The 144,179-nt window shown below is 43.2% G+C and overlaps 1 protein-coding gene and 1 long non-coding RNA gene across 2 annotated transcripts in view; both read left to right on the forward strand.

The window, feature by feature from the left end:
• Positions 1-302, forward strand: part of LOC143118483 (uncharacterized) — a 5,624-nt gene extending 5,322 nt beyond the window's left edge. Inside the window, exon 4 of the long non-coding RNA XR_012986159.1 lies at positions 1-302. This exon is cut by the window's left edge and continues 1,025 nt beyond it. This is a non-coding gene — a long non-coding RNA (uncharacterized LOC143118483).
• A 3,721-nt stretch (positions 303-4,023) lies between these two features.
• Positions 4,024-72,482, forward strand: bckdhb (branched chain keto acid dehydrogenase E1 subunit beta). The gene is made up of 11 exons (XM_076280936.1): positions 4,024-4,236; positions 6,001-6,078; positions 7,397-7,465; positions 9,561-9,694; positions 11,071-11,226; positions 12,513-12,621; positions 27,709-27,806; positions 29,544-29,654; positions 58,539-58,625; positions 70,833-71,020; positions 72,024-72,482. Exons 1-10 carry the CDS (start codon positions 4,041-4,043, stop codon positions 70,971-70,973), a joined length of 1,179 nt encoding a protein of 392 aa, XP_076137051.1. The 5' UTR covers positions 4,024-4,040; the 3' UTR covers positions 70,974-71,020; positions 72,024-72,482.
• The last annotated feature ends 71,697 nt before the right edge of the window (positions 72,483-144,179 follow it).

The following is a 144,179-nucleotide window of genomic DNA, read 5'->3' on the forward strand; positions in this document are numbered from 1 at the left end:
CCTCTCTCCTCCTATAGGGCTCATTCTCTCAATGCATTTATTCATGGTTGTAATAGCATACATCTAAATGTAGGTGACCATACTCATCTTTGCAATTCTGTCTTTGATTCAGTCGAGTTATTTACACAGGCAAATACGTAGGCTAGCAAGTTCACAGTAAAGGAATGACTGATTTGATCATTCCATGTGTGAATTTTAATGTGTGCTCTCGTTTTGATGCAGTGTTGCCTCCTGAAACGCTTACGCAGGTGTCGTGCGTGCATGCATGCAAACGTTATGGGCCACTAAATGAAAGTATCCAGTTCCCAGATCAGTTCCTATTTCATTATTAAAGTATAACAGTGTTATATGTGAAAACAAAGACTTAACAGTTAGCGTGAGGAGATGGCATGTAGGCTAATGAGAGCTGTCAATTGTGTAACCTAGCTTAAGTGTAAACTAGAAAGCTGTTTCGTACATCTCATCCAGGGTTTTGGTCTGTAGAAGTTACAAATATTTTTTTACGTTCTTCACGTTTTCATGCCGTTGATTCATCGTTGAATTTCGGTCGTCTGACAAACCGTTTCCCTAATAGTTGCTAACCTGTTAGTTGGTTGGCAATGCGGAAATTGCATTGCAACCAGCTAAGATGCTAACTTAGTTAGCAGCTAGGAAACGCAACCCTGACCAATCAACGTTGATTCGACCTTCTTTGCTATGTGGGTAGCCTCCATACATTTCCGTTGGTTCCTTAAAACATGTACATTTAACTATTAGAACTTTATTACTGCTACAAACAATGTTAACTTGACTTATTATACATTCTCGTTCTCTGGATAGGTAATACTGACAATCGCGCAAGCGTAGAACCGATCATGTAGTGTCGTAAACCATCGTAAAAGACGGATCTGGCAGGCGGTACGGATCGTGTACTGACACCCACTCATAGATATATATAGAACACTGTCCCATTCACTCCCAGAGACGCCGGGCTTCCCTGGAAATGACGATTTTGTGGCGCTTGTCCAATAAACGTGTAGCTTTTCTGCACTGAGATCAGCCCACTCTGTAGTGCCATTGAAAGCCAGTGAAGCCGAGCGTCTATGGGTTTTTTGCATGGTTTTTTGATAGATCGTGTTGTTACAGCAATGTATTATGGGTGCGAAATCACGATAAATGACCTGCAAAACCTTATTGCTGAACAAACTAGCCATGAAGTTGAACATTTTTTCAGTATGTTCTAGTTGGAATAGTAGGCTAGAAGCTAATGTAATAGTGTTATTTGATGCGATTTTCCGTGATATTTTAGAGGAGGCTGAGCTTCCCCTGTAGTCTTAGAGCAATCGCCTCTGGATATCACACATCATGTGAACGTGCGGAATCTAAGCTTTCCAATGATATTAGCGCCAAGTTGCTGTGATAAATGGTTCGCGAGAGAATTAACATTGAACCGACTTTCAATTTAGGCTAATCATATTTGCATTTACCCATTACTCTCGGTTTAATATTTCACTAACCCTTCACACAACACGTGGAAACCCCTATTTCACAATAAACAGCAAACCTACCGAATACGAGGATATAAAGCATGCCTCTGTGCAATAAGTGGTTCCTGAGTAATCCGGTTTTGAAATTGCAACACATTTCTACATAGCCTCATTGGGGCGAAATTATAATGTATTCTAATGTAAAGTATTTGTCAGTAGGCCTACATACATTTTTGTAAATTGCTCAGCCATAGATTATCCCATTATCATGGTTCTTATATTGTCAGGTTCCAGCCAATCCCATTACAGATAAATTAATATATATTGGCATGCTTCCTAGTGACATTAATACAAAAATATGAAGAAAATAAAATAACGAGACACAAATATTGATATAAAGCCTGACATAAGCCATATGCAAACATTCACATCATGCAGATATGGGTACATCCTGAAAAAGGAATAGCATGTAGGCTATAGGCTATGGCCATTACAATGACCAATATATTATCTTAAATAAACTAGCTGAATAACACAGGTGACCACTTATGCATAATTTCATGGAGTGCTGAAATGTACACACATTTTTGAAAATTTCTGAACTGTGAAATGTAGCATATGTTTTTGTGGTTGTGAACTTATTACAATATCACTATAACTATTCCACCTGTGTGTGCATGGTTATAATTCTGAAGTGCAAAATAGCTTAGGCTACAGCACAAATATTTCCATAAAAATAAGCAAGTCTGACCTCTTTTGAAAGTGCACCTGATTGATGCATTTAAAAGTTAAAATATACAAACATTTCTTAAATTCTTACAAAACACCCACCCACTTTTTAAAATTGTTAGTTTGGACCCCCCCCCCCCCCCCCACACACACACACACACACACACACACACACTTTTGCCGTGCGAAATACCAGTGCTGTTTTCAGCATCTGTTTAGTGCTTCATTGTCATTTTCATTGGATTCTCCCATTTGCGCGTAAATCGCTCATAAACTTTTTTTTTTTTTTTTGTTACACGCATTCTCCCATTCCGCTTCGGTCACACACACAGTGACAAGCGCCAAATCCCCTGCAGTGTTGAAGAGATCAGTCGTCCCCCTCACTTTTGATAAGGTAAAAAGCCTTATAGGTACGCCAAATAAATAATAACCTATAGGTTTACACTAGGCTATGTAAAACTCCCCATTAACAGCATCACGTCACTAACCACAGCTAAGACTGCACAATCTCTATTCACTCTGTTGGATATCTGAAGCCAGTTTGTCTACTTAGATACAGTAAATCCTCAAATTATGGCCGGGGTCTTAAGACAAAGTACAGGCCTTTAGGGGCAGGATTGTATTCGAGACAGCCCTTTATTTCTTATGCGAGTTTTATTTTGAGACATGCGTTTCTTGGAGCGGCATACTGGTAGGCCTTCAAAAGCATGACATTTTCGGTTTAGTTTGATATTTAATTTACTTTTGGACTGTTTGATTATATTGTTAAATGTTGGGACTGATGGGCACTGAAATCTGGGGAGGTATTTGATGATCGATCACTATTACGTTCCATGTAGTTGAAAGAGTGTCGGGATTTCAAACAAACCATCCGCTTTCATGCGTTCATTGAACGTCCGCGGTGCTGTAATGGAAACCTTATTGCGTAGCCAAGTAGCCTATTGAGTAATTTTTAAATTATGCATGATTTACTTTTTATTAATTTCGTAGGCTGGCTTTATTTTGTTATATAGAAGTATCTAAATAACCTGTTAAAATGTACCAGAATGCAGGAAATTGCATCTAGTCCAAAAAAAATTTTCTGGGGGAGGACCCCCATACCCCACGCTGAAATATCCAACCCACTTTCACAATGCCTCCGACGCCCGTTCAAACGTCCGTTCAAACGCCTCAACCAGAGCCCGTCTCTGACTTAACTCCACTTTGCCCTCATAGACATGAACTATCTTTGGGTGCATTCAGGGCACCTCGGAATGACAAGGACCGCCCCCATGGCTACTTTCCGACAGCAAGTGTTCATGTGCTTTGCCATCAGAATGTGTGACAAACACGGATGCCACAACAAAGGTTAAAACATACACTCAGTAATCCTAAACAAACAACTGTATTTGCTTAAAATATAGTGTAAGATGCTCGTGAAAGAATGATATGCAGCTTTCAAGTGACAAAAACGGCAAATTCCCAAGTTCACATTAAAACTGTTGGACATGAAAGGCCACATGGACTACAAACGAACTACAACGTGACGAGAAAAATGGCATAATATAGCACAATTTCTATGAGGCAAAGCAGGCTGATCAGGTATAGTAAGTATCCTGAAACAATGTGCACTTATACTGCTAAAATAGGATGTCCTTGTACATTCTGCGATGTTTGACATATCAGTGGGGCCCAGAGAATGTCTGGTAGGGCCACCCATAGACAGTAAAAGAAAGGGGCCACCATGTCTCTCCGATTGTAACCTCTGACCCTCCAACGCCACCCACCTTTTTAACCAATCACAACACCGTTCATGTCTTGGATAATGTAACGTCATTTTCCATTTCCTGGTCAGATGTTGTAGCAATGGCGGCGGCTGCACGGTTTCTGTCGAGGAGTGCAAGCATTAAGAGTGCTATTTCTAACGTGAATGGAGGGGTGCACAGTTGTTTGGGTATTACCCTTGTCAGACTATCCCCAAACGGCACATGCAGTTCAAGAACACAGAGGAGGCATGTTTCCCATTTCACCTTTCAGCCTGACCCGGTGCCCACTCAATATGGTAATGTTAACTTAAACGTCCTTTGTTTTTTTTTGTCAGTTAACATATTTGTTTCTTTTTTATTATGCTCCCGATAGAAACAGGAAAGTGGCAAGAATGCCACACCACCACAGCATTAGAAAGTAATACCACAAGTCAAAGGCAATAACACTGAAGTGCGCTAGTTAGCAAGCTAACTGTAGCAATTTGCTGCAAGTTTACTTTTGGGAAAGAGGAGGTTCAGAATTGTCCGCACGTAGTGGATTTTTTTTTTACAAATGCATCGTCTCCGTGAGTATATCTTCTTTCAGCTCTGTATGAGAAAATAGACGCTTCCATCTCCACCGAATGGACTCGAGAATGTTGTTATTAACCCATAGCATTCAAAGGTGGTTGTCCTTGTGCCATGGACTTCCACTAGGGGAGCGATTACAGCCACGTTTTGAATGACAAACATTGAAGTGACAACATTGTAGTCAGAGATATGTGAAGTATAACTTATGTAGTGGTCTTTGATGTCTCAAAGAGCTCCGGGTTTTTTAAAGAAAGTATGTCTGTAACAAGATCATTTGAATGAGTGCTGTGCAGATGATCATTCATTGCTGAGGGATGTCTCCTGATCATTATCTTGAGTTAGTTTAATCAACTCCAAATTGTTTTGACTATATCAGGTTCCAAGTATGTGTTTTAGGAACAAACCTGGGTAAGTGGTAAACCTCCTACAATAAAAGCCCTATGGCATTGTTTTGTTAGGAGAATAAAGCCATACAACTCTTCTGGAGGTTTACCACTTACTCTGTGTTAATTTACCTAGGTTTGTCACCTTCAACAACTGTAGGCCTAGTAGATGGAGATTAAATGTTAAATGTCACTATTGTATTGTTATTTGTATTTCGCTTTGGACAAAAGCACCTGGCAAATCCCATAACCATAACTTATAGGGCATCTATGTCGGGCAAAACTGAGTGTGCACCAATGTTGCTCCAGCTGCGAGATCACAACACATGATTAACACGATGTATTCACAACATACCACATGATTGGCACGATTTATTCACATGTCAACTTGTGCCGCGGAAGGGGCGGAATATGTGTAGACGACTGCCATGTTTGCGTTACCAACTAACTCCATACATTTCTCAAGAAGATTGGTTACTTTCCCAGGACATCAGCCTGAGTGAACCCAGACTGATTCTCAATTGAGATTTGGACTGCAAATCATTGGTTTACCATATTTTACCTTAAAATGACTTCTCCAAAATCATTTTGATGGCACATAAACTCTTAATAGGGCAAACAACACTTCTGCTGCACTCTGAGCAGGTCTTATTGCTTGTAAAATTGTGCTTTAAACTTAAGTTGGTACATTAAACTCTACTGAATTATTTCCAAAGTATAGCAGCAAACACAATTGTAAACAATGGTTTTACATACAGTTGTTTACTCAGTTTCAAAGGAAATACATGTGCCTGACATTTAAAACTGATGCCATCAGTGCAGCCATTGGCAGTGCCAACCGTCTGTCATTGTACAAAGCCTGTCCCATACTGGATATGCGGTTGGGATTGGTTCCTCGGTCTTTGGTGATTTGGAAGTCTGCTCCATTGGGAGAATTGCCAGACTGACTTTATTCAAATTCAAATGTGCTAGCCACCCAGGCAAGGACATCGCTACACAATGCAGTCGTTTGTATTCACTATGTTGTACTTGTAATCTCAGTCTGTGTCATTTTTTCTCGGAAGTGTTTACCCATTTAGACTAATTCCAGCTTGTATGTACTTGCAGGGCCCACTCAGAAGATGAACTTATTCCAGTCGGTAACTAGTGCCTTGGATAACACACTTGCTACAGATCCCACAGCAGGTGAGCCATGTGGTTTGATTTGGTTCTCTCCTACATGTCCCCTTGATCCCTTTTAAGTGTGCAAGAAAAAATATTTGGATTTGCAATGACAAAGAAGATATGACAACCAAACAGTGTTCTTCAGTGTTATACACCTGTTATCGGTTTCACCCCAAACACCCCAAAGAAAGTAAAAATATGCACAGGAGAAACAGGACATTTTTTTGGCTATTAGCTTTCAGATACACTCAAAAATTACAAGTTTAAATGTATTTCTTTTTTTACAACAAATCTACTGATGGTTTGTTGTAACACACACCTAGAGAGTTTGTACAATTCTAAAACTAGTCTTAACATACATAGGTCTAAATAAGGAAACTTTCTTGATCATGCAAGAGATGCCATGTTCACCATTACACCAGCCGGGCAGCAGGATGTTTAATTGTCTTGTGTGGCTGTGAGTGGAATGCTGCACTGCTTTAAAAGTCAAAACCAGTTCTTCCATGTCTACACCAGGCATTCATTGGTACAGAGACTTGAGTCACAAGACCGGACTCTGATCCACATAGCATCATAGATCGTCATTATAAAAACATCATTGTAATATTTTTGGTCCATACTTCCTCCAACAACAAATATGTCCTTGTTCTGTACAACAAAAGAATGAGGAAGTCTTGAGAAAACCTGGAGGTTTGAAATCCCTCATGAAGAACCCAAAGAGCATATGACACTTGAAGGAATCTGGCTCTGGCTCTGATGTTCCGTGTCAGAAGCAGACTGAGGTTCAAGGATTGATCAATTGAGAGTTGAGTGTAGAGAGAACACACACCTCCCACACAAAGGTGCTGGAGAAAGGTCAAGTCCAGACTGACAAAGGAATCACACAAACTCTTGTGACTCCTCTTACAGAAGTAAACTGCTTTACAGAAGTTTAATATACAACATTTCGGCCAATGTTGTCTCAGAACACACCTGAAGAAGGCTGCTGACTAACTGAATGTTGGGTATTAAACTTTTTTTTTAGAGCAAATAACAGTGTGGTGATTCTTAACCCAGTTGACCAGTTTAGAAACCATAAAATTGAAAGGAGTAGAAATGACTTAAGTGACGTTCTTCCATGTACACAACTTCTTACTTTTCAGATGACCTTGACGGCTCTAACAAATGAAAGAAAATGTCTTATGCTTGTCATTTTTAATTAGTTATGGAATTACTGATCTTGGGGGGGGGGGGGACATTATGTACATTATACTGTTTTTAATTCAGTTTGAGACGCCAAAGGGAAGTTGTCATGGGAAATTGTAATTCCAAAGTCGTTATATGATCTTCTGCTCTCCAGTCATCTTTGGGGAAGACGTTGCTTTTGGTGGAGTGTTCCGCTGCACAGTTGGCCTTCGAGATAAGTATGGTGAGTACTCTCCAGTACTGTCTGACTTTTTAGTATTTTGGCACTTCATGACGGGACTTCAGAGCTAGATCTCTATTTTTTTTTTTCCCTGTCTGCAATATTAATTTAATCCAAATGACTTCGTATCAAATCAAGTCTAGGTTGTATGTAATGTAATCATTCTTATCCACATTAAGGCTGTGGTCACTATGATTGTCTTCAAAAAGATGTTAACAGATACATATATGACTACCTCTGTTTTTCTTAACTTTTCGATTTATACTTCTGATTGAAGGCAGAGATGGAGTGTTCCCACAGAATTGTGAATTCCCCTCATGTTATGATTATTTATTTTGTTCTCCACTAGATGGCAATAAAGGTTTACTTTTGAAACTCTCTTTCCTGTTTTCAAAGCATCATGAAAAATACATTTTAAAAAGTAACAATGATGCGTCAGTGAGCGTAGAGACCTAGTTGTAATTTAGTCAGTTAGTCTTCATTTATTATTCTACCATATGTACTCCTACATGTTGCTGTTAAGGCTGTGTAGGTTTCAATGAGTAATAGTGATGAAGAGGTAAACTGACCAAAATAGCAATAGTTGTTCTTAAAATACAAATTTCTTTTGAATCAAGGTGTTTTTTTTATTACACTGTGATGAATATGTGTTTTCCATGCAGCTTTTAGTGAATTTTCTTTGGATTTTGTGAAAGCCTCTGAAATGATGTGTCATTTGATGCATCTCCACTGCAGCTGCCCTCTGACACCAGCTCTCCGAGCCGCCTGTGGCTGCTGCACTACTCTATTCCCCTCGCGTGGCACACAATCAGCGCACACCCTCCACTCCGCCTGCACCACAGCTAACCACTTTCCTGTAGCTTCAGTTCTGGTGATGTGGCATAGTGTGTGCATCACTCTCACACACACACACACACACACACACACACACACACACACATATTCATGCACACACACTTCCTCCTCACAGGTATTAGCTTTCATTGACGTCAGGGTGTTGACCTTTTGGGATTGTTATTTTCCATGTCATCTAGTTGGAAGGTGGGGTACGAGCTTATTCTTGCAGACCTATTCTCTGACAATGAAAGGAACGGTAACTGCTCAGTGGAGTGAACTCGAGAGAAGAGTGTTATTACCAATCACAGAAGTAAGCTGTAGAGTGGACAGTACACACACACACACACACACACGTACAACAATAGCAACAAACACTAACATGCAAAAAATGTGATCAAATTACACAGTGTTCCACACAGTCCAATGGATGCGTACATTCTCTCCGCACAACTAAATGCATCTGTACGGAACACAATGAAATGAAATGCTGTTAAGCATCAGCAGGGACGTTTTGCATGATCATTTTTATGTCATCTCACAGAGATGTTCAAGGCTAGATCTGTAAATTCCATGTGGTGATACTGAAAGCCCATGTTTGATTTTTATTCAAAGTGGAAAATGGTGGCTAATATCTGAAATGGCCAGAACATTCCATCCCCGAGTGTTTCCCGTCTAGCTATTACCAAAAAGCTGATGGAATAAGCAATAAAAACATTAATCTCAATTATTTGGCACTTTGTTCAATTATAGGCTAGGCTAAATTGCTCCCCCTCATCTTTCAGGAGTATCATTTTGAAAGTTTTTTTATTTGCTTGATTTTTGCCAGCTCAAATGGAAGATTCCAAGGCTGATTCCCATTATAGACCGAAACTTAATTTTTGAGTGAATATCACATAGCATGGATGCCACTGTGACACTGATCGGTGTTCCTACGTCCTGGCTGACGAGCTCATCCAAAAGCTTTCCGTTTGTATCTGTAGATTGGTGAAGATGCGTGCCACTTTCCCACTAACTCAAGGCCATATCACAGATTCATCCTGTGTGGGCTTTGAAGCCTGACTGAATAGCTACATCTTTGTTTTCTCTGACTGAAATGGTAGTTAATCAAAGGGCTATGTAGTTAGAGTGCATTGATGTATTACATGTTTGATTTGGACAACTAAGGTACTAGTGGTTATAAAGTGATCATTTGTACACTTAGTCATTTAGCTGACATTTGGCATACGTTTTCTCAGTGTGTGTCTGTATGTTTCTCATCTAGGTAAAGACCGCGTGTTCAACACTCCCCTTTGTGAGCAAGGAATTGTGGGATTTGGAATTGGTGTTGCCGTGGCAGGAGCTACAGCCATCGCCGAGATCCAGTTCGCTGATTACATCTACCCAGCATTCGACCAGGTGAGCTGGGTTGGTCTCCATGGACTCTTAAGTCTCTCTCACAAGATCTTGGCAGTCTCCCCCCCGCGTGCTCTCTCTCAGACTCATATAGATGAGTTTCTCCATAGAAACCCTGTCAGTGTTTATAGAGGGATGATTACCTTACAGGGTTTTTTTTTTCTGGACACACAATTGTGTCAAAAAAGCCCCCTGAATATTGCCAGCTTTTGTCATTGTGGTCTTTCGTAAGCTCAAAAAATAAATGAACGGGTAGTGGACTGTCCCTTCAAGGAAGGTTGCCATGTTATTCCTTCCTGCTAAAGGCTTGCCATGTCCTTTGCTCTTGAAAAGGAAGGCCCCCCCCCCCCCCCCCAGCAAAACAAAATAAGTAACAGGTGGGAGTGAGAAGCTTCCAGGCTGCTCTCTCTTGATGTCTGAATAAACACAAGAGCACAGAGTTCCCTCTGAGTCTTTTGTACAAGAGCAAGGCACAGGATGTGGATGGGGGATTAGGAGGAGGGTTCTGGGTTCTGTCTTTATTTATTCATCATAAGTATTCATATAAGTGTCATAAGTATCCATCAATCAATCGATTATTTGTCAATTTTTAAATTAATTTCCAACTATTTTCATTGTAGAATAATCCTGCAGTATATATATATATACATATACTCCTGTATGACTGTAAAGTGAATGTTTTGGGGGGGTGGGCAAAAGGAGATGTGTTCTTGGATTAGGGCTTTATTCATTGACAGACACAGAGAATGATCAAATGAGTGTTGCCAATTTCCAGTTACACGGTACAGGTGACTGGTGTCAAGCTGCAGCATCTGGGGCTAATGTTGGATTTTGTTTTTTATCTTGCTTAAATATCAAAAGCAACTTCAAATGCAGGAGAGAGAGATATATACACCTAGTAAGTTTATATTTCCAGTCTTACTGTATCTTACAGTAATCCTGTAATCCAGAGAAGTCATCAGTAAACTCCATCAAAACTGATTTCCAGAGATCAGTATAAAGGGTTCCCACGGATTCTTGAAATCCTTGAAAGTTTTTGAATTAAAGGAAAATAAATTCTTTGAACGTTTTGTCATGCAAATAAACCTAGGCATCAATATACATGAGCCATTCATTGAAAGTGCTTGGATTTCTCTCCTTGATCCATGGCTCAAACGGTGCGGTGTTGGATTCTTGGATTTGGGGAAACTGGGCATGAAAAGTCTTAAAAAGCAAATTTTATGAGGTGAGGGAAGTGGGAACCCTGGCTAGGCTGAACAATCTAACCACTCGATCATGCACATCTGAGTAAATAATTTCAGGAATACCTGTTTGAAATTATGCTCATCTTATCACAAGGGACATTTTGTTCATTTCCGACTTTGTTCTTGTGTGTCTAGATTGTAAACGAGGCTGCCAAGTACAGGTATCGCTCAGGAAATCTGTTTGACTGTGGGAACCTGACCATCCGAGCCCCATGGGGTTGTGTGGGCCACGGCTCACTCTACCACTCACAGAGCCCTGAGGCCTTCTTCGCCCACTGCCCTGGCATCAAGGTACATGTCACCTGTCTCTCCTCACACTCCTGTGTGTGTGTGTGTGTGTGTGTGTGCGCGTGCTAGCGTGTGCGCTTTCTATCTCGTCTCTCAGATGTCCTTTCACAGCATATACGTTCATTCTCTTAATCTTTCAATCATGTAAAATACTCTCACATATTCCCCACATTTCAGGGCATGATTTATTCACTTAGTTCCAATTCTATAGCCTATTTGGCTCAGATGGCAAGTTGCTAAAGCAACATTTGCTGCCTGATGTATGAAAGGTAGAACATAAATTGTAACAAAAATATTTAAGTAGATATTGAGCTGATGGTTATAGTTATAGGTTATGGCTGTGTTATAGGTTATTGTCTCATTTATTTGTCTCTTTATTTCAGTCTCTTTTTCTTTCACACCGCTCTCTCATTTTCTCCCCACTTTTCTCCATCCCTCCTTCCTGCCTCAGGTGCAGTTAATGCTCCATGAACTCCACCACGCTCCCTGCTCCCCCCCCCCCCCCCCCCCCATGACAACTGATGCGGATGGCTGATCAGTGCACCGGTGTTATTAAGTTGACATTTAGTAGACTTGTTCCACGCAGCCAGGCAAAATGAATCCCAGTGCCCATTGGAAAGGCACAGAGACACGAGGGAGGGCTATTGCTGGGCTCCAGGCACAGCCAGACCCTACTTAACAGGCCACAACTGCAGCTTGCTGTCCACAGTCAACACAACAAGCTGCCATGGCCGAGGGTTGTGTTGTGGTGGGGTCCACCAACAGCCCTGCCAATTATGGGAATGAAATCCACGGCTCAGGTTCAAGACAACAAAGCCCAGAAGCCCCAGTAATCAGCAGTAATTTGAATTTCATAGCAGCATCGTTAACCAGGCTCTTGGTTTTCATTATGTTTTTTTTTTTTTTAATTTAGGCCAACTCAATTATGTGCTGGAAGCACTGGAGAAGCAAGCTGTGTGGTGACTTCTTTGGTCATTGGCGTCAGTACTAGATAACTAGCACAAAGAGTCTGTCTTAAGGGATTTCTGTCAGTAACTATACAGTAGATGGTGAGCTATGCTGTGTGATAGTGCCATCTTATCTCTGATCATTGATGCCAGTTATATGGCACATGTGGATGTCTTCCTCTCTGTCTGTCTCAATATTAGTGTCAGTATTGGTCATAGCTCTTGGAGCTCCTGGTGATCGGTTGGGTCAGCAGTCTAGATGGTGATCACCTAAAGATGCCAGAGATCCTTTAGAGCAGTTGATGAACGTCTCTGATGATGGCTGTCTGTTTTTCTCCTCAGATCGTGGTCCCCAGGAGTCCTGTTCAAGCCAAGGGCCTTCTCCTCTCCTGCATCGCTGACCAGAACCCCTGCATTTTCTTCGAGCCCAAGATCCTGTACAGAGCAGCAGGTGAGCCATCGTGTACTCACCCCGTCTCTCTGTCTGAGACTCTGAGTGGGTTTGGGAAATGAACTGCGAGGTGAATTTATGACTTCTGATAATCCACGCTAAATGTCCAAGAGCCCTCACTGCTTGGAGTAGGGTCCGTTGAGGGGTATGAAGCAAAAAATCATCAGCACGTTAACCACACTGTAAAATGGTTGACAGGATTTGCCTATGAAGAGCCCCTGACCGTCTGGCGCCACTACAAGGCTGATGTTTGTGTGGAGAGAGTACACCGTTTATTGCATTGTGTTGACTTGAGAAAGGGTTTGCGGTTTCTGAGCTCGCCATAGCCACAAGTATGGCGATCCTGGAGCGCATTTTGACAGGTTGGCAAAAAGGCCATTAAAATAAAAGAGAAATCTGGTTCATAGGGAGTGAGAGAACGAGGGAGAGTGTGTGCATGACTAAGGAAATGAGATGAAATGAAAGAAGTCAAGCTTTTGTTTTTTGCTGGTGGTGTTGTGTTTTTTTGCGTTGTGTTCCATTTTTGTCCTTTGAGTTGAAGGGGATGTCGGCCTCCAGATGTCAAGTGAGTGTTCGTGTTTTGTGTAAAGTTAAGAACAGGCGTGTTTAAATGAACTCTCCCGGTCGTTACACAGTCATTAACATCATAGGAACTAGCACCATGTGGTTGTATGTGATACTAAGCATGCTCCTCTTGATATATTACGGGTTCCCTGGCGCCAAACAAGACAGAACTTCACTGTGGCTTGAGTTCAGTTGAAACTGGATGGTGAATTATGCCTTCTAACTGCCTGAAATCAAAATCCCCATTTACATTGATTACTATTTATATGGGCCCAAGGTGAAATTTCCATCCTGCTAGATTGATTTGTTTTCCATGTTTGTTAATATGATCCCAGAACACTATTAGACTTGCCAGATGGTCTGTTCTGAGTTGTGATTTAAATGTATCTGTGACATGTCATTAAGGTCATATACACTTTGTGTGTACGTGTGTTTGTGTATTATGTGTGTGTGTTTGTGTATGTGTTTTCTTGCCGAGAGCAGTCCTTCCAAACAGATGGGCAAGCATTTTGGAGATGTGTGTGTTTTTTTGTGTGTTTTTTTTTATGTGTTTTTTTTATTTTTTATCTTTCCTTCTCAATAATATGCCAGTGTCCTCGGGAGTTCCCACTGTTCATCCAAATTCTCCAAAACTGGCCCACTCTTAGAAGACCCCCATCCAGCCAGCGGCCAGCTGGCTCCTCTGTCTTCTCTGAGGGGTCTCTTTGCATGACTTGTGGGTCGCAGGTTTGGGATGAGATCTGCCTCGTGTCACGCTTCGATTTATGGCATGCTGCAAATCAACTAATTCAATCCAAATGGTTTTAGGTGACTGTGAAGGCCTGTTTTTTGTGCCTTTTTGTCCCGTAATGTAGCAGAACGATGAGTTTAATAATGGCTTTTTAATGTCACGAGGAATGGAGGAGGAAATGTTGGTTCTTCCATTTGGAATCTTATTCGCATAGTCCATTTTTGACTCACTCCTTTGCCTGGGCCTCAGAATAGTTTAGAAAACCAGGGAATTTTCAGGTTCCAAAATGAACCAAAATGCCTGCGTGCTGCTGTTCCACGATGCAGTCTCAAGACCGAACAGACACAGAGCAGTTGTTCACTCGAAGCGCTCCGTCCATTTTGCCACAAGTGATATGACGTGTGCATTATGTGGCTTTTGTTTTTAGCCTTCCTGTCACACTGATCACATCAGCCCCTCTCTGTCCAGGCCCTGCAAAAGGACCTGGTCCTGGTTAGTGTGGTATGTGCATGCCACCAGAGAACTACAAATGTCTCTTCCCTCAGGTTGGGCATCAGCATTTAGTTAACATTTCACAAGCATTAGCTCATTGTGCAAAATCCGCAACAGCAGTGGTCAGGATGGTCTAATTCTCCATGCACAAGCAAGGCTTCCATGTTAGATGTGACTGGCAGCCGTCAGTTAGAAGCTGGAGGTAAGATGAGGGGGGTGATGCAGTGCAGAACTAGAAGGATTTTACATTGAAACTTTCAGAATAAAAACCAACTGTTTAAATTAAAACGTTCAGCTGGTAGTGTAACTTTGTGTGTGTGTGTGTGTGTGTTCTCTCTCACTCTGTTTTCTCTCCATGCATTTTTGACCATATCATTGTTGTGGTAGACCAGTGGCATTAGTGGATAATGTCTCTCATGTGTTTCCGGCTTTTTCAACTGGTAGCTTTATATTAGGAATTGCTTCGGAAATAGCTATGATGCACAAAAGTGGGGGTATTTCATTAATTAGCTTGAATGGTTTTAGCTTATTTTGGTATTTGGTATTTGGTAATTGTCTTCATGCTTGTTAGACAGGCCACACATTTCCTTTCTTTCTTTCTTTCTTTCTTTCTTTCTCTTTCTTTCTTTCTTTCTTTCTTTCTTTCTTTCTTTCTACTTACATGATGCATACATAATCTTATGTGATCATGTGAACAATATTCAAACCAAAAGTACTGCACTAGGGTAAGCTTACCCCCTCTCTCTTTTAGTAGGCATCATCCTGCCCCCCTTACCCCCTTAGCCACCTTAGATTGTTCTGAATGCATTAGTTTACGTAATCACACAGAACCATGGTAATAAAAAGCACACAAAGTTATTGGTTATTTGCTACTTTGACCTAGCCTGGCGAGCCAGACCCACATTAAAATGTAGGGTCTGGGCACTCACCGTTCGCAGTGTTCAGTCCGAGGGGCGGGATAATCAGTTGTCTTTCAAATTCCCTCTGCACGCAATAGGACAGCGGCAGCGCTATGAGTCCCATGCGTTTCCCACCAACGGAGCTAGTTGGCTAGTTCAAACGTTTGCCAACATAATAAAAGCTTAACTCGTGTCACACTGTTCGCCAGCAGCAACATCCATCTTATTTGTTTTCAAGTAGCAGGGAATTCAAGCCAAACTGTTGCAACTCTGCCATCAATCATTATGTTAAGCCCACCTAACGACTCTATACACGATTTCAATGGCCTGATTAAGTTTCGATTTCTGGAGCTCACAAGCCAACGGAGAGTTGCTAGACTAGCCCTGGCAGCAAATGTAATTTGCTGCCGCTAGGGGCGCGTCTAGATTTCTAGGCTAACTTTGACCACAATATCTGGACTTATTTCTCTATACCAATACACAGATTTATGTTCATATGATTATAGTTATACTTGTAATTTGTTCAACCCTCAATGGCATAAGAGAACTGGTGGCTCCGCGTGCCATTCTTTCATAATCACAGCTGTGATGATCTCTTAAGGGTTTCTGTACCGCATCCTCACTCACTTAACCAGGCCGCCCACTTAAATGATCTACTCCAATGGAGCCCACTGGATTGGCAGACAAGGAAGAACTATTGTCTGAGTGTTGTCCTTCGTGGGGCCGTGTGTGTGTGTGTGTGTGTCTCTTGTATGAATTCATTTAATCCCCTTGAGTCATATGGCAATCAAATTCAGGTTAATCAAGATGTCAGTGTGTCCTCATCAAACCACAATTGAAGTGAAATTTATATGTTTCATGAATAAGATGGCGTGATGTTAATTATTGTGATTCATCTCTTATTTGAGCATGAGTTCATCTCTTCTTTCATTTGTGTGTCAAGACATGAAATTATTCTGCATCCATTTAAAAAAAAACCCAACAACAAACAACTTGATTCACTTGATTTATTTTCCGTAATTTGGAGCAATATCATTTTCAGCTTAGGGCAACCAAAGAAAGATATCCAGAAGTTTGAGAGAGAAAGAGAGAGATTCCAAGTTGAATGCCTCAGTGCAGTATTTGTGCTCAAATGCGCTCAGCACTGTGCTTGCGGTGTCTCATAGTATTGTGGGCTAGGTCATCCTTTCTCAAACTTTTTTGACCAATCAAATTATCATTATGATTATCATTGTCACAGTTATTATTGCTATGCACTTCAAAGTAGTCAATGTTTAAAGTGCTAACATTGTTCACAAAAAGTTTGTGAAAACATGCACATCAGAGGACTACTTTACTAATGTAAAATATAATTACATTATATCGAAGCGGCGGTCATATAGGTTTAGTCAGATTTCCAAATCCAAGTCCAAATTTCTGTCAATGATTTCCGGGACACTGAAAGACCGGGGTAAACAAAACTTGGTGGGCATGTAACCCCATATGGATAGCATGGAACCATCGTTTTTCGTTTTGATCTGTAGCCCCCCCTGCTGGACTGCACCCCCCGAAAGGAGGGTAGGGCAGACACAGTTTTCTGTGAATATCTCGAGAACCGTAAGGTTTAGGAGGACCATTTTGTTTTTGTATGTTGATCTCAAGGGGCCATGTCAACCCATTCCATAACCACTCATTTCATGTATAGCGCCACCTAGTTAAACACAAAAAAGTAAAAATGAGGTGTTGTAATCGCAGGTATCTGTGACCTAACATAGTCAAAACTGCACGAAATTGGAAGTGTAGGATCATTATGACACCCTCTGAATGCACGCCAAGTTTCGTGGAATTCCGTTCATGGGGGGCCACACAATAAATTAATTTATGTTACTATACACCAACTGGCCTGTAGGTGGCCGGAGACAATTTTCTGTGAATATCTCGAGAACCGTAGGGCCTAGGAGGTCCACCTTTTTTTTGTATGTTGGTCTTAAGGGGGCATGTCAACCCATCCCATTACCACTTATTTCATGTATAGCGCCACCTAGTTAAAAATTAAAAAGAAAAAAATTAGGTGTTTTCATCACAATATTTCTGGCTGACATGGTCAAAACTGCACGAAATTGAAAGTGTAGGATCATTATGACACCCTCCGAATGCATGCCAAGTTTTGTGAACTTTCGTTCATGGGGGGCCTTACAATAAAATAAATTATGTGTACATTTAGTGACCGTACACCAACAAGGATTCCCCGGACACTGAAAGACCGGGTTACACGAAACTTGGTGGGCATGTAACCCCACATGGATAGCATGGAACCGTCGTTTTTCGTTTTTATCTGTAGCCCCCCCGCTGTACTGGACCCCCCGAAAGGAGGGTAGGGCAGACACAGTTTTCTGTGAATATCTTGAGAACCGTAGGGCCTAGGATGACCAATTTTTTCCGTATGTTTGCCTCCAGGGGTCATGTTAACCCATTCCATGTGCACACATGTGCATAAACAGATACACACGCACACACATACATTCACAGTAATCATACGTATGACACATACTCACACAGTAGACATATGTACTCATGCATGCACATGCACAAACACACATACGCAGTCAAACACACAAGCACGCACACACACACACACACACACACACACACACACACACACACACACACACACACACACACACACACACACACACACACATAAACATGTACACGCACACATACAAGGATACAAGGATACAAGGAAGTTTATTGTCACATGCATATAGTTACTGGAAGTAAGAAATGCAGTGAAATTAAGTATGGTGTCAGCCTATTTGTGCATTTATGGGGGGGTAAAAAGTGCAGTAGAAGAGGGGTTTAGTAGATTAAGTGGCAAGGGCTGCATAAGAAAGGTGGGGGAGGATTGCGATTGGGGGGGGGGGCACCAACAAGGAGCACCCAAGAGCAACAGGGGCAAGGAAAAACTCCCTTACTAAGGAAGAAACCTTGGGCATATCCACGGCTCAAGGGGCTAACCCAACTGCCAAGGGTCTTGGTGTGTGTGTTGGGGGGATGACAAGGGAGATGGGATAGTGTGCTGTGTATGTGGGGAGAGGGCAGTGTGCAATATGTGTGTTGGAGAAGCTTCCTCATGAGACAATGTGCTGTGTATTGGGGGGCGGGGGCAGTGTGCTGTAAGTATGTTGGGGATGTGTGTTGGAGAAGCTTCCTGATGAAATAATGTGCTGTGTATGTAGGGGAGAGGGGGGGGGGGGGGGGCAGTGTACTGCAAGTATGATGTATGTGAGTGATGACAGTGAAGATGTGTGTGTGGGCGGGAGGGGAGTGAAGCAGTGACTGTGTGTGTGTGTGTGTAGTGTGTGTGTGGGTAGGTGGGGGTAGTATGCTGTAAGTATGTAGAGGATGTGTGTTGGAGAAGATCCTGAAGACAATGTGCTGTGTATGTGGGGGGGCGGGGGCAGTGTGCTGTAAGTATGTTGGGGATGTGTGTTGGAGAAGCTTCCTGATGAAATAATGTGCTGTGTATGTAGGGGAGAGGGGGGGGCAGTGTACTGCAAGTATGATGTATGTGAGTGATGACAGTGAAGATGTGTGTGTGGGCGGGAGGGGAGTGAAGCAGTGACTGTGTGTGTGTGTGTGTATAGTGTGTGTGTGGGTAGGTGGGGGCAGTATGCTGTAAGTAAGTAGAGGATGTGTGTTGGAGAAGATCCTGAAGACAATGTGCTGTGTATGTAGGGAGGGGGGGGGGGCAGTGTGCAGCAAGTATGTAGAGGAGGCTTACTGTAGCAAGCAGTGTGCTGTATGTATGTGAGGTGATGACAGTGATGATGTAAGAGTGTGTGTTTTTGTGTGTGTGTGTGTGTTGGGGATGGGGGGGGGGGACAGAAGGCTAGGCAATCAAGGACATGGGTAGATAGATGGAGGAGAAATCAAAAATAATAAATAAAAAGTTCTATAGAGATGTGCAAAAGTTGGAGAAAGTCAGATATGTGTTTGTGTGTGTGTGTGTGTGTGTGTGTGTGTGTTTTGACGTGTGATGAATAAGAAAATAAATAAAAGGTCTGCAGCATAGGGAGAGGGATGTAAAAGTGCTAAAAGTCATGTAGGTGTGTGTGTGTGTGTGTGTGGGGGGGGGGGGGGGGGTCATGAGTGCTGAGGAGTGGATGAGTGCAAAGTCAGTATAGTGTGAGTTCAGAGTTGGGAAATGTTTGAGAGTGCTGAGGAGTGAATGTGTGCAAAGTCAGTATAGTGTGAGTTCAGAGTTCGGATGGCCTGGGGATAAAAACTTCTCCTGAGTCTCTCAGTTCTGGCTTTGTGACTACATAGGCGTCTTCTTGATTTCAGCGGTAGGAATAATCCATTGTTAGGATGAGAAGAGTCCTTCAGAATCTTTTGGGCTCTTAGGAGTACTCTTCTGGAATAGATTTCTTGTAGAGCAGGGAGTTGAGTTCTTATAGTACGTTCAGCTGAGCGCACTACTCTCTGCAGAGTACTACAATCTCTAACTGTGGAGTTCCCATACCAGGTGATGATGCTACCAGTTAGAACACTCTCAACCGCTGAAGTGTAGAAGGCCTTCATGATGGATGTAGAAACTTTGAATTTCCTTAGCTGACGAAGGAAGTAGAGTCGTTGTCTGGACTTCTTCAGAACATGTTGAGTGTTAACAGTCCATGTTAAGTCTTCAGTAATGTGGACACCAAGGTATTTAAAACTTGTGACTCTCTCTACAGGTTGCCCGCTGATCATTAGTGGGGTGTAACTGTAGTTCTGCTGCTTCCTTCTGTAATCCACTACCATTTCCTTGGTTTTATTGATATTCAGTGTCAAGCTGTTAGATTGACACCACTGTGCCACCTCATCAACCTGATCCAAGTAGAGCTGTTCATTGTTGTTACTAATCAGGCCCAAGATCACTGTGTCATCTGCAAACTTGATGATGGAGGTATGACTACTGTTGGCTTTGCATGGTACTTGCATGTGTGTAGATGTTGTACAGCAGTGGACTCAAAACACAGCCTTGGGGAGCACCAGTGCTGATGGTTAATGAGTCAGATGTCAGACCCCCCACTCTAACCACTTGTGAACGGTTGGTGAGGAAGTCAAATATCCAGTGACACAGGGTGGTGTTCAGTCCTAAGGCCTTCATCTTTGTGACCAAGGTGAGAGGTACTATCGTGTTGAATGCTGAACTAAAGTCAATGAACAGCATCCTCACATAATTCCCATTCCCCTCCTCCAGGTGAGTTAAGGTGGTGTGCATGAGGTTTGAGATGGCATCCTCTGTAGACCTGTTGGCTCTGTAAGCAAATTGGAGGGGGTCGAAGGAGGCAGGGAGGGATGAGCAGATAATGTTTTTCACAAGCTTCTCAAAACACTTCATCACTGTAGACGTCAGGGCTACTGGGCGGTAGTCATTCAGACATGATGGACTTTTGTTTTTCGGTACTGGAACAATAACAGACTGCTTGAGGCAAGTAGGAACTGTCTCTTGAGTCAATGATGTGTTAAAGATATAAGTGAACACAGGAGCTAACTGAGCAGCGCAGGATTTCAAAATCCTGTTAGAAATTCCATCCGGTCCAGCAGCTTTTCTACAATTAACCCTCCTAAAGGCATTGCTCACATCGACCTCAGAGACACAGAAAGGTGCATCCTCATTTGCTTCACATGCTGCAGCTAGTGCAAGATAGTCTGTGTTTTTCATGTCAAAGCGAGCATAAAAAGCATTAAGTTCATCAGGGAGGTCTTTACTCACATTCATCATAGGAGGGGACTTTCTTTCAAAGCCAGTGATGGTTCGGAGTCCTTTCCACACTCGTGCTGGATCACCCTCCAAGAAATCAGCTTCAACTTTGTCTCTATAGCGCCGCTTAGCATCTTTAATAGCTCTACGTAAACTATAAGATGCTGCTTTGTAATCCGTCATATCCCCTGAAATAAGCCCAGCATTATAAGTCATGGTGCGTGTCTTTAATGCCGTTCTCACTTCTCTATCCACCCATGGCTTCTGGTTAGGGAAGCTTCGGATCTTTACAGTTGGGATGATGGAATCAGTTAGCATATTGATGTAACTCAATGATACTTCCGTAAACTCATTGATGTCAGCAGAGTTCGTCTTGAACATCTCCCAGTCAACGTTGCTAAGGGCGTCCTGTAGCCTGGCTTCCGATTGGTCAGTCCAGCGCTTGACCTCCTTCGTCACTGGGGGGTCCGTCTGACTTCTCTGCTTGTACATAGGCAGAAGGAAAACAGCGGCATGGTCTGATTTTCCGAAAGCTGGTAGAGACTTAGCTTTGTAACTGTTCTTGAACTGTGTGTAGCAGTGATCCAGTGTGTTGTCACCACGTGTAGGGAAGTGAATGTGTTGAATAAATTCAGGCATGGACCGGTTCAGATGTACTTGATTGAAATCACCGGCCACAATAAGCGCAGCTTCAGGGTGCGTGTGTTGTTGTCTATTTAACACTTCTTGCAATTCTGAAACCGCAGCATCTGTGTTGGCTTGTGGAGGAATGTAGACAGCGTTGAATATTACCGAAGTAAACTCACGGGGCAGGTAGAAGGGTCGACAGACGACCGCTAGATGTTCTAGATGAGGCGAGCAGGACTTTGAGAGAACGGTGACATTTCTAGGATCACACCACTTGCTGTTCGTCATGATGCAAACACCGCCACCTTTCGATTTCCCAGATTCCTCAGTCCTGTCAGAGCGAGCAGCAGAGAAAAACTCCACCGGAGTGATGGCACAGTCCGGTACAAGTTCAGTTAGCCATGTCTCAGTAAAGCATAGAATGTTACAGTCCCTGATGTCTCTTTGAAACTGTATCCTCGCTCTTAGTTCATCCATCTTGTTAACAAGAGACTGGACATTGGCTAGGAGAATGCTAGGCAGTGGAGGCCTATGAGCTCTATTCCTCAATCTGTTACGGGCCCCGGCTCGTTTTCCTCGGTGTTTTTTCCTTCTGCGCCGAGATGCGTCTCCATGGTTCCCTGATGCATCTCGGAGAATCTCAGTCGGCCAGGTAGAATCGTCAATTAAAACATCCCGAAACAAAAAAGGCAATTCATTTCCGATGTTTCTGAGTGTAACGCCATCATACGTAATCAGTGCAGTGGAAAAGTGCAAAAAATTAGGGGTTAATAAAAGGTAAAAGAGTAAATATAAGCACAAATTAGGCGGAGCAACCAAAAAGGCGTCCGAACGCGGCGGCGCCATGGCAACACATGCACACAATTGAAGAATTTCTCAGAATTATGAACAGGCAAGATGGGGGTGGGGTTGTATAAAATGAATTTTACATATGAAATCTATGAACTAATCATGTTTTGGTACTTGTTGTCTAGCAGAAACCAGTGAGAATTGAGTGTGGCTAATGCAATTTAGTGAGACAGTTAGAATCATATAGGCCTTTCAGCGTGATTTATTTTTGTGGAAAAAATGTGCTGGACTGGGCGGCGGTCATATTTTGTACCGCTCTGCGGTACATCTAGTTACAATAGTAATGATGCTTACATGAGAGAGAGTTCTCAAATCAACAGCAATTATATGGGTGCCGTTGTTTTGGGATGTTTCCCTCATGCAAGCATCATACACTGGTAGGCAAATGGAAAACATTTTGACATGCTTTTAAATGAAATTTCATTCGAAGGCCTGAGTGTAAGGATTCAGGAAACACAATACCAGCTTTTGTGTATGGTAAATGGCGGACCAGATAGGCGTAAATCACTGATCTGGTCATCTGGAGGTCTTTAACAGGAAGGCCAATTATGCTACAATCTTTTGGCCATGTATAGTCAAATTTGAATATAACAATACTCAATACTAGACAGAGTATTATATAGTCTCTACTCTATATTTATGGAAGTTGCAAGAATCCACGTCATTCTATTAAATGCCATTACATAATTATATAATCTTCCAATTGGTTGAAGCGGAGCTTTGCTACCAGTACCAGCGTCGAGTGGTTTCAGTTTCTCTCGCGCAGACGGGCACACACATGCATTGAATGAACGCTCATACCACCAGTTAATTGTATGCCTCTATGTTTGATGACCCCAATTAGCAAGTATTTCCTCCTGATTGCAGAAACGTTTGTCTTTCCGCGGTTCCTTGATCAATTGCGTAACAAATTATCAGACGAAGCACCGGGCATAATTTCACTCTGGTTCCGCGAACCAGCAGTGTCCACGTTGCGGAACGGTGCCGGTTTGCAGCCCATAGTTTGAGAATCGCTGGGCTAGATGTCAGGCTTTGATGAGACACAAGTGCAGCTGACCTTTTGGACAACAACAAATGCAACTTCACCACACAGTTTACCAGGGGCGATTCTAGACCTAGAGCTTTGCTGGGGCACAGGCCCCCAACTCCCAATACATAAAAAAAATTAAATAAATAACTGTGCGCGCAATATGAAATAAATACATTCTCCCCTCTCTTCTCCCTCTCTTCGACCTTCTTCTCCTCCTTCTCCTCCTCCAGCACTCTCTCACTCAATTGTTGTAGCAGCCACTATCCAGCAACATCCAAACACATAGGCATAAGGCCTATACTCACTGCATTAATTTAATAGGCTTTCCTACTAACACAAGGGAAGCTTATTTTTAGTCAAAATTGAGATATACTTCCCTCCCAGGCAAGGGTCCTATAGACATCCTGGCAATACTGCAGTTCTTTGTAGCTTAAATAGCCTACTAAAGCCTTCATACTGACTTTTGGTGATCATTTGCAAATGTAGCCTATAATAATTTACACAGATGGCTATCTGATTCTGTGTATTATTATAGGCTACATTTGCAAATGCAGCAAACTTATTTGAGTTTGCCATTAAATCATTGATCAAATCACAGCACTGGCTATTACCAGCATAAATGTTAATGTTACCGTTAATGTGGGCAAAATGATCATACCTCCCTCATCCTCCTCACTGTTCCTCTCCCTCTGCCTCTGTTCAGGAAGAATTTTATGATGTCCATCTCTATATAGTTTATCAGAAGGCTATGTTTAGTTTTACAGTAGGACAGCTTAACAAACAGTATAGGCTACTTTTACAGGACTCTTTCTACAGTATAGTATAAATCGTTGTTAATTGTCCGCATGTGTGCATGCAGCCTACGCATGGTGAGTGAGAGAGCACAAGCTGGTAAACTGTTGCTAAGGCTACAATGACGCTAAGCATTGAAAAACAGATGCTAGTTATGTGCAACACTCTCTAACAGCGATCAACTTGTCATTTTTTCTGTCAAACAAGTTGTGAATTTTAGGGGAAGACTTACTCTGTGCTCAAAGTGATGTAATGAGCTCCAGCCGATTCCACAGTGTATGTGTGTGCAGTACAACGAAACACTCGGAAGAATCATGTGAACGATTTTCATTGGTTGTTGCGTTCAATCTTACCCAGCTACAGAGATGCTATTTCCTGATTGGCTATTATGGCCCCTTTCTTTATTCCTTGTTTTTTTTTTTATTGGCTGGTAAGTGACAGGCTCGAGCCATGAGTAAAGCAGGCACGGAGATGCGCTCATGAATGCCGTTTCCAGCTAGAGCCGCGCTAGAATTTTACTGGGGCACTGGAGACTTTTACTAAGGCACGTGCCCCAGTGAATAAGGTCTAGTGACGCCCCTGCAGTTTACATACAGCAAAAAATTGGGAAATTCAATTGATTGTACAACCACTGAGCTTGATTTTTAGAAACACATTCTTAAGATGACCATAGATGCCCCCCTCCCCCTTTTGGAGATGGTGAGACGTACTGTATGTTTGGCTGTGTTTTTCTTTTTGTAGACTTGAGAGGATGCAGAAGTGGAAAACAGTCTAAATGTCTGGAAGTAAGACGAGGCAAAGCCTCTCTCCCAAGTGTCTAGCTACTGTGGCCAATTACCAGTGCAGCCCAAGCGTGGCCGTATGATTGCACAACTGCGCCATGGACCAAAGTTACACCCTCCCCCACGCACCCCAGCCGCAACATTCTTTAAACTTCACTGTTTTTCCTTCTCAGGACAGAAGCCATTATCAAATCCTACCAATGAAAATGTGTTTTTTGGTCCTCATAAATAGAATCATTGAAGAAAAATGAAAAAGCATGTGAAGTGATTACAAATGTCTGGTACAGACTGACCATGTGATGCATTGACCATGATAAGGTGCTATGGTAGAGGGTGTGCAATGGTGGTAGTGCAAAAGTGAACAGTGCAGATTCTGAATTACGGTAGATGCTATCAAAAATGTGCGTGCGTAGGCCTGTCGCGATATTCAATAAATCAATTAATCGCATGATAATTAAAATTAGCTCGATAATTTTTCTGGCCGCGATAAATGCCATTTGCATGCTTGTTTGTTTTCCTCGTCTCTCTCTCTCCCTCTCTCTCTCGGGTCCTTAGAGTAACGATGAGTGAACCCTCATGTCAGTCACTTGTCAGTCGCATGGTGTGTGGGGAGGCGGGACTACTGGCGTAGCCTACCACAGAGTGCAGCTAAAGAGCCGCGTGAGAAGTATACCGGTAGGCATTAGGCAGAGAGAAAGCTAGTTGCGAGTTCGAGTAGGCTACGCCTAATAAAGACAAAAAAGATGGAATTGGTATCTAAGCCAAACGCGACAGCTGCAGTGTGGGAGCATTTCGGATTTAAACCGAATGCCCGTGGTGAACCACTGAACGTGTGCGAGTCGGTGTGTCGCATTTGTTGGAAAACAGTCGCAATTAAAAGCGGCAACACAACAAACATGCATATGCATCTAAAACACAATCATCCGCTGCAGTTTTCCCAGTTGGGGAAAAAAACAACAACAAGTGGGCCGTCTTCCTCTTCCCGAGGAAAATTCTCAGAACGACAATATTATCGCTTATCGCAATAATTTCTGAGACAATTTATCGTCCAGCAAAATTTGTTATCGTGACAGGCCTATGCGTGCGTGCGTATTTTGTCCTGTGTTGCTGTTGATTGTACTATGCTCATCTGTAGCCAAGTGCCATATGGAGATGGAAGCAGTTTATTACATTCAAGTGAGCCCAGGTCAGTTCATGGTGGACAAGCTGAGTAATCCTGTTGGCTGAGAGTGTAGGGAGAAGGACATTTGTTTTTGTTTAAAACTGTGAGTTCAACAATCGAGCAAAATGTTGAAGAAAGAAGACACTTTACAAATGGCTAATAAGTGACCTGAGAAATACAAAATGTCTGGTCAAAATGCTGGCGAGAGAGAATTCAGATATCAAAACACATTACAGATTGAGGAGCCATTTACACAAATATGGATGAAGTATATTCATGAATAAAGATGTGAATAGACCAGCAATGACAATATTGTTGGCTCCATGTGCTTTGACTCAGACTTGAGACTTTGCCCGTTGTTCAAATCAGGGCCTTTACGCTCTGAAGATGTTGATGACATGCACTTAGAGAATTACCGTGTTTGTTACCGTGCAGTTTGTTGAGCCAGTCAAAACCTTTTCTCTTCACCATTAAAGTATGCGTCTGGCGACAGCATATGGAAGTTTTGGGACTAAATGGTGACACAAACCTGCCTGCTGCCAAGGAAAGGTTACACACATGCATGCATGCATGCATGCAATGAAGACCAGTTTGAACAAGACCATTGAAGGACTTCCATTTATGAATCACAGCCTCTGTTTTGAGCTGCTGGGTTAGTTTAGAACTTTAAAACTAGATGATTTGGCTTGTCTATCCATGGTCTACAGGTATATCTTTGGCAACAAAGATATGTATGTAATGAATAGCTAAGGAACAAGGGAATTGAACCAAAGGTCACTAACAAAGTTGTAATGTATGTAGTGTATGTAATGTAGGTGTTAAACATAACCAAAGTGTTATCCGCAGATCATGTAACATTTTAGCATTAGCTTCTCCTTGTTCCATGCAACCGAGTGGTCTCACATGTGTCCATAATTAAAATGAATTCCACTGTGTGTCAGGATATGCTCCAGTCGGGTGTGCAAGTTTGATTTTCCGTTCACTGTCCATTATAAATTGCAGGCGGTTAGGTCCCCTGTGAATCGAGGCTGTAGTTTTGTTTTAGAGATTAACTGATCCCTATTTATTATGTCAGGGGGGCCGTAAAAACCTGCCAGGGCATTACGCTATACTAACGGGAACTGCAGTTTCTCCACATTTTCAAAGGACAGAGCTGGAATGTCAAACAGCCTGTGTCATCTAATCCATCATGAGGAGGTAGCAGTAGAACCCTTGGACGGTTAGAGGAGAGCGCACAATGAAGCCATTAAGGAATGTGTACTTGGACGAGCATGTTGTGGATGTCAAGTCATGGGTTTTCTTTTTGTCATTTAGTATTTTACTTACTTACTTATTTTATTAGTTTATTATTGATTTTTTGTATTGTAAAAAATATTTAAAAAATGTTTTCTGGTGACTAACCTGCCAGCTCTCTTGTTTTTTCCTTCTCCAGTGGAGCAAGTCCCCACAGAACCCTACACCATCCCCCTATCACAGGCTGAGGTATTGCAAGAGGGAAGTGATGTCACGCTTGTTGCCTGGGGTACGCAGGTAAGTGCCTTTGAAGAAGAAGGGGGGTGGGGGCTTGTTGGAACGTTTTGTTGGAAGGTGGTAGACCATACGAGATGGGGTGGTGTGTTTGAGGGATGAGGGTGCGGAGGTGGTCTTGCATTGATAGGTTCATCGTGACTCCAAGTTTCAACCACACAAGGTTCAGCCATCTGGGTGGGAAGAGGTGGTGGGGGGTGAGACTGAGCTGTGGGTGAATCTGAGCTCAGTGATATTTAAGCTTCCTGGAGGACTCGTGGATTAATGTTCAGTCTGGCTAAAGATGAGGTCACTCTGCGGGCTATGGATTGTGGGGCTGGGGGGCTGGGGAGTGGGGGGGTTCGGGCAGCATGGAGGGGGTGGTTGAAGTGAGGTAAGGTGAAGGGAGAGATCTATGCTCTACCACTGGACTTCACGTGGACTCCCATTCAGACCGGCACGGCTTTACCTTTGTGCTCCACACTGTGTGTGTGTGTTAACAGAGACACGTGGACACCACTCCGCGTCCACTACCCTTTGCTCGTCCGGCCCTCGCGTTCCATTCTCTGCTATTGGATTAGGGCCTCAACAGCTCGCCAGGAGTCCTCGCTCACAAAAAAGCCCTCTGCTCTCTCCTATTTAACAGGCTTATCCTAGCCAGTGGAAAAGACACCGTGATGGGTTACTCATCCTGAAGTGCTGGGGAGGAAGGCAGGGAGGAAAAGGTCTCCATTAAAGAAAAGAAAGATGGAGGGAGGTCCAAAAAAGAAATGAAGATGGAGACAGCTGAAGTGTCGCTCATCAGTCTCCCCTAATTACTTCTCCCTCCATCACCTGTGGTGGAGCGAAATGAAAATGGTGCTGACAGACATCCAAAAGAGTGTGTGTGTGTGTGTGGGAAGCCTAGGATCTTCACTAAGGACCCTTAATGATTGAAACAGAGGGACATTTGTCACCACTTAAGTGTTCTGGCTGTTGAGCTAACCTTGGAAGAATGAGCTACTACCGCAGGCTCTAAACTAGTCCATTTTGTGCCGTTGTAGTCACTTCACTAATGGGTTGGTGTGTGTGTGTGTGTGTGTGTGTTTGTGTCTTTGCCTGTGTGGGTTGGCTCCTCTGTGTTATCACACCTAAATTGTTTTGTGAGAAGGCCCATTTACCCCTTTAACTTGAGGCATTGGGAAACCCTTTCCTTGGATGAAAATACTGCAAAACGGCAATTGCACACTTGATAAATTTTGTGTTTGCGTATGTGTGTTTATGATTTAACACGATCCACATGGAGCCCTCAACAAGACGTCATCGACCGAGTCTCGAAATGAATTGTGTTTATTATGAACTTGTCCACTGGCAACCCTCAGTGTCTTATGTGCACACTTCCCTTCACTCTCCAGTCTCGTTCCACTCACACGTGCACACTTACGAGATCGCCTTACGACTTACATGGAGAGTTGGGCCAGCAGACACGCAAAGTGCTTTTCTCTCTGGTTAAACATGTCTTCACGTTAATAAATACCACCCTTGATGTGGTATCTGCTTTTATTAACACAGGAAAAACGATCTCAGGTAGTTGTGGCGCTGACTGACCAGACGGAGATTTGAGGCCTGTTTCATGTGTGTTTATTGAAGGCTTATGAATTGTTATGTTCTCTGCCTGTTTGATTGCCCAATTTTCCACAAACACGTCAGATATTCACACATTACACATCTATGCTCTCCTCAGAAGGTGAACTGACCTCTGTGCTGGTGTTGTCCACTCAGGTCCACGTGATGAGGGAGGTGGCCACTATGGCTCAGGAGAAGCTGGGCGTTTCCTGTGAACTCATCGATCTGCAGACCATCCTGCCCTGGGACACGGAGACGGTCTGTAAGGTAAGAGGCGACCTCCCTGCACGCACGCGTATACGCCAAACTCGCCCACCCGCCATTTATCAACACGCAGCCTCCATGGCGCTCACTGTCTAAAGAGCTGGACAAGACGCAATTCACCGATGTCTCAGTGACTTACGGCTTTGCGTTCTCGTTAAACGTGTGGTAACGTTCCAAGGAGGAATAATTACGGATTGAGTTTCGTTCGGTCTCTAAACTTTTTCCCGTCTTTTCCCCATCTGGCTCCAACCTCACTCTGTGTACGAAAGCGGTGCAGATGGCAGGCGGTCTCCTTTTTCCTTCAATCAACGGTGCATCCAGAGAGCACTGGGATGTGCTGGGATTCCTAATGGTTTTTTTCCAACAGTCCAAAAGAGTTTATATTTATGTAAATGTTGGTTTGGTATGGCATGGCACATCCTGTCTGGACCAGCAGCTGCCTGCTGGCTATCACCCTCTCCACACATGACTGAACCCTGACCCTCGCGGCAGGGGTGGTTTTTGAAGAAGGGGGACGGGGGGGGGGGGGGGGGGTGCCTCTACACTGCCCCCATGTACTGTTTTCATTTTTGTTCATAATTTATTTATTTTTACAAATCTTTGTGGCTGTGGAGCCTGACTGGCCCAGAGGCGGTATGAATTTATTGTCGCTGTTTTATTATGTGATTTTAACAGCCCTTTGGGCCCTGCACACGACCATCAGAGCAGCCTGACGGGGCTGCCTGACCGCCAAACCAGTGTTCTAACTGACAGTTAGGATCCAGAAATGAAACGGCAGCGGCAAGGTAGTAATTTAATAGCGAAACCCAACTGGAACCAGTCGCCGTTCGTATTATTGTTTTGGCGCGAGGACCTGAGAAGTTAGCGGTGCCCAGGCATTGGGTTGTTTACACAGGAGAGTCAAATTTGTCTTTTCAAACAAATAGGGTGATATATAAAACTGCCACTTCATAAAAGTAACACTGCGAAATATGTGTGTGTGTGTGTGTGTGTGTGTGTGTGTGTGTGTGTGTGGTGGGTAAGGGCTGGATCGGGGATTCGGTGGTCTTCAAGGGTCCTGGTGTGTACAGATCTGACCAGAGAGAACCTGTTAATGAAAACTGACATGAACCCATTCTCCACTGATCGCTATGGTAACCCTCTCAAAACCATTCTCACGAGTATTGTCGGTTCCCCACTGCCCAGTATCCTTTACCTTGCTGGAGGTTTCCTCAAGCCTGCTGAAGACCACTGCAGTCTTGATCTAGCTTTACAGGAAGAGTTGAGTATTTGAAAAAAAAAAAAAAAAATCATGTAGTTGCAGGCCCCTAGACACAAATGTGTTTGTCAACAGATATATAGATCAGAATGTCAGAAATGTAGACAGAAGAGCAGCATGTGGTCACCAGTGGCGTTCCACTGCAGTGCAGCTGCAGATCTTCAGATGTCTTTTTGTTATTTTGCTCAGAGACATTCTGGGTTACATTTGTGCCGTTGCATGTGCTCGCTCAGTCACCGCCTCACACTGTCAGCAATCCTACGGAAACAAACAAATAAAAGAACGGCCATTAATAAAAGACTGGTTCAATTTAAGGATTCAGAAAATGGTTTGTTTGGACAAAAAAACGAAGGCTGTTCCTTAACAGATCCCAGGCCTGCACATGACTGAGCACTAACAAGACTTATGAGGAATGAGAAGAGACAGAAACCAACGGACACAACACTTCATTTTCTCTGGAGATGGCCGTTGTGCTTTGAAGGATCGACCACTCTGAATCTCAGTGAACATGAGCTGCCTGTGGCCCAAACCGGTGGCCGCTTGCTACTTGACTCACTTTTTCCAGCAGGCGACTTATGTACATGCCCTGGGTCATCCCAAACATCCAGTTTTCACCAAACGAAACAAAGTCCTTATGTTTCCTTAAATGGAATACAAATAATTTTTTTCCTGGACCCATTAGTATGAGGGACTCCTTTAACCGGACAGAGACACTATTTATTTATTTATTTATTTATTTATTTATTTATTTATTTATTTATTTATTTATTTATTTATTTATTTTATTTATGTATCCATTCATCTCCAGATACGTGGTTGCCAACCTCTAATATTTATGAATAGATGTACAAATATATTTCATTCACTCAGAAAAGCTAAAAATAAGGGTATCTGTTTCAGAGATTCAATGTCAATTAGTTTGGGTGTGCCAATCAAGTGGCAGGAGTTGCTCTTGGAGAGACAGGGCTGTAATTCCCAGCCCAACTTCACACTGGCTAACACTGCCAGCTGTGTTCGTGTGAGCGCAAGGTCAAGCCCAAAAACTCCTGGCTCCTGTGGCGATGAACTCGTGACCTTTTTCTTCCATGTCAACTTGATGTCTACTCGTGTCTCTGGCTGTGTGTGCGTTGCTATGGCTACAGGTTAAATCAGTGGCTAGTTTGGATGGCGAATGTCCTGTAGAATCAAAAGGAACAAAGTAAATCAGGTCACCTGATGTGACTACGCTCACTGTGCGAGTGGGCAGTAGGGCCCTGCAATCCCCAACAATTTGTTGTTAGATAAGAATTCATCATGCCTTGCTTTTCAATTTTTTGAAGACCCTTGTTTGGGTTATTGGCTTATTGAAAACTGGAAACAAATGTCAGTTTCTTTTCAAAGCTCATGGAAGACGTTTCACTTTTGTGAAACATAAGCTGTATAATTCAATCCGTTGTTTTTCACCCTCTGGCCAGCACCATGAAGCGGCCTGCCAAATCATGCCCAGGAAAGCACAGAGTGTTAAGGCAGCCTTCTTTTTAAATGGTTCCGCTCTGTGGAAAGTGAACCATTAAAGATTTCTTCCATTGAGGTTGAGAGCTGAGGGAAAGTGGTCAGATTTATAAAACACTAACTTGTGACCAGCCAGTCAGATACACTGCCCAGCTTCCAGCCATGGGTCTTAGAGGGTTTCCTTGGTTAATACATGGAAAGTCCTCACATTGCACATAGTGCAATATTATTGAATTTTAGACAGAACTGCCGTTTTGATGTGTGTGTGTGTGTGTGTGTGTGTGTGTGTGTGTGGATGCAGTGTCTTGCAGAGTTGCTTTTTTCTGCTATCTGTATCTCTGTCTTATTTGCGGTGAGGACAATGAGTTTTTGAGCAGAGGAATAAAAAAAAAGCCTTGGAATTGGCTTATGAGGCATGCTAAAACACATTATTCAAGTTAAAGACCAACTGTGTGTGTGTATGTGTATGTGTGTGTGTGTGTGAGAGAGTGAGAGCCAGCTTTGTCCTTATGGCAGGTACAAATCACATCCACTGGAGGTCCCTGTTGCGACAGCGTCTGGCAGGGGTTGTTGTAACAGGGCAGTCGTAACAACAGGCGCTGGGATGCAGTTCTGATATGAGTGGTGAATGATGGGTAATAACTGTAAATCACCATGGAGATTCAAGTGGAGCTGAAGATGATCACAGGAGATGGTGGATCTGCGGGAGACCAATAAGACGGTCAAAACGTTTTCAGTTGGGAGGGCTTACAGGCTTGTAAATCCTGAAAGCCAGTGGTGCGTGTTTGCATTTGTTCGTTTTGCCATCAAATCACACTTTTCTCTGCAAACTTCATCGGTCCCTCTTCCCCTTTTATTTCCCTCCTTTGATAAGTGGCCTCAGCATTGCCATTGAGAATGCATGATGACACTCTTCTGTGCGGCTGGGTATTCAGAGCAGCATTTTGTGTTACTGAATCTGTCTGCCAAAGGAAAAAAAGATATTCCCACCCTGTTATAGTTAATTTATTAGCAGTGTTATCGAAATGCTTCTAAGACTAGTAATTCTGACAGAAACATGGAATTATTAGACAGTTATATTATGTGTATCAATGATGAATGAACATCAACTGCACAGAGGACTATATCTTATTCCCTGAATTCCCATGGTCCCTCTTCAATCTCCCTATCAATGCGGTCTCCCTTGGCAGGTTGCCATTTACATTGACATATATGTGTGTATGTGACGCATGTGTGTGCAAACGTGTGTGTTTACGTAAGGGCTAAAGCAATCTAGCTTTAGATAAGAAGAAAATGATGCAGCTTCAAGAACAGCTTTGAGGAAGTCCACATTTGGACACTTCTGTTCACACATCCAGAGTGCCATTAACTGGTCCCTACACTTAGACTCTGAGTTTGTTTGTCAGCAGCTCTCGTGTGTGTCTGTGTGTGTGTGTGTGTGTGTGTGTGTGTGTGAAATTTGTATGCAAAGGCACTTGCAAGTGGCAATCTGGACATCTGTACCTAGCTCTGCTATGCCCCATACCCAGACCAAATCAGCCTCAGAGTTACTTCATATTTCATATGCAGGTAGATGGGGTCAGTCTAGGGGTCAGTCTAGAAGTCACTGTACTGCTGTAGTGGAACATAATGTTTTGTTGTTTCCCATTGTATTCCCTGGATCTTGAGCCAGGAGGTATGTAACAAAGGCTAGAGGTCTATATATACTCATGCCACTTGTTGACAAAAGGGAAATGGCTGAAATTGTAGTTTTTTCTTCCCTATTCGCTCGTTTTTTATTTCCCTCACTGTCTGGTTGGCTTGCTAAGAGTAATAGACATACATTTAAGGGATAAACAGAATGGCCAGTTAGCCTTCGCCAGACCAGAAACTGAAATGATATAATATGGAAAGTTTCTCCCCGGCGAGTTTGAGCCATATTTGCAAATATCTAAAATGCCCGTTTTATCACAGCCGCTCAAGTTAGACCCAGAGAGTGCAGCTTCAGTCCACCCCAGTGTCTGAGTCTTTCTATAGCAGGACGTGCTGGTGACAGACCACTGTGGTGCTGTGTCTGGTCCCTTGGAGAGTCGGAGACAGTAAAAATGCGGTTTTGAGCGGGCTGACTAACTCGTGTCTCCAGATTGCTTTTTACGGAGCCATCGCGGCTCATAGTGCGGACACAACGTTCAGTTTGACATCGTATGGGTTTTATTCCTGCGGTGTAGGTTTGAACCGAACTGAAGATGTTCTTGGCACAGGTAGTTTTGTCTAGTCTCCCACCATGAAGGGAATCGGAAATGCATGCTGAGATTTATTGGGATGCTAAAATGCTTCACCAGCATGGAGACTGTTTTAGTGTCCCTAAATGTCAACATGATTTAGACGCTAAGCCATAAGTAAGAGTCTGACAGCAGATCTGCTTAGTAAGCACTCACCTCTTCTGTTTATTTGGTGGCTTTCAGGTTAGTCTGTCAGTTCGGTTCTGTACTCATCTCTATTATTATTATTATTATTATTATTATTATTATTATTATTATACTATTATTATTATTATTATTATTATTATTATTATTATACTATTATTATTATTATACTATGTCAAGTTGGTCTGCCTGAAGCATGTATTTAGGTGTGTGGTGAGCTTGGTGGAACAGTTGTTGTATGCAGGCCTGTGTGTTCAGACTGTTATTGTATGCTCATTTCAACCTGGACCAATTGCAGATGGCGCCTCCTGAAAGTCCATGTCGGGCATCCATCACAGACTTGGACCCGCGCACAACGGCCATCTTATTTCCATTCCGTCCACTGCTACACTGACCGGGTTATTTTGACTCCCCATGTTCCCTTGTTCATTATAGCGAGCGGACCGGTCCGATCCAAGACAAACTCGCTGGGCCTTACGGGTTTAACGCGATCAAGATGTGCCATAGGCTCTGAGGTTACATGCACTCTCATTTGTCCCCAGTAAAATGCACGTCGGCAAGCCCAAGGTCAGGCATTTTTGTTCTGCTTTGATGAATACCTGTGGAAGACTCCCGCCCGAAGTGTTTTTGTTGGTAAAGGGCTCAGTGGTGGTCTTGATGGCTTGCCTGGCTTCGCCTGCCTACTATTCAGAACTTGGTCTGTGCTGAAATTATTCGCTGGAACTGCTTTTGCAGTCGGGCCGTTGTCCTGGGCTCACAAATCAGTGACCGGTTGCATTTCATGTCTGATCTACGTCAACCGGTCACTGATTTGTGAGCCCATATATATATATATAGTTACAACAATGGTGACCAACACCGGCAAACAGAAGAGTTCAGGCTTGAGCAAGATGTTTCATAAAGACCAAAAACGATGTGGTCTGACTCCCAGTGGGGTTTGGGGAAAGCTTGATGTATCAGCTTCCTCCGTTTGTGACTGGGTAGGAAGAAAATCAAACCTGTAGTAATCAGTGTTGATTGAGTCTTGCCCCATGGCTTCAGAATTAAGATGAAGTCTGCAGCCATTACGACCCAAGAGCTGGATACAGTCCCCCAGGGGAACAAGCCTGAGCCTGTACATGAAGTGAACTTGGGTCTTGGTAACAGACTAGCTGATCGATTGTCCTGTCAGAAATTATATATGATTAAACAAGCTTCAGCACAGCAGGGTTCACTTACAGTTTTAGGAAGCAAGTTTATTTTTTAAGCCTTCTTTTTTTATTGCCAGTAAATTTCTTGGCTGCACCATTACAGCTACCATGGATGTAATCCATACACTATTAGTGACACTATAATAGTTCGCATAGAGGATGAGGTATTGTGTCCTCAAATGATCCTTTAGCTGCTGTGTCTGCCAGAATATCTGTGTGTGTGTGTGTGTGTGTGTGTGTGTGTGTGTGTGTGTGTGTGTGTGTGTGTGTGTGTGTGTGCGCCCTCGACAGTGAAGGCTTACAGATGTGGAGAGAGATCAGATGATCTGATTGAAACCTTACTGCAAAAGTAGTATTTTACCCCACCACATACACAAAAGTAGTATTTTACCCCACCACATACACTCTCAATCTCAGTGCATCTACAATATATAGACATTCTGCTACTGCTTTCCATGTCCTTCAACACACACATATGTACATTAAATGATGTGATGCACACACACATACATCTGTGTTAAATGATGTGATGAATGTTATCCTATCATCAGGCATTAACCACACTTCATACATGAGCTTTTAGCACACACTGTCCACCTGCTGACAGATGGAAGACAGTAGTACAGCTGTCTAACTGGGTGCTGATGCATTTGTGGCACGTGTGTGTGTGTGTGTGCGCGTGTGCATACAGTATGATTTTGTGTTTTAGTATGTGCATGTGGGTACATGTGAGTGTGTATGTATCCCCTGGATAGAGTATTTTGATCCTGTGAGGGAAATTTGGTCTAGCTGCATTTATCCCAATCCGTGAATTAGTGAAACACAGTGAACACACAGTGAGGTGAAGCATACACTAATCTCAAAACAGTGAGCTGGTTACAAGTCCGAAGCGCTAACCAGTAGGCCACGGCTGCCCCCCAATGCTGTGTGTGGGTGTGTGTGCGCTGTACATGTGTATAATACAGGTGTGAGCGGACATCTTTAGACTAGTGTGTTTCTCAGCCTGGAAAAGTGCTCAAGCTCTTTGGGGGATGACCTTATTGATACCAATGTTTTTCATGATCTGAGATCAGATTAGACAAGAAATGTGTTGAGTGTGTTTTGTGGAGACCAAAATTTTTATGGCCTCTTGAAACAAAATGCTCTTTTATTAGAATTGTTTCCAATCTTGTCTTGTTTGTCTCTAAAGCAACACATTGCAACAATGTAATTATTAAATTGGAAAATTAAAGGGAAAACGCAGAGCACAACATTACCATCTTTTTTAAGCAACAGTGCTGCCAAACATGCCAAATGGCATCCTCTGCCAATAGAGTTTCGAGTTCTCAGGAACTGTGCTGGAATCTAGGCGTGGGCCAGGCTGTTTACTATTTGAAAGAGATAATTATTAAACAGATAATTATTTGTTCCTTTATATTTCCTTTAAGCCCTGTAGCAGGCCTTAATCAGTACCAATGAGGCTGGTGGTGTCGTGTCAAGTGTTTGCATGTTTTGATTTCTACACCATCCATCAAGCACCAGTGAATGGGTTGCAGTGCACCTCACAACCTATTGCAGTAGGGCGCACACACACACACACACACACACACTTGTCTCTGTGCTTGGCTGCTCATGCCAATGTGCATGTTCTTGTTTGAGGTTTGCCTGGGTGCACTCGCTCCTGTTGGCTGATTCCAGGAACAGCTGTACCCAGACCTGAGACGAGCCCGCTAAAAGCCTGTCCCTCACTGAAAGCACTCTTAGAGAGGATCCTGGAATAATGGCATCATGTTGGTTTAACTAAAGGCAGCCGAAGCGGCAGCCATCCGTATCAGACGTGCCCTAACATAGGAGAGAGAGACTTCATCACACATCCTTCATCACAAAGGAACAGTACAAATGGTCATGATAACATGTTACAACATACATTTGGAATGGCTTGAAGTTTATGGAATGAATTTAATGGAATGGAATGGAATTGAATTGGCGAGATACGCTTAAAGGTATTCAATGCAGTTTTGGGTATTTTGGCTCCCCCTAGAGGCGTGGAATATTTATATTTATATGTGTGTGTGTGCGCGCATGTGTGTGCGTGCGTGCGCGCGCTCTGGTCAGTGTGTGTTCCTGGAGGGTTGGCCTGAGGGAGTTTTGAGCGAGTCCTACCAGCTCTCCCCTGCCCCTCCGTTGGCCCCTCAGGTGAAGCAGCACTCTGTCACACAGTCAGCCTCATTTGCTAAGTGCTCCACAGCTCTAATGTGTGCTGTAAACTCACAGAGACAGTAAACACACAGGAGGAGCCTTGGACACAGGTGCGCGTGTGTGTGTGTGTAGGTTTTAGCCTGTGTGTTTGTTTGCTGTGAATTGTAATGGAAGTGATTTTTAGAGACATGAAGCATGGCGGGTTGGCTTTTACTAATATTTATCCTCCGCTATTACAGCACTCCATTATTACTCTCCCCTAGAGGAAGAAAAAGGGGAAAGAAATGGAAAGTTTTCATAAGCTTTTTAAAAAAATCCAATTTTTTGTGTTCTTGGACTTGCTGCTTCACTGGTGATTTTTTTAATTATTTTTTTTATTCCAGATTGTCAGTCTGACTCACTGATTTTTGCCAGTTAGATTTAAGATGCTTAATACTGTTGGATAACCAAGTTGCGGCAATTCTTATTAATGCATTGTTTATGATTGTGTCCCCTTGTTAAATTCTGTGTGTAGAAACCATGCCTTTCTTGTTCTGTTGCTGGCATTTAGAGGAAGAGTCTTTACATCAAAGCCATCATGTCTAAGCCAGCTTCTGTGTTAGATCATGTGGTTGTGGTGTTACTGAACCAATGAGCGTGGAAATGGTGAAATAAACTTAGCTCATCTGCGACTGACTAGTTTTAATCTCAGTCAGTTGCAGATGACTTCATTACTATGGTGTGTGTGTGTGTGTTTAGGGATTTTTAGGGGGGTTATTTTTAACAAATGTCATAGTCAACTGGTACCATAGTGGTACTTTCTAGAGCGATCTTGGTGTGCATATAAGCGTTGCATTCACTACCTGTATTTTCACTGGCTTGATGAAAGTGGTTGTCAGGCTCCTTTTTGATTTCTTGTTTATTTGAAAGGCACAAGTGACTTCTTCGGCACAGTGGCATGTCTTTGACTCAAGAGCTGCTTTTTGGTTTTCTCATGCTAGGGCCAATGGCATGTGTTCCTTTTTTATTTGAACACGTTTGGCTGTTCTTTTTTTAGGGTTTCCTTTTGGAAACCTGTTGAGGGAGAAAGAGAGAGAGTGTGAGAGAGAGATGGTAAAGCCCTCCTGGATTTTGAAGTCAAGAGGGTTCTTCATCCATCAAGCACTTGGAGCCCTTTGCTGATTACTCTACCTAGCGGTGCATTTGTTTTCACTTGGAGCGGGCAAATAACCAGACCCCAGGCGTTGGTAAAGATAGACGTTTCTTGGCAAGACAGCATGAACAAAGTTCACGTGTTCCCCGAATAAATATTGCGCCATTATAAATTACCTGAAGCGTCAATTAATCATGAATGTCAAACAGAGAAACAAAGCGTTTCCTCTTTTCCTTGCATGTATCAACTTTACAGTCTTGGCTTATGCTCTAAATCATCCGAACCAGTATGCAGTGGTCCAGGCCAGTAGATTGGCATCTGTGCATGTGTCAGTGATCACAGCCTCGGGCACCCAACTGGTGTGTTGGTCGACTACACTTCTAAAAATAACCTCTTAGCTGTAGTGAGTTATTTAGCACAGAAGACAAACAAAATTAGCCACCCTCGAAATGTTGTGACAGCAGCCACGGATTAGACTGGACTTACGGCTCATTGACTTCATTCAGAGTGTGTGAGTGTGTGAGTGTGTGAGTGTGTGAGTGTGTGAGTGTGTGTGTGTGTGTGTGTGTGTGTGTGTGTGTGTGTGTGATTAAGTTAGGGGGTTAAAAAAAACCTGCCAAGCTGCGAGGCTGGCGGTAACCGGGCGCTGTTATCTTTGGATCCTCGCCCCTCTTAAGGATAATTGGGAACTAAGGGGAGAAAGCTGGCCATGGAACAAAGGGACGTGACTCGGTTTTTGTCCTGCATATTTGCTGTGCAAGATGAAGTGTGTTATTATGAGATTAGTTCAGAGCACTCGCGCTCGGGCCAGGCGGGGTTTGGAAAGACTGTGAGGTGGGCTGTGGTGCAATTCGTGTGTGTGTGTGTGTGTGTGTGTGTTAGGGGGGTTATGTGAAGTGGTGGTCACACACTCGCGTGTCATACTGTGGCCATGTTTTGGTGGTTATATCATTGGAAAAATACCTCATCGTTTATGGTTGTTATGCGGTAGCTGATCCATTCTCCTCTCTTCCTCCTCTTCTCCTTCTCCTTCCATCGTTCCATCCACAGAAGTGTGCCCTAAGTCCTGCCAAACCGCTGAACTTCGATCCTCAAACTTCTAGCATTTATTGAGCAGTTTGTTTACTCACTGAACTAGTGAACCAGTGAAACGGAACGGTGGAACAGATTTTTTTCCAGTTGTTGTTTGTCTTTGTTGTTGTTGTTTGTCTTTGTTGTTGTTGTTTGTCTTTGTCTTTGTGCGCCTCTGGGTTTCCCTGGGACTTGAGGAGCGAAAGAGAGAGAAAGCTGTGATTTCAGATGTATGTGCAGAGCCCAGAGTGTTCCATCAGAGCTGGGCATGCATCGTAGGCAGGCATGGGGAGTCTCCATCTGAGCAGCCTTAATGGAGTTATTTATTCTTTTGCAGGACTGGGCTCTCTCTGGTCCTCTCAGCTTTTCTGAGTCAAACTCTTTTCCTGTGGCTGGCACACAGACAGACAGACAGACAGACAGACAGACACGCACACACACACACACACACATTCACACTTCCCCCTCTCTTACCAGCTTTCCGGTCTCAGGCCTATATGTAAACTCCCCATCTCCTCTGTTCTCGTAATGCACCTATCAGTCTCCATCATTCACCAGTAGCTCTTTTAGCATTTTCCTATCAGTCCTCTACCTTACTTTCGTCTCAATCTCTGTCTGTCTGTCTTTCTCTCTCTCTCTCTCTTTCTGTCTCTCTGTCTCTCTCCTTTATTCTTTCTTTCTCCCACCCCCACCCCGGTCTGCTTTTGCGTTCTGTCAGGATGCTGCCAGTGCAGGCATTCCTCTCCTCTCCTCCACGTCGTACTCGTGAGATGTCTGGCGTTCCTGGCTGCGCGGGTCTCTGTGTCACCAGCTGGTGAGCCACTCTCCTCTGCTGGCTGCGCTGTGCTGCGCTCTATCGTCCTGTCCACCCACGCTCGTGAAAAACACCCCAGAATGGGAACAGCTTCTTCTACGGGGGAGTACTTCTCCTCCTATAAAATGATTTCTCTTTCACAAGCACCTGCACTCACACAGATGAGTGGTCTCAGACTGGAGACTCTTTATGACCCGTGCCACAGTGTGCAATTCAGGCCCACAGAGATCTTACAAGTAAAATGTAATAATTCTGTAAAATCTTGACAGTTACAGTATTAACTACTTAAATGACCTGTTGTCTCTTATGCTTGTAGTATTTTGATGCTTTATCGATACAGATAGATATTGGTACTGGAAGTACCTGGCAAGAGACTCGAATGAGAATCAAAGACACATTTGCAAGTTCCAAAGTATCCTTTGAAAGATAATGCCTCATATTGAATCATTTTATTGAGAGAGTATATTAAGATGAGACACATTAGGTTATTTACCATTGTTTGCTACATGGACTAATCGACCTTGTGTGCCTGATCGGTCCAGTGTCATAACCTAACAGTCCTGGGATACTAGCATGATTCCTGTGTTGAATTAAGTGGATTGGCCTCTTCACTGTTTTCCAGTCAAAACCAAGATTTCTTTTTTTTTGGAGTCTGTTGTTGGATGAGGGACTGGGCAGATTGAGATCATTGAGGTCAGTGTGCAGACAGATAGCACCAGGGGGCTGACTGTTTGAGATTAGAGGAGAGGTAGTGGCCTGTTATTAGGCACGGACACACACACACACACACACACACACACACACACACACAACCAAAAGGCAGCACACCAGCACAAGGCCAGGGCCGGGTGAGCACCCTGGGAGGCCCCGGATATGTTCTATCCGTAGTGCTGGTGGCTAGAAGCCTGAGGATGGTAGAGTGCCTGGCAGGGCCAGACCAGGGGTTTAGACTCCCAGCTCGCTGGACTCTTGCGGTGTGGTGTGCGGAAACGGAGCGCTGTCCAGGTCACGTATCGTGTAAGTCCAGAGTTATAATTCTCTCCTTCTCTCTATAATTGACACTCACACACTCACACACACACACACTCTCTCACACACACACACACACACACACATATGGGCCTACACATGCATCGGTCCCAGCTGTGTTCTCAGCGTGAACTCAGTGAGGAGGTGCAGGGCTCAGAGCTCCTCTCTGTCCACTGTTGATCTACACCATGACAAGTGGTAACTGGACGGCATGTTGGTCTACTGGCTGCTCCATTGGTTTTTCCCTTTATTTTGCCAGAACGTCCACACACATTCACAACATAGTGTCCTGTAAGGCCTAGTGAATAACCATTAGTGCACTACTAAAGAACAGCCAGTGGTTCCTCACTATACAGTGTCCTACAGTATGTAGTGAATAACCATTAGTGCACTTTTTGGTGTTTTTGGCGCTTTCTTATTCCACTGCTTGGTTAAATTTCCCATTGTCCTTCATAATTTAGAATGTGCATTAACATATGTTATTTGAACTATGAAGTAGTTTAGTTTTGGCCGTATCACACATGTATAGTATTCGCCAAACTCGTTGTGAAGTTTAAATGAACGTTGCATCCAAGCCTTAAAATACAGACATATAGAACATAGCAACATTTAGCATATGGCAGAGGTGGCTTTTAGTTATTGGATGGCAGTAGGCTAGGTAAAATAGCGATGTTTTAAAGATAAGGTTAATCAGAATCCTGGGATATGCCCACTTGACAACGGGAGAGCTGGAACTAACGACTGGCCTTTGGCCATAGCAATCATCCATTTAGAACTAGTAACGGCAGTTTGTCCTGCCAGTTGAGAAATGAGTTGATAGGTGTCGGAAAAAAGTAGTTCTACAAACAAGAGTTTTAGCGATCAAAACGTTTAAATTATAACAGGAAATAAACACAACGCAAGTGGCAACAGTGGAATAAGCAGGATAATGGACTCCACGGTGGTCTGTTAACAGAAAATCCGCTGCACGTCGGGCCTCATTACAACCTCGACCGTGCATTATTTTCTGTTAACAGACCACCAATTATCCCTTAGTGAACAGCCACTGGTTCCTCACTATACAGTGTCCTATGCAGTGCATGGGTGGATGTTCAGAATGCAGGCTTTCATTCATTCCTGTGTTTGTCCGTTTCCATGCTTTGGGAGGAGCTGTCGTGTGGTTCCATATGTATTTGCTTCCTGCTCCTTGTCAGAGCCGGGCTGACAAACCCCAGAACCACGGCCACACAGATGCTACACAGACCCACGTCAACAACTGTGCCTCAACACGAGCACTTCAATCCACTCCTCAGCGGTCCTAAGCTCCAAATGTAAACTGACAGTCATTCATAGGAAACCGACACTGACAGGTTGCAGCTGGGTACACACACACACACACACACACACACACACACACACACACACACACACACACACACACACACACACACACACATGTGCGTCCAGATGCCTCATAGACACAGACTGACTGCCTGTCAGCTGAGATGGGCCACGCTGAGGCTGTGAGGTCAGTAGCCCTGGAGAAAGGGTCTCAATCTTCCCCAGCTGCAGTCAGTCTGAAACCCTACAAATGCTTGTTTACATCCATTTATTTATTTATTAATTCATTTATGTCTCTTTCTCTGTTATTTAGTTGTTTGTTTGTTTATTGGGGAATCACATGGCAAGTTAGTCTTCTTCTCTTGGTCATTTTTATGTTTAATTTATCTTGACATGATCACTCAATGAGTACTGAATGACACCAAAAGAGGAATTTGGAGTACGTGGTCATCCGCTTGAGTGATCATCACCACCCCCCCTTCCCCCATGTTCCTCCAACCCCTCTTTACGGAGCTCTTAAAGTGAAGTGTTTTAGCACGCCCCCAAGCCCCCTGCCAGCTCTAATCGTTTGCTTTTTTGTGCCAGCGGAGTGGGCGGCCTGGGTGGTTACAACAGGGGGTAGGAAGAGCCGGTCGGGCTTTAATTGAGCTGCATGGGGTTTAATGTGATGTTATTATGGGATGGGATGCTGCAGGGTTATTTCTGTCTGAGGTCTTCCCTGACGACAAGGCTACTCAGTGGGGAGGTCTGGTGGAAAACAGCTGTCTAAAAAAGGATTAAAAAAAAAAAAGCTTTGCTTCTGTGTATGTGTGTTTGTTTTTATTCATTTGAATACCTGTACAATGTCCTGAGTTCATATGTGTACAGATGAGTGTGTGTGCCGGTGTGTGGTTTGTGTATGCGTGAGTGTGTAGGTTGTTGTCGGATGTGCAGGTCCTCAGCGCTCTGGCTCAGCCGGCCCGGCGTGGCCTTAAAGGCCGGAGTCATGCTGTGAGCGTCCAGTCGATTTGTCTCCGAGATCACATGGCGGAGCGTGAGTTACGACCCCGCAATGGCCGCCCGATTATAGGTCGCGCTAGCCAATCAAAGACGAACATGCCAAAACCACCACCCGGCCACGCCCACCTGGACTCCACACTTCCTGTGGCACACTCCACTCGCACTGAGAGAAAGTGAGATTGAGACGGAGAAAGAGAGGGAGAGGGAGGGAGGGGAGGTAAAAAAAGAAGAGGGATGGAAGATATGAAAAGATTTCAATGTACATGTATGTGTTCACACATGTAATCTTCTTTTGGATTCAAAGCTGCTAATAGCACGTGTAGGGATATGTTCCATATGGGCTTGCATAGTGGCTTCCCAACACTATGTACATTATGAGAGAGATGCAGCCCTAGCTGATCTAACACAGAAACTAATGGGGCTTGGAGAGCATACAGTTGGCTGTGACTGCGCTGCACAGGTTCTGCTTCACTGTTTGCGTGCTATATTAGCACATTAGCACATATGCATAACCCCTCCCTCCATGCCACAGCCGAACTGTGGCCACACTTATACCTTTTCTTAAAATAGTTATATATATAGATATATAGACTTTATTCTTGCACTGTTGCACTGTTGGACTTACTCATTTGCACTATCACCATGACACTCACTCACACAGAGCACCTTACCCTACCTTACTATGCACAGAGAATCACAAGTCCCTGCCTCAGTCATTGCAAGCGCCTCTTGATTGATTAATCACCACTATGTGGATACTGTTTTTAGAATTGATTTAGATTAAGTGTTAGTTAGTATAATTTGTATTTTAGTATATTTAGTATATTCTTTATCTTCTACTGTCCTTATTGCTTAGTTGTGTTTTTATATTATATACTTTTAATTACTTTTTCTGCTGTTAGTGAATGTGTGTGTGTGTTGTCTATGCTACTGAGACCTTGAATTTCCCCTTGGGATCAATAAAGTATCTATCTATCTATCTATCTATCTATCTATCTATCTATAACTGTGTGTGTTTGTTTGTTTGTTTGTTTTAAGAGGAAAGGTAAATACAAACCAGGCTGCAAAGAGACATTTTAAAAATGTAAAATGCCAATCCCATCTAGCCTGTTCTATCATTTCAGTCAGCAGTAATTGTGACTTGTCTCCATGGACTTCCCAGTGTTTCACTTGCACTTGAACATTTAAATGTGTCTGAGAGAAGTGTGATTGAGTCATTGAGTGTAATTGACTCGCACTGCTCTGTGGGTTACCATGGGTCACCGGCATAATTGGACATGACTCATGGCACGACGTGCAAAAATCACTAGCGTCCAAAGTGCTTCAAGCATGTTCTTGTGAGTGAACTGAAGTGAATTATTCTGCCGCCCTTTTCAAACACGATTATATCATGCTAATGCAGAACCAACTCAACAACTCTGATCATCTCTAAACTTCTTTGAACAACTCTGATCCTCTCTAAACATCTTTGAACAACTCTGTCCATCTCTAAACGTCTTTGAACAACTCTGGCTATCTCTAAACTTCTCTGAACATCCCTAAACATCTCTGACCATCTCTTTACAACTGTTCCACTCCCCTCAGGGCCTTAGTTGGCAGGGTTAATTAAATTCGATATGGCAACTGGTGTGGTTTACGGCAGTGTCGTTTTGTGGTTTTCCCTTTGAGTTTTCTTTTTGCCCTGTGGTCCAACTGGGCTGTCTAATCCCTGTTGTGTATACTGTGGATATCGTTACCATGCCGTGTGGCACACTGTTTGGACATGCTAGTTCAGAGCGACTCCTGCTTCAGGGGATGACCTCATTCGTGGCGGGAGAGACGCGTGCTGCAACAGGAGGGGAAATGGAGGAGAAGGATGATTATCTTGGCAGAGGCCTCTTGGCAAAGCGTCTGGGCTAATGAAGGCAAAGGTGCAGTCAATCCTCACTCATATTAGGTCAGTCCCTCAATAGGCTGTGTGTCTTCAGTACAGCGAGTTGCCAAGGAGAGGTTGGGCTGCCACTGTTGGAAGTGTGTTTGGGTCAACAGGAAGTCAAAAGAGCATGGAAGAAAATAGTACATGAAGTGACACATGTACTCACATTTCTCTCTCTCAAACTCATTTGTTTTTGTGTGTGTGTGTGTGGGGTTTATGTGTATATGTGAGTGTGTGTATCGGGTCTTGTCAGATGTGCAGATCTTCAGTTTAGCTTAGCTGGCACATCGTCGTGCGTGTGTGTGTGTGTGTGTGTGTGTGTGTGTGTGAGCGTACACACCGATGTTGTGTATAAACATGCGTGGGTGAGCAGCAGGGCTCATTATGTAGGGTGTGTGTGGGAAAGACCGTAAACATGACATTCTCCTCCGCTGGCCGCCACTGCTGCCCACGGCCCTAATGACAGCCCTTGGTGAATCACAATGAGTAGTAAAGTCCAGCCGCAACACACACATGCACACACACACACACACACATATATATATATATATATACATATATATAGGTGCACATACACGTTCGCAAAAGGTTTCTGGGGTGCATCTTTCATATTTCTCCGTCAGAGAACCTCAGCAGGACTGAAATGTTCTACTGAAGAGCCATTCTTATTGAGTTGTGTTGCTCTTTTTACACACACACACACACACACACACACACACACACACATACAAACACAAACACACGCACCCTTAAGAGAGATCTGAAACCCAGTGACCCTCACTGGATCACTCTCATGTATTCTCTCTGCCATTGAGTCCATGTGTGTGTGCCTGTGCTCTGTGTGAACATGAACTTGTGTGTGCGTGTGTGTGTGTTCTCAGTGTGTTTAGGCTGTGTGTGTGTGTATGTACGGCGAGCGGCTCGTCTCCGCAGTGTCCTCACATGTAATGGGCGCCGTCCAGCCCGTCACTGGGCTCGGTGCCGTGACCTCCGTGCTCCCAGGGGGCCCCGTCTGAGGCTGCTGCCCACTTGCGCGCCCGGGGCCCGGATGCCGGCCCTTGGAAGGGGGGGCAGATGAAAGCGCGGCGGGCAGCAAGAGCGCTGGGAACGGCCCCAGTACAGTGTGAGCGCCGCCCGAGTGGCCCCAGCGGCGCGACCAGCAGTGGACCACAATTAGTATGTGTGAGCGCCCCGCAGTCAGCCTCTCACGGCCATCACACGTCGCCCGCCGCCCGGAGATTGATGAGGGAGGCTTTAAACTGAGTGTGTGTGTCTTTGATATTTGTGTGTGTGTTTGTGTCTTTGATATTTGTGTGTGTGTGTTTGTGTCTTTGATATTTGTGTATGTAGTGGCCCTTGTGGGCATATCTTGAACTGTCTGTTTATGTGTGTGGGTGTGTCCATGTGAAAGCGTTTGAATGTGCTTGGGAAAGTGCATTTAGAGAAAGTGTATGAGCATGAATGCATCTGTTTTTGTATGCATGTGGAAGCTGTGTTTGTGTTTGTGGGCAAATGCTTGCGTATATGTGCCTGTTGGAGAGAGTATGTGTGTAAGTACTCTTTTGTGTGCTATGGAGAGTGTGAAGGTTTATCGTGCGTGTATGTGTGCACGTGTGTGTGCGCGTGTGTGTGTGCATGCGTGCGTCCGCATCCCCAAGAGACGGCCGCAGCTCTGTGTCTGGGGTTCAGAAGGTTGTCTTGAAAATGTGCAACTCGGACACCAGCGGCTTGGTGATGCCAACCGTAAATGAGCTGCTGGCCGGCAGCGCTGACCGCTGGTGTCCAGTCAGAGACGGCCTGTCCAGTCACATGAACAGGAAGAGACAGGGACACCAGCCAGAGTAAAAACGTTCCCTGGCCACAAGCGGGAACGGTTTGCTACTCCCACTCTTCACTGTCTCTCTCTCTATGCTCTCTTCCCTCAGTTCATGCACTCTCTTCCAGATCTCTCTTTAGACGTTACGCTGCTGTGATGAGCATGCCGTGGCATAATGTCCTTTTCAAAGCAGTTTGTTCAGTCTGGATCTTAAGTTCAAAAATGAAAGGCTGTGTGGAATCTTCTTCACACTGCCCTTCCTCTTCATCAGTCTGTTCGTCCCCATCTCTATGTCTGTGTCTCTTCTGTCTCCTCTTTCTCAGTCTGGGTCTGCCTCCATCTTTTTATTACCCATACCCTCCCCTCACCCCCATACGCTGGGCTTGATTGACTCCTGTGTCAGTGCTGTCCACCACGGCAATAGAGCCGTCAGTCAGTGAGCGAGGGTGATTGGGCAGTAAAGTCTCCGGGCGCTGGCTGCTTTGTGTCGGCGTGTTCCCTCCCCTGTGAACAAGTGTCTCTGTCACATAGATTTGTGCCCTGCTCTCTCAATGGAACTGTTTGCACTGGTGTTGAAATGTGGCGGGTCCTTATCACACATCACACTAGGCCTGCACTAGTTTGTACTTTCTCTTCTTCTTTTCTCTCTTCCTGTCTTTATTCCTTTCTTCCTCTTTCTCTCTTCATCACTTGTTTTCAGCCTGGCTTCCCTCAGCTCCTGCTCTTCATAATTGTAGCTCTCAAACCATCATTGCAGGGTCATTGCAGGTGAAGTGGCTGTGAAGTGTGTGCATCCATGTGCGTGTGTGCGTGCGTGCGTGCGTTGGAGAGTATGATCTATGACTGTTGAAATAAAACCTTGTAACAGAAAATTCAACAGAAAATGTCCCTCTGAGCACATACTTTCTCTCTCTCTCTTTCTCTCTCTCACACTCAAACACACACACACTCTCTTTAAAATCATCACTCATTACCACTACTTTTGGGAAAGGCCACTTGCGAGCTGTCAGAGTGTGTTAATGTGTCGTGTGTAACACCAGGCTTTGACCAGGCGCCTCAGGCATCCGCTCTGGTCAACTCAGAACTGTTGCACTTTCATGCAGCAATGTGTCACTGCAATGGCTTTTTCCTGCCCCCTGTGTAAGTACAGATACCGAATTCCAGAGTCCTCTAACGCCCTCATACAGAGGTGAAGACTTTTATGATACAGTAGTTATGATGACGGTAATGATGATTATCGTAGTTGTCGTTGTTATGGCTCTGTACTCCTCAGAGTTGGGAAAGCTTCAACTTTCTGTCACACTCTTTGTGAAGACGGTGGTGTTCTGCTAGCTGGAGGAGGCATCTGGACTCGATGTGTTCACACACTACGGAAAGTTCCCCCGGGTCGTGATGCCACTCGGAGATGCTGCCAGTGCCAGGGTGTGGCGGGAATCTCGCAAGCGCGTCTCAACGGGGGTCATCAGAATTGGTCTCCAGGGGAACTGGAAGATTTTCCCCGTGACGTAGTGATAGCCGCAAAGCGGCGGTTTCGGGTCAGAACTATCAGAAGAATGTGCTGATGTTGCTTAGAGCCCCCACAGCAGCTGTGCAGGCTCCCAAGTGGGTTAACAAATCAGCTGATGTAAAAAAACACACACACATACTGTACACATGCGCACACACACACACATACAGTACACACATACATGCACACACACATACAGCACAAAGTCTCTCTCGGCTTCTCTTCCTCTTTCTTTCTGAATCTGTCTGTCCCACACACTCACTCTCTTCACTCACACCCTCATGCACTCTTTAAGATGGACAGTCAAAGGGCATTTTATGTCAACATCCTTATGCAACCAACACACACACACACACACGCATGCATACACACAGCAACACCGTATTGTCATTCTCAGCCATCATCAAGCCATTTTCCACTCGGCAGTCCCGCAGGTGTGCCTGAAATTCCTGGAGGTGAAAGCGGAATCTTCCGCAGCCGCCGCCACCTGCCAATCAAAGCAGCTGTGCATGGTTTCCCTCTGGCCCATTAATCACCCCAATGCGTTCACCTGCCACTAGCCCGAGACGCCGCAGAGCCGATCCCCCCGGCCAGCCGCTTCCCCCATAAATCCTCTCCTGTGTCTGCCTCTTGCCGCTGAAGCCCATAACCCGTAATTCCTCCAGTCAGCGCTCGCCAGAACATGGTGTGGGTTCTAATAAGACATCCCAGCGAGCTGCCAGAGCCAATCAGAGCAGGCCCTGCCGGGAGAGCAGGAAATGTCATCAGAGACGTTGGGGGCCATTTCCTGCCATTGACTGGCGGGGGGACCGGAAGCGGTCTAGTATCTCAGTTAGCCACTCACTTGGGAGAAGGGCCAGAGCTGGTCCAAGTGTGGCTCAGATCCGATTAGGAGACCGTGGAGGCCGACTAGTTGTGACCGAGCCAGCGAGTGTAACCTCAGTAGTGTAGAGTAAACGTTCAGCCACAGCTTGAGGGATGGGTGGGGTGAAGGCTTCCAAACTCGTCACTGTAACCGCCGTCAGAAAGCTGCCTCAGCTATGTGCGAGCTCGGGGAGATTATATTTCTGCGAACGCGGCCTGTATGGACTGCCCAAACGGCACCAAACGTTTGTGTCCGTACACAGTTCTGCGCATTGACTGTGCATGTACGTTTATAAGCACGGGCTTAGGGTCAAGATAAAACAAAGTCTGTTTTTGTTCATTCTGCTATTCGTTCTTTTAGCAGATACATTTATGCAACTAAACTTATCGTTGTGTGACTCTCTGATGGTCTGCAGACCTACGGGGTGTCTGGACATCACTACACCTCCTGCTTTCCTTCAGCCTGCTAGTCTACAAACCACAACTAAACAGACGTTTTTTGTGGGGGGGGCCCTCACACTGTGCTTCCATTTTCCACTTTGTGTTTGTTCCCTGGGGAGGGGTGGTTAGATGCAGGGGAGTTGTTTTCTTTTGGTCTCCTAATTTGCTCGTGGCCTCCGTACGCCTGCGGTGGTATTGGAGGGAGCCTGGGGTGTCGCTGGTGTTCTTTTCCCATCTTCCCATGGGGCAGGGTTCGGTTTCTTGTGGTCACCTGATTAGGTCTCCACAGACCTGTGGTTTGGACAGCACACAAGGAGCCCTGTGCTCCATTGCTACCGAGCTTCAAAACACCATCTGGGTCGGCCATTATCTTGGTGTGGGCTTGTGTACAGTATGCGCATGTTGGGACAAAGTCACTGAAGACTTGCGATTGTATTGAAATGGGAAAATTGAGGCAGTTGAAAAGTACTTGCACTATAGTTTGTATACATGCACATCACCAATACTGTGTTCTTCTAGCTTAACTGACAGACCACTAAGTTATAGCCCTTTTCTTTACTGTAGATGTAGCCTGTGTCTATATAACAAATAGTTCTTGCCCTCCATTATGATTGGGTGCCATTGTAAAACACTCTGCAACCCTCCACGTTCTATATTATTGCACCACAAATTGATACAGAAGTTAGAGTTGCTCCATCTCTGTGTTGTTTGGAAGCTACTGTATTCTGCCTTTGCAGCATGCCTAAAATTCCTCTCACTTGTTCTAAATTCACTGGAACCTAAGGCCTCTTAGGGCTTATTACTTAAATCAAATCTGGATGAAAAGAGGCTAAACAATGGATATTCATTCACCTATCAGCAAAAATTATTTGGAAGTCAACGTGAGAGTGGTGTTTATTTGTCTCAAAGGCAGTAAAGAGATTCCCAGAGACCGAGTGGGGAACAGCCCAGAGTTCATAATCAGTGTGAGTTCATCATCAGTGTGTACGGTGATCAGTAAAAGCTCCCAGTTGCTCCCAGAGACCCTGAAACTCAGTCTCAGCAGCCTATCCAGTGATACAAGGAGGCTGTAGTCTCAAGGTTGGAGCCTGAGGGCGTCCTGATGATTCCACACCACATACAGACAGGAAGCAATGACCATGGGAGACGTAGACAATTACACAACTGAGCAGGAGGAAGCGGTGATGCCACACTTTGCTGTTCTGATCTGTGTTGCTCCGAGCCACACTGCTCTTTTCACAGCACGACTGGCCAGCGTGTGTGTAGCGATGTGCTTAGCTGTGCTGACCTGTGCCTTGGTCTGTATCGTCCTGCCTGTGCCGCACCACTGTGCCTGTACAGCATAGTGAGTGTGCTGTATCACTGGGGCCTCGGTCTGCTGCATACTGTAGAGTGGGCGGTTGGCTGTACTGTACTATACTGTGTGGTGTGCTTCGGGCGGGGCCTCTTCCTGCCGTAATATGGGGTTCCAGTAAAGCCAGATGAGCCGACTAGGTTCTCTGATCACTGCTTAACCTTGTGGGTTGCCCCAGCATGCTACTGCTGCTCAGCTTGCTGCTGCTGGTACCGCTTTAGACCAGAGAAACAATTGCTTTTAAAAAGTGTGTTTGTGTGTTACTGGTTTGAATAGTTGATCAGTGTATAGCAGTGTTTCTCAAACTTTTTTTCTGGGGACCCACTTTTTAAAAATGACAGACTATCGCGACCCAACTCGTGGCTGTGGTAGTTAACAAACTATAGGAATGGTGTGAACATTGACGCTCTGCGTATTGCAATTTGCGGATTTGTAGCTTTAATTTCCAAAGACATGCGCAGCCGACACAGCAAACAGATGTAGGATATCAAAGTCAAAGTCAAAGTCAGCTTTATTGTCAATTTCTTCACATGTTCCAGACATACAAAGAGATCGAAATTACGTTTCTCACTATCCCACGGTGGAGACAAGACATATTTTACCAATTTTAAGTCCACAGACAAACATAACATTCAAGTAAACAAAAAAGTAAGTAAATAAGTAAATAAGAGGGCACATATAATGAAAAAAATAAGAGCAGCAAAATTTGGTTGAAATTGTGCATAGACAGTCAATAAAATAAAATACTAGTGCAAAGTCAGGCCAATAAGAGGCTGAGGTAGTTCTGTTTGACCTAAGTAAGAAATAAAGTGGCATAGTGGTGCAAGTTATGTAAGAGCAGCAGAAGTGTTGTGTTTTCAGGACAACAACAACAAGTTGCAAAGTGTACAAGTGTGCAAGTGGAGTGGTGCAGGCGGCCATTGTGGGTCCAATGTCCAGGATGTTATGTAGCTGAGGGTGGAGGGGGGAGAGGAGGGAGAGAGTTCAGCATCCTAACAGCTTGGTGTATGAAGCTGTTGGTGAGTCTGGTAGTGCGGGAGCGCAGGCTTCTGTACCTCTTCCCAGAGGGCAGTAGATCAAACAGATTGTGAGCGGGGTGACTTGCATCACTCACAATTTTGGTCGCCTTGCGGGTGAGGTGGGTGGTGTAAATGTCCTTCAGGGAGGGGAGTGAAGCACCAATAATCCTTCCAGCTGTGTTCACTATGCGCTGCAGGGCTTTCCTGTTGTATTCAGTGCAGCTTCCGCCCCACACAGTGATACAGCTGGAGAGGATGCTCTCAATGGTGCCTCGGTAGAATGTGGTCATGATGGCTGGTGGAGCACTTGCTCGCCTGAGTTTCCGCAGGAAGTACAGGCGGCGCTGAGCTCTCTTCGCCAGTGATGCTGTGTTGGTGGTCCAGGAGAGGTCTTCACTGATGTGCACTCCCAGGAATTTGGTGCTGCTCGCTCTCTCCACCACAGCACCGTCGATGGTCAGTGGCAGGTGTTGGGTGTGACCTCTCCGGAAGTCAACAACAATCTCTTTGGTCTTGCTGACGTTCAGCAGGAGGTTGTTGTCCCTGCACCACGTGGTCAGATGGTCGACCTCCAACCTGTATTGAGTCTCGTCGCCCTTGGTGATGAGACCCACCAGAGTTGTGTCGTCAGCAAATTTCACTATGTGATTGTTGCTGTAGGTTGCAGTGCAGTCATGCGTCAGCAGGGTGAAGAGCAGCGGACTGAGCACGCAGCCTTGGGGGGCCCCTGTGCTCAGTGTGATGCTGCTTGAGGTATTGTTGCCAACACGTACTACTTGAGGCCTCTGACAGAGGAAGTCCAGTAGCCAGTTGCAGAGGTAGGTACTGAGTCCCAGTTTGTCAAGTTTGCAGATGAGTTGTTGTGGTATTATGGTGTTGAATGCAGAACTGAAGTCTATAAACAGCAATCTCACATATGAGTCTCTTTTTTCCAGGTGGGTGAGGGCTGGGTGGAGGGCAGAGCAGATTGCATCCTCTGTAGACCGTTTGGCTCGGTATGCAAACTGGAAGGGGTCCAAGGTGGGGGGGAGAATGGATTTGATATGTGACATGACAAGCCGCTCAAAGCACTTCATGATGATGGGTGTCAGTGCCACAGGGCGGTAGTCATTGAAGCAGGATGGAGCAGTTTTCTTCGGCACAGGTATGATGGTGGCAGCTTTGAAACAAGATGGGACGATGGCTTGCTTCAGGGAAGTGTTAAAGATGTCTGTGAAGACATCCTTAAGCTCCCCTGCGCAGTCCTTCAGCGCACGACCAGGGATGTTGTCTGGACCTGTTGCCTTACGGGTGTTGATAGCAGCAAGTGTCCTCTTCACGCTGTCGGCAGAGAGGCACAGGGGCTGCTCATGTAGAGGGGGATGGGTCTTCTGTGGGCAAGTGCTGTTTTGTGCTTCAAAGCGAGCAAAGAAGCGGTTCAGGTTGTTGAGCAGAGGGATGTTGCTCTCGCAGCTCTGTGGCGCGGGCTTGTAGTCCGTGAGGGCCTGAATGCCCTGCCATAGGCTTTGTGCGTTCCTGCTGTCTTTGAAGTGGGTGGTTATCTTGTGAGTGTATTCCTTTTTTGCTTCCTTGATGCCACGGGACAGGTTGGCTCTCGCTGTTCTCGTGCCAGCTTCATCCCCAGCTCTGTAGGCTTTGTCTCTGGCCCTCAGCAGCCTGAGGACATCCCCTGTCAGCCATGGCTTCCAGTTAGCCCGAGTGATGATGTCTTTTGTGTGGGTCACATCATCGATGCACTTGGTGATGTAAGAGGTTACAGTGTCTGTATACTCCTCTATGTCTGTCTGGTTGTTGTAAGTGGCTGCCTGCTTAAACATTTCCCAGTCTGTTGTGTCAAAGCAGTCTTGAAGAGCATCGGAGGCTCCCTCAGGCCACACTTTTACCTGCTTACGAACCGGTTTGTTCACTTTTACCCTTTGTCTGTATGCGGGCATTAGCATAACAGTGATATGGTCTGAAAGTCCAATGTGGGGGAGGGGGGTGGCTTTGTATGCTCCTTTGTGTGTAGTGTAGACCAGGTCCAGGATGTTATCTCCTCTTGTTGGAAAATCAACATGCTGGTGAAGCTTTGGAAGTACAGTTTTAAGGTTAGCATGGTTAAAGTCTCCAGTGAAGATGGTGAAACCGTCTGGGTGTGCCGTCTGTTGTTCACTGACAGCCTGGTATAGTTCACTAAGAGCCGCGTTCTTATCGTTGTTGTTGTTGGTAGGCGGGATGTATACTGCGACTAGCAGAATCGCAGTAATTTCCCTTGGCAGGTAAAAGGGACGGCACTTTATGATCATAAACTCTGCCAGTGGTGAGCAGTGTTTGCATACTACTACAGTGTCCCGGCACCATTCGTCACGGATGTAAACACAGATTCCTCCTCCTCGTGATTTACCTCCCTTTACAATGGCCCGGTCTGCTCGATAGCATGCTAGCTGCTCTAGTTGTACAGCAGAGTCCGGAATGTTGTCATTTAACCAAGTCTCAGTGAAGACAAGCACACAGCAGTTACTTACTGTCCGGTTCGTTGATCTCAGCAGTCGTATGTGATCCATTTTGTTGTCCAGTGATCGTACATTTGCCAGGAGAATGGATGGTATGGCTGGGCGAGTTGGGCTGGCCGCTAGCCTGGCCCGGACGCCTCCGCGCTTGCCCCTCTTCTGCTTCCTCGCACACCGCTTCCGACGCTTTCTTTCCGGGGGAGGAGTAGCAGGCGAGTCCGGTGTTGTTGCAGGCCGGAGTAGTCCGAGTTCCTTTAGCGTCTCTGTTGCAAAGTCCAGAACGCTGCAAAACTTGCTTTTGCAGATGTCAATTAAAAACTGTCTGCTGTACTTGTAGTACGACGTAGTTAGACGAGACGAACACGTAAAACTTTCGGACAAACACTTTTTAAACGAACAAAACACCGTACGGTTGGGACAGAGAGAGGTCGCTGCGTGTGTACGCGCCGCCATCTTGGATTACATATGGCATCATATGCATGCAAACATGTTGTGAAAAGCAAGTATACTGTATCTCTGGCCGGCTCCTGGTAGTACTGTACTACTATTAGTGCTACTGCAGTTGGTACTGCTAAAACTAGCTGATCGTACTGGCACTTCTGTTACTAGGTATTGCTACTGTGGCTATGTGGTATTGCTACTGCTTGCTACATGTGCTGGTCCTGCTACGTTTCCTGGTCCTGCTACTTACTTGCTGTAGCCGGTGGTGCTGCTGTGTATTGCTGGTAGTTGTGCCTCCCCAGGGGCCTCATCAGAGAGCCGAGTGGTGTGGTCTGGCTGGACACCACACAGCCCCTGCCAGCTCCCTCAGACTGGCCACAAGGACATAACAGAGACGAGGCCTGAGCAAAGTCGTCGAGAAGCTGACCTAATGGCTGTCGTCAGCTTTCTTTACTGGGCTAGTGGTCTGTCGAGAGAAACTGTGTGTGTGTTGTTTGTGCTGTGTTTGTGTCTAGAAGATTTTTTAATTGGTCAGTTAGTCAGTTAGGCTAATGGGTGAACGTATTTGGTGAATAAGTGTGTGTGTATGTGTGTGAAAAGGCGATGTATGTGTTGTTGCATATCACTGGCATGCAAATTGGTGCTTTCGAGAAACTCCTTGCTTAAGATTGTGTGTTTGGCCAGGTGGTAAAAATGTGACTTAGTCTTTTGTGGCACTTGTTGTGTGTGTGTGTGTGTGTGTGTGTGTGTGTGTATGTATGTACTGTTGCTATTTGGACATTTTGGATACTTGCCTCAAAACACAGTTTGCACTTCTGTCAGAATTGGCAAGTTAAGATAAGTTGGCAAGTTGAACCCCCTTTCAACCCATTTCTGAGTATGTATACGCATATGTCACCGTGTGGTTGCCTGTACGCGCACATTTTTTGTCAGTGCTTTGTTAGATGTGCCAGCATTTTGCAGTAAATTACATTAGTATTGGATGCAAAACCAGAGGCTGTGGGTCCGAACAAGCCAACAATTTCACCCAGTTTAATTGCTGTGCTTGCTGCTGTCAAGCGACATGACATCCCAGGGCATACGGTCGGGTGCAGGGATGCAGGGTTGCAGGGTTGCGTCCTCCAGCGAGGTGAAACCAGCCTCTAGGGGCCTAAGCACTAAACAAAGGGCCTGGCTGGCCTCGAGGACCAGTGCCAAGGCCTTCACAGTTTGCCAGCTCCAAGCCGCACTGTTGCAGCCGAGTTTGTCGGGGATGTCGAGACCAGCTGTCAGTGGTGTAAGGATTGCTAAAAAAAAGACACGTCTGTCCTTTTTATGCTTTTTTAATATGGTGTGAAAGTAGTGCGACGAGCTGGATTCCTCTTAGTTGTTTTATTATTATTTATTATTATTTTATTATTGTGCTGTCTGAAAAACATGCTTAGGTTAGGCTGAACATTTGTGATAGAATGGCGTGAGTCGGAGTGGGTTTTGGACCGGTCTCGGTCTGAGAGCACTCTTGTTTCAGCTTTGCGTTTGGAGCGGTCTCGGCCTGAGAGCACTCTTGTTTCAGCTTTCCGTTTTCCCGTATTGTTTTTGTTGCCATTGCCATTTGATGTCCAGTCCAAATGCTGGAAAGGCCCGCAAGCAGGGCCATAAATCTTAACAAATCATAAACATCATCGCCATGGATGTCCTCTGCAGCTAATCTTTCCCTCATAGCCAAAGAACATGAAATAGGTTAAGAAACGAAAAGCAATGCTTATAATTAAATATAGTTTTTATGTGTCTAGCAGTGACAGGGTCATGGAATCAAGTCCTGGGGAACTCCAGAGCTGAGAGAATGTGTGCTTCTGTTGCACTGCATGTGTATTTTATATGGAAATGTGACATGCGTAAGCACATCTTCCAGAAATGCCCAAGTAGGGTATCTTTGACTTACTGACAGATACCCATCTTTCACTAGAACTTCTGTCAAAATAGAAATAGAATGTCTCTGAATATGTGTGATAACATTGCTCCAATTAATCTAATGAAAGAAGTATGTAGCATTAAAGCAATTGTCAGCCTATATATGCATGTCATGCTACCGTGTTAGTAATGTGTGTGTGTGTGTGTGTGTGTGTGTGTGTGTGTGTGTGTGTGTGTGTGTGTGTGTGTGTGTGTGTGTTTCAGTCAGTGGCAAAAACAGGAAGACTCCTGATCAGCCATGAGGCTCCAGTCACAGGAGGCTTTGCTGCAGAGATCAGCTCTACGGTGCAGGTAAGAGCCGTCCTGCCACACACTCTCTCTCTCTCTCTCTCTCTCTCTCTCTCTCTCTCTCTCTCTCTCTCTCTCTCTCTCTCTCTCTCTCTCTCTCTCTCTCTCTCTCTCTCTCTATATATATATATATATATATATATATATATATATATATATATATATATATATATATATATCTATATCTATCTATCTATCTATCTATCTATCTATCTGTCTATCTATCTTTCTCTATCTCTCACTCTATCTATCTCTCACTCTCTCATTCTCTCTATCTCTCTCTCTTTCCATTGCCCTTTCTCGTTATTCCCCTGCCAGTCTCTATTTGTGTGTGTGTTGTCTTTGAGAGCAGTAAAATGCATGCTGACCCTGTGATAATCAGCTCAGAGTGATGACCCTCACAGCCGTCTCTTTCTGAACAAGCTGCCATCATGCCTCACAGTGGCCTCTCATTCCTCCTCTCCACGAATTCACTTCAGCTGATGATAAACTCCCATGGCTATTTGGCAAGGGCACCTCCCCATCTGATCACAAGTTTGTTAGTGGAGGAAACCTTCTGGAACCTTCTGGAACATCCCAAATTCTTGAGCTTCTCTCACTCTCTTGCACTACTCCAACAAGTTCAGGCCAGCACTTTCAGTGTCCATCAATTCACATCTGCTTTCCGTGTGTGTGTGTGTGTGTGTGAGACTTAATCCTCGTTAAAGCATTGCTTAGAAAAGACCACCATGTGGGCTAAACATGTTACTTAACCATCTCGTAATTTTTTTGTTTTTACGATAGACGTGAGAATACAGACGCATAGACTTGTACTCGAAGTTCTGGATTTAAAAGGGAGTGGAGAGCCACACGGTGACAGCTTTACAAGCGCACCGCTTCTAGCGGTAGAGGCGTTAGCCGAGAAACCTCTCCAGACACCAAAGTGCGCCAGGTGACCTCTGCTCCTCCATCAGCACGGCAATTAGCAAGAAATGGACTTCGCTCCTGGGAGCGCTGCCTGGTTTTAGCAAAGCCAAATAGCTCTCTGACCACTCGAGATTCAGTCCACCTGCATCAGTGTGGGTGGTTGCCAAGGCGAGGAAGGGGTGCGTTTTTTTTTTTTATTTGTTTCCGTCATGGAAACGTGACCCTGGTGCCACCACCGGGAGATGACTCACAGGTAAATCACCGTCACAATGGGACACATCCGGCAGGAGCTCAAACAGCAGGGGTGAGGAGGTGCAGATGAGGTGCCCCGGCGGGTGGGGTAGGGGGGCGGATAGAGCGAGAGAGAGGAGAGCTCAGGATCAGGAGCGCTAATGAAAAAGCTCAGGAGTGCTCGACCACTGCTACTGCGAGAGCCCACTGAGCCCTCCACTCCAAGCTGAGAAGCAGCTGGACAGCGTCTCCCTCTCTCTTCTTCTCTCTCTCCTTTCCCTCTCTCTTTTTTTCTCTTTCTAACACTCTTTTTTTCTCTCTCTCATTTATTCAACCACTCTTTTTGTCTTCCTCTCTCTCTACTTTCTTTAGCTCTACCAATCCATCCCTTCTTCTCCCCAGGTCCCTCTCTTTTTCCCCTTCCTTCCCTAATTATCCTGCTCTGTCCTCCTTATGGGCACACACATGGATCCAGTGCTTTTAACGCCTAATGCAGCCACTGTGCTGGCACATGAAAGGGAAGTTTGTGTGTGTGTGTGTGTGCGCGTGCGTGCGTGTGTGTGTGTGTGTGTGCGTGCGTGCGTGCGCGCGTGTGCATGTGCATGTGCAGCCTGGTAGTGTTGGCCTTGAGGAGAGGGGATTTTTCATGACATCCATGCTCCACTCCCTCTGTGCAAATTCAGGTAGATGTGTGTGCGTATATAACTCCATATGCAGGGTGTGTGTGTGTGTGTTGGGATAATGAGGGGATGGGGAAAGGCACTGGTCCTGTTATTCCTGGACAGGCCACTGGAACAGAAGTAAGTCTTGGGGTCGATTTGTGCTGCTATTTCTCCCTCTTTGTCTCTCTCCCTCCCCCCCCCTCTCTCTCTACTATCCCTGATTTTCCCTCTTTTACTCTGGGCTAAATGGAAGTATTGGAACTGTCCTAGTCCAGTTATTCTTGGTGGGCTGAATGGAGCCGATGTGGTGTGAATGATTATCCTGGCCTTATGTCCTGTGCATATCTCTTGGGTTTGAGGTGTGTGTGAGAGAGAGAGAGAGGGAGAGAGAGAGAGAGAGAAAGAAGGGGAGGCTCTGGACTACTGGGATAACCAGTGTGAAATGGTGAACCATTCCTGCCCTGTCTAAATGTGCTGCTGGTCCTGTGTTAATTGGGATACCAGAGGCAGAGTCGCAATGTTCCCATCGGTTGATTGAATGTGTCACTCGGTTTGAGTGATGTGAGATGAACGGGTCTGCTGATTGTAGATGTAGCCTGATCCTCTGTGGAACGGATAACACGCTATTTATCTTTCTTATTCTCTCTCTCTCTCTCTCTCTCTCTCTCTCTCTCTCTCTCTCTCCGTCTCCGCTTATAGTCAGTAGACTGCAGTGAGATGCCTTGCCACCCGCGGCTGTAGAGTATGAGCGGTGGTATGCAGTGTCGTCACAGAACTGAGGAGATTTGCAACATGTGTGTTGCTGACCGATCTCCAGGTGTTGTATTATCTGTGTGTATGCAGCATGTAGTAGGTCACACACCACAGGAAGAGCGGTATGGATCCTCGTAAAGCCGGCATTTAGTCCTTTGTTGGTCATTAAACCTACAACTTTCTGAATGTTACAGCGCTCAAAAGGCTGCTTTGAAATCTCCAAATGAGTTTCCCTTTAACCACAATAAACGGGTTGTTTTCAAAGTCGTCGTTCTCCACTGGTATATAGATCGCAAAAGACCCACCACCACTTCACATGTCTTTTATTTATTTATTTTTTAATGGGCAAGTTGCCTTTAATTTGACTTGTTTCATGTTGTGATGCTTCCCCTTTTATTTCCCCAGTCATTAGCTCGTCATTTCCAAATAAAGAGGAATATGTAGCATGTAAGTGAAAGCAAACAGCTCCCCTCGTGCCGAGGCAGTGGTACGGGCAGCACTTCAAAGCAGACGGGTCCAGTTCAGGCCCAGCGGTTGCTGGTGGAGGATGAAACCCAAAAGTTCTGTGTTCGTGAAACGCCGGGACAATCAGAACCAGATCAGTGGCTCACATCATGCCGGATCGGTTACGGAGTTGCCATCTACAAACCCGTTTTTGTTCCGTCCAACTCGCTTTTCTCTCTCCCCTGGAGTTTTCTTCTCTTTGCGCACTCCATCCAGTATGGTCATCCCCCCTCCAGAGCTAATCTCTCTCCTGACTTGGTCTCTTCCCATTCCACTCCATCCAAAATATACACAATTCTCCATCTTGTGTGCTTCTCACTCCTTACTGAGGTTTAAGCTTGTCCTTTTCCCTCCTTCTATTCCCAACCCATAACCCATGTTACTTCAGCGGATATGTTGCTCATCTAGGCCAAATTAGAAGCAGGCACTGGCAGAGTTATACGCCTCCCAGACCTTTAGGCCTTGTAGGCCTGTTATAAAGCTTGTCATCACCTCAGTGAAAAAAGGGCAAATGGTACCCTTTCTTCACAGCTTGACTCCAGTGTTGCATAACAAGAATGGCCTTTGTTATGGGCAAATATTCACTTGTGGTTGCTGCAACCTACTGTGTTTAACAGTTGTCTCATTCCATATCAACCATCTCAGATTTTGTGGTGATCCAAACTGCCGGCAATACTTCCATAAGAGGTTTATGTCCATAGTCAATGTGTCTTTGTTATAGTCTGGTGGTATATATGGTCTCCTTAGCCAGATGCACCAGTGGAATAGGGCAGTTAAATTGGGCTTTAAAAACATTTTTAGAATTTCTTTTCTAAGTTTCACACATTGATAGAGCTGACTCTGGACCCAACCCTTGTTTTTAACAGGAATCAAGGTAAAGAGCTAAATTAGCTTTATCTTTAACCCTCTAGTATGAACTTTTTTAAGATTAATCCCCCCCAAAATCTCTTTCCCCAAGTCTGTGAACATTTTTTGTTTTTTTCTCTGAATATTTTATAAATTAGATTATCCAAGTACTACTTTGGAAGGTCGATATGGTAAAAGGTATTTGTTGATTTGAGGTAGAATGGAGATGGATTGGAGGAGAGTGATTTTTTTTTTTTCTGAGCAACTGTATTTGGTATCCTCTTTAAATTAATGTAGATGGTGTATGGTCAAGTGAAGAAAATGCATCATTCCCACTAGCTGACCATGGCTATAGTTGTGTGCTTTGGGTTGCCCCTAAAAAATGTGAGAGAGGTGTTCACAACATGTAATTGTCAATAATATTGTTAAAAGATTCAAAAAAAGCATGCAAAGTCTTTGACTGTCAACCAGACTGGTGATATTTTGTAAGGGTTTTGCATGCCTTTTAGGTAGGTTGATTACTAATTTTAGACCAAAACTCTACAATATGACTCTTTCACAGTATTATCTATTGATTTAATATTTATCCTCTCCTTGTTTAGATGTGCATTGAATAACATTAAGCTGTGCTTGCAAACAACATAACTGCATCGAAAAACATGTTTTTTTTAGATAGTTTAAAATATGGTCTGACAGCATGATTCATGGAAATGTGCTTTTGAAAGATTCCAGAGAACATTCACAGACTGTCCATTTGGATTTAAACAAATATTCTTTTGCCAGGCAGGCAGAATGTTCTAGAATGTGGCTGTCCTCATATGACTTGTGGTGAGCCAAGAGTGCTACTGTCTCTTTTGGCACCCATGGTCAGTAATATTGCCATTTCTCTGTCACTCTACACTTTCCATACTCTCCAATCTGTGGCTGCCGCAGACAAACCTCTCTCTCTCTCTCTTTGTTTCTCTCTTCCTCTCCCTCACTTCTGTCTCCAAAGGAATACAGACAAAATATATGACTGCAGATTTCAATTTTATTTTTAAAATGTGGATCCAGCCTTGTCTGCCATGTCATTTGAAATATTTAATACTGTTGCATATAATAATGTGTGCAGTACCCGGCGAGAAACTCTGATTAGAATGAAATTGGAGCATTCCGGAAGTTGGAGGAGGAGACGCGGAGTGTCCAGACACAGCTCTTCAGAGTTCTTCCTGTAAAAGTATTTAGCCATGAGGGCTTTACAGAGCTTTTGCTTCAAAATTGACAAAAAAAGCTTCTTCCCCAAGGGGGAGAAATACAGTTTCTCACTGGAGACTATCCGGTTGGCAGGTGTATTTTCTCGTAAGAGGCCAAAGAAAATTACACCTGCCAGGAATTATGAGGCGAAAAGGGTTTTGATGTGTTCTTGTCACCATCATTTGCCGTTTTATGTCGAAGTGAAGAGGAGAAAGAATGTTATTGGGAAAGAGGGCTTGAGCCCATCTTCCATCTCCCACTCAAACGCTGTGTCACACACACACACACACACACACACACACACAAGAGCAGTCAGCAATCATTCAACTTCTTTTTACATTTTTAAACATAAAAACTGCATAGGTTGACTACTATCACGTGATAAATGCCTTCTAGGCAGATGAGAGAAATATGGATGAAATATGGATGAAAACGGCAAAGCGGTTATTTTTTTCGAGTGCATCCTGATGCTATGATCTTCTAGCCTGGTTGAACCCAGACAAACCTGTCAGCAAATTTGAATTTGCTCTGCAGGTCCAACTGGAAAGCGATTAAATAGACACACGTTTCCAAATCACCGAAAACCCAGGATCCAATCACAATTGCTTATCCGGCATGGTGAAGGCTTTATATGATGACCGATGGAGCAGTGCGTTCAACACAACCAATGGCTGCACTGATGGTACCAGGGTTAAACAAAACAAATATGGACGTGTATTCAGTTTTATGAGGAAGATGTGTTTGCTCGACTTCTGAAATCAGTAAACAACCTTTACACAGTGCAGTGTGACAGCTTTCTAGATAACCTTGGATGGCATCATAACATTGCACAGTCTGTCTGTTTTGCTGTCTTTTCCTGATATTTTGAGCATAGTTGAATATTCGGGGGCGGTTGAAGTCTCCCTCAAAGTATATGATTACGGCCTTGCGGGTATCGTCATTTTCAAAGGCCAGATTACAGGTACAAATGAATGAAGCGTAGTAAACATCCAAATAAATCACAGCAAACATTGTAAGCAAACATAGTAGACACATTAAACCCACTGAAACAATAAAATGAAACAATAAAAGACTGAACACGTTTTATTTCCATGTAGCACAGACTCTCAGCCGTTTCTCAGAGTCGCTCTTGACAGCTGTTCAGTTTCACCTCCTTTTCCCCCAGAGGGATTGGGCCACCTGCACTCGAGAGGACACAAGGGGTTAGGGGCTGGACACAGCTCAAGCCCATGGAGCTGACAGACGGAGGTGTTGGACACGGATGACTCATCACATAATACACATAACACAGCCCGTCCTCTTCTGCATAATTGAATCAGGCTGAATGCATTAAAACGCTCCAGACTCCCCAGACGACGTTATTAATGTCCTCTGAGCCCTGGCGTGGAGTGCGATTACAGCCTCTTACGGTTTAAATTAAGTCTTCATTAAAGCTTAAGCGGTTTTTGCCCGCGAGGTGAAACTGCATTCCCAGAACCTTCACTGTTCCACCCACGCTGTTGTCAGAGGTACAACAAAAGGAGAAATCAGTGGTAAATCCACAGAATAGTGTCATAATTCATATTAAACAGTCCTCCAACAGAACAGTCCTCATATTTGTTCAGAGTTTACAAGGTTGGCGTTTGGCCTAACCCCTCTGTGTTGTATTTCTTAGTTGTGGCTGTCCCATATCAATCAGTTTGAGTTTTCCCATCTTTGTCATGCGTGGGAGATGACAATGACGATGGGGGGGATAAATCACGGTCTCTTCCATCATTAGACAAAAAGAAAGATGAACCCAGAACTGAACTCCTTCAAGTTGATCTAGTCTGTCAGTTCTTTCTCTGTCTTTTACTGTATTCTCCTATTTTATTTTGAGCTTTTCTTTTCTTTTGGCCTCAGTCTTTTCCCCCTTTCTATTCCCCGGCCTCTTTTCTTGTCTTCTAATCAAATCTACAATGTCTGCTCTCCTCTTCCCAGTCGCTCAGTTAATCCAGATGTAGTGTTGGAATTGGGTGGCGGGAGGTGCCCGGTGCAGAATGCATCCATAAACTATGCATCACCCTTTAAAAAGCTCATTATCGCTCATTAGCAGGGCAGAAAGCAGGGCGTTTGCCAATCAGACGGCACAGAGCAGCTGATGGGGCAAAGGCGTGCCAGGATGCCGGCGTTGGCACAGACCCCAAAAGGGCACTGCTTCTAGGCTTTCCACTGTTTCATAATGAACTGAACAGCTAGCAAAAGATTTCAACTTCATCTAAACTCTTCTGGTTGTGTTTTAAGAATAGAGAAACATTCATAGAATGCCTTTGACTAGAATTTATTACAGGTTCTCAGTAGACCTTTAAAGCAACACAATGCAGTTTGTTTACCTTAAAATAATGGCTTTTCATTTATAGTTTAAAGCTGGTCTCCCTAAAGTTCCTGGATTGATATTCCAGAGTAATTTGGCTTGTGTGCTTGGAGTGAGGTCCTCATTTTCCCTGTGCTGTTTCCATAGGCTGAGATTCAAGGCTGTCACTCGCTACTTTAGTTCACACACTTCTAGCATTCGGGTTGAACTGAACCAGAAACACACACCTTGCGGGGATTTTAGGATTAGTTTCACAGTCTTTCAGCAGCAAGTCTTTAACACACACAGATATTCTCACTGTTCATACACACACACAAACACACACACACACACCTAGTCACAAACACACTCTCACTCACACACACACACCTAGTCACAAACACACACACACACTCACTCACTCACTCACACACTCCACTCACACACTGTACACACACTCACATACACACACACACACGCGCACACACACCTAGTTACAAACACACACTTTCTCTCAGTCTCTCACACACACACACACACACACACATCACTACCATCATCACAGAGGCTGCCTGGAGTGCAGGCCTCTCCTGTGGAGGTTCAGAGAGAAGTCCTTAGAAAGCTGATCATTTCCTCATGGCGCTCTTTTGCCAGAGGCTATTAGATTTGCATTTACACTGGACTGAGTGTGTGTGTAATGGCCTGGACTGTGTGTGTGTGTGTGTGTGTGTGTGTGTGTGTGTGCGCGTGTGTAATGGCCTGGAGAAAGACTCACCACCAATAGCTAAGACAAACTGGTCTATTGTCTTCTGTACTGAGTAGGGGTCGACCAATAGGCCTTTATCACGGCCGCCGAAATAGGAAGTGAACAGCCCTGCTCCTGTGTGAGCACAGGTGTTTCTAATTAAGTGTCAGATTCGGCCACAGTTACTTCAACCAGAGGCCTCGTCAAGCCTCGTTAATGTTTTTAGGAACACCTGTGGTTTGCCTGCTAACAGGGAAGTGAACAGCCCTGCTTCAGCTGCCGTGATAAAGGCCTATTATCGGCCGGGCCGATTATTAGGGCCAATATTTAGCATTTTTATAATAATTGGTATCGGTCATTTTTTCCACCGATAAGCCGATATTGAAATGGATAAAGAATAAAACGCGCACCTTTGTCTGCAAAGCGTCTATCACTCTCTGCATTTGCTACTCTGTGGTCGAGAGCATTGTCCCGCCCACTACACCGTCTGATTTGTTAGTTAACACGAATACAGCCAATCAGGATCGAAGACTGAACACAGAGAAAGTTTAGGATTCTCACTGAGGCAGAGTGTAGATGGGCTTCAGCTGTACGGAGCTATTTTTCGAAGGTAAGGAAGGTACCTTACATTGCTGAAGTTGCAATGAATCGGAATCATCTACACTGAAGTTACAAAAACACCACTTTGGACGCTATTGTCTCTTTGATCCGGATCAATAAGTAAAGCACCCACTTCCTTTTAGCGAATTCCCGATTGATGCACGTTAGTGATGCTGATGCTGTTTAGCCTAGGCTACTAGTTGGCTACAAACTCGGGTGCTGCGCGTCGGGAGTTGGCTGAGCTGGCTATTAACGTGCCTTTTAGGCTCACCAAAGTGTAGCCTACACATGGACACAAATTGCATGCTTAAATAGCCTAAGAACTATTTTTAAACTGTTTTGTTAAACTGTTCAACTGTAACACTTGCCATCACGCATGCACCTCTTCCTCTCCCTCTCGTGCACTCACACACACGATGGCAAAGCATCCTCTTTGTGACAGGTTTTGTCTGAGCGTGTTAACATAAAATAATAATAATATTGTCATCATCGCGAACTGTCGAGTAAGGGGGTCAGTCGTGTTTGTGACGCACAGACAGCCTTGTAGCCTATTTTGGGCCTCACTTTCAACGACAGTAGGTTGTGAGTGTATGTTGACAAAAAATAATCATGCAATTAAAATAGTCAACTTAAAACGTTGCTATAAAATATTATTAATTTATAGCACAAAACCATAACCAGTAGGCCTACCAGCAGGGTTGGGTAGTAACGGATTACATGTAATCTGGATTACGTAATCAGATTACAAAAATCAAGTAACTATAATCAGCCCAGATTACAATAAAAAATTGTGTAATCAGATTACAGTTACATTGTTGGGGATTACCTGATTACATTTTATCATGCAAGCAATGCAACTTTTTAATGATAGCCTAGTTATCTTTTAATTCGACAAGCTTCGGGCTTGCTGGTTCGATCCCCGACCAGTAGAAAAAATGTGGGCGGGGGAAGTGGTTGAGCACTGCTCTCCCATGCCCACATCCACGGCTGTGGCCCTTGAGTAAGGCACCTAACCCCTCATTGATCCCCGAGCGCCGTTGTAGCAGACAGCTCACTGCTCTGGGTTGGTGTGTGCTTCACTAATTCACGGATTGGAAGACCAAATTTCCCTCAAGGGATCAAGAGTATCTATACTTACTTACTAACTTATTTACTATTGGGGCAGGTCTCTCGGCACATTGCCTGATCTTTTCCTCCTAATCTTAATGTAGCCTCTTGTTTTAGTGTCACCGTTTACTTTGAGAAAGTCACCAGGTCCCCCTGGTTGAAAAACATCCTAAAGGAATAATTTTCTCACCCCCACAATTGAAATGGACATGGTGTCATTCAATCTCAGGCCATGTCCCTGGGTCAAAAAATGACTTGTGATGAGTTGTGCATGTTTGGAGAATAGTGATCCATGATCACATCCATGATGACTAAGTGATCGATTTTGGGATGGGGGAAATTTCAACCACCAAAATACCACCCCCAAAGTGGAGAATAGCTATAGAAATGTATTAGTTTTGGGTGTTTTTCAGACAATGGGACCTGGTGACAAGAGCTACATTAAGATTTTTAGAGGAAAAGATCAGCTAATTGACACAGGAATGCTTTACTCAGAGCAAAGAGATTTCTTAGATGTAATGAAATAATAAACAGAAAAACTGAATGAGAATTCTTTCATCAATTCAGTGGTGGTGTCTTTTACTTAAGGGACATATTTATTGAAGTAATCTAAAAGTAATCCTAAAGTAATCAGATTACGTTACATGTTTTTGGTAATCCTGATTACGTTACTGATTACAAAAATTGCCATGTCATTTGTAGTCAGTAATGGATTACATTTCAAAGTAATCTGACCCAACCCTGCCTACCAGAACCTCGCATATTAGCGTCATGATTTGTGTGCGTCTATTTGGCAAGGCCACTAGCTGTCATGTATGCGTTGTTGCTAAAGGAAGGCAGGTGTCAAAAGTTAAAAAAATTAATGGAGATGGGCAGCTGTTGGAAACGGAGGAGAACTAACAAGCCATGGTGTAAAGAAATTAAAGTGCCAGGGGTTTGCTTTTGCGCGGTTCTCTGCAAGAAAATTGTTTATGGATGCAATAGGAAAACGTTTTAGCACGCCACCAATCAGAAGACCGCCATAAGGTTAACATTCGTGCACTTCAGGACATCTTCCCTACCTGGTGCAACTAGCCACCACGACAGAGGTAGGCTACGTTTATCTATGGCTGACCGTTTTTACGTTTACAAAGTAGGCTACGCATGTTCTTTCATAACGCAACACCACCTGTCCTTCACCATATCGCAACCTCTTGTCAACCTTATACAATCTGTTGCTGAAGACAAAAGCGCCGTCTCCAGATCGTCGTTATCAAATGCGCAGACCTCCTGCATGAGCACACACAGTATTGCTGCTCATTGGAAAACTGAGTTGTCTGTAAAACTCAAAATTACCATGTTTTCATTAAATGCGGATGAGGCAACAAATGGAAATATGAACAATATCTAGAATGTTTTATTCGTTACTTTGATGAGGAAATGGGAAGTCTTGCAAACTTGATTTTATAGATTTTACTTGGTGTTGAATTGCATATTAACAAGAAAAAAATCTCCCCTTTAAACACTTTTGGCCTGAAGTAATTAAATAAGAGTGTGTTAAAGCCTTTCTACAATATTGCTGCAGTAGAAAAGAACAGCAATGGCTAATCAGCAATGGTCAGGGATGGTACTAAAATATATTTTTGTTCATCAGGAAAACTCAATCTCAATCAAGAACACTCAATTCGCCTTATTCACATGGTGGCCATTGGCGGCTAAAATGAGGCTACAGGGTACACAAACTATAGGATTGTTATGTTCTATGCATTCACCTGTAGGTGGCATTAATTATATAGTAAGTGTACCCTGTAGCCTCGTTTTGGTTTAAACAATGGCCGGCGTGTGAATAAGGCGAATACTCCCTTTACTTTGCTGTTTGCATCTTTTTGTACATTAAAAACAAATAGGTCGCGACCGCAAAAGGGGTGCTATCTCTATAGGTAGATATGAACAACGTATGACTTATGGCCTGAAAAAAGTTCAGTCAAACGATTTTTTTTCACTTTAATCCCTGGGTCCAAGTTGAGAGAATTGTATATCAAAAGAAAAAAGAAAAGTTTGCATAATTAAATGCTTTTGAGTGAATTTTTTGCAGCATATCGCCTTTACTATCTACCCCCCTTGACAACTGACATATCGGTTTTACATATCGGTTATCGGCCTCCTGTTTTCGTAATAATTGATATAGGTATCGGCCCTGAAAAAAAAAAAAAGGTCGATCCCTAGTACTGGGTTTGAGTGAACGGTGACACCAGTGGCATCATCCTGGTGAGGTGTTGACTGGACACCTCGTGCTCACCCCTGCTGACCCCCCGATGCTCGTCTCTTTGCAGGAGGAGTGCTTCCTGAACCTGGAGGCCCCCATCGCCAGGGTGTGCGGCTACGACACGCCCTTCCCACACATCTTTGAGCCCTTTTACATCCCTGACAAGTGGAAGTGCTTCGACGCGGTCAAGAGGATGATCAACTACTGACCCCCCGCTCCCCTTCCTCCCTTGTGTGCTTAGGAGCTGCTGAAAATGTATGTACGGTGGAGCTCCATGGCTCCCCAATGGCGCTTGCATGTGTGATTTAATAGGGTCTCTGTGCAGCGAAGCCCCAGGATACTGTTGCAAATCAACTCTTTTACATCATGTGTTCTTCATAAGTGTAGATGCTTGCAGTCCATTCATTTATTTGTATTTATCATGTCCTAATGTTGTTACCGGTAATATATTTATCACTTGTTCAAATTCTGCAGCCTGCGAAGCTTGCCTGTTTACCATATAACTCTTTAACCCCACTGCTTTATAATGTGTTGTGGCTCTAGCTCATCTTTATCGATGTTCCATGAAAGATTAAAAATCTTGTGCAGTAAAAAAGTTTAGTATGGTCAAACAGAGGGGATTGTTCCATTACAGGCATGCCTGTTTTATGTGCAACTTTAATTCTCTTTCTCTCTCTCTCATGCTCCCTCCCTCTTTTCTGTTCTTCCTCTTTTCTCTCTCTCTCTTGTTGTTTGTGCAGTCACGCTCCCTCTCTCTTTCTCCTGTCTTCTCTTATTCTTTTGTTTACTCACTCAGTCACTCTCTCTTTCTCTTTCTCTCACTCTCTCTTTCTCAAATATGCTGGTTTTATGTAAACATTTTATTTTCTCTTTCTCTCTCATGCTCTCTCCTCCCTCTTTTCTTCCTCTTCTCTCTCTCTCTCCTGTTGTTTGTGTGGTCACGCTCTCTCTCTCTCTTTCTCCTGTCTTCTCATTCTGTTATTTACACACTCAGTCACTCTCTCACTCTTTCTCTCATCCTTCTTTCCCTGACTGTCTCTCTCCTGCTCTCGTTCTCACTAAAACTGTTTTCCCTACCTCTATGTCTTTCATTTTTCTGTCAGAGTGTGTGTGTGTCTGTCTGTGTCTGTCTGTGTCTGTGTGTGTGTGTGTGTGTGTTTGTGTGTGAGAGAGATGGAGAGAGATGGTGTGAGCTGCTCTTTGTCTGCTGTGTGAAGACCGTTTTGACTAACATGCTCTACATCTCTTCCTCCGGCAGAACCATTAGGACCTACAACATGTCTCCTCTCCTCCCCTCTGCTCTGCCCTCCTCCCATCTGTCTCTGGCCAAGCCAGAGCGAGGTTCCCCCAATGTCATCCAGCAAGATCGCTGAACAAGCACAGACTGTTACTATGGAGCCAACAAGACCCTGGGGAACCTTTTAAACACGTTTTGGGAAATGAACTTTGGAACTCGGCGCTTAGAGAGCAACGCACGATTCACCGACACTAACATGTAGATATTCTATTGGTGTGATAGCTAGCTGAATGTCTCTCTTTTTCACTCTAGCACTCTGCTCTTTCAGCTAAATGTGTTGGTGCCTTCCTTCTGTCAGTTGCTCTGTTTTGTTGTGATCTCATGTCATCTTGTCTCAGCCATGCCACTGGGAAAGTGTGTTTTCTTTTTTTTTTTTTTTTAAAGAAATAAAGTGTTAAATTTTGCAGTGTCACAACTTGATATGCTGGAGTTTGTGTGTCTGTGGTGTTTTATTGGTTTTGTTTTTATTTCAAATCCCAAATCAAATCCAAAATCAGTTTAGCATGAAGCACATTGGAGTGAATCATACAGGAATATACAAAATACCTCAGGATGAATGCAGTATAAGCAGGCAAGTAAAGGCAGTCTCAAAGGGCCAAAAGAAACTACAGATGATTACCGGTACACCTCATAAGTCTACTGTGTCCAACTGCTCATTCATTCATGACTACAAGCACACCGCATGCCTGAGTGGAATAATACCAGTCAATACAAGACAATTTATGAGAAGACAAACAATAGACATCTTTGTTTCATATTGAAGTACTTTTGAGTACTTGTGTGTGTGTGTGTCTCTAATCTGCTATCTTGGCACCTTAAGTTTTTTTTCTGCATGTAGCCTATACATGTTAAGACTGTAGTCTGTGGTTGCCACGTATCTCAGTCGGAACAGAGTACTCTGGAGCGCTGTAGAATGCAGCTGCCATTGATCTCATTAGAACATGCACAGTACATCCCTTAACCACAGATTTTAATACATGATAGGTTGATTGAGGGTGTTTTAGTGGTGATTCAGTAGTTTGATCAGTTTCCTTTTATCTGACAAACAAGATGAGACACGACAGCAAAGTTCTGTTCCCTTTTAAATTCCAGGTTTTAAAACCAGATCTAAAAGAAAATAAAAGCCCTGGATTTTGCCTCTCAATGAGAAGCAGAGCTAGCCTGACGAGCCAGACCTACATTAAAATGTAGGGTCTGGACACTCACCGTTCGCAGTGCTCAGTCCGAGGGGCGGGATAATCAGTTGTCTTTCAAATTCCCTCTGCACGCAATAGGACAGCAACAGCGCTATGAGTCCCATGCGTTTCCCACCAGCGGAGCTAGTTGGCTAGTTCAAATGTTTGCCAATAAAAGCTTAACTCGTGTCACACTGTTCGCCAGCAGCAACATCCATCTTATTTGTTTTCAAGTAGCAGGGAATTCAAGCCAAACCGTTGCAACTCTGCCATCAATCATTATGTTAAGCCCACCTAACGACTCTATACATGATTTCATTGGCCTGATTAAGTTTCGATTTCTGGAGCTCACAAGCCAACGGAGAGTTGCTAGACTAGCCCTGGCAGCAAATGTAATTCGCTGCCGCTAGGGGCGCGTCTAGATTTCTAGGCTAAAGCAGAGCCTTTCCCTTTCATAATGAAAACTAGATATTAGAAGCTAGATACCGCAATGTCCGCCATATTGCTTGCAGGGTTGTGCACAATTCGAATTGCAATTCTGCTTCCTGTTGGCTACCTCAATTGAAATGCAAGTGAAATTTAAGAATTGAATTGGAATTTAAGAGCCAGTTTCAATTCAATTCTGGAATTTTGCACAAGCCTGATTGCTTGGGGCATACACCTTATACTATCTATAGACCTCTGTTCGGCTACAAAAAAGTTGCCATCTTTGAGATGCGGTATCTTGCGATTTTTCCTATGGGAAAATAACAGGAATTTTGAATTATCGCACCTGTTAAACTCGTGGGGACGAAGAAGTCTGAAATGCAGACGTTTTGCTTAACACACTTTTCCCTCTGCCTCTGCAAATGTGTCTCTGTCCTTGGCCCTAACACAGCTCAGAGTTTATCACTCAGCAGATTCCTTCTTTGTATCTTTCACACTCTAGTCTTCCCTGGCAGCCTGACACAGAGCTAGGTGCTAACAACCCACTAGATCATGACTTTGTCACCCACTGAGTAGGCCTAAAGATTTGTATGTGATTTAAAATGTGGTATAAGGCCTAGGCCTACTCTCTCCGTCCGTATGGATAGAAGTGCCTGCGGTAATGAGTAAATGCTGATATAATATATTAGGCTCATGCGTGCGTTAAACCGCCCGTGTTGGGCTACTGATGGACAGCCTGTTAATATAGCTTTAACAGCTACCATCTGCACAAGAAACCGCAGAAGAACTTGAGGGAAGATGGAACGTACATCTGTGCATTTGTGGGTCTGTGTGTGTACATGCATGACGCCTGGCAATCGGTCGTAAATGAGTGCAACTCACCAGCCAAAAACAACTGATGTGTCTCGTCTCTTTTTAGCCGAAGTGCTAAGCTGAATCCCTTACGGCTTTCACTCTGTGAAGTCCTTAAAATGTGACAGACAATATTAATATATAATTATCGTGGGGGGCTCTTTGGGGGCCCCCTGTCAGTGCTGGACGTTTAGAATCGTCCTAACCCCCTGCCCCCCAGTGGCACCCCTGAGTGGAGGGAAGCTACACACTCTCTTAAACTCAATCAACTCCGTCCTAAACTCTCTTTAACTCATCTAACTCTCTTGATTTCAAGTCTCCTTATAAATAGTTTCTTTAACTCTTCAATTTCTGTACGTCTGTAGCTCTCTTTAGCTCTTTAGATGGCTGATGTGTCCCTGATGTTTTCGTGAGTCTTTATAATGAAGTTGCTGTGGTGACCCACTGTGGTCTTCTGTGGTTTTGGCCAGCAAACAAGGACACAAGAAAACACATGGCAGGGTTTGGGAGTGGGTGATGGGATACAGGGAGAGACAGGAAGAAAAGTAAGAAAGAAAAGGGGATAAACCATTGAGACAATGCCACTAATCACCTAGTATCTGTCAACCTCATGTTAGCTGCGAGGGACGATCCTCTGTGTTTGAAAAAGCACGCCGACCACAAACTGCAGACGGAATATAAAGATAAACTGGCGTCTTTCATTTTGGTCAGGGAGAAAGCTGGGCCCCAGGCGCTGTGGCCAGAGAAGACTCTCTGGGGTGGGGCAGCACAGATGACCTCGGCCTGGGATCTGTGTGTGTGTGTGTGTGTGTGTCTTTGCAAAGCTGCAGATTACTTCTGCCTGGTCTCTGTTTGTGTGTGTGTGTGAGGCTGCAGTAATGACCTCTGCCTGATTTTTGTGTGTATGTGAGAGAGAAACGGCAGATTTGACCTCTGCCTGTCTGTGTCGGACAGAACATGACCACTGTCTAAGCTATGTGTGACTGTGAACCTAGTCTAGGGTATATGTGTATGTAACCATGACCCTTGCTTAGTGTGTGTGTGTGCGACCATGACCCCTGCTTATGGCCTATGTGTGTGTAAGGGACCGGGGCCCCTGCCTTGGGCCTGTGTGTGTGTGTGAGTGACCAGGACCCCTGCCTTGGGCCTGTGTGTGTGTGTGTGTGAGTGACCAGGACCCTTTCTGGGGCCTATGTGTGTGTCTGATTATGAGCCCTGCTTGTGTGCGTGCAAATGTCTGTCCCTCCACTGCTCAACAGAGTTTGACATTCACTTTGTGTTCTGATATTTGGATAATTCAGATTTTTGGCCTTTGGGTGTTGCTATGATTTGTTTTCTTAATTGCCCACAGTTAATAATCCTGTCATTCCCAAAGCATTTGTTATATTCGGGTTTCAAGCTAGTCTTTGGTGAAGTATTATTTTATGGCGCTTCCAAACAGTATCTTCTTACACCAGGACATTTCAATTGAATTATTGATGTCTGGTATGTGATATTCACATCTGACTTGTTTGCGTTTTTCAATGTGAACCTTGAGCTCAAGAAACTGTCCTCACCTTGCAATGGTTGAAGATTTGAGTTGGAAACATGCTCATTACTGTGAGCCTGTCTTAATGTGTTATGGTGATGGATATGTTTGTAAGGTGAATGATGAAGTTGAAACAGTTAAGGTAAAATAATCATAAAAACATAACTGAGGGGCAATCATTTTTTAAATACAGATGGTTATGAGGCAGTGGAAAAAGATCAAACACTAAATCATTTTGACATTTTGTTGTCAGTCTTACACAACAGTATCATCCAAAATATTGACCAGCTCCAGTGCTGGTTTTCTGTGTTTCTGTTTATGAATGATGAATCTGCTCTGGTATGGTGTTAGTGGTGGAGAAAGGCCAGGTGGGGCAGTCCAATCTGCTGCTGAGTGATGATGATGCTGGCCATTCCAAATGCCTGGGGTAATATTTTCAGTCAGGTGTGCTATTTAAAGTTATCAAGATTCTGCCAGACATTCTCAACCAGCCCCTCCCTTTTCTTCCGGTCTCCACTTTCATTCGCTGAAATGATAGTGTTTAGGAGATGATTGGCCCCCATGTTTTAGGATATGTGAGGCTCTTGGTTGGGTTCTCTGGACTCTTGTGGCTGTGTGATGAAATGGGAATTTCCAAAGGCCTGCTCTGGCAACTGCCATGGTTTCAGTGGTGGTATAATGTATACCGTGCTCAGCCAATGACAAGCTGCCAAGCCACCGATCTGTAGGAGCAACCACATACATATGTAAAAGCTGTAAGGTGACAGATTGCTTACCTCTCAGCTTGCACATGGAACACATGGAACATGCACATAGCCTTCATAACATGATTATTAGGCGAAAGGCATAGGGAATCATTACTGTAGCATAAGTTAGATTTAGAGCCAGGGCTAAGCTGGGTATTCAACTCATGTCCTTCACATCAAAATCATACCAGCACTATGCTTATTCAGCTGCATTAATGCAAATTGCATAGATTACAGTGAATACACAAGCCCATCTCATTAGCATTTTAATAAAAGTATTTTATTGCATCAGTGTTAGTAAGTTGAATTATAGTAACTACAAGTAATACATCCTAAAACGACTTTATAAATGTCAACAGATAACATAATGTCAGGATGGGGACATTTCCATTGTCTTAACCTGCTACTGATAACTGGACCGAAACTCTCAGATCGCTCCTTGGTGATGGAAACACAAAGATTATGGGATTATGCCAGAAGCAAACTACAAAAGTAACAGAGATAAAGGGGTCAACGGTGGAGCGCGCTCAACATGCATACATCCACACAGCACTTACCTGGGATCCTGACAGAGAGGGAGATCGGATGATTTACTCGAGACATAAAGACTAGAGCTGCAGTTGAAAATAGGATTGTTCTTTTGATGGTTTTCTCAGAGATTGCAGAGCTATACTTTTCTTATATCAGAAAAAGAAACCCTTTTTGACATTGACAGAAATGTCCATACTTGGCTTGAAACTTCATTTTTACGCTTTGTTTGTATTTCGTGTCACCACTTGAAATAGGCAAAAAAAAAAGAAACATTTTAAGAAATTTGAAGCAGCTGCCTCTCCTGCTCAAATATGTATTCTGAATGCCCCAAAGGAGGTGGCTAGACACACACAGACACACTCTCTCACACACACACACACACACACACACACACACACACACACACATAACTTGATCTGTTAAACATTAATGTTAGCACCTCTAGCCCTCACTCTAGACTGATTGGACACAGACCTGTATGTCCATAACCATAACCATTCACTTCACTTCACTTCGCATGGTATGCTGAATGAGTCTCCTTTGATGGGAATCAACTGTGAGGGCTCCCTGCTTTGATCTTTGGATGCATCCATGTAGTCTGTCTGATCTAAACACTTAGAGCAAAGTCTACGTCACCACCACCAACTGCACCATCCACACACACACACACACTCCATCCCTCTCCGTCTCTCTGTGTGATGGATGACAATACTAGAGGGCTGTTTCTGTGAGTCAACAGAAGTCTGTACAAAGCGCAAAGAAGACACACACACACACACACACTCTCTCTTTCTCTCTCTCTATCTCTCTCACACACACACACACACACACACATACAGTATGTACATACACAAGCAGTGATTATGTATACATGGCAGTGTATTAAGAGGCCATGAAGCTAGCGTTAATTCTGTCGACTGGGAAACAGAAGGCAGGAAGGGAAGCTTAAGTTGAAGGCTGAGAGGTGTACCGGGCAGCGATGTCCATGGCGACAGAGGTCTCTTCCTTGCTCTGTTTGTGCGTTTGTCCTGGAATGGGTTACTAAGGAGAGGCATAGAGGGAGAAAAAAACAGCGGTCAGCCGAGAGGTAATTGGCCTGCCGGTTGGGGCAAAAGTGATTGTTTATACACCAATGCCATCCTGTCGGAGACAGAGGACAGCTCTGTCTCGTGTTGACGTAAGTGGCATTAATTGCGCGTGGTCATGAAAATAATTTCCACTTCTTATTTCAGAGCCCCCTCCATGGGCCACACCTCTCTCCTCGGCCCTTGCCCCTTGCCCCTCGCTCAACGCCCAGGCCAAACACACTGAAGTTCGCACTCGGTGTCGAGAGGACAGCCTGCGTGTCTCCGAGTGACTGTACAATGTGGTGCTCTCGTCACTAAACAAGTTTGTTTTTCCTCCGTTTGCTTGTCCCTCCCTCTCTCCCAGCGCCACACACAAACGCCAGAAACGAGCGAGCACGCCACTGTAAACCAATACACTGCAAATGCCTTCCATCTGCATAAGAAATGGAAAAAAAGGTAACTGGGGGTTTAGGCAGATTTAGCCATCAACTCTGCCGTGCCAACCCTGGGCTGGACTAAAGGCTGATGGGTACGTGAACGTAATGGGAATTCTGGACTCTACTGGGGCTAACATGACCTCATATCATCTGGTAACACTGTATGCTCTAATGCAAGCAAGCTGACGGCACTCCTGGCTTCAGCCCCCAGGCTGTGGCCTGTCCAAACGCAGCATGCTTGAGATTTATCAAAAATATGGAATGAACAACATGTTGCACAACTGCGGTGTGCACAGCTGGCATCATTTTCTTTTCTTTTTTTCTTTTTTTTTTAGTATTTGTTAATTTGTTTGTCTTGTCTTGACAGTGATTATTGAGACTAGATAAAACAAGGTTTTGGGGTAAAAATATGCACAATATAAAAAACAAAACTACTCAAAATCTTAATCAGGAAAAGGGGAACACAACAAAGCATGAATTGTTGTTATTCTAAATTATATAGAATGAAATCGATGCCTGGAAAACCCCATGTCCGGAAGCAGATCTCCTTTACCTTTCTAGCTCTGGTAAGTTTTTCATATTATGTATATTTAATATCCATCTATTAACACCGGGCATGTCACAACCCTAGTGTGGCTTAATTTAATACGTTTATGGAAGTCACAGGCAACAGATATGCTAAAAAAGATGATTCCTGTGTGTTATAATATATAGCATTTTGTCAACTCTGTCAGATGTCAACACCATCAGAATTTGTGTCAACACAATGAGAATTTTTGTCGACACCATCAGAATTTGTATAAATCTGCTTTCACTTTGACATTAAAGAGTGTTTTTTTGTCAATTTTGTAATAAAGGACAAATTAAATTGATCAATATTCTATTGATAAGAACAGTAAAAGGGGAAATATCCAAGGGGGGGGGGGGGGGTGAATACTTTTTGTGAGGGTTCAATAGTAATTTTGAATGTAAAATGTTCCTCCGTTGATACCTTGTCAACTCCGTTAGATGGACTTTACATTGTTTTTAAAAAAAATATATATATATATAATAGATGATCTGTTCCCTCAAGGATAATTTGTCCATTAACCATACATTTGCAAAGTTCATGTGTAATTTGCTTCTAAATATCACTGTTCATTATGAATGTTAAAAACACCTTAAAATCTATACAACCAAAACTGTATGCATTAAACACTGACTTCTGACTTTAAAACCACATTGTCTGCGGTGTCTCGCCTGCAGGACGGTTACCCCCCTCCCCCACCCCCTAAAATTCTAAATCATTATTATACATCAGATTGTTATGTAGCATAGTCATATTATACATCATTTGAAAGCTTGGGCTCTTGGGAATCAATACATGACAATTGTTTTCATGTAAAATATGTGCAGTGCTTTACATTGTCAGATTAATTTAACTATGTCTCAATTAAATTTAATTTAAAAAAAATTAAGAAAAAATGCCCTCCTCCCCCTCATCTGCCTTTGGTGCTTCCCTTCTAGCTGCAGTGTATATCCTTAGCAATATGCTAGATATAGCCTATTGGGTCTTGAAATATTCACAGGAATCCATATAAATGGAATAATCCTATTATTTTATCCAATATTTGTTGTGCAGATGTGTAGTCCATCTTATACACACCAATTGAATTAAAATAGAAATTGCAAAGATTTATATTTTTGTGTAAGTATTCCATATTTAGTGTAGTCATTCCATATCAGAACCACTGAAGTACAATTAAAATGCAAGCATGAAACTTCAAAGTGTGACCTTTCATTTGAGCAAATAATGGACTAAAGTACTCATATTTTCATTCTATATCAATCTAATTTTGAACACAGCTTCACAAGACCTGGTGTTAGGGCTCAGTTGTGTTTCTATGTCATATCAAGTGACCTAGAGGGCTGAAATATGGTCAGTTCAGAGATGCTTGTTATCCAGCAGAAAGAAAAAACAATATTCTAGCCTCTGTAACTCTGTGTCAGTACATCACAGAGTTATTTTGATTGTTTTCCAAAACTACAGTGTCTTAGCTTTCCAAATAGGTCAAGCATTTGATTATAGGCCAAACTAGGTGGGAACTGTGGCCTCTGAAGCAGGTGCTGTGCAATTTCAGGCAAAAAGTTGAAATTGGTATTGAGAACGAAGCAGTTAAAAATGTGATATAATTCATTTCAAGGCCTGCGTGCATAATTAAGGGAACCAAGAGACTGATAAGTCCAACTATTTGTGGTAAGTTATTAAAAAAAATCATTTTTTAGACATTGTAGGAGCCATTATTAACCATTTATTTTATATAATAATGTATTATAATAACGTTTGCCTTATTGTTTTTTTGATGATTTGTGCCCTCTACAGGTCAAAAGGTCATTAAATAGGAAGGTGACCTGGAGGAGGTGTGGCTGACTGGGAGCACACAGCTTTTTGATCTTGCTACACAAACTGTTGCATGAACTGCTGCTCTTTAGCTTAAAAATATCCAGTCAGCCTTATAAGTTATTTACCAGATAAAGGATCTGTACTATTTATTTTGTTGTAATAAAAGACCATCTATTTTTTCAACTTTACTCTCTTGGATATGTTTTGGTTTATTGGAACAAACAAGCGTTAAAGATTCCCCCAGTCAACACCAATGTGACAAAGAACAAACTCCAGACAAAATAGTCACTACAGACATTTCTATGTTTCTGATGGTGTTGACAAAAATCGAGTGCGGGTCCAGCAAACATGAAGTTTATTAAAAAAAAAAAAAAAGTTCAGCTGGGAGGTTGTACCAAAACATGGATATGTTAATAGATTTTGAAAATCTTCAAAGTATTTTTTTAGAAAATTGAATCGTGTTTTGTCCCTGATCTCAAGAATCACTGTTGTCTGTGCTACGCTACGGGTATGCTGGGGAGTCACACCGCTCCGTCCGGCGTCATGTTTTTGTTTGTTTGCCTATTATTTGTTAATTTGGTTTTTCTAAATAAGATAGTTCCAGTTCTTAATTATGATTGGCTGAAACACATTCAATACCGTTCTAAAACCCAGCACAACCCCACAGGCCCCTTAACTGTTCTAAAATCACTGTAACCTACGGCCTCTCGGGGCTTATTGCTTAAATGTATGTCTTAGTGTCTGTGTATGAAATGCTTTGGGTTGCACTCTGTGCATAGAAAATGCGCTATATAAATAAAAGATTCACTTACTTATTTACTAAATGTGGGTATGCAATAACACACCAATACTCAATCCAAAATCTAACACAAATCCATAGTTACTTTTAACATACTTTATTTTCCCACGCGATCATTATGAACCTTCCCATCATCATTATTGCCTTACTGTACATAATCATATATACTACCTGCCGATAACCTTCATATTAGCCATAGCATATAAGTCAAGTCAAGTCAGATTTATTTTTAAAGCGCATTTAACATGCACATAGTGCAACCCAAAGCGCTCCACAAACAAGACACATAACAACAAGACAAAAGATGCCGGATGGAGCGACGTAGTCGCCAGCAAAGATTCTAGAACAGAGCTCCGCTCTAGAATCTTTGGTCGCCATGCGTGCCCATGCCATCAAGACATGACAAATAGGCTACATTTAAAAAATAACAAATACAAAAATATAAGATCATGTGTCTGACTCATTGTAGAGGCCAAAGGTGATGAGGTCCATGTGGTGATAAGTGCTTATTTTGGCTTTAAATGTGGTTCCATGGTGATATCTATCACTAGTACACAAGGGAGATGCCTTTGATAATTGGCAAAAAGACATCTGTAAGCCTACAGTGCACTCTGAGCAGGAAATCTCACTTTCCATTGAGGCGTCCAAGAAAATAAAACATTAAACAAAGCGATTGATTCATAAGCTGGCAAACATTCAAAATCCCAGTCAAGGGGGAAAATCTATCACAGTTACAGGAAAACAAAATTCTAAGCTGATAAAGCTTAAGGTTGCAGGGTTGAAATATTACTTAGAATAGCTCAAATACTTCTAAAAGTGAATCTGGCTGTTCAGACGCTATTCTAGCATGTTTACATAGACCTCCTGGTGACCCACTCAGTGTGTCTTGCCTCTCTTTGTGACATTTATAGCTGCTTTTTGGCAGTGTGTGTCAGTGGGGGTATAATCAGTGCGTTCCACACTTCATTTAACATGAGTCACAGTCATTTGTCCAGCGCGGCTGTTAAAACAGAGCGAGGCGCTGCACGTTCCTACCCCAACAGGGCCACAATGGTGCTGCAGGATCCAAAGGCCTGAAGTTTCTCTGAGGAGCGATGATGACTCACCTGCCAGAGAGAGAGCAAGAGAGAGAGACAGAGAGAGCGTGTGAGAGAGTTACAGAGAGGGAGAGAGAGAGGAGGATAGTGAGAGAGAGGAGGATGTATAGTAGAGAGTGAAAGGGAGAATGACAGGGAAAAAAAGAGAGAGGGGGATGGGGGAGGGAGGGAGGTTCTGAGAGTGTGAACAGTGAAAACATTCCTGCTTCCTGAGATCTGCCACACACACATACTGTACACAGAGAGCAAAGCATTGGAGCTGATCCGATCTGGCCCACCAGTGGTACGGATCTGGCACAGGCCCGAGGCCACCAGAGCAGAGCGACGCACGGGTGGGAGACAGGAGGATTACACTCAGACTGCCTCACCAAATATCTGCTCTCCCAAGGAGAAGGCTGTTCGATAAAGTCTGTAACACAGCTCTCACAAGCCTTACTGATCTGAGGAACAGCATACTGTTGGGTACAACTGTTCCCTTTAGAGTTTAGAGTGTTTTAGCGCCTACTTTTGTTCAGTTGATTCTTACATTGCAATCTTACGCATCTTATACTCACTGAATGGCTTTGGTGATCATTCAAAGATCAAAACTGGTATGTTCTATGATAAACGTCACATCCCAGGTCTCAGATGTCTACATAACTGTGTCTCAACGGTATAAGGGGTCTTTGCAAAGTTAATCAAAAACAGCCCCAATCCACTTTTCTACACTCAGGATTATTTATACTCCATGGTACAATAAATATAGGCTTATGCCTATATTCATAACACAGATAAGGAAGTAGTTCATTTAACTATTTATTCCTTATCTTCTCAATGCCTGTAAAATCATATTTACAAAGGCAATATACAGACATATAATAAGTATGAGTAATATGAACACAAGGCTTATCACTGCCAGAGCTCTCTCTGAAATATATATCAAGATTGTAATCAGAGATCTTCTGGAAGCTCAGGGTCATATCAGCTAAGAGTGAAGTTTCAGGGAGCAATCGCACATTAAACACTAAAACATTGAAGTTGAATGAAGTACTTTAGGTATTTCACTACAGGAGTTTGAGAGAGAGCTCTGGCAGTGTCCATATCTGTGAACAAACACATAGATGTCTTTCCTCTCTACTCCCCCTCTTTCTATTTCTCTCTCTCTCTGTCTCATTCCCACACTCACACACCCAGAAATACACAAACTCATTTACAAAAAACATTTATTTTTTCTTCTGATTATTCACTTTCTGTAAATAGAACATTGTTTGCTTTCTCATAAAATCACATTTGCTAGAGAAACAGAGACGACACGCTACTGATGGCACAGACCGTAGTCTGGGAAAATGAAGATGTAAAAAAGTGAGGGAGAGATACAGAGTTAAATGTATTTCACTTAGCTGGAAGCCGTTTTTTGTCTTGAAAATGGGAGGGACTCAAACTTACATTTCTGAAGCTTGGATCTCTTTCAGTCTACCCTGGCAGACACCTTTTTTTAAACCCTTCTAAAACTAGAAGTGATAACTATGAATAACAGCTATGTTTGCCGTTGTTGGTTGTTGTTATTGATGTTTACGAAAAATGCCAAAAGGACACAGAGTACATCTGTTTCAAAACACAGAGTTAGTGTTTGATACTTCTATATCATCAGCTTTGCCCAAAAGTACATATTTCTGTTTTTACTTTGTTTGGGTTTGTTAAATGTCCTGTATGATTTTTTTTATATTTTGTTTGTTTAGTTTTCTTTTCTTATATTTAGCTCTTCCTGGGTCTAAGGCTCATGCCAGAGTCTGTGAGGTAGTCTCTAATTAGAGAAGGAGAAATACATATATAGGGTTCTGTGCGGCTTTTAGGAAACTCTTTATTTCAGTCCCAGGATCACAATGCTGGAAACCGTGCCAGCTCCGTGCCAGCTCCGTGCCATCCACACATCAGCACTTGGTCTTCCGGGGTTTGCACCTCCTCGCTGGGTCACAGGCAGACACTGAAGTTTGAGTAAGAGGTTCTCACGCAGATGGCCCTGCAGCAGTATTCTGAGTGGTGGTTTATCTTCTGCTTCACAGGGGATATTGCATGTCCTTTTAATATGCCTGGGAGAGAGTGCACAGAGAACTCAAATGCAGCCTTCTCATTTAGAACATCAGACAGCTAATTTACGGCTCTGTAATGAATGTTGTCTAATGGATTCTCTGGTTTCTTGTTACCGAGGCACTTGCGTGGAGTTGGCCTTTTCTTATTTGTGATTTGAGCTGCACTGCTGGTGCTGTTGCTGTGTGTTGTCTGTGGAGGCCAGCTGAGCACAGGAAGTGTGGCTTTGCCCAGTATTTCCGTTGGCTCACATGTGGACTCCTCTTAGAGCAGGCAGCATCTTGATACGTGTCTCTCCACAGACAGGCTGCGGTCGGTCGCATATCTAAATTAGAAAGCCGAGCGACTCCAGTGCGCTGTAATTGGCCAAATTAGGTCTATTGGTTGTAATCTGTTACATTTCTTGTGGAGAGCCACTCAGTGACCTTTTAAATAGGTGCCTCGGTTGAGACAAGTTCTTACATTTCCTCCTCTTGCACGGCTGTCAGACTTGCAATAAGTGATTAATCCCAGTGCACATAGCAGATAGTTACAGTGATATGTGTTTTCTGAAAGACTCCCTAGTCCCACAGAACCCTTTTCTCCTCTGCATGCCCCGACTACATTTGGACATGTGCCTGTGTGAGCTGACAGGCAGCGCTCACCATAAAGCCTTTGTGTAAACCATCACTCAGCACACAGCTCATCTGTACAGATGCCACACGGCGTCAACGAATTCACTAATTAGGGCACACACACACACACACACACGCGCACACACACACACACACACACGCACATTTCACACTCTTCTACATTGAGTAAATATTTATAAATATGGCATTGTTCCCCCCTTCTATCTACAAATGGGAGGGGGGGGGGTAGTCGCCAGGAATGTCAAACTCCTGGCAGGCTTTGTTTGTGTGTGGTGCTCACACACACACACACACACACACGCGCACACACACACACACACACACACACACACACACACACACACACACGCACACACACACATGCACACACACACATACACACACAGACACACACACACCCCCCACATATGTGAGCTCTGTGTAGGGAGGAGGGGAGTGCGCTGGTCTGATTTTCGGTAAGGGAAGCAGCTGTTAGTCTGGTGATCAGGAGCGTGCAGTTTACTCGGCGAAAACACAAGATGAGAAGAAGCATGAGCCAACCAAGCCTCTATCTGTCTCATCTATCACACCCTCTCTCTCTGTTCTCTCTCCATGGGGATCGTTCTTGTCCATAACATACACTGTTTGTGAATAAATATTTATTCCCTCTTTTTCCATTTCCCATCCCCTTTTTTCCATCTCTCTCCCTCCCTCTCACTGGCTTTTGATGGTCTTTATGACAATTTCTGAGAAATGACCATACAGTTGGTCCTCAGTTCTTTTTCAAAAAGGACTCTCAGACCAAATTAGATCTTCTGGTCTGATGAAACAAAGATTAAACTATTTGGCCACAATTCCCAACGGCATGTGTAGAACTGATGGTTGTCATTCTGTAAGAGTTCTTCAATGTCCAGAAAGGAACTCTGGATCATTCACAGTGACCATTGGGTCTTGGGTTACCTGTCTGACCAATGCTATCTGTCCCGGATTACTGGCTGAGCAGCCAGATCTAGGAAGACTATTGGTTGTTCCAAATGTATTCCATTTGAGAATGATGAAGGCTACTGTGCTCTTGGGCACTTTAAATGCTGCAGAAATGTTCTTTGTTCTTGTATCCTTCCCCAGATTTGTATCTTGACACAATCCTGTCTTGCAATACCTCTTGGCCTCGTGACTTGGTTTTCACTCTGACATACACCATCAAATGTCTGTGAGAACTTATATTTACAGATGTGTGCCTCTCCTAATAATGTCCAATGGATTCATTTAGGTGCAGGTGGACTCCAATCAAGTTGTAGAAGCATCTCAAGGACCATTGATAGAAGTAGGATGCACCAGACCAGAATTGCAAGCGTCATAGCAAAGGGTCTGAATACTTATGTAAATGGAATATTTCAGGTCATTAACTCAGGTCATTAACTTTGTTGTTTTAAATGTTGTTTATTTGTCTGTCAATATTCCATGACCATGCTCTAAACCACACCAGCAGATAATAATATATTGCATATGTTTCCTTGGTTAATCTTTTGATTGTATTGTATCCAGACCAGAGAAACATCATTCAGTGTGTTATTTAACCACAAACAAACCATGGCATTTAATAATACTAATGGCTATTTTTTATGGTTACAACCGCACATTCTCAGCGTTACGACCCTCTCTGTCTCTGGCAGTCTGCTACCACGGAGCCTTGGCTGGCTGGAGACCAGAGTGCTTGATTGCCAATTAAGCCACACCTGTGCCGATGCGGGCTTTAAAAGCCGGACCAAGTTGATCCCACATATTTTTGGTGACGACTAATAAATATAGCAGCTATTTGTTATAACTTCATTCAGTGTTGTTTCCCTTTCATGTTTTCGGTCCACTCGAGCCTGGGCCATGACATCGGTCATAATCAAGACAGTTCAGCTATTTCATCCTCTGACTTTGAACAGGACATTCTGATATCATTGGACATCCTTCAGCAAAGGTTTGCGCCATGCCCTTGATGAACCCAGTGTTTGTTGATGTGTTCTTTCATTAACCAGACTGCTCCACCCAGTGACTGTAAAGACAGCATTGTGTACACACACACACAGACAGATGTTCGCAAAGCACTGCTGGGCTCAATCTGGTTCATATCTGGCACAGCTCTGGGCCTGTTGTGGTGTCAGCTGCTCTGAATTTGCACCTCGGGCCGATGAGTCACCAGGCAGAGTCAGCCTGGCTGGTGTGTGTATCGAGGCACTGATACAGTCTCTGTATTGTATAAACATGAGATAGTGTGCTTAGAATCACCTGTCATTCGCTCATCTTTCAACAGCTAAGCTTCTCCAAGTTTCTCCAGGCTGCTTGGGGACCCTTTGATAAATGACTTGTAAACGAATAGACTTGTAAATATTTGTTCACCGTGATTTGGCTTTGCCTGGGTGCCAAGTGGCTTGTGTTGCCATGGTCTAATCTCCTGTAATTTGCCTTTCAGGATTTCCTATGAACCTGAAACATCCATGGTAGGCGAGTAATAGGCAAGTGTTCTGTGGTAATTGGGGGGCAGGGTTAAAAAAGAATAGGCTTATAGTTTAAGTGTGTGTGTGTGTGTGTGTTTGTTTGGGGGGGGGGGGGGTCCTAAGTGTATGAGTTTGTGTGTGTGTGTGTGTGTTAACTCTGGAAGGGTCCTATCTCTGATCTGTTCGGTTCTGGTCCCGCCCTGGCCCCTCCATGTCGTATCGCAGGGTCGCTGTGCCAGGGTGGTCTGCAAGGCCTCTGAGTGCCCTCCAGCCTCCCATCACCTCAATTTCACAGCCGGAAAAGTTATGGCTCTCTGTGAATGAGCACATGGCCGAGCACTTTGTCACACTCGCACAACAGACAGGACCGCACATGGAAGAGCCGAGCACTGATGGATGGTCACAGCACTGTGCGGAGAAATAGCTGAAATATTAATGATCGTATGTAACATTGACCTTGTGACAAGCCTGTCACGTTTGAGAAACTCGAGAAGCCGTGCAGAGTGTTTATTGCGCGGAGAGCACAACAGAAAACTGGTTCCCACCAGGCAGACCAGGGGTGAGTAATACATTTGGCTATGCCCTCTGTTAATGATGGAAATTGTTTATTTTCTGTCAAACGTATAAAAATTGCTTTGGGAATTGTAAAGGCATATTGAAAATAATTATATATGGTTAGAAACCTGAACATTGAGCATGTTAGGAAAACCCTCAATGTTAAAAAACCTTTTTTTCTGCACTCTTTTTGTCTCCACTTTTCTCATCAGAGGCTTTTCCAGCGGTTACAATAAAAACAAGTCACACATTGAAGTTGCACTTAAATGTTTCCTGGAAGGTTACCGTAATAAGTACACTTTGTACTGCTAGCCAGCATCGTCCTGCTCAACCTGAGCAACAAAAACAGCAGACCCTTTCCACCTCATAAAACTTCATCCAACACTCAATTCTCCTGGCTGGCGAAGCGGAACCTGGCAAAACCTGAGGAACAAGACCAGAGGTCCTCATCAAAGACTGACACACACTGAGCGTGTAGACAATCTGTAGCTGGGCAGCTTTGGGTGGCCATGGTTCCAGGGGTGGAGGTGACACATGACCAACAGAACACAATATTAGCATCCCGCTCCTTAGGTTCTAATGTTTTGTTGTTTTTGTTGGTTTGTTTATTTGTTTAGTCCAGTTTTCAAAATCTAAATCCATCAATCTTTGTGAAAATCCTCAATTGACCTGATATTTGCAGAGGTTTCCCTTTCGTAAGAACAGGGCCCTGGCTGCATGATACCTTTGCAGTGCAGCCACATCTCAGAGCCGACGCTGGGGATACTGTATTTCATACAGGATATTGCTCTGGCTCTAAGCACAAACTCGAACAGAGACCAGAACACGAGCTCAGACAAATCTGAGCTGGCTAGTCTTGATGAGGCGAGGCTCTTTAAATAGGATTCTCATTAAACGAATAGATGTGGAAAACTCAACACTTGCAACATTGTCAGAGACTTTTTCCTGAGCACCCATCTCTTCTTTGTTAAAGATTTTTATGGTCATAAAATAACACTGCATAACTTGGAGCAGTAAAAGCAGTGTGTGTTGACTTGGTTGCAAGTGTTGGCCGGTTGGATAATCCTCATGCACAGCTTTTGCCAGTATGTGGGTGGAGAGCAGTCAGCTTCAGTCAGTCGATAGAAGTGAGAGCAGCCCCATAAGGCACACATACCAGGATCCACCAGCAAATCGGTGGTAATGTTTGCCAATCCTGCGGTTGTCTCACACAAACTTACATGTTTAGTGGATATTAGCAAACCATCCATCAGAAAAGCGGTCACTGATAGCAAAATACTAATATTGTTGTAGTCTCACACTGCCAGATAGGCCTATGCATGTTCAGTGGACATTTAGAAAAACGATCCATCGCAAATGCTGTCATTACAAGTGAATGCAAATATTTCAGTAGCCTCGCACAGACATGCATGTTCAGTCGACATTAACAAACCATCCATAACAAATGCTGTCATAGCAAGCAAATGCTAATATCGCCACAGGGCCTCTCATGGTAGTGTAAAGAAAATTGATAGGGTGGCAACCAGCTGAATTATAGGATGTGGAAGACCAATAAAGCTGGCTGTCAAAACTAGCCAGCAGTATGGACAGATCCATCACATCTATACAGGTCCCAATGGACAAGTTGGCAGCAAAAAGCAGCCCAGGAAATTTCTATCAAGAGGCCAACATTTCATGAGCCAAATTTGACACAATAGTCCATCAACTAATGTAATGTAAACACTAAGTACCGGTAGTTAGTAACCTGTTATTAGTGTCATAATGTAGGCCAATGAACATTCTTTAGGGGTTTTCCTCCCTATGATAATAAAATGCCCAGGAAAAGTCATGAACTTCCCGATTACCAGTGCGTGCCTGAGCCCTAATCTAGGATACTGGCCAGGGGAAACCCTAAAGGCATTTCTAGGCAACCCTAAAGGCATTTCTACTAGAAAGACTCAGGAGACAGGAATGAATGTGGCAATTTAATCCAAAAGGATTAATCAATACGAATTCAGCAAAGAAGTTTGTTAATGTACTGTGTAGTGTACACAGGTGTAAGCAAAGCACACTAACGATCAGGAGCCATGAATAATTGGTTTATATGAGTCTTCCCAGAAGAGCCCTGGGGCACACCAGGAGTGATGGGTGAGCGTACTGTAGCTGCTGTATGTTACCTGCTAATCCTAATTTCGGTGCCGTTAAAGCCAGTAAAGAGCTTGATTTTCAGCATGGAGCCAATTTTTCACGTGTGAGGCAAGCGGTAAGCATTAGCCTACAGCAGCTCAAACTCAAGGTGGAAAGATGTAGGGTTGGCAGTAACGGCCAGTGTTGCCAATTTAGCGACTTTTGGCCGTCTCTGGCGACTGAAAAGTGTATCTAGCGACTGACAACAAATCTGGCGACTTTTTCGTGTGTCTGGCGACTTTTGTTTTCTCTTTGCGTTATCCTTCGGTTTGACCACCGCCTCCGCTAGCCAGCCCCCCCCACCTAATCACCCCAGCCCGTCCCACCCCGTCCTGCCCTGCCCTGCTCTTGCACGCACGCATTAGAATTAACTGGATGGAACATGTTGTCATCAGTTTCACATCAAAAAATAAAAGATTGATAAAACACATCAGCAACTACACATCAAAATGCTATATTGCTAATTACAGCACCCCCTAGAGGTCAAAGGTCACCAAATTGTTTGAACGTCCTCCTAATGGGGTCATGAATATATGTAGTAAGTTTGGTTATGATACATGGCAGGGTTGCTGAGATATGAGCTCACTTCCTGTTTGGCGGCTTCGCCACCAAATTCGATTGGCTGTTACGGGCAAATGATTTTGTCAATTGTTCCAGAGAGCAATATATTGATAGGTTATGGTCTGAAGATGGTCTGTGCCAATGTTGGTGAAGATCAGATGAAATTTGTGACCTGCGAAAACTTGTACGTGTTTTTGATTAAATCCAATATGGCGGCCGAATCAATTACGATAACATCACAAGTTGGCTTGGGTCAGCCTAAGGACCTTCAACAATTGTACCAGACACCACTAGTGCATTTTAATTCTAAGCACAACTGCTGCTACAGGCCAAAAGGCATGTTTCTTAATTACAGCGCCCCCTAGAGGTCAAAGGTCACCAGATTTCTTGAGCGTCCCCCTGATTGGGCCCTGAGTCCATGGACTAAGTTTGGTTATGATAGATGAATGGGTTGCTGAGATATGAGCTCACTTCCTGTTTGGCAGCTTCGCCGCAAATTTCGATTGGCTGTTACGCGCGAACGGTTTTATTTCCGAAGACAAAAAGCAATGCATTAATGAGGCATGGTCTGTAGATGATATCTGTGAAGTTTGGTGTCGATCGGACAAAATGTGTGACCTCTGATATGTTTTAAGTGATTTTGATGAAATCCAAAATGGCGGAAAATCCATCATGGCGGAAAATGACGTCATAGGGTGCGTTGAACTCGGCTTGGTCCAAGGATTCCAATGTACCTCATTTATGACAATCGGGTCAACAGGTCAGAAGTTACGTGCGTGAACGCAAGTCCAACTTTGGCCTGTTGGTGGCGCTAGAGCGCGGGAGGTGCCGACATGAAACTTGGTGACATGAATCATTGGACTGTTTCCAATCAGTGTGCCAAATTTCACAACTTTTCACCGGACGGTTCTATGGGCTGCCATTGACTTCAATGGCGGAAGCGTAATAATAAGAAAACATAGAAACACAATGGGTGCCTTCGCAGCTTCGCTGCTTGGCCGCCAAAAACTTATAGCATTCGTTTAGGCTATGTAGGCCTAGCTTCAATGTTGTTAATGCAAGTTGATGCAGGACTGTCGGCTGAGTAAAAAAAAAAAAAATCTATCGGTCTGTCCGAGTGACATTTAAGCCTATATTATGTAGCCTAAATATATCCAAAATATAGCCATTGCCGTAAGGGTACATTGCGTGTAGGCTACCCTATGGTCACGTTAAAATCAGACTTCAAGCAGTGCCAAGCAGATGCAGCAGGTTGGAAATGACTGCTTTTCAGCCACCTGATGCTCTAGTGTAGTCTAGATGATAGGCTACAGAAAGTAAAGTGTAGCCTATCAATAAATATACAAGTAGGCTATATTAAATCAAATGTATTTAAACAAGGCTCTTAAAGTTGTCTATATGAGTAGGAGAAAAGCAAACAGGAGTGAAAGGGAATTAAAGGGCCATAACCGTTTTTTTTTTTTGGAGGGGGGGTACGACGTGCTGACGTAATTAATATGCAAATTAGTGCGTGACGTCATCTAGCGACATTTAGCGACTTTTGGAGCTGGCTTTAGCTACTTTTCATTTGAAATAGTTGGCAAATCTGGTAACGGCACCGCAGCAGAAACGTTCCCAGTGTGAACACACACACACGCACACATACACATACACATACTCATAAACACACACACACACACGCACACAGAACCAAGCCACAGCAGTTCCACAACATGGCACACAGGTAGACAGTGTACAGTATGTGTCTGTGAGACAGTTGGAAATATGGAAATACGGTAGGTAGGTAGGTAGGTACGTAGCCTAATGCTTGGCTTACTGTACAGTATACGGGTTACTCCCAAACGTGCCTGGTGCACATTTTAGCAAAACATCACCATGGGAGCTCTCCAGAAATGATGTGATGAAGATATTCTCTGTTTAACAGACATCATACAACCTCACCCCCTCATCAATGAAGAATATACCCGCGAGGCACTATGTGGCCATAAGGACACCTCCCTCAGGATGAGTCACACACTTTAACCATGTAATAAAACAGCTTCACTTCACCACAAATCTCCATGCTGAAACCTACAGGACATCCACTTGTCAGTGAGCCTCCATGTCTTTTTGTCTGTCTGTCCCCAAACACACACAGACACACACACACACACACACACACACACACACACACACACACACACACACTGTCCTCATCGTACACCATTGTACTCGTAGGACACTCGCTTCTAAAAAAACTGTATACTTTATGTATACTTCTCTCTAACACACAGACAAACATGTACATAAACACGTACTATCCAAACTCTCTGTCTGTCTCTCTCTCTGTCACGCTACCTCTCTCTCTATGTGTCTATCCATGTCCCACTATCTCTGTTCATAAAACAGGATGTAGGACATTTACACTCGCTTCTAAAAAAAGGACACTCGCTTCTAAAAAAAACTGTATACTTTATGTATACTTCTCTCTAACACACAGACAAACATGTACATAAACACGTACTATTCAAACTCTCTGTCTGTCTCTCTCTCTGTCACGCTACCTCTCTCTCTATGTGTCTATCCATGTCCCACTATCTCTGTTCATAAAACAGGATGTAGGACATTTACATCCTGAGATATTTTCATGAGTTTCTTTTGCACAGCTCTAGTGTCTCTCAAATGAGCTTTCAGCTAGTTCCTACGTTGTCTCTCAAATAAGCTCTCAGACTCAGCTAGTTCCTATGTTGTCTCTCAAATGAGCTTTCAGCTAGTTCTATCGTTGTCTCTCAGATGAGCTATCAGCTAGTTCCTATGTTGCCTCTCAGATAAGATATCAGCTAGTTCTATCGTTGTCTCTCAGATGAGCTATCAGCTAGTTCCTATGTTGCCTCTCAGAGCTATCAGCTAGTTCTATCGTTGTCTCTCAGATGAGCTATCAGCTAGTTCCTACGTTGCCTCTCAGATGAGCTATCAGCTAGTTCTTACACTGCTGCTACAAAGCTCGAAAGGGTCTGATGAGAGTCATGACGAGTGGCAAACATGGCTGTTTGACATTAGCCCTGAAACCACTCATCCATGAAGGGAAACAATGCTTTCGTGAACATGCCAAACATCCACAGTCATCTTAGTCCATCAATTACACAGCTGTAGAGGAGGGGCTGTAGTAAACAAGAAACACTTTCAAGCAGGGCTTCATACGGCCTCAGAGAGAGAACTCTGTCAGCCAAGGCAAGGCAGTCCAAGGCCCTCAACTGAGAGCAACACACGGGCCTGGTTTGTCTTGTAGTGTGAACTTATTCAGGACAGCCTGGAGTCAGAGGCCTTTACACAAACACACACACAAACACACACACACACACACACACACACACACACACTCATACACATAAGAAACACTTACTAAAGTGAGAACAGCCACTTTGGCAGACTGACTCGTTAACACACAAATGGCACTGAATGACATGGAAAGAACTTGTGTGTGTGTGTCTTGGGGGGGGATTGTCATGGGTATCAAGGGAGTGTCTGCTCTGCTGATGTCATTTATTATCATTGTTGATCAGGTAATCTTGTGCAAAGAGAGAGAAAGAATCCACAAATTTGAATCTGTATCAAGCTTGGATCATCTCCGACATGTTTTTTTCTTGAATGAACATTAATAAACACCAGCGTGAATTTGCATGAGTTTGCCCAAAGTCTGTTTTTCATCTGGTGTCCCTGAGTGAGTCCAGTCGTTGGACTCTCCAGAGTGGGTCTCCATCGCTGTGCGTTCAGGTTCCTCCTGTGATGTCCTGCGGGCCCAGCAGGATGAACAGGCCTGTCATCCTGCAGACGAGTTGGCGTCCCTCAGCCTTGACGTGACGATCTGCACTTTGTCTGCGCTTCAAGTGAATGGGTGGTGGGCAGTCATCCAGACCCATCCTGGCTCGCTCAACAATTTCATTGCAAGAGGTAGATTCCTTAAAACTTGCAACGTAGAGCATAGGAGAGAAACCTGCAATCGGCCATGTTTTTGTACGTGCTATTACTGTATGTGGATGGTCTGAGCCTGCCATGACCATGCCACCCTGACAACCCTTTCACATAGTGACATAATTGTGTTGCTGTTCTGACTAATGTAATGCTCTCATGCACACACACATGGACATTATTTCTGTGAAAAACTTTTTGTTATCTACCTCTAGTATCAAATGGCCTCTCCTTCAACTATTTCTTCATTTAAGTATATATACTCTTTTGATCCTGTGACGGAAATTTGGTCTCTGCATTTATCCCAATCCGTGAATTAGTGAAACACAGCACACAGTGTACACACAGTGAAGTGAAGCACACACTAATCCCGGCGTAGTGAGCTGCCTGCATCAACAGCGGCGCTCGGGGAGCAGTGAGGGGTTAGGTGCCTTGCTCAAGGGAACTTCAGCCGTGCCTACAGGTTGGGGTTCGAACCGGCAACCCTCCGGTTACAGGTCCGAAGTGCTAACCAGTAGGCCACGGCTGCCCCCCATTTTGACAAAACCAGAGGAAGAAGAGATTTGCTGTAACAGCTTCAGAGGTCTGTGTCTGGTTGTAGATTATAGTGCCCTCACAGTGAGCACAGGCAGTAAGATCTCCAGCAGCACGACGAGGAAAACAGCTTGTCTGCCATCTGGTTTGGCCCAGTCTGGTTCATAATTACCCACTCATCTCGTCAGCATGCAACGTGTTCCTCCACTGATAATTGTGCACACTGTTCCCGTTTGCCTAATGAAAAAGCGTCACATCACGGTACTCATAGACATCTCTCCTCACCTGCTCAGTGAACTGCGGCTTTTCTAACTGTGCCTCATAAACATGCATACTGTACTTTCCATACTTCCCATCTCACCAGGCTCCTGGATGCTTTCAGTGTCATATGGCATGCCGCATCTGTTTCAGCCAAGACTTTATAGTGGAGACACATATGGGCTCCCTTACAGTCTGAGTGCAGGGTGGGCCCAGGTGATGGATGATGCTGTTCCTGTAGCTGTACTGGTAATGGGGCAAGGTGCCAGCAACTCCGAGGTCATGAGTTCAAATCCTGGGTACAGAGCTGCCAACTCTCACGCATTGTCCGTGAGACACACACATTTGATTAGTTTCGCACGCCACACCCCCGATTTCTGACGCTGAAGTGTCAACCTGGTCGATCAATGCCTGAAAAATGAGTTTAGCCTATCTATACACTGTACTGTAGATCTACCTGTTGAGGCACTGATCAACTAGTTATGCTTTCAGAGATGGTGAGAGGGTTCAAGAGCACCCCCTTTCTGTGGAATTTTCTAAATTTTCTCTCATTTGCGATGCTACTTCAGAAGCCATGCCAGGCGCATTTCCCCGGCTTCAGGTATGCTTTGAGTGTTATTGAGTATTTTTCACCCTGAAGTGTCAACCTGGTAGGTCAAATACCTGGCAGATAAGGTTTAACTAAACTAAACCTATACATATCACACATCATGTGAACGAGCGGAATCTAAGCTTTCCAATGATATTAGCGCCAAGTTCCTGTGATGGTTCGTGAGAAAATTAACATTGAACCGACATGCAATTTAGGCTAATCATATTTGCATTTTGCACACAGTGCACATGGGTGCACCCATTACTCTCGGTTAAATATCTCACTAACCCTTCACACAACACGTGGCAAACCCAATATCACAATAAACAGCAAACCATACCGAATACGAGGATATAAAGCATGCCTCTGTGCAATAAGTGGTTACTTAGTAATCCGGTTTTGAAGTTGCAACACATTTATAGCCTCATTGGGGCGAAGTTATAATGTATTCTAATATAAACTATTTGTCAGTACATTTTTTGTAAATTGCTCAACCATAGATTATCCCACTATCATGATTCTTATATTGTCAGGTTCCAGCCAATCCCACACAGATAAATGAATATATTTCTATTGGCTTGCTTCCTAGTGACATTAATGCAAAAATATGAAGAAAATCAAATAATGAGACACAAATATTGATATAAAGCCTGACATAAGCCATATGCAAACATTCACATCACGTTCCCAGATATGGGTACATCCTGAACATGTAGGCTATAGGCTAGATGGCCATTACAATGACCAATATATTATCTTAAATTAACTATAGCTGAATAACACAGGTGACCACTTCTGCATAATTTCATGGAGTGCTGAAATGTACACACATTTTTGAACATTTCTAAACTGTCAAATGTAGCATATATGTTTTGTGTTTGTGAACTTATTGCAGTATCACCATAACTATTCCACCTGTGTGTGCATGGTTATAATTCTGAAGTGCAAAATAGCTTAGGCTACAGCACAAATATTTCCATAGAAATAAGCAAGTCTGACCTCTGAATTTATTTTGAAAGTGCACCTGATTGATGCATTTAAAAGTTAAAATACAAACATTTCTTAAATTCTTACAAAACACCCTTAGGACGACATAGCATCAGATGAACGCAGGTTCAGGCCAAGGTCCTACAGTAGTAGTAGATCCCTTTGATACCAATGTTAATTAAACTCTGGGACCCTGGTCCCTACACCTGAGAACCACACAGCAAAATTTTGGTTGGCCCCACCAAATCTCACTCCAAGGTTTTTTGAAAAGTTGGCAGTCCTGGGGTAGCACTGGGTAACAGTGAAAATGTACACATGGTGAAAATGTGCTGTGTTTGTTTTGATTAAAGCTCTGTGAAAATGGAAATGAAGCTATGATGGGTACATATCCCGTGTACCAATCACTATGGCAACAGTCATCGTGTACCAATCACTACAGTAACAGTCACCGTGTACCAATCACTACGGCTACAGTAACCGCGTACCAATCCCTATGGCTACAGTCACCGTGTACCAATCACTACAGTAACGGTCACCGTGTACCAATCACTACGGCTACAGTCACCGTGTGGATCGGTTCCGTTGAGAGTGATTTCGGCACCAGATTGTATGGTAGAGCCAATCAGGACGCAGGGCGGGAGTTTCATAGATGTGACGTAGCGTAGAAGCGACTGTGAGACTGTTCTCAGCGTCACGGGTTGGCTTCGATGTGAGTGGTTGAAGTAGCACGTCAATAGATGATGGACAAGTGGCTTATCCAATCATATGCAAGCATTTTTGATTAGGCCCAGCCTTCTGAAGCAAATGGATTGATCCCAGATGGATGAGTGGAGCTAGGCGGAACGAAATTCATTTGGCGAGAGTCAGGTTACTATCTCTCCACTCCATTACATATTCCATGTACAGGTGACTGGAGAGATAGTCTCTTTACTCAGAGAGCCTACAAAGTAATCAACCGTTACATCACCATAGATTTATGCTGCATAATTTGCAATTCTTGTAAAAGATTGTCATGGTAAATATATTCAAATAATAGTGCAAAGATTGTAGATTGTACACTCTTAAAACAAATGTGTTGAAAACAACACAACTTGTGTTGTGTGTCCAGATAGGGACAACACATTCCTTTTAAGAGTGATTAAACAAAACCCTGTTGGAAAACTTTGGTCAGATAATTTGTTATCGTCCTTATTTCTACTTACTGATTTACAATTTTCTTGATTTATGCTTCCTTTGTTCCATGTGTGATGTTGGCTGGAGTGGGTCTGTTTCAGAGGTACCATTCACTGTGTTCTATCATAAATCACCAACCATCCACATGACTACAGAGACAGTGCCATAAAAACAGTTTTGCAATAAATGCCCGATGAAGGACATTTCTTTAGACTCTTATTTCTGATGTGTGTGTGTGTGTGTGTGTGTGTGTGTGTGTGTGTGTGTGTGTGTGTGTTGTGTGTTGTGTGTGTGTGTATGTGTGTGTGTGTGTGTGTTTGTGTGTGCGTGAGAACAGAAAATCTGATGTATGTGTTTAATTTCCACTGTTTACCACTGTTTCCAAGGTGTAAGAAATACAAAATCAATGAATGCACATCTGAACTGTTCATGTATAAATACTCTGGAGAGTGTATGGAAAATGGACAAGTTAGTCATTTCTAGGGAATGAGTCCTGTAAACTGGTGGTTGATGAACTCCCAATGGAAAATAACCTTGGTGAGTTGTCTATGTAAAATGTGCTTTAGATCAGCATCGGAATTACAGACCCAGATTGACAAATGAAAAAATAACACCGATGTGAACAAAGCTTGTTGAAATAGATGGTCTTCATTACGAGACAGCACAGATGAGAGCAGGCCGCTTTTTAATTGAATTCTCATCTATTTTAAACCTCAGAAGAGCAAACACAGATCATGCTTTCTTGACTTTCTCTTGATCACCAATGAAAACACAAAAAAGAGGAGATTGACAGACACAAACAATAGTGAATGGGTCAGTTCAAGCCAGTTCTTTTGACACTGTGTCCAGCACATAACCTCTGGAAAAGCATGTCTCCCCAGATTTGATTCTCTTGTCTCCTCCATCACCACTGTGACCAGTCCATCCTCAGTTCACCATATGCGGGTCTGGAGCACAGCTTTTCTGCCGTGTTTCATGGAGAAAACTGCTGGGTTTCATTTACATTTGCCTACATCCATTTAGCAATCCACTGCAAATTTGAATATAACCATCCATTTATTTGAATGTCACTCAGCAACCGTAGGATGACATCAGAAAAATGTGCAGTGGTCTCTGAATTTAGTCAAGTGAGCGCACATTCTCATGATATACAAAAAAAACAAATATTGCAATGATGCCTCCACGGCTCTGTATTAAATTAATGTAATACTCATTTTCTTTCCGTTGCAAAACAAGAATAATTTTAATGCAAAAAAAATAACTGTTTGTAGCCTATATCTACTCAAACCAAACAACTCTGAAATGTATAAAACTGAACTGGCAGAGCAGATATCACATAAAAAATGTCTTGTGAACATTACAAGCAGTTCCAGAAGCACAGCTCGGAATTTGGTGAAGGCTTACAGTATATTATCTCTGGCTTTTCTTTGATGTCAGTGTAAAGGATGGCACAGACGCTCCTCAGGATGGGAATTGCATTGGCCATCAAAGGTTTAAACGTGTATTGAATATTAGGACAGAACAGTGGAGAAGTGGTAAATATTACTAATACATCAGATAAAACAAATCATCAAATATAAAGGAAATAAATTAAACTCCAAAGAAAGGAGAGAGAAAGAGGGAGAGAGAGAGAAAGAGAGATAGAGGGAGAGAGCGGCCAGAAAGAGCAAGGCCTCCTCCAGAAGAGTGTGCAGGCAGGGCAGCCGAGCCAGTCAAAGACAATGGGCAGAATAGAAGGGAAGAGAAAAGGGGGAGAAGAATCGGTTTCCTTCCACAAACATGCATGCCGTCTATATGTTAATATGTTACTGTAAGTTGTTTTACTTGACTCGCAGTGGCTCAAACAAATAGTGCATTCTCTCTTGGGATAGTGATAACAGACAAACCGAGAGGGATGAATGACAGCAGCAGGGTTTCCCTTTATCTCATACAAATCGTGCAGCCTCGTTCACAGTCTAATTTATAATGTTCTGTCATGGAATTGCACTGAATTGATTCTCAAAACAAAATGTGTTCTGTATCAGTTCAATACGAAACACATCTTTTTCCTTTCAAATATGTTACGTCAAACACATAAAACAAAACAAAGAAAATGCAAAAATGTCTCAAATCTACTGTTTATTGTGATTGCAAGGTTCTAACTCAAAGTCAGCGATTGCACAGGAAATTGTGTTTGTTTATGTTTATGCTTATATTTAAATGTATTATTATTAGGGCTGTCAATCTAATTAATGACATACTCTGTGATTAATTAATCTAAATTAATCGCATATATGATTTTTAAATATTTAAATTCAAATGAATCATTGAATAATCAGCATTAGTGACATTAAAGTTCAAAAACTCTTTTCTTCTTATTATTTTAATAATGGCCATAATAATCTATGATATGACCTAATATGCTGAGGAAATAAATTCAAAAGTGCTTCAGGAAGAAGTTTTTTTTATCACATACATTGCAGAGGACTTTATTTTAATCAACACTTTATTTTTATCAACACCATCAAGCCGTTTTTGAAAAGTAAATGTTCCAATCAATGATCTAGGCAGCACATTTTCTTCTCTCTCCTTCATTTTAAAGTCTAATGGTTACTGACTACAACGGCTCGGGGTCAAAGGTCATACAGAATCAATTAATCTGTGTTATTTTTTTTAATCAGTTATTTTTTCTCAAGGTAATTAATCAAAATGAATCAGTTATTTTGACAGCCCTAATTATTATTATTATTATTATTATATACTGTATATATATATATATATATATTTTTTTTTTTTTTTTTTTTTAACCAAGGACCAAACAAAACACACCAGAGAGGTAACTCACCCCTTCCTTCAGTATTCCCAGAAAAACTCCACACAGGGTTTCGTTTTTGTTTAGGGACAGGCTGCCCCTACTTTCTTCCCAGTTTTCAGAGCCCATGTGGGCTGCCTACAGGTTTTTTGCAGTGTACTCACTAAATGGGCAGCTAGAGGGTCGTGAGGAGATGATTGCTGAATGTGAAAATATTGTTATGGGCTTGAATGAATAGGCATACGATCGCTGACTGCAGTTTTACAGTAATTTACAATGAAGTGGTAGCAGAACTTTAACCATTCTATGATTCTGTGCTCTATATGTGTGTGTGTGTGTGTGTGTGTGTGTATGTGTGTGTTTGTGTGTGTTTGTGTGTGTGTGTGTGTGTGTGTGTGTTTGTGCGTGCGTGCGTGCGTGCATATGTGCGTGCGTGCGTGTGTGTGTGTGTGTATGTGCGTGTGTGCATGTGTGTTTGTGTGTCATACAATGTGACAACAATCTACATGGCAGGAGATTGTATGACTGCATATTTGCAAAACCAGTGGACAAATGTCCTCGTTGGCTCCCCACACACGACTGCCACACGGCTAACACCCTTCCAGGGTTCCAGGAGCCGTCTAATTTTACTTTAACGGGCCTTCGACCTGCCACGAAATGCTGCCATAAACTCATTTATGGCCCCTGCAGCCTTGAATTAGGCTGTTCCAGCCTTCCACTCCTAAACACCTGACGCCATCACCGTGGTAACCACTATTTCCCCTCAGGCATCTCATCCTCACACTTCTGTAAAAGAGGATGCTACTGAAGTCTGGCGAGGCGAGATATAAAACTTGACATTCTCAGGATTCCACCCTGATAGGGCCGTGTGATGTTCTCGTGCAGGGACTGCAGAGTCTTTCTGGGACCCTTGTAAAAAAGTTGACAATTGTACATGCAGAGGCAGACTATTTTCAGCCAACTAGCCATTTTGGGGCACAGAAAGTGACAGTTTTCAATTTTTGCATTTATTTTTATGTGATGGCGTTTTTTTTTAAAGGGCTGCGAGTTTTTGTTGTTATTATGTGTTGCAGTTGCAACTCATAGCACTTCTTCAGGGTTGCATGTTTTGGTTTCCGTTTTACATTTTGTGATTATATTTTGCACTCCAGTGACATGTACAGTAGTTTCTGGAGACAGTTTAAATGAAAGATGGAGACACGGAAATAGATTTGTATATGTTGAGCCCCTAGGGAAGCTTCAAGTCTTTAAACATCTATCCCAACATGGCATTTATAGAGTCAGATCACCTCAACCACTTGCTCTGCATAATGTATTAAAGGTTGACAAACAGATGTATTGATGTACAAAGCCAAGGGCGTCGTAGTGGGGGGACAAGTGGGAATAAATTACCCGGGCCCCAAGTGGGGGGAGGGCCCCTAAGGAGTTGAATTTTATTTTCCTTAATAATAAACAATTTCCTTAATTTAAAGATCTTAATAAATGTTATTAACTAATATAGATGCAAATATTTCGGGTAAATGCATCAGTTGATTGATGTATTAAATTGTGTCCAAGCCAACATTGTTTGAGGGCAGGCACCCTCTCCCTTGCACGAAATGGTTCAGTCCGCCTTCCCCTGCTAGGCGCATTTTTGAAGTAACGTTCATTCTGCCGAAGCGGCAATGCAGACGGTCACGGTGTGAAGATGTGTAAGTCTAAGAAAGCTAAATCCGGTTCCCAGAAAAGAAAAGAGAGGCAAGAAAGGGAGAAAAAAAGAAATTAGGAAAAACAAATGTTAACAGCCTTCTTTCCCAAGAAAGGTGAGCCCAATGTGAAAGCAATAGTCTACAAATGAAAATAACTCCTGAAGGTTACAAAACACTTCAATGCCACCGCGAATCCGCGATTATCAGTGCTAAAACAGCATTAACACAAAATTAGAAATAAAATGATGCCTGATTTATAGCCTACCACAACATTTCAATAGCCTACTAATTCGAAAATTATTATGAGCTAATAGCTTAACTTAGTAGGCTCAATGTTATATAGGTTCATGAGGAAAGGCTGTCAAATTAGTAGCAAAGCTAACTTGTGAAACGCATCACACTCAGTTAGATAGCTGTTCTCTCAGCCAAAAGTGTTCAATTTGTATAGATAGCTGTTCTCTCAGCCAAAAGTGTTTTCATTCATTTCATGTTCTAGCTTTTAAACATTCTTCAAATAAAACAGATATTCAGTGAAGTCTTGGGTAATAAGATTATTTTCTGTTATACAGTACATATAAGAGTTGTTAGATTAATAATGTGTGATTAGATAGTTGTGAACCTCATGCTTCATGCTTACAGTCGGTGGTTGGTTGGTTGGTTGGGGGGGCCCATGGCCACCACTTGTGCATAGGGCCCAGAATTTGGTGCTACGCCCCTGTACAAAGCCATGGGCCATATATTTATCAAAGATTTGAGAACCAACCAACCATTGTGACGGATGAGAGACAGTATTTTAAAATATTGCCCCCATAAAATAGATCAGATTAGTCTTGTGTCTGGATGATCTGCTGTCTCAGCCGCAGGCATTATGCTGTGACTCTTGCCTTCAAAACACACACATGTACACACACACACACACACACACACACACATGTGCGCGCGCACACACACACACACACACACACACAAATTCTAGGTCACAAACCAGACCAGCCAGAACCTGGTCCACAGCTGTGCTTCAAAGTCGGTAATAACACGGATAACACATCACTAAGCTTTGAGCTTCAACACGTCAATGGTCAATGTGCACTCAGTTAAAGATGGTGTTGGCCAAGGGTCAGATACTTCTACTACTACTCACTAGGACCTGCTCACCACCCGTGATCAGAAATGCTGAGATTGCTCAAACAATACATGATCAATATCGAGGTATGTCATGATGGAAAGTATTTGGAGAATTTATAGCATGGTTATATTACATTGAATTTGCAGTCTGACAGTTTTTGTTACTTTAGGAGTTTGAGGAAGGCCGGGCCCAGGAGTCATGAGTAGCCTATACCATGAGATGGATGAATGTGTATACTAGGCAGAAAGTACCTTTAACTCCATCTCCGTCTGAACAGTAGCTTATCCGGGGGAGCAGTAGGGTCATTCCGTGTCAAATCACCCTGGCAGGTCACCCTCTCCCAAAAAATCTGAAAAAAATCACAGGTGTTTGTAGACCAAACCTATGCATAAATCTTAAATAGTATATCTGTATCACTAATGGTTCCAAAACTACAGCCCTTTGAAGTGAACAATCCTTTTTGTTCAACTTCCAACATTATTGGCTCTTTTGGTATTTCACACACATTAGTGAAACTATGTGAATAGAAGTACATTTTCCTGTTGAATTAAACAATCCAATCAAATCAGGTGTATCTTGTGTAATTTCCCCTCTGCAAAGCTCTGAAAATGGCTATAAATTTATTATGTGAAAAAACATCACCACCTTTGAGGGCTTGTCATTCAAAAAGTATGTGACACAAATTCATCAGATTTTTCCCCCCACTCATGTATGGATTATAAGGTCATGTCCATGCATTAACTTTGGTTGTTAACATTATCATATTGTCAGAGCATTTTTATTAAATTGGGCTTGATTTTCAAAAAGCCTGTTTTCATCTTCTCATTTCACCACGTGGACAGTTAACAGGATTTTTTTTAATTTTACCATATATCATTCTGTATGTGAGGATCATCTGCCCAAAATTTGGGCTTGTTGCGGAGTTTCTTCATTGAGATAAGATTTTTTACAAATATTGTCTATAAATCCACTGAATTTGTACTTTATCTGCAGTACCACTTTGCACCACACGTGGTGCTCTTTTAATACAATGGAAGTCAATGGAAGAGTAAGAGAGTCATTTGTTTGCTGCACATATCCAATCTAAACACACAGTTTATGGTTCATATGGTTCAAGTAAAAAGGGGTTTCTAAAATTCAGTGCATTGTCAGATGCAGAAAAATCAATACTAAAGATTTATCATCTTTTTACAAATGCCTCTTGGATCCACAAGTCCTCAAACCTTGTTATGAATACTTGTGATGGAAACACACATGGTCATCTTCATCAAGTGAAATACCTTGATGAACTGAATTTTAGAAACCCATTGTTTGATTGTTTGTTAAAGCACTGATCTCCATCTTGATGCTCTTTGTCTATGTATCACAGAGGACTGCATCCCAAGCATATGACGATGAATATAGACTTTGCCTAACCAGCTGGCTAAAAATTATTAAAGTGCTCACATAGGCACTGATAGGTTGAAGCTGGTGTAGAAAACTCATTACAAAGATGGTAATTATGCTAAATCCTCTTGCTGCATGTATGATGACCAGTCAGTCTTATGTGTGTATAATTTACTTGATCAGTTTATTTTCTCTAAATAAGATTTATGTATGAGTGTTGTTCATGTTGCAATAATTATTTGGACCAATTCAACTATGAACCATAAACTGTGTGTTTAGATTGGATATGTGCAGCAAACAAGTGACTCTCTTACTCTTCCATTGACTTCCATTGTATTAAAAGAGCACCACATGTGGTGCAAAGTGGTACTGCAGATCCAGTACAAATTCAATGGATTTATAGACAATATTTAAAAAAAATCTTATCTCAATGAAGAAACTCAGCAACAAGCCCAAATTTTGGGCAGATGATCCTCACATACAGAATGATATATGGTAAAATTTAAAAAATCCTGTTAACTGTCCACGTGGTGAAATGAGAAGATGAAAACAGGCTTTTTGGAAATCAAGCCCAATTTTAAAAAAATGCTCTGAAAATATGAAAATGATAACAACCAAAGTTAATGCATGGACAGGACCTTATAATACATATATGTGTAGGAAAAAAATCTGATGAATTTGTGTCACATACTTTTTGAACGAGAAGCCCTCAAAGGTGATGATGTCTTTTCACATTATGAATTTATAGCCATTTTCAGAGCTTTGCAGAGGGGAAAGTATACAAGATACGTCTGATCCAATTGGATTTTTTAATTCAACAGGAAAATGTACTTCTATTTACATAGTTTCACTAATGTGTGTGAAATACCAAAAGAGCCAATAATGCTGGAAGTTGAACAAAAAGGATTGTTCACCACAATGCTTAAAATGACTTGAAGTTTCAAAGGGCTGTAGTTTTGCAACGATTAGGTATACAGATATACTATTTAAGATCTATGCATGGATTTGGTCTACAAACACCTGTGATTTGTTTCAGATTTTTTCGGAGAGGGTCACCTGCCAAATTGCGCTGAAATTGGGTGATTTCACACGGAATGACCCAGTAGCGCAACAGTAGCATTAGTGTCCCCATACCACATGTGGGGTCAGTAGCCACGGAGACCCAGGATCGAGTCCAACCTGGGGTCATTTCCAGAAACCACTCCCCATCTCTTCATTGTCTTATCAAACAAAGGCGAAAAAGCCCAAAAATATATTTTAAAAGTTATTACATAGTTATAACATAGAATTGGATTTTTGCCACTGCATGGACTGTGTATGAGTTGACTTTGTGGAGGTATTTTAAAGCTTGCATAGACAGAGAAGAGTCGGTGGGATTGTCGGTGTATCTGAGCCACATCCATCTAAACGTCTCCGCTAATCTGAATGTTTACTGTATGCAGACCTTCACAGCAATGTGTTGTTTTTTTCCAGCTGAGCCTGAATTCCTTCTCTTGATCTGCTGCGCAGCCCATTCATCAAGGTGGAATCCGTTTAGAACGACACGTCTCTACAGTGTATTCATGAACTGTTCTCCGAGTGCCTGCATGTATAATAAAAAAGCTGCCAGTGCAGGCATGCGTCCACAGCTGCGCTCACAGTGCGCTCCCCGAGAGACGCCACCAAGGTCGTCCACATTCATCAGATCCGAGCGAGCACCTCTGCTCGGCCATGACAGCGTGACAGGTAGGACAGTCATGTCCTGTCACTATTTTTTTTTTTTTTTTTAACTAAAATGCTCAACAATTTCCTTCCACTCTTTTAGTTCCCTGCTGTCAGATGCTGTTCAAGGCTGGGACATGGTGACATGGCCTACAGAACATCCAGTGCTATGTGCATGCAGGCACAGAGGAGGCAAGGTGGGCATGGGGGACATGTAGGAGGAGGACAAACACAGATAAAAACTAGATGGAATAGAGAGTGTGCCTCTCCCCCTGAGCCTCTACACGTCATTTCAGTAGGAGGCCACATCCACTGACTTGTGCGCTGAACTCAAACTAATGGCTTTCTAGGATTGCCTGGCAAGCAAAAGATACAGAAACAAAGAAAGGGAGGAAGAGAGAGAGAGAGAGAAAGAGATTTCATTAGTGTTATATCTGGGGGCTACTGTTTCAGTGGTTAGACACTGAATCTCATTTCAAATGGATCGATCAAACTGGCCCCAGGTGAGCACCCCCATGAAAACCAATTTTATGCATGTGTACTGTTCACAATAATCAGCCCATTTTCGTCATTAAGTCGCGACCCAAAAGCATGCCTGAATGTTATGGTGCTTGATCAAATGTCCAGACAGATGTCCTCAGAGAGGACCACACACACATGCACACTCAGACTCGGTGCAAAACACACTTCCTCCCATCTGCCAAAATGCCAGAAGCCTCCCTCTCTCTCTCCATCCTTCTCTCTCTCTCTCTCCCTCTCTCTCTTTCTCCCTCTCTCTCACTCTCTGGGTCTGCCAGAAGAGCTGGGTGGGCCACGACCTAAGAGGGCTATTTCGGCCCCATCTGAGCTTCAGGTGGTAGTTTTCTCCCACTACTTGTCTTTTTATGAGAACCCAGCACTGCACCAGAACCTGAATTACTGTCCTAGCTGTTCTTTTATTGGCTATCAACTCTGTAATCACGGCATTCTGGCCACTGGGAGCAGATGGAGAGTGGAAGCACGACAGGGCGCTTAGTACCTGAAATAGCAGCTGATGCTTTACTGACGCTGGCCCACTTTGGGCCCAGAACAGAGCCGGCTCCCTCCACTGAGGTCCATGCTACATGTTGGAGTGCTGCAGACTCATCTTTTCCTCCTCTCTTCTCCTTTCTTTCATCTCACCTTCTCTCCTTTCAGGTGGAACACCCTGACATGCTTAACTCACCCTTTCTATGCACTTCCTTACCTGCTGCTGCCCATACACCAGACAACTTTGAATGAATTTGGAAAAGACTTTTAAAAGACTCAAGTCTGACCCTCTCACGTCTATAGACAAGTCACAGATTTTAGTTACAGACTATGATTTACAATACAATTTTCAAGTTATTTCACGGTCGGAGATTTGAGAAGCGGTCTGGTGTTAACCAGGCTAGGTCAGCGACAAAGTCAGAATGAAATCGTAGTAGTTTACTGGACTTTCCTGTAATGGTCTAAGGAGGTCGTACCCCACAAACATGTATGGTTGCTGGATAAAGGGTTGCTGTTGAAATTGAAGAATTGGTAATGTTTACACAAATATTGTATGTTCAAATTAACAGTTTAAAGAAATTGTGTTCACCTCAAATGTTTTCCTCTATTCAAAGAATATGAACACACCTCTGATGTAGTGCTTACTGCTTACTTCCAGATCTCCTACTGTGCTGCTGTGTGGGAGTTGGTCCTCCCTCCTCAAAAATCTCTGGATTAAAGCGTCTTCCAAATGACTAAGTAAGGCCATGTGAAGAACACCTTTAAGGTCAAGTGTAGTCAGCCATGTTGATTTGGTTGCGTTCTGTCTCTTTGCAGAAAGAGGCCTGTTTGTAAAGTGTTCATACACAGTTCACTTAGCACATTTCATTTTCTGTGTAACATCCTGGCGCAACTTAAATTTCATGCATAGACATGCAAAAGAGGGGTTATCTGAGTTCCACTACTAGACTTTATTAGTGTTTAAAAACTATATAGGCTACGTCCACAAAACAGTTGCACTGTGTACACATTATTATGACCGCCGCGCAGCGAAGCGGCGGTCATATAGGTTTAGTCAGATTTTGTTTTTTTTTTCTTATTTTTCGCATGTCCAAATTTCCGTCAAGGATTCCCGGGACACTGAAAGACCGGGGTACACGAAACTTGGTGGGCATGTAACCCCACATGGATAGCATGGAACCTCCTGTTTTCGTTTTGATCTGTAGCCCCCCTGCTGGACTGGACCCCCCGAAAGGAGGGTAGGGCAGACACAGTTTTCTGTGAATATCTCGAGAACCGTAGGGTTTAGGAGAACCATTTTTTTTGTATGTTAATCTCAAAGGGCCATGTCAACCCATTCCATAACCACTCATTTCATGTATAGTGCCACCTAGTTAAACACAAAAAAGTAAAAATGAGATGTTGTAATCGCAGGTATCTGTGACCTAACATAGTCAAAACTTCATGAAATTGGAAGTGTAGGATCATTATGACACCCTCTGAATGCACGCCAAGTTTCGTGGAATTCCGTTCATGGGGGGCCACACAATAAATTAATTTATGTTACTAAACACCAACTGGCCTGTAGGTGGCCGGAGACAGTTTTCTGTGAATATCTCGAGAACCGTAGGGCCTAGGAGGTCCACCTTTTTTTTGTATGTTGGTCTTACCCCCGCTGGACTGGACCCCCCGAAAGGAGGGTAGGGCAGAAACAGTTTTCTGTGAATATCTTGAGAACCGTAGGGCCTAGGATGACAAATTTTTTGCGTATGTTTGCCTCCAGGGGTCATGTAAACCCATTCCATATGCACACATGTGCATAAACAGATACACACGCACACACATACATTCACAGTAATCCTACGTATGACACATACTCACACAGTAGACATATATACGCATGCATGCACATGCACACACACAGGCACATAAACAGGCAAACACACACATGCACGCACACACACCCACCCACACACACATAAACATAAACATGTACATGCACACATGCACACAATTCAAGAATTTCTCAGAATTATGAACAGGCAAGATGGGGGTGGGGTTGTATAAAATGTATATTACATGTGAAATCTATGAACTAATCATGTTTTGGTACTTGTTGTCTAGTAGATACCAGTGAGAATTGAGTGTGCATAATGCAATTCAGTGAGACAGTTAGAATCATATATGCCTTTCAGCGTGACTTATTTTTGTGGAAAACATGTGCTGGACTGGGCGGCGGTCATATTTTGTACCGCTCTGCGGTACATCTAGTTTTTGAGTGTGTGTGTTTGTGTGCGTGGGTACGTGTGTGTCTGTGTGTGTGTGTGAGTGTGCACACTTGCCTTGCAACCTTCATACCGCCGCCTCTGTTGATTACATTCATGTAAAACATTGAGTAATGGGTGGGGTGGGGTGGGTGTTGCTGGGCAGACTGCCAGCTCCTACATGCTGCTCAGGGCTGTGTGTGTCTGAGAGACGATGGGTTCTCCCCTCTCCTCTTCCCCTTTGCTCTCCCCACCACAGCACAGCCGCAGTAGTAGCACACAGCTAACAGCACGCGCCAGGTGACAACTACATAACAAGGTGTCAAAATTGAGTTTTTCTGGTCTGCAATAATGTGTAATTTTTGCTGAGTGCTCTAAATTATGAGTGTGTAAGTGTGTGTGTGTGTGTGTGTGTGTGTGCGTGTGTATGTGTTGTATTATTTGTTACTTCTGCCAAAGAGTTTATGTTTTCAATGGTTTATCTGTAGGATTGTGCAAAAACTATTGGCCTGGTTTTCATCAAAGAAATGTGAACCATTTTTGGAGCCTACAGAACTCCAAAAGGTCTCTAGAACTGTTACTGGCATTAGAAACTAAGTCCATTTACATTTAGACTATAGAAGTCTAAATGTTTCAAGGGGTTTCATTGTAGTTTAACATGCCTGTGGTATAAACCAGGGGTTCTCAACCTTTTCTGCTTTAAGGCCCATCTGTTCATACAGGCCAAGGCCCATTAAAAAAAAGATTCCCGTTGGGGTAGATTTTTTCTATAGCTGAAGTCTGTTTTCTTTCCTTTTGAAGTAGCTGGCTTATCAGCCAGAGTTGGGTATCTTGTCTCCAGATGGCGCTTCAGTTTTGAAGGCGTCAGCACCTCATGACCGTGTTAAGCCACACTCAACTCAGCATTGGGCTCAACAGCATCACCTCAATTGACAAAACCATATTTTATGTAACTCGGATTGTATTTTCGCAGAACCTTAGTAGCTTTTGGTTAAATATTAGGCCTATCACTATTGACATTATTTAGAATTGACATATTAAAAAATTAGCTTTAACTCATTTTGCCAGCCCGCCAATAGGCCCTGACTCAGTGGTTGAGAAACACTGACCAGACCCCTGAATCTGGAGTATGTTCAATACTTTACTGGAACAAAGAGAGATTACTGGGATAAAGATACATCAGCCACAAAACATCCTCTTGTAAAATCTGGTTCTAGGGATGCTTGGTATAACTGCCCGCTGTGCTGCTAAGAGAACAGTGAGTTCCTGGTTGGTTGGGATGCTTAACCATTAAGAAAGAAAGAAAGAAAGAAGCAGTCATCATGCCACTCCAAACAATTTAGCCTGTTTTTGTGCAAGAGGAAAAAAACAAAACTCTACTAGAACATTGTTGAGAACAAACATTCCTCTTAAGCAAAACCAGACAATGACCGAATTCCATTGATGGACAAGTGGTCTGAATTTCGTTGATGGGCAATTGGCAACAAGCACATGAATTAAACACACATGAATTAAAGATAAGTGGATTGGCACAATCATGGATGGATAAACACTATGCATACTCATGCTCCCATGTGTGACAAACTTTGCTTTTCGCCCGTCAATGAAATGAGGGTCCAGTGGATGTATACACAACCATACTGTATGTGGCCCAAACTCACAGACACACTACTGCAACTGTCTTATTTCTCGGTATTTGAATGGGAATTCATTTGTTGATACTCTGCCAATGTTATTATATTGTTACTGTTATTGTTTAACATTATTATAATAGGTCACTAATAAAAGCGCCTGTGTAACCCTAACCATAAACATATCTCCTACTCCAGGCACTACAGCTGCTGCTGCTGCTGCTGCCGCACAACAGTAATGCAGATCCCATGTCCAAATGAAGCCATCAGGATGAACTGGTCTCTTAGGCTTCATCACAAATCACACGCTGGCCTCCTCCATGTGTCTCTCCAGGGAGTCTGCCCACCTTCCCTCGTGTCCGCCTGTCCTGATCCCTCTGAGAACACCTGCCTGTGTCTCACAGCTGACCATGTGCTTGGCATGGACCCGGCGTTCATGTTCCCAGCTGCGGTTCTTCAGAGTCGTATCGGAGCTTTCCATGGGAGTTCATGAGTTTGGAAATGGTGTCAGATCAGTGATGGATTGCGAAGTGGCTGGGACTTGTTCATATTCATTCATGTTCATGGTTCATTTATTTATTTATTTAAATCAAACTGTTTTTCCGAGACATACAAATGCCTCCTCAGGGACATGGACAAGAAAGATGCCAAAATGCAAATGAAAAAATTTTCTGGTGTGCAACAGAAACTGCTATGCACTCAAAACGTTCTGGCACGGACCAGAAAAGTTTGATGTGGCCACAAGAAACTTTTTTTTTTTTTGCTCATGGTCGCAGCCTCCTGAGAACAAGATCAGAGAGAGCAGCTTATTATGGCTAAAGACAATATGAGTCCGTGCATGTTTCCATCCTCTGTGTTGTGCTCATTAAAAATGGACACTCCTCATCACGGGAGGTGTGGTCAACTGCTGTGGGATCAAAATGTTAGGTTTATCAGGACAATATTTACAAAAACAGATGCATTCATCTTCAACATGTTCATCTGGTGTGCATGTGGAAGATGTGTGTGCATGCATAAACTGTCAATTTTTTGTAAAGAAATGCTGGATTTTGTATTATATACAGTCAACTGGGGATACACAGATGGCCATGTCTGATAACAGGCTAATTCTTCCCTGAAACAGACGCCTGTTGATGAACGGATGAAGACACACTCTATTTATCTCCCTGGCAACCTCCGCATCCAGCCGGGAAGATAAGAATGCCCCAGCTCCTAACGTTTTAATGCAACAAGTCAGTGTGGGTTACTAGCGTGACGGTTGACGTCAGAGGAGCAACCAGTGTTTACTGCCTCTAGGATGGTCTCTGTGGTATGTTAGTTACAGTGGCACACAATGCATGATGAGGTACTGTAAGGTTGTGTGTGTGTGTGTGTGTGTGTGTGTGAGTGTGTGTGTGTGTGTGTGTGTGTGTGAAATTGTCGAGATGCTTCACATGGTCAGTGTGAGCAGAGAATGAGGAGGGGTGTGTGAAGTGGTTAGCAACACTCGTAAACATCAGCTAGGTGTGAGAGAGCACGACTGCTACCAGCAACAACAACAACAACAGGGAAACCCGGTGACCTTTGGAGCTAACACATCTCTCCCTCTCGCTATCACACACACGTACACACACACATACCCACATACACACACACTCTTATCCCTCTGTTAGCTCTGCCTCCTTCCTTCTCCCCAACCCCTGCACAGTTATCACAGTGACTCACTCTGAGACTTTCAGCTTCCACATTCCTCTTATTTTGCAAGGGATCAGAATGGCCAAAGTCACTGGGAAAATATCAAGTCATGAGGCCACTCAGTACTCTGCTTCATCTGTTGTTGGTCCAAAACTATGGAATAGTTTTCCATTTTATGTGAGATCTGCCGGCTACTTGGACACTTTTAAAGAGTGATAACTCACTTTTACAGACAGGCATTTAACATTTAGTTCAGTCTGTGGTTGGACATTTACTTCATTTAATTTGTGCTTACGCATTCACTTTTCCTCTAAGTTGTTTTTTATAGTGTTTTATTGTTTTGCTGTTTTTATTCTGTTATATTATCATATTATCCATATCAGAGTCTAGAGTAAGGCTACCTGTCTTTCCTAGAAAGTTCCATTACATATTTGACCAGGCTTTTCTCTTTCTGTCTTTATGAGCGCTGCTGACTAGAGTTCTCTGCATGGAGTAGTTGTTCTCGAAGTGACCCCTAACACAGTGGGGTCAGAGTGCCATTCCCCTGCCTCAGGCCTCACAGCAGACGCCTGTTGCAGTGATCTGGTGTTAACGTCCTCGCCCAGAGGTCAGGGGATCAAGTAGTCCATCAGGGAGCTGAACAGAGGGGGGGGCAGAGTAAGGGCAGGCACTGAGCAGTGAGGTTGCTGAGAGGAAGTGTCAGTGCTATTTCAGGAGGATGTGACGAGTATGGAGGAACGTGGTAGGGGTGGGAGAAAGGGAGAGAGAGAGAGAGAAGGGGTGGAAAAGTGAAGGAGAGAGACTAATTGGATAGAGATAGTATAAGAAAGGGGAAGTAATAGGGAACTTGAACTGAGGTTGGGGAAAGGTTTTTTTCTGACTTTCTTTTCTCTCTCTCTCTCTCTCTGTCTCTATCTTCTCTCTCTCTCACAGACACACATGCACACACATGTACAAACATAAACATATAAATCCAACCCTATTTTCTCTCTAAGTTTATCTAGCAACAATGAACAATCCACATTGTTTTTCTTCATGGCATAAACACCCTATGGCTTCTGTGAAACCACTCATTTAACCAAAAACTACCATGGCAAACCATGGCCTCTTTTTGAGACAAGCCACGAGCAGATTTGGGAACATGGGAATGTCTCTAGCAGTTTCTTATTTCTCACTTAGTTTCCACAGGCTTCAAAAAAGATGCCGTTTTCCATTGTTAGGACATTCTCTGACAAAACAGACTGCGAATCTGTCCATTATGCAACCAGAGAAAATGTCAACGGTCACCATCTCCTGTGCAATTTGAGACGGTCGGCCGCTGTAAATCAGACAGGCCTTAAACAGAAACTGGAGTTCTGTCCTGACAGAGCCAAGCCAGTGAGTCAACCGTGATACCAGCAGGCTGGAGCTCCCTGAGTTGGAAACCCAGCCTCCTTGGACTCACTAAGCCCTTCACCCACACGCAGGCTAACTGTATGAAGCAGCACAGCTGAACACCACTTAGTGTAATAAAAACCCATCTACCCCCAAAGTGACTTTGAGTTTGTTTTTATTGTACTGTCAGCTCAATTATGCTGACTTAGTACAGAGATCTGGACCCAAGTCTGGTGGAGGAGGTGTAGATAAGTACTGTGTGTTTTTGAGATGGGAGATAGAAGAGCGTTGGCACATTCATATCGGACTGCATCCACATTTCCGTAGTGCTTATGCAATTACAGTCAGAGGCTAGGTTTTTACATTGAGGAACTGAAACTGCTGAGTAAAATACAGACATTACTTTGGGGCAACTTTTATATTTACATTAAAACTCGATTAGTGGGTAGTGGAACTGTTATATAAAAGCAATATGGTACTCCTGAGTGATGGTCTGGTTGGTAAATACAGTAATACCTATGGCTGTGATTACCTGTGGCACTCAGCCGAATCATATATCCCCATCCATCTCCCTCCATCTCTTCACTCCCAATAGAGGCGAAGGTCTGCAGATGCCAGACTGTTCTTTATCAGTGTTTGTTTTACCCTGGAACATCCAGAGTTCTCGCAAGAGCACAATATGAATTGTCTCTGTGAGACACTCTGGCAATGAGTAATGACGTACATTACTTTTGCCACTCGAATCGCGGGGAGCCAATCACATCGGTGTATCTGATATAGGCGGGCCAAAGACGAGCTAGACAGATGACAGTCATAGTGTTATCCAATTGCGTAGAAGTCCGTAATCAGTCAGTAAACGCACACTTGGTGCCGCCCCTCAAGTTGGGCCATTACATTATTTGTGGCCAGACCCTTAATCTTTCTAGATTACCAGGGTCTGGAATCTCCAGGCTATGTTTGTTTATCAGTGTTTGTTTATCTCCTGCCAAGCATCTGAACATTACCTTGCTGCAGATACAGACCAGATCAGACAGATATCCAGCCGAGCTCTTTCTGTCTGCTGACTGTCCTGACTCAGAACAGAGCTTGACGGTTTAGCGCTTCCAAACAAACTCTCTCCTCGTCCATATTTAAAAAGGCAAAGTGAAGCAAGATTTTTGACCAGTGTGGTATCAGCGTGGGAGGAACCAGCCAAGCATGTCTCTTCAGAAATAGAGTCTGAACACAAGACACGGTGGCCTTTGGCAGGCATATAGGTCAAGAGACGGGGGGGGGGCATTCCATGTAATTAGGACACTAAACACTCATCATAGCCCACTGAGGCTCTCGTTATAATTAAGCCATGACTCAGGTGCTTGGGATGTGTAAACACAACTACATTTTGTATATTTCATATAATACCGGCGTCTGAGTCACAGCTTCATATCCAGCACATGTGCGCACACACCAGCGCTTATGTGCGATGTGTCAGACAGGCATTCTCTGTGTGTGAGTCACACAGATCTGCATCCCGCTAGTACAGTCATGCAGCCCAGACCTTCCATCACAGCCAGTCTCAGTCCTGATCCTAAGGAGTAGAAATAGAATCCCTAGATAATGTAGGATTCCTAAAGTTAGCTAGGATTTACTTCTGTAATGTGCAATTGACAAGACAAGTTGATATCACGTCGGTCGTCCAGGCTATGATCTGGACGTCTATTTGACAGCCAGCATTAGTTGATAAACAGTGGCGGTTCTAGGATTTTTCTGAGACAGGGGCCACATCATACACTGAGGGGCCAAGAACCGGTCAACATCCATACACAGAAAATCCCTTGTTCAGTAAAGCAGAGGCACGTAGTCTACGTGATATGCAGGACTATACGCAGTATACCCAAAGTCCTTCTGGGCAAGTCCCTCCACTCAACGGCCATATTGCAACGCTTTTTGGGCACTCATCGGGCATCCTATTCGGCAGAAATGTGCGTGCGCAAGGCTTCACGACACCAATCTTGCTCCAGCGGCGAGTTCACAACACACCATATGATTGGCTCAATGTATTCACATCACACCACATGATTGGCTCAATGTATTCACATGTCGACGTTTTGCCGAGGAAGGGGTGGGATGTGTGTAGACAACGTTACAAACTAGCCCCATGCATTTCTATGGAGGATTTTTTGAGTGCTGTGTCTCCTCATTAGAAAGTCTCTGGTATACCCACTTACTGTAAAAAGCATCACCATCTCAGTATACCCACTTAAAACAGACAAGGATAGGTATTAACATTTGGGGTTTATCACAGTATTATGGAGTCAAAATAGGGTCTTTAATATTGAGAGCTTGTGAAAAGATGTTCACATGTGTAATAAAGTTTTGCAGCTGTGCAAAAGGAGTTCTGCATGTGAAAAAAAATTTCGTACCTGTAGAAATATTTTGTACATGTGTGAAAAAATTATGTACCTGTAGAAATATTACGTACTTGTGTGAAAGAAATGTGTATCTGTAGAAATGTTTTGTACATATGTGGGGGGAAAATGCGGATCTGTAAAAATATTTTGTACACGTGTGGAAAAAATATGTACCTGCACAAATACTTTGTACGTCTGTGAATCTCCTACGCGATGCTTTCCTGCGCAACACTGAAAGTACGAGTGTGAAACTGAGATACAAGCTTACGGACTTTTGACCCTAATTTTACTGCCTTTCTGAAGAGCCAATCAACACATTGCTTACTGCCAACCAATCAGCGTTTCCCACCGACCACCTAGATTTTGGTGCTAAACAGATTGGCTTCATATCGAAGAGTATACCAGAGAATGTCTAATAAGACATTATTAGTATACTCAGAGCCCGTCTATAATGTCTTATTAGAAATTCTCTGGTATACTCTTTGATTGGGGTTGCAAAATTATAACTTAATTAAGAGTGACGTGGTAGCTCAATTTATACTGTGATCGCAAAAAGGGTTGAAGCGGAGCCGTAATGTTAACGTTAGCTATCCCATCCGCTTTTTAGACTGTAACGTTATAGGTTAGCTTCTAGCTAGCAGTAATGTTGACGAAATAGTTGAATTATTCATTCCATTTCCGAAAGGGTGATTCAGTGGTGTCATTCATGATTAAAAACAGTAATACTGTACACACATTTATGTCTATCTGCTATTATTATTTGATATGAGAACACGTTTATTTTATCACCCTTTGCAAGCCTATAATAATAGCCTAGTGGACGGCAAAAAGACGAATCAAATGAATGGGTTGTAATGGGACATCCACAGCTAGGAGATTATAGTGAGTGAGATTATAGTAATGCCCTTCCAGGACTGTTGGTTTGTTGTTTGGAATACAACATCCCATTTTCTTACATAGTTTTGTTTTCTTTGTGTTTGGGGAGTATTTTAACCACACGGTTATCTCCTCAGTTTATGAAGCACAGCAGCGGTTGCTATAGCAACCATAGACTGAACAGGACGGTAGACTACCAAGCAAGCAAGCTTAGGCAAAGTCTATGGCAAGATCTGAATGTAAATGGATAAACCCGTTCAAGCGTTTTCTTTATTTCCTATTTCTTTCAATTCTTTAACTTAAGACATGTAAGAATTAAGCCTACTTATTCGCTGGGCAACGTAAAAAACTGACGAGTTACATTAGCCCTAGCACTATGAGCTACGATAAACGTCAGCTAGGATAGCTATGGCAGCTATCATACAGTTATTATTTCATGTTCTGGTATGATATTCTTAACGTTTTGACTATGTTACAACTGATAAAAGCATGACAAATAAAGTAACCAAATCGCTTTGCAATATTTTAGTCCAGAAATACTTATGGGTGTTCATTTACAGTAATGTTACGACCTATCTGCCCTTGCTGTTACCACCAGTTTTAATAACTAATCTAGATCTGTGGGTTAGCGGCAAAATCTGGGTGGTCGGTGGGGAACGCTGATTGGTTGGCAGTAAGCAATGTGTTGATTGGCTCTTCAGAAAGGCAGTGAAATTAGGGTCAAAAGTCCGTAAGCTTGTATCTCAGTTTCACACTCGTACTTTCAGTGTTCAGGAAAGCATCGCGTAGGAGATTCACAGACGTACAAAGTATTTGTGCAGGTACATATTTTTTCCACACGTGTACAAAATATTTTTACAGATCCGCATTTTCCCCCCACATATGTACAAAACATTTCTACAGATACACATTTCTTTCACACAAGTACGTAATATTTCTACAGGTACATACTTTTTTCACACATGTACAAAATATTTCTACAGGTACGAAATTTCTTTTCACATGCAGAACTCCTTTTGCACAGCTGCAAAACTTTATTACACATGTGAACATCTTTTCACAAGCTCTCAATATTAAAGACCCTATTTTGACTCCATACAGTATACCCACTACAGTTAACTAGACTACACCACAACAGTAAGGTGCATACATTTCACCAGTGTTACCTTGTTCAAATACTTGAATGCTAAATGCTAAAAAAAAAAAAGCCAATACATTTCTTAACAATTTTCCCATTTATTTATAATGTGCACTGAAAACACAATATAAAACTAAAATATAATAGACTCTGAATACATTGATATTTTAAACAGAAATCATACATCATCATAGACACATTTTTCATTCAATTAAACAAGTTTTACTTTAACTCTTTCCCCTTTTGTTGATAAGAGACTTCACTGCCAGTTTGTGTACATTAAACCAAACACACACACACACATGCACAGTACACACACACACACACACACAGCATGTGAGCAACAACTATATCATATTTACACAATTTCTTCAACAACTATTTTTACAATGGTCTGATTTGGAATGGTCTTTAAAGCCACATTTATATTTCGGACCCCAAACAAACAGGATGTCCATTTCTCTGCGTTTCATATAACACCATTTCAAACACTCACACTTTCATATAACACTTTTCAAACAAACACACCATTTCACACATACATTACCTTTCCATACATAAAATCTATCAGCATGCTAACAATGAATAGCCTAACAATCAAACCTCAACTCAAGTAGCCTAACGTTAAGTTAATGTTAACAGTTCACTGATTAAGTCAGTTAACAGTTCACTACAAGCTTGCTGCTGCTTCGTAATTTAACATATTGTGACAGCAACAAATAAACATCCCTTTCACATAATGATGATAACCAACATAGAGATTTGTGACTCACCAAGAAACTTCTGTGGAGGATGAAACGTTGCTATCGGTTCTTCACGTTAGAATTCTAGCTGATACTTTCGTTAGCCAAATGTATCGGTTCTTCGCGTTAGCTAATACTTCCGTTAGCCAAATGTATCGTTTCTTCACATTAGCAGAGACATTTCTGGTTAGCCAAATGTATTCTTTCCTTTACAGTTCACTGTGTGCTTCAGCTTTCAAGCTTCATAGGTGCATTACTGCCACCAGTTGTTTGGGAATGTAATTGCATCTCTGATCGTCGTTCTCAACAAGTTTGACACTTATTGATGACTGACGGTACAGGGGCCAGTCAGGGGCCAATGAGATTTCAGATGGGGCCCGGGCCCCTGTGGCCCCGCCCCTAGAACCGCCCCTGTTGATAAATGACATTGAGACAATAGTCCAGGCCGACCCGGTTCTGAACGTCTATAGACAGCCAAAATTAGTTGCAAATAGACGTTCTGCCAGGCCATAATCTAGACGTGTATTTGACAGCCAGAATTAGTTGATAAAAGACATTGAGACAATAGTCCAGGCCGACCCGGTTCTGAACGTCTATACACAGCCAAAATTAGTTGCAAGTAGACGTTCTGACAAGCCATAATCGAGACGTCTATTTGACAGCCAGAATTAGTTGATAAATGACAAACAATACGTTCAGCCCGACCCGATTCTGAACTAGGGATGTCACAATTATGTTGGTGGTATAATTGTCTGAAGAATAATCACGATTTCACGAATATTACGATTATTTTGCGTGAATATTTTTCACAACAGTACTAATGTATAAAATTGCACATTCTTTAGAGGTTTAGAGGTAAGACACTGCATAGTAAAAATAAAATAATCACTCTGCTTTGTAAACTATATCTGCATTTCCCTTGTAGAAAAATGAAGTCAAAGGCTGTAGTCTATTCTGATAATTTAACACACCATTAGAAAGTGTTCTAGTATTTCCAGTTTGTGCACTCTTTCAACATTTGTTTTGGAATGGAAACATGAAATAGGCTGGATTGAAATTAAATTGAGAACATCTAGAACATCCTAAATTCTGCTACACCCTCCACACACACACACACACACACACACAGAAGATTATGGCTAAATGTCATGTCATGTTTCTATTTAATATATTTTGGAATTCATACAAAAATTATATATTTTGTTAATTATTTATAGTATTTTATGATGTGCGTAGGTAAAAATATTTAGTAGGCTAATTTGAGCACTTCATATTATTTTTTAATCTATTACACTTAAGCATATCATGTGGAATAGGTCTAATTGAGTGCACATTTGTGGTGTCTAGGTCTAATTGAGTGCCTGTCACTTTAAGAAAATACGTGATTAGCCTTCAGTGCCAAAGACCTAAGACCAAAAGACCAAAGTGCCTAATAATTGTGTCTCGAAAACGTATTATAAGAACATACAAAAATCAACTATACAACTTGCAGAAAAGATGTATTGATAAAGTTCATTCTGGCTCCTATATGGACATCAGGACGTGCAATAATTACGTCTTGAAAACATATTTTAATGACGTGTAGGCCTATATGACATCTAGAGTAAGACATCTATACAACATCCAGAAAGTATGTGTGGCCAGGATAGCGCATGAGTAGGAGACTCCATGGGACAGCGGGTTTCTTTCACTCGTTCTCACTTAAAGTTTGGAGTGCTGTGTAGTGTGAATCTCTAAACCACGTCTTTAAACCATGTTCATCAGAGTGCTGTGAGGTTTGCAGTGTCTACATTGAACTCTAGCGTGTATCACTTAAAGGTCTTGTGCCTTTGTTTACATGTGATCTTGAGACCTTAGCCTCCCATTAGTGTTTCTCAAAGGTGCTACTGGCTCCTGTGCCGATGGTTGGGTGTTTTATTGTACCCATGTATCTATGTGCTTTACCTACCCGGTGACCATTAAATGACACTTGCAAGATTAATAAAGATTGTATTTTTACTTTTCTAGAACCTGTGTGGTGTACATTTGATTGGGACAAGAGTTCCCCTTGCTCTGACACTTACCCTACTAATCTAGCTCAAGGGGTGGCGTAGTCAACTGTACTGTAGGGGGCGCCACATTTTGGCTTAGTCGGCAGGATTTTTTTTTTTTCTTTTGAAGTGTTGTTGGTAGGTTAGCCACATTGAGCAGCACCAGGTGTGTGTGGGTGTGTGTGGATGTGCGCATAAGTGTGTTTGTGTGTAGAGAACAGCAGCTGGCAACAGGATGGACCAGGACGTGGAGCTGCAGCAACTGCGCGACTGTGTGTCACGGCTTCAAGCTGAAAATGAGAGACAAGGAGACGAGGCCAGCGGGAGTGGGCCCCAGCCGATACGACGAGAGCAGGCTCTCTATCTGCCCCGAGAGAGACGGTGCCCTAAGTTTTCTGGCTCAGCAACAGCGGGGTCCCTTTCTATTGAGGAGTGGAGTGAAGAAGCACAAAGCTGCATTAGGTCAAGGTACCTGTCTGATCTGGAGAAGGCAATGTTTTTGTATGATCATTTAGAGGGCGAAGCCCAGAGTGAGATTAAATATCGACCCATAGCTATTAAGGAAATTTGACAGAAATCATTACTGTTTTAAAAGAGGTCAATGGATGCTCTAAGTCGTATGTTTATTGGCAGCAACGTTTTTTTGACAGAAAGCAAAGAGACAGTGAGTCGTTGTTTGAGTTTTCTCATGCACTAATGGAGCTTATGGAAAAGGTTAAACAGTCCAAGGGGGATGCAATTACTGAACCAGACATTGTACTGAGAGACCAATTTTGTGAGAATGTGCGAGATCATATGTTACGAAGAGAGCTTAAACGACTGGTACTGGGGGTTTGTCTCTGTTGGATGTAAGACGGGAGGCCACTAGGTGGGTGGAGGAGGGACAGCCGAGTCGTGATCGGAGTCACCGTGCACTGGGGCGCAGTAGTGAAACACCTTATACGTCTCAGTGCGAGGCCACTTTTGCTCGACCCTCTGAGATGGCAGAGTTAAAGGAAATGGTTTTAAAACAACAAGCCCAACTAGATATGCTGGTCCAACACCTAGGGCAGTCTACTGGTAAACCTCGCGCCCCTCAGCCATACGGGGGAAGCCGCTTTAAACGTACCCCTGATGGTCAGCCTATCTGTATTAGATGTGATCGACCTGGACACATAGTCCGGTACTGTCAGTCTGCTCCTCCTTGTAGAAACAGTAGACCTGTCCCTCTCACTCCCTCTGATTCCCCTGATCAGTCACGGCCCCTTGCCAGTAGTTCTAATAGCCAGTTGGGAAACTAGAACCCCCCAGTGTGCAGAGCCACACACTGGGAGGGGAGGGCTCTGGCTCTGCATGTTCTTCCTCTCTTGGACTGTTAGTGGGAAAATGCCCTGTGTTGAGTGTGGTTATGGGAGGGGTGGAAGTCTCTTGTTTAATTGACACCGGATCAATGGTTACCACTGTAACCGAGAGTTTTTTTTGTAAGCATTTCAGTCAGTTGCAGAAGAAAGATTGCAACTGGTTAGGCCTTAAGGCAGCTAACGGGCTCGACATACCTTACACTGGCTATATTGAACTAGAATTGCGGTTCCGAGGAACTGCAAGAGTGGGTTTGATCAGGGGCATGGAACTCGGCCTCATCCAAGGATTCCAACGGTACCTCTTTTATGAAAATCGGGCACACGGATCAAAAGTTATCTGCATTAACGCAACATCCAATAAGCTAAAACGCATAAATATAGTGGTTGCTATGCTGGTTGCTAGGGCAATCATGCTGGTTGCTATGGTGGTCACTAGGTTAGAAGGCCAGGCCTCCTGAGAGGCCTGAAGGGTCAGTTCTGAGGTTGTTGGCTGCTGGAACCGAAAAATGGACTGCATTTTCTTAAAAGACAATGTGACTGAAGTGCGGGCAAAGTTTGCACAGAAATGTACGATTTTTCCCACCCTCATCGACCTTGTCATAAAACTTGTTTAAATGATCACACGACGCCTCCTTGCTGCTTTGTCATCTACATCAGCCTTTCTCAAACTTCTTTGACCTGAGGCCCAGTCAAGGCATACTTTGGGGTCATAGGGCCCACCTACATGAACCCACCCCCTCCTCCCAACCCCTATCAAATTGTAACGATATCACAATTATTATTATTATTTTTATACTATATTGCCTACATGCACTTCAAAACAGTCAATGTTAGAAGTGCTAAGATTGTTCACAAAAGTTTGTGAAAGCATGCACATCAGAGTACTGCTTTACTAATGTAAAATATAATTAGGCCTACACTAGTTTCATTGTTTTTGCATTGTTGCATGATTGATATGCTATTTAATTACATTTCATTTGAATGCCTGAATGTAAGAATTCAGGAAACACAATACCAGCTTTTAACATTTCTGTTGTTTACTAGTTTATGTAAATCACATAACACATGAACTGTTTACATACTACTGATAGCCCATTACTGTACACAATAATACTGTGCCCATTCATTAACATATATTAAACATCAGGCGTCTTGTTTACACATTTAAACCATATTTGCACTTCGAATTTCGCTTCCAAACTGTAGTAACTACATCTACGAAGTCTAAAGAAGATAACCATGTAGTCTGTTCATAGATAAGATACATTTTGACAGAACTACAGACTTCGTGAAAGTAGCCTAGTAGCCCTACATAAAAGGCTCTATTCACTTCATTGCAAAATCGCGGTTGGTCTGTTTACACATTAAAACCATATTTACACTTCGAAATTCGCTTCCAAATTGTAGTAACTATATCTACGAAGTCTAAGGAAGATATCTATGAACAGACTAAATGGTTAAGATAAATTTTGACAGAACTACAGACTTCGTGAAAGTAGCCTAGTAGCCCTACATAAAAGGCTCCATATTCACTTCATTGCAAAATCACGGTTGGTCTGTTTACACACTAAAACCATATTTACACTTTGAAATTCACTTCCAAATTGTAGTAACTACATCTACGAAGTCTAAGGAAGATAATCATGTAGTCTGTTCATAGATAAGATAAATTTTGACAGAACTACAGACTTCGTGAAAGTAGCCTAGTAGCCCTACATAAAAGGCTCCATATTCACTTCATTGCAAAATCGCGGTTGGTCTGTTTACACACTAAAACCATATTTACACTTTGAAATTCGCTTCCAAATTGTAGTAACTACATCTACGAAGTCTAAGGAAGATAACCTTGTAGTCTGTTCAATGATAAGATACATTTTGACAGAACTACAGACCTCGTAAAAGTAGTACCTAAAATGAGTGTGATAAATGGCCATCACGTAGCCTAAAGCATATAGCACTAGCATATGACAACAGCAAATAGCTAACGTTTACATTAGCCTAACTTACTTATCGTTGACGTTGACCCGACACGTTTATAAGTTAGACCATAGACTGATAAGGACGTCCATCAAAATTCCGTGTGTATCCTGTGTATCTTTCGTGCTGCTATCCTGTTGCCTCTTCCCTGTTGTTCCGGCAACAAGGTTTTTACGCGATATTTACGCCACATCCCAGAGAGTTGTTGTTTGGTGGGTCAGGTGACGAGCCGTCGAATCACAGCACAGCACCCAGAATGCATTGCAACACACCGTCTAGAAGGGACTCAGCGTTAGGTCGGCTTTAAATAGCATACAGAACCAATAGTAATATAACGTTGTCTGTAAGCTCCACAGATCGTGGCAAGACAATTGAATTGATTGTGGACTTCTTGCTGGGCAACGATGAGTAACTTGATTAGTAATGCTGCGTGGATATGCATGATATCTGTATGAAAGTGTGTTTCTCAATGTAATAATCTATACAACTGTACACATGACTAAGTTCAAATGGAGCTAGCTGGGTAAAGGACTGGGCTGAATGGATTGGTTAAATACTTTATTTATTTATTTTTTTAATGACCTATATGAACATGGTTTGGCTTTAAAAAAAAGACCTTTACACATTGAACTGGGCTGAATGGATTTGGAAAATATATATATATATTTTTTTTAATGACCTGTATCAACATGGTTTGACTTTAAAAAAAAGATGAGACAGCGCCTCGCGCTGTCTCATCTTTTTTTACATTACCTTTACACTTAGTGCTGGCAAGGCATTGAACTGGGCTTCATTCAAGGATTCCAACGGTACCTCATTCATGAAAATCGGACATACTGGTCAAAAGTTACATGCACACACCTTCATATACACAGACAGCCCAGCCCAGCCCATTAGAGCTCTGCCAGATGGCTCAGAACTCTGCCAGGTGCAAGCTTAAGCAATTAGAGCTGTGATGTCACAATCGAAATTTGAATTCTGAACATTCCGCCATTCATTTCAATGGGGCTAAAAAACGCAGAAAAACGGGAATACCGCGAAAACGACAAGGGCCAGCGACACGAAATCAACAAGCAAGTTACACCGGTTCGGGCCTGAATTTTTGGAGTTCGAACCGCGTCGATAGCTCAAACGGTCTAGGAGCAGTAGTTCGGCCAAAAAGTGGGTGAATAGGAAGATATAACTAGAATTGCGGTTCCGAGGAACTGCAAGAGTGGGTTTGATCAAAGGCACGGAACTCGGCCTCATCCAAGGATTCCAACGGTACCTCATTTATGAAAATCGGGCACACGGATCAAAAGTTGTCTGCATTAACGCAACATCCAATAAGCTAAAACGCATAAATAACATGGTTGCTATGCTGGTTGCTATGGTGGTCGCTAGGTTGACATTACAGGGGTGGTTTCTAGGTTGTTGCTAGGGTAATTAGTTAGTTGCTAGTAAGCCATCTTAAGCTGACTGCATAAAGTGATTATTTTAAGAGATACATTTTCAAACCAGAACTGTGTATAGGTCATGGTTAAAAACGTATCAGAATCTCAGAAATAATCACGTAATGCAGCCAGTTTAAGATTTTTTAAGAAGTCAGATTTTTTAAAGGCAATCAAATTTCTGCTGACTCTCTTCTGGCTGCGGTTAAAGGCCAGCGCCTGCTGAGAGGCCTGAAGGGTCAGTTCTGAGGTTGTTGGCTGCTGGAACCGAAAAAAGGACTGCATTTTCTTAAAAGACAATGTGACTGAAGTGCGGGCAAAGTTTGCACAGAAATGTACGATTTTTCCCACCCTCATCGACCTTGTCATAAAACTTGTTTAAATGATCACACGACGCCTCCTTGCTGCTTTGTTGTCTACATCAGCATTTCTCAAACTTCTTTGACCTGAGGCCCAGTCAAGGCATACTTTGGGGTCATAGGGCCCACCTACATGAACCCACCCCCTCCTCCCAACCCCTATCAAATTGTAATGATATCACAATTATTATTTTTATACTATATTGCCTACATGCACTTCAAAACAGTCAATGTTTAAAGTGCTAAGATTGTTTACAAAAGTTTGTGAAAGCATGCACATCAGAGTACTGCTTTACTAATGTAAAATATAATTAGTCCTACACTAGTTTCATTGTTTTTGCATTGTTGCATGATTGATATGCTATTTAATTACATTTCATTTGAATGCCTGAATGTAAGAATTCAGGAAACACAATACCAGCTTTTAACATTTCTGTTGTTAGTTTATGTAAATCACATAACACATGAACTGTTTACATACTACTGATAGCCCATTACTGTACACAATAATACTGTGCCCATTCATTAACATATATTAAACATCAGGCGTCTTGTTTACACATTTAAACCATATTTGCACTTCGAATTTCGCTTCCAAACTGTAATAACTACATCTACGAAGTCTAAGGAAGATAATCATGTAGTCTGTTCATAGATAAGATCAATTTTGACAGAACTACAGACTTCGTGAAAGTAGCCTAGTAGTCCTACATAAAAGGCTCCATATTCACTTCATTGCAAAATCGCGGTTGGTCTGTTTACACACTAAAACCATATTTACACTTCGAAATTCGCTTCCAAATTGTAGTAACTACATCTACGAAGTCTAAGGAAGATAATCATGTAGTCTGTTCATAGATAAGATCAATTTTGACAGAACTACAGACTTCGTGAAAGTAGCCTAGTAGTCCTACATAAAAGGCTCCATATTCACTTCATTGCAAAATCGCGGTTGGTCTGTTTACACACTAAAACCATATTTACACTTCGAAATTCGCTTCCAAATTGTAGTAACTACATCTACGAAGTCTAAGGAAGATAATCATGTAGTCTGTTCATAGATAAGATCAATTTTGACAGAACTACAGACTTCCTGAAAGTAGCCTAGTAGTCCTACATAAAAGGCTCCATATTCACTTCATTGCAAAATCGCGGTTGGTCTGTTTACACACTAAAACCATATTTACACTTCGAAATTCGCTTCCAAATTGTAGTAACTACATCTACGAAGTCTAAGGAAGATAATCATGTAGTCTGTTCATAGATAAGATACATTTTGACAGAACTACAGACTTCGTGAAAGTAGCCTAGTAGCCCTACATAAAAGGCTCCATATTCACTTCATTGCAAAATCGCGGTTGGTCTGTTTACACACTAAAACCATATTTACACTTCGAAATTCGCTTCCAAATTGTAGTAACTACATCTACGAAGTCTAAGGAAGATAACCTTGTAGTCTGTTCAACGATAAGATACATTTTGACAGAACTACAGACCTCGTAAAAGTAGTACCTAAAATGAGTGTGATAAATGGCCATCACGTAGCCTAAAGCATATAGCACTAGCATATGACAACAGCAAATAGCTAACGTTTACGTTAGCCTAACTTACTTATCGTTGACGTTGACCCGACACGTTTATAAGTTAGACCATAGACTGATAAGGACGTCCATCAAAATTCCGTGTGTATCCTGTGTATCTTTCGTGCTGCTATCCTGTTGCCTCTTCCCTGTTGTTCCGGTGTTGTGTGCCTTCTGGTTTTTCCCACCTACTGGTTTCCTTGCGCGTGCTCGCGTTGCTCACCACAGCTGCAGGAGTTGTCAAACATTCGCAAACAAGTTGTTTTCGGCGGATTTGAAGTCGCATTTCATATCTATCCCATTATCATTACACTACAATCACTCGTACAAAATACATGTAAAATAAAGGCTATCATTTTGCACTTTATAGCATTAAAATGGATTCGAACCTGCAATAAATACGCACACATATGAACCAAACCGACCTATTCAGCGCATTATCTCTTTGAGCCACTCCAATTCGCTGAAAACCGTCATCAATCACCTATTAATTAACCACACAAGCAACATTTTGTCTTTTATTAGGTGACACAAATGGTATTGCCTTTATCTCCTTGTCTGGGCGACTATCAGGCCTATGGTTTTGAAAAGTCAAATGTTCCCTGACAAAGACATTCGTAAGAATGTTTATTGACTTGAAAAATACGCTAATTTTTGCAAACTCCCTTCATTCAACCCTTGAAGACATCGCGGTCTGGTGCGCTAAAATGTAGATCGTTTCTTCTGTCGTACCATTTAATTTCTAAGAATTTAGGTCTACTAGACTACTACTACTACTACTACTAGACCTACAATAATCACAATAGTCATCACCAATTTATTTTTATTTGATCAACCACAAAGAGTAGCATACTGTGCACAGTGCACTGACGGCCGTAGCAGCCTAAGGTAACCAGTTGTTTTAGATGAAGGGCAACCACTTGTTTCAGATAGCCTGGACAACATGTTACCTGGGTGTTGCCTACGTTCTTAATTGATGGTAGCCTACAATAGTTAAATGTATCGCGCAACAGCCAGGTATTAGTTGGCTCAGGGAGTAGAGAATCAGGCTAGAGAGAGTCGTGCATGTATTGCTTTTGCGGTATCGAATCCAGTTTAATGCTAGTTTTCAAAACATATATTTTTTTACGTCTTTTGTACGAGTGGCTGTAATGTAGCCGAGCGCTCATGGCGTATATGAAAAGCGACTTCAAACCGCCTAAAAACAACTTGTTTGTGAATGTCTGACAACTGCTGCAGCGCATGCACGCGCAAGGAAACCAGTAGGTGGAGAAACCAGAAGGCACACAACACCGGCAACAAGGTTTTTACGCGATATTTACGCCACATCCCAGAGAGTTGTTGTTTGGTGGGTCAGGTGACGAGCCGTCGAATCACAGCACAGCACCCAGAATGCATTGCAACACACCGTCTAGAAGGGACTCAGCGTTAGGTCGGCTTTAAATAGCATACAGAACCAATAGTAATATAACGTTGTCTGTAAGCTCCACAGATCGTGGCAAGACAATTGAATTGATTGTGGACTTCTTGCTGGGCAACGATGAGTAACTTGATTAGTAATGCTGCGTGGATATGCATGATATCTGTATGAAAGTGTGTTTCTCAATGTAATAATCTATACAACTGTACACATGACTAAGTTCAAATGGAGCTAGCTGGGTAAAGGACTGGGCTGAATGGATTGGTTAAATACTTTATTTATTTATTTTTTTAATGACCTATATGAACATGGTTTGGCTTTAAAAAAAAGACCTTTACACATTGAACTGGGCTGAATGGATTTGGAAAATATATATATATATTTTTTTTAATGACCTGTATCAACATGGTTTGACTTTAAAAAAAAGATGAGACAGCGCCTCGCGCTGTCTCATCTTTTTTTACATTACCTTTACACTTAGTGCTGGCAAGGCATTGAACTGGGCTTCATTCAAGGATTCCAACGGTACCTCATTCATGAAAATCGGACATACTGGTCAAAAGTTACATGCACACACCTTCATATACACAGACAGCCCAGCCCAGCCCATTAGAGCTCTGCCAGATGGCTCAGAACTCTGCCAGGTGCAAGCTTAAGCAATTAGAGCTGTGATGTCACAATCGAAATTTGAATTCTGAACATTCCGCCATTCATTTCAATGGGGCTAAAAAACGCAGAAAAACGGGAATACCGCGAAAACGACAAGGGCCAGCGACACGAAATCAACAAGCAAGTTACACCGGTTCGGGCCTGAATTTTTGGAGTTCGAACCGCGTCGATAGCTCAAACGGTCTAGGAGCAGTAGTTCGGCCAAAAAGTGGGTGAATAGGAAGATATAACTAGAATTGCGGTTCCGAGGAACTGCAAGAGTGGGTTTGATCAAAGGCACGGAACTCGGCCTCATCCAAGGATTCCAACGGTACCTCATTTATGAAAATCGGGCACACGGATCAAAAGTTGTCTGCATTAACGCAACATCCAATAAGCTAAAACGCATAAATAACATGGTTGCTATGCTGGTTGCTATGGTGGTCGCTAGGTTGACATTACAGGGGTGGTTTCTAGGTTGTTGCTAGGGTAATTAGTTAGTTGCTAGTAAGCCATCTTAAGCTGACTGCATAAAGTGATTATTTTAAGAGATACATTTTCAAACCAGAACTGTGTATAGGTCATGGTTAAAAACGTATCAGAATCTCAGAAATAATCACGTAATGCAGCCAGTTTAAGATTTTTTAAGAAGTCAGATTTTTTAAAGGCAATCAAATTTCTGCTGACTCTCTTCTGGCTGCGGTTAAAGGCCAGCGCCTGCTGAGAGGCCTGAAGGGTCAGTTCTGAGGTTGTTGGCTGCTGGAACCGAAAAAAGGACTGCATTTTCTTAAAAGACAATGTGACTGAAGTGCGGGCAAAGTTTGCACAGAAATGTACGATTTTTCCCACCCTCATCGACCTTGTCATAAAACTTGTTTAAATGATCACACGACGCCTCCTTGCTGCTTTGTTGTCTACATCAGCATTTCTCAAACTTCTTTGACCTGAGGCCCAGTCAAGGCATACTTTGGGGTCATAGGGCCCACCTACATGAACCCACCCCCTCCTCCCAACCCCTATCAAATTGTAATGATATCACAATTATTATTTTTATACTATATTGCCTACATGCACTTCAAAACAGTCAATGTTTAAAGTGCTAAGATTGTTTACAAAAGTTTGTGAAAGCATGCACATCAGAGTACTGCTTTACTAATGTAAAATATAATTAGTCCTACACTAGTTTCATTGTTTTTGCATTGTTGCATGATTGATATGCTATTTAATTACATTTCATTTGAATGCCTGAATGTAAGAATTCAGGAAACACAATACCAGCTTTTAACATTTCTGTTGTTAGTTTATGCAAATCACATAACACATGAACTGTTTACATACTACTGATAGCCCATTACTGTACACAATAATACTGTGCCCATTCATTAACATATATTAAACATCAGGCGTCTTGTTTACACATTTAAACCATATTTGCACTTCGAATTTCGCTTCCAAACTGTAATAACTACATCTACGAAGTCTAAGGAAGATAATCATGTAGTCTGTTCATAGATAAGATCAATTTTGACAGAACTACAGACTTCGTGAAAGTAGCCTAGTAGTCCTACATATAAGGCTCCATATTCACTTCATTGCAAAATCGCGGTTGGTCTGTTTACACACTAAAACCATATTTACACTTCGAAATTCGCTTCCAAATTGTAGTAACTACATCTACGAAGTCTAAGGAAGATAATCATGTAGTCTGTTCATAGATAAGATCAATTTTGACAGAACTACAGACTTCGTGAAAGTAGCCTAGTAGTCCTACATAAAAGGCTCCATATTCACTTCATTGCAAAATCGCGGTTGGTCTGTTTACACACTAAAACCATATTTACACTTCGAAATTCGCTTCCAAATTGTAGTAACTACATCTACGAAGTCTAAGGAAGATAATCATGTAGTCTGTTCATAGATAAGATCAATTTTGACAGAACTACAGACTTCCTGAAAGTAGCCTAGTAGTCCTACATAAAAGGCTCCATATTCACTTCATTGCAAAATCGCGGTTGGTCTGTTTACACACTAAAACCATATTTACACTTCGAAATTCGCTTCCAAATTGTAGTAACTACATCTACGAAGTCTAAGGAAGATAATCATGTAGTCTGTTCATAGATAAGATACATTTTGACAGAACTACAGACTTCGTGAAAGTAGCCTAGTAGCCCTACATAAAAGGCTCCATATTCACTTCATTGCAAAATCGCGGTTGGTCTGTTTACACACTAAAACCATATTTACACTTCGAAATTCGCTTCCAAATTGTAGTAACTACATCTACGAAGTCTAAGGAAGATAACCTTGTAGTCTGTTCAACGATAAGATACATTTTGACAGAACTACAGACCTCGTAAAAGTAGTACCTAAAATGAGTGTGATAAATGGCCATCACGTAGCCTAAAGCATATAGCACTAGCATATGACAACAGCAAATAGCTAACGTTTACGTTAGCCTAACTTACTTATCGTTGACGTTGACCCGACACGTTTATAAGTTAGACCATAGACTGATAAGGACGTCCATCAAAATTCCGTGTGTATCCTGTGTATCTTTCGTGCTGCTATCCTGTTGCCTCTTCCCTGTTGTTCCGGTGTTGTGTGCCTTCTGGTTTTTCCCACCTACTGGTTTCCTTGCGCGTGCTCGCGTTGCTCACCACAGCTGCAGGAGTTGTCAAACATTCGCAAACAAGTTGTTTTCGGCGGATTTGAAGTCGCATTTCATATCTATCCCATTATCATTACACTACAATCACTCGTACAAAATACATGTAAAATAAAGGCTATCATTTTGCACTTTATAGCATTAAAATGGATTCGAACCTGCAATAAATACGCACACATATGAACCAAACCGACCTATTCAGCGCATTATCTCTTTGAGCCACTCCAATTCGCTGAAAACCGTCATCAATCACCTATTAATTAACCACACAAGCAACATTTTGTCTTTTATTAGGTGACACAAATGGTATTGCCTTTATCTCCTTGTCTGGGCGACTATCAGGCCTATGGTTTTGAAAAGTCAAATGTTCCCTGACAAAGACATTCGTAAGAATGTTTATTGACTTGAAGAATACGCTAATTTTTGCAAACTCCCTTCATTCAACCCTTGAAGACATCGCGGTCTGGTGCGCTAAAATGTAGATCGTTTCTTCTGTCGTACCATTTAATTTCTAAGAATTTAGGTCTACTAGACTACTAGTACTACTACTACTAGACCTACAATAACGTCATCACCAATTTATTTTTATTTGATCAACCACAAAGAGTAGCATACTGTGCACAGTGCACTGACGGCCGTAGCAGCCTAAGGTAACCAGTTGTTTTAGATGAAGGGCAACCACTTGTTTCAGATAGCCTGGACAACATGTTACCTGGGTGTTGCCTACGTTCTTAATTGATGGTAGCCTACAATAGTTAAATGTATCGCGCAACAGCCAGGTATTAGTTGGCTCAGGGAGTAGAGAATCAGGCTAGAGAGAGTCGTGCATGTATTGCTTTTGCGGTATCGAATCCAGTTTAATGCTAGTTTTCAAAACATATATTTTTTTACGTCTTTTGTACGAGTGGCTGTAATGTAGCCGAGCGCTCATGGCGTATATGAAAAGCGACTTCAAACCGCCTAAAAACAACTTGTTTGTGAATGTCTGACAACTGCTGCAGCGCATGCACGCGCAAGGAAACCAGTAGGTGGAGAAACCAGAAGGCACACAACACCGGCAACAAGGTTTTTACGCGATATTTACGCCACATCCCAGAGAGTTGTTGTTTGGTGGGTCAGGTGACGAGCCGTCGAATCACAGCACAGCACCCAGAATTGCAACACACCGTCTAGAAGGGACTCAGCGTTAGGTCGGCTTTAAATAGCATACAGAACCAATAGTAATATAACGTTGTCTGTAAGCTCCACAGATCGTGGCAAGACAATTGAATTGATTGTGGACTTCTTGCTGGGCAACGATGAGTAACTTGATTAGTAATGCTGCGTGGATATGCATGATATCTGTATGAAAGTGTGTTTCTCAATGTAATAATCTATACAACTGTACACATGACTAAGTTCAAATGGAGCTAGCTGGGTATAGGACTGGGCTGAATGGATTGGTGAAATACTTTATTTATTTATTTTTTTAATTACCTATATGAACATGGTTTGGCTTACACTTAGTGCTGGCAAGGCATTGAACTGGGCTGAATGGATTTGGAAAATATATATATATATTTTTTAATGACCTGTATCAACATGGTTTGGCTTTAAAAAAAAGATGAGACATTACCTTTATACTTACTGCTGGCAAGGCATTGAACTGGGCTTCATTCAAGGATTCCAAAGGTACCTCATTCATGAAAATCGGACATACGGGTCAAAAGTTACATGCACACACCTTCATATACACAGACAGCCCAGCCCAGCCCATTAGAGCTCTGCCAGGTGGCTTAGAACTCTTCCAGGTGCAAGCTTAAGCAATTAGAGCTGTGATGTCACAATCGAATTAGAATCCTTGAACATTCCGCCATTCATTTCAATGGGGCCGAAAAACGCAGAAAAACGGGAATACCGCGAAAACGACAAGGGCCAGCGACACGAAATTAACAAGCAAGTTACACCGGTTCGGGCCTGAATTTTTGGAGTTCGAACCGTGTCGATAGCTCAAACGGTCTAGGAGCAGTAGTTCGGCCAAAAAGTGGGTGAAAAGGAATAATAAATAAAGTAAACTTAAGAAGAACAATAGTGGGCTTGCTCCGCAAGCCCACAGCATGGCAAAGCCATGCTGTGGTCTTGCTGGATCAAACCCACTAATAAGATGTAGTTGTTTTAGGACAGCATATTCCGGGGAGGGGGGTATTGATTGTCAGGGATCCATCAAATGTGACTATACAAGGGCGCAAAGCAGTTACCCTTGGTATATTAGGTATGAATGTACTTTCAGAGTGCTATAGGGTTCTTTTTGAGCAGCATGGTTCGCAGCTCTTCCACTCCCCTCCGGTTAAGTCAGCGGCCCCAGTAGCCCTACGGGCTCTGCGACATTGTGAGAAAATAAAAGCCATCGTCAACGCCTCCAAGCCATTTAAGGTTAAAGTCCAGGGGAGGTCTCCAATCTGCCTTGGGGCCGGGGCCCTTACTATGGTGCCCGTAACATGCCCTCAGCTAGAGGTCGCTGAGTTCTTGCTTGAGCCATTAGGCTTTGAAGATGGACAATTGCCCGAGGGTCTCCTGGTGTCTCCCACCCTCGTGTCTGCCAAAAAGGGCCTTTTGTATGCCCCTGTAATAAATGTCGGGTGCACTGAAGTCTGGCTTTCGCCCCGTCGTGCCATTGGGACTGTGCAAGCAGTGATGGTGACCTCTGCTGGAACCAAATCTGTTGTTGTTGAGCCCTAGTGGGAAGAGTGCTATGCTTATGTCTCTACCCAGGAAATAACTACATGCTCTGACTTTCCTGAACCTGCTCTTCCTGACTTTGAGGGACTGACCCCACAGCAAGTTTCAATGGCCAAGGCCCTCTTGACCCAGTATGATGGTATCTTCTCCAAAGGTGAAGGAGATTTGGGATGCACCTCCCTGATTGCCCATGAGATTTCGCTACTTGATGATGCCCCAGTCCGTCAGCCCTACCGACGAATCCCACCCTCTCAGTATGAGACTGTGAAGGCGCACATCCAACAACTCTTAGATAGCCAAGTCATAAGAGAAAGCAGCAGTCCGTACTCCTCCCCCATAGTCCTCGTAACAAAGAAAGATGGTAGTCTTCGTCTCTGTGTTGATTACCGACAGTTAAACTCCAAGACGCCGTGACGCATATCCCCTCCCCAGGATCGAGGAGTCCTTAGATGCCCTGTCTGGGGCAAGGTGGTTTTCCACTCTTGACCTTGCGAGTAGGTATAACCAGGTCCCAATGGCGGAGAAAGACAAATCAAAGACTGCTTTTTGCACCCCGTTTGGCCTCTTTGAATTCAATAGGATGCCATTTGGGCTCTGCAACGCTCCAGGCACCTTCCAGCGCCTTATGGAGCGCATGTTTGGAGATTGCGTTATCAATCAGTCCTCCTGTACCTTGATGACTTAATCGTATTCTCCACTACAGTAGAACAACATCTTGAGCGGCTAGGGGAAGTGTTCGCTCGGCTCCAAGAGCAGAATCTGAAGGTCAAGTTCTCAAAGTGTCAGTTCTTCCAGCACCAAGTGAGCTATTTGGGCCATGTGGTCTCTGCGGAGGGAGTGTCCACCGACCCTGCAAAGATCGAGGCAGTTAAAGAGTGGCGGCGCCCGGGGCACCTGGCTGAGTTGAGATCTTTTTTGGCTTTGCAAGCTACTATCGGCGGTTCGTGTAGGGTTTCTCTAAGATTTCAGCCCCGTTGCACCATCTAGTGGGGAGGCTCAGTGGACCACGGCGAAAAGGGAAGACTCTTCCGGTTCCCTTGGCGGCCGCATGGGATGATTCGTGTGAAACCGCATTTCAGTCTTTGAAGGAGAGACTTACTTACCTCTGCCCCAACCTTGGCCTATGCGGACTTTAAAAAACCCTTCATCCTTGAAGTTGATGCCAGCCATGGTGGTCTGGGGGCTGTTCTCTCACAAGAGCATGACGGGAAGGTTCGTCCCATTGCCTTTGCCAGCCGAGGGCTGAAACCCACAGAGAGAAATATGGAAAATTACAGCTCCATGAAACTGGAACTTTTAGCATTGAAATGGGCGGTGACCGAAAAATACAGAGAATACTTGCTGGGGAATCATTTTGCAGGAAGAAGTCCTCCGTAGCGTCCATGACAACCAGGGGCACCAGGGCACGGAGAGGACCCTCCAGCTGCTACGGGACCGCTGTTTCTGGCCAAACATGACTAGGGATGTTGAACGGTGGTGCCAACGGTGTCAAAGGTGTGTACTGGGGAAAGCTGTCCAACCAAAGGTCCGTACCTACTGGGGCACGCTGCAGGCTACCCAGCCAAACGAGATTCTGGAGATTGATTTCACAGTTTTGGAACCGGCAAGTGATGGTCGGGAGAATGTTTTGGTCTTGACAGACATCTTTACAAAGTACTCTCAAGCAGTCCCCACCAAAGACCAAAGGGCTTCCACCGTGGCCAGGGTGTTGATCCAGCAGTGGTTCCACCGTTTTGGGCCCCCAGCCCGTATCCATTCTGAACAGGGGCGAAACTTCGAAAGCATGCTTATTCAACAGCTTTGTCAGACCTATGGCATCCAGAAGAGTAGAACTACACCTTACCACCCCCAAGGTAATGGACAGTGTGAGAGATTTAACCGTACACTCCATGACCTGTTGCGCACCCTACCGCCTTCCGAAAAAAGACACTGGCCCCAACATTTGCCACAGTTGACCTTTGCTTACAACACGACACCTCACCAGACCACCGGCCACACCCCATATTACCTCATGTTCGGGCGACATCCGAGATTACCTGTGGATTTCCTGCTTGGGGCTGGAGTAGCGAGGCAGGACGCCGGCACCATGGACGACTGGATCTGCAAACATCAACAGAGTGTGCAAATGACACAGGAGCATGTCCGGCTGCGATCAGAGGAGTTGATGCGCCGACGAAACCAGAGCCACAATGACAATGTGAATGATCCTGGACTTGAAGAAGGGAGGCTGGTGTACCGGCGTAATCAAATACATGGACGGAATAAGATCCAAGACCACTGGAGCCCTGCCGTGTTTCAGGTGCTGCGAAAGCCTTCGGGGACAGGAACAGTGTACACTGTGGCTCCCATAGATGGAGAAGGACCGGTCCGGCAGGTGCACCGGTCTGAGTTAAGGGCTGTTCCGGAGGGGCTACAGTCAGAGGCAGAGGCAGGCACTCCCCCCAGGAGCATAGATGACTTCCCTGCTAATCCCACTGTCCTTGAACGGGAAGGTGAGGAGGATGGGGTCATTCTTCATTGTGAGGGGCCTCAAGAGGCCCTAGAGTCACCAAGCTCCCTCGCTCCTGTTGAAATGGAGGACGCACCTGAAGATGTGGCCATGACCCTGCGACGCTCAACCCGATCTACGGCAGGCCAGCATTCAAACCCCTGCCGGCTCCCCCAAGCAGTGTCCACCAGGAATAAGGATGACGACGGCCAGAGTATTTGAGTGTGAATTGCAATCGACGGGCCGCCGATTCATTTGGAGGGGGTGGATTGTAGCCTGTGGGCAAGGTTAGGGGTAGGATCCCTGTGTGTATTTCTTATACTCCTTCTGTTAAGTTCACTCACTCTCTCCCTCGCTCACGCACTCTCTCACGCTCCAATTACATCATTAATTGCCGGGTGGAATGGGCACTGATTGAATCACGTAACACAATTGAGGCAGGCCTACATATAGACTCCTGGGGTCCTTAGACCGGGATATCGTCATTTTAACTGTAGCTTTGTTGGATGTAGCCGAGATTTGGGTGCTGTGTTGGAGTGTTAAGTGCGTTGAGGAGCAGACGCTGGCGGAGCCGTGGTAGTCTCAGCGGTAGACAATAGCCGATGTGGGCGAGCACGTTACGGCAGAGTGATGCCAAAACAGTTCTCGGTGTAACGAGCTCTGCTGAATACTGTGTCTGCGGTGGGATGTGACCTGTAAACTTAAACTGACCCCTCATGCATTGTTAACCCTACGACAGATCTGTACAGCTACACCATTTCGCTAGTTGCTGTTCTCTATACTGTGATTGCATGTGCGTGTGTGTGCTGCTCATTGTTTAGGTACCTGTCCTTGTTTCCTTGATTTCTTATTTCTTTTCCTCTAGCCTGTGGGGTAGTAGTTGTTGTATGTGTATATATTGTAGCCACGGGCTAGAGTGGTTTTTCTTTACTTTTTTTACTTCCCTAATCCCCCTCCCCTTCCGCAGTCAGCCTAGGTGGGTGTGGCCAGGATAGAGCATGAGTAGGAGACTCCATGGGACAGCGGGTTTCTTTCACTCATTCTCACTTAAAGTTTGGAGTGCTGTGTAGTGTGAATCTCTAAACCACGTCTTTAAACCATGTTCATCAGAGTGCTGTGAGGTTTGCAGTGTTTACATTGAACTCTAGCGTGTATCACTTAAAGAAGGTCTTGTGCCTTTGTTTACATGTGATCTTGAGACCTTAGCCTCCCATTAGTGTTTCTCAAAGGTGCTACTGGCTCCTGTGCCGATGGTTGGGTGTTTTATTGTACCCATGTATCTATGTGCTTTACCTACCCGGTGACCATTAAATGACACTTGCAAGAATATTTATTAATAAAGATTGTATTTTTACTTTTCTAGAACCTGTGTGGTGTACATTTGATTGGGACAAGAGTTCCCCTTGCTCTGACACTTACCCTACTAATCTAGCTCAAGGGGTGGCGTAGTCAACTGTACCGTAGGGGGCGCCACATATGTAGTCAAACCTTTCATTCTGGCTACTCTGAGGACGTCTTCTGGATGTTCAATAATTAAGTCTTTGAGACGTCTTTAAATGACGTCTATGTAAAAACCAAAATGAGACATCTATTCAACGTCCAGGAAAGACGTTTTAAAAACTTTCATTCTGGCTCCTCTGAGGACGTCTTCTGGATGTTCAATAATTAAGTCTTTGAGACGTCTTTAAATGACGTCTATGTAACACCCAAAATTAGACATCTATTCAACGTCCAAGACGTATTAAACACTTTCATTCTGGCTACTCTGAAGACGTCTTCTGGAGTACGGCGACCACGTCTTTTTGACGTATTGTGGACCACTTTTTGCTCAGTGGGGATGAAGCCAGCTTAAGACGACTGCAGGCAGCTACATGAAGTCAAATCCCCCTCCTGTGTATCATCACCTTCAGACCTCTAACCCCCCTGACCCCTCTGACCCATGGTCCTCTGTGTGACTGAGTGACTTCACAGTGTGGCCTACAGTATGTGTTCTGACTGGTTAAATATGGCTGAATATACACTCTAACCCCCAAGCTCTTTGGCAATGTGGTTAGGATGCAGGTTAATGACCTGATGAGGCTGATTACTACCACATTCAAAGATAGGAACTAGGAGCTGCCAATGGGCCCTGGCCCTTACTCCCTTTGCTCTTTGGTCAGGCACACAGCCTGGATTGAATTCTTAAGGCAGAATCAGAATCCTGCACTTTGAGACCCACAGCACTGATCTGCAATCTACCTCTTCCCCAAACTCACCTGATTGCAGGCTTTGCAATCACCAGGTTCTTGATTGGGTGAATCAGATGTGCTCTGTTTATCAGGAGCCACACTGATGAGCACATCAAGGCAGGAAGAGGACAGACGCAGGAGGCCCCGACTGGGACACCGTGGGACTGAATCAAGGCATGTGTGTGTGTGTGTGCCAGATCCAACACAATGAAGGGAAGTGAGGAGTCCATGGGAACAGATTTGTACTTACTGTGGTCAGACATATACAGTCGTAAGTGGACAGTAGAGGGTATAACATTGTTGCCTTATCAACCAAGATGCCCCACAAAACCAGACATTTCTGAACATTTATAGGTGACTATGGATGCTAAAATAAAAATTTCACAGGATGTCCCATAAACACTCCACATTACATTAATGTCACACAAAATGCATGTTGTAGAAGTATTGGTCAAATCGACTTTTGCATAATTACATAACTAATATGTCCAAATGTTTTTAAACATAGCATAAGCCACCACAGTGGTTTAAATGTTTTTTTTGTTGTTGTTGTTATCTGTAGAAACTGACATTTCTTTCAAAAGCTTTGAATGTTACCATGGATTCTGAAGAAAAAAACAAAAAACAAACACATCGTAACAAAATACTTTCTGAACAAGAGAAACCTGTCCCCACTTAAAGTCACCAAACCCAGGCAATCAGGCCAATGATCTAGTCTAATCCATGTCTGTGATCATGGGTGACTAACACACAATTGCCACATGCTCTCACAGACATGCTGGTGAGCTTCATCTGAAAATCATTAAAGAATTTTATGTCTTAGTAAAGGAAAATCATGGTCTGAAAACAACCAAGGGTATATGTTTGGATGGTAACGAGTGTAAACCTTTGTTTTTTCCCCTTTGTAAGTATAAAGAAAGGCTAAGAAGGACTATTTGTGCAGACAGTGCATTACCTTACCGTTCCCATTCCTCAGGTCAACACCTTGCCCATTTTGAAATGCTAAAGGAGGCAGTTAGGAAGCCAGAACAGGAAACGAGTCACACAGTGCATGATAAAAGGATCTGTGTCTGTGTGTGGTGTGTGTGTATGCGCACGCGTGTGTGTGTGGCCTGTAAAACAAAGTCAACACACTGTCTGAAAGCCATCATACATGGCATTTTGGTACACTTCCTCTGGTTGGATGGAATTATGGCTGATTCTAACTGCAGTCGAATTACACAACAGTTTGTTTACTTACACCAGGTTCCAGGGGACTTCTAATGACTGTCCCTGACCTGAGGGATATTTCACAAAGGTAGAATTAAGAAATCCAAGATAAGTGATAAAGAGAGGCTTGACCTAGTGTTGTATGGACATCCTGGCTCAACACGTTTCATTAACGCCGTTCCAGGATGAGTATGAGCAACTACGACAAGCCAGGTGTAACTCATTCAAGCATTCTTGTTTTTCCTCCAAAGAACCCACGGTTGGAATTAAAAAGACGCAGAAAAAATAGCAGAATTTACACAAAGTGAACAACCGCTTTTGATTAAGACTAACAGTGAAGTCTCTGTGAAGTTTTCTCTGACCTGGCTGCTTTAGTCCACTCTAAACTGATCTCTGGACTGGCTTCCCATTTACAGAGCCAGGAGTTTGTTGAGTACAGTACATGCTCTTGGCTGCCAGCTAGGGGAACGTGGAGCTTCAGTGAATGTGTTAAAAAAGGCTATTCGATTACAATCAAGGGCTGCACCTGTAGAGACTCTAAAGGCCTCTGCACATAGGTGGGTCATTCCACGAAAACATGCCATTTTGCATTCAAAATATCTAATTTTCAAAGTACTGTTCTTGAAGCACCTATTTGGATGAAGTAGATTCTTACCTCTCAGAAAAACATGCGGTGCCATCTCAGGCTATCTTATTTATTTATTTATTTACTTTAACAAATAGTCAATGGAGGTATGTGTGCTATGTCAACCCTGTTACCAAAAAAAAAAACATATATTATTATAAAATAATGAGTGCTCTTGTAACTATTCATGAATATTATACAAATAATTATGTGTTACATAAATAATTCTGGAGTTGAATATGGAGCCGATCATTAGCCTTTCAGACATTAGAATGTAGCCTACATGCTGCAACACAGGTATGAAATATAATGTTTTAGTGACCTTGTTGTTTCTATGAACATGAATTGTTGTTTATAGGAAACATCAACTTAGTCGAGGCATAAAAAGCCCTGTATATCCTCATTAAGTACTTAAACTTTTGAACTAGCTAGCTAGCTGATAGCATATGCAAGCTGGATGCTACCACCGGCTAGCAGCTAGACACTGCAGTAAAATGGTTAGCAAACCGTCCATGCCCCCGTAAATATTTCACTGTTTCAAAGACGGAATCAAGAGTGTCCAAAGGGGTGAAAACCACTTTAAATCTGGTCACATTATTGACTGTTGTGTGTCCGAGGGTTAGCTTGTGGGTTTTGTAAGGGCCAG

Source organism: Alosa pseudoharengus, unplaced genomic scaffold (genome assembly GCF_046254945.1).
Source record: "Alosa pseudoharengus isolate Yale_2024_CS ecotype anadromous, Long Island Sound unplaced genomic scaffold, YU_APseudo_1.1 YU_APseudo_1.1_scf_12, whole genome shotgun sequence".
NCBI classification, from domain to species: domain Eukaryota; kingdom Metazoa; phylum Chordata; class Actinopteri; order Clupeiformes; family Clupeidae; genus Alosa; species Alosa pseudoharengus.

Bases quoted from the DNA above. Each gene is read 5' to 3' on its own strand.
- bckdhb (XM_076280936.1), top strand. From the start codon at position 4,041: ATGGCGGCGGCTGCACGGTTTCTGTCGAGGAGTGCAAGCATTAAGAGT. The intron at 6,079-7,396 runs GTGAGCCATGTG...TCTGCTCTCCAG, and splicing joins TGCTACAGATCCCACAGCAG to TCATCTTTGGGGAAGACGTT. The intron at 12,622-27,708 runs GTGAGCCATCGT...TTCCTTCTCCAG, and splicing joins GATCCTGTACAGAGCAGCAG to TGGAGCAAGTCCCCACAGAA.